Below are 144,179 nucleotides of genomic sequence, written 5' to 3' on the forward strand. Positions count from 1 at the left end.
CAAAGAGGGATAGTAAATTGAAAATTAGTTAACCGGATAGAAAATTGTTTTTCCAGCTGGTTGTTATAAATTCACATAAACCGAATTCAACGAGGAAATATTCCCTCAAAATTATAATTGCTGGATACACTCGATTCGCAATGTACTCGTGTAGAATTTGAAAGGTGCAACGGTAATAAGTATAGGGGATAATAAGTAGCTTAAGCGCGATCGATACGATCGATCGGACATAAGAGACCAGACGGGTCGGACTTGTATCCGATTCTCATTGTCGGTAAAGTCTGCAAGACGACGTTTAATGGCTTCTTGGCGTTGGTTAATATTTAAGTGATTCATACGCGAAGTGAATAAATGCTTTAAATCTTTACAAACTACCTTTTTTAAAAGACAAAATTACAAAGTTAACCTTGATTTCTAATTGATCAAAGCACAGCTAACTATATTCGGATAAAGGAATTGGAGGGGAGGGGCGGGGGGGGGGGGGGAAGAAGGAGATCAGGTAAAAGAAACGAAAAATGAAGTTTATTATGAACGTTCTAACGATTCTAACGCTAACGGCATAAGAAAATAATTTTCGATTACATCTTCGCTTGTTTTAACATACGCGATCATTCCGTATATTCTTCATTCACAGCTCGAGATCTACGCGAGAACAAAGTTTCATTAAATCTGAGAATATAACCCCGAGCGAATCTCTCGCTACAAACGAGTTCCTTTCATAGTTCGACGCTTAAGCTGCGGAGAGATTACCCAAAATACATACCTTAAAAGTATAACGAGTTTTAACCAAACGACGACGTTCAGGTGTAACCATTTTCTATGTCGCTTAACTGTCTTAGCGCTTGCTTCCTCGACTTCGTGTATCGAGTCGAGAGGTACAAGTATACACCTTACATCGTTATACCCCTCAGTAGTCGCGCAACTGTACGCAGTAAGCGCTCCTGCAACCATGAGACTCAAAGGTAGGGGTCGATTTCCTCTCGATCGCTGCTCGCTCGGTGCTCGGCGCTCGTCAAATAAGCGGCTAAAACTCGTAAACTCTATAATAACTAAGGTATCGGCGTTACAAAGCCATCCGTATTCAAGTTGCAATTACCACGTACTAATTACCATATTAATAAATTTCACTTCGCAGCATAAATGGGTCGAGTTACCAGGGACATTTATAAATATAATAACTTAAAAATCACATTCCAAATAATTTCCTTCTATTTTTATTTCCATTTATTTCAAACCATAAATAGTATTTTTACACGATCCATCGTCACCCACTATATGTTTAAAGATCATACGGAGAAAAGTAATGTTGAAAGTTTGCTACACGGCCAAGTCGACACGCGAATAGTGGCAAGCTTCGTATTATCATCTTTCACACCTTCCCTTTCGTTAGACGTAGAATCAACGTGAATTCTTCTTCTATCGTTTGCCGTTTGTTTAGTCGAGACTAAATAATATCGCTCCTGTTACGATGCGTATTCGTTTAGCGACCAACTGCCAAATTCGTAAATCAATTCCGAGCAAATTGTTCAATTTCCCCGACAACCTACAAGCGCACTGAGTTGATATTTTCGATAATTTATTTAAAAGATATAAGCATCGAACTTGCAATGGGACTTTTTACGGATTTTCTAACGAGCAATCCGTTTAAAAAATGTTCCCTTGTGATCGTGTAAATTTATTCACAGTAAATCGTTTCAAACAAACAAGTACGCGACGCTCGTTAAGATGCAGCTTAAGGATTACAAATTATACTACATCGAAAGTATTAAACTTTTCTTATATGACACAACTGATAAAAGGGTCAAAGGTACTACGTAATTGTGAATTGTGTTCATACGCGTAATAATAATAGGTTGAACAAAGCAGAGCTGTTTCTATTAATACGAAATCTTACGTACTACAGGTGAGAATTAATTACTTGGTTTGTACACGTACATGCGTATCTGTCGGACCGAACATTCGTCATCGCGATTAACATGCTAAGCTCGCGGATCGTTTATCGAAATAACTTGTCGTTTAGTGATATAACTTAGAAAGTGAGAAATTTGGATAGATTAGAAACACAAGAGACGTAATGGTTTGTCTTCTTCTACAGAACTAATCGATTAACGTTGACAGACGTGAGATTTTCATTTATAACAGACGCATAATTTTATTGCAGTGTTGTCCGCATCGTGAAAATCGTTTAAACGTGGCGACCCTTGTAATAGCTAAAACTATAGTTTGCAGAATGATTTTCCTAAAATTTGTCGAAAAAGTCACGAAGAAAATGAAATCAAACTCTCTCCGCTCTGTAAGAACATGGTTATCGATGAACAGAGCATGGCTTCTTATCAAAAAGATCTACTGCCGCTAATTTATCGTTGTACCATCGCTATCGGTCGCTCCATTCCTCTATCCAAACTAACAACGTATGGCATATCTAGTATTTTTCTAGCTTGGACAAGCAACTTTATACTGCGATCTGACAAGTCACAAGCTGTTACGTTTAACATTCTAGATAACATTCTCAAATATTATAAAGGTTACTCCGGCTGTTCCACGTGTTTCTCGCCCTGGACCTTTTAATCTTTTTATTTTTCAATTCCTTTTATTAACGATATATCCGATCCTTTATATCTTCGTTCAATGTATCGTTTTCTAAACGTATTACGAATATCTCCGGTGTCGCTTACGGAATCTTATGTTTCGCTAACAGAGCATCTAAATAGTTTGAGAACATAAGCACTTTAAGAATATCGTATTGTTTTTTAGTTGCGGCACATTTCGAGTAGCGCTCGGCTGTTTGGTCGCTTTGTCATCGATACCTATGCATCGAAGTAGAGAGCGTTCGACGTAAATTCCTACGCATAGCCGACCGTAATATGGGCTGTCCCGCGTCGATCTATCACCACGACTATACAAACGTGCTATCTCGTCTTAAGCTATGTCTCTTAAACGTCGCCATCTTATGTTTGACCCATTGTTCGCCTACAATGTCTCTGAACGGTGCTGTTACTTGTCTCGAAATTGTATCTTCCTTTGGACTAATCGCATCTTGGCCACCGCTAGGACACTACCACCTATTAGATACGTCAGGCGCGATATAAAACTCGCTATGGAACTAATCTAACTGCTTCAACCGAATATTTATTAATGTCGATAAATTTTGCAAACTTTTCAACCTTTTTCCTACGCACGCCAGTTTCAAACGTTGACGGGCAAACGGATAAACGAACGGTAAAAAGACTCGATTATTCGAATTTAAGTTAGTGGCAACTGACTTGTTGAATCTAGTTGTAGGCACTAGTTGTATACATATGTATAGACGAAAAAGTCGGTGAATAGTAGGAAAACGATTTACCCCTTATGCTTGTCTAGCACACGTATTTCACAACTATTAAAGTTCGGCTACAGGCGAATCGATACTCGGTACATTCCGCAGCGAATTCCAAAAGCATTCGATGCGAAGGGTTACACTTGCAGGACTCGTCCCGTTTCGCTCCCGACGTCCCGTTTCGTGTCTCTTCTATCTGTTGCGAATATACAAGGTGATAAACCGTAATTAGTCGTGGTAAGAGAAGAATGCTCGATCATGTTGCTACGAAACATTCCGGCGATAATTCCTCGGAAATTCTCATCGTTAGTTGCGTACATCGCAATTTGTATGCCTGTCAGAACTTTTCGTACACCAAGAGAAAATTTATTCGAAATAATATAGTCACATCCTGCAACTACTATGAAACTGTTACTAATTATTTGCCGCCTTACCTTGTGTTAAGATGAGGGTTATTCGCTACGCTTTTTTTTTTTTTTTTTATCTCTCGTGCTTGTACAAATTTGCGAAAATCGTATTATATCGGCTTCTCCTCGGTAGATCACCCTTAGATATTACCAGAAAACAAGAGTCTATATCGGGTAACAATTAGTACAGCGGTAGTAGTAGCGGAAATGAATTACAAAACTCCCGGAAATGAATTAAAAACTTATATATCGAATATCGATATATGGAATATCGAATATATATATATATATAACGAATATCGTCAGCGCCTTCCCAATGCATTTTCAGCGCGCCTTGACTTACAATTAACGAGGATGAATGCGATGACTATGTCACGTCGACGCGAGTATACATTTACATCTGGTTATAAATTTAACAGCAGCAAGGAGTTTCCTCTAGGTTCGTCCCTAGAGTCATTGTATCCTTGTAGGTAAATGTATTTTCCTACCTTTTGGAAATGCCTGATTTATGACAGTTTTCTCGCCGAAGATGCAGAATAATGCCAATTTCTTCCGTCCCCGATGATTATCAAGTATCCAGAGTAAACCTCGCACGAGTTCCCAATTGTTTCTAAGCTGAAAGTCTATCTTAAGAAAATAGCAATCTGCCCGGCCATGCCATAAACCGTGTCACACGATAAACGGTTATTGCGTGTATTGCGATAAATGTTAATGTACTTGACGAGATTTATAACGTATTGGACGATACACCGATTAAACTATACAGTGATTAAAACCAGAAATAGTAAACGTAACGTAGCATCGATCCGGAAATACGATCATGCGCTTGATAATTCCGAAATAAACGATAAGAAACACCAAGTTCGACATATTATTTACGGAGAACTTGTTACGTTACGTTAGTTATGAATCGTCTTTAATAAAAATCCGAGGAACGTTTAAAGAAGTCGGTAGCTGTAATTTCACAGATATTTTAGATTTTCTCTCCTCGTAAAACGTGCAGCGTATACCTAGGGTATACCGAGAACGACAGGGGTGAAAATTGCGCGTCAAGCAGAGCGCTCGGTAATTATTACTTTCATTTTTGCCGGGAGTAAACGCCCTATGAGAAAAGAAAAAAGAGGCGAAAGAGGTGGTGAAACGTACAACGAAGCTACGGCTGTTACTTATATCTATGTATATACCTGCCTCGTCGTTATGGAATCCCATAACCGCGGCTCTATTCTCGAGTGCTTCTTACACCAATCTCCCCGACGCGACGGCACTAATATTCCTGGCGTAACAGCAAACGTCGAGTTAGCTCTTGCTATTTTATTCGTCTGCGCCACTTACCGCGTTAACCCGCATTAACGCTATCAATTAATTCTATTCGTGGGAATTGTGAAAAAATTCGTAACTTTGCTTTCTTGGAAATCAAATTGAAAAATTGTTACAAACTAATTCTTCCGATCATGTCGCAAAAGATTATACCGTTTTTAAGCTAAAATATGACGAGCATTTTCACAATTATACGTATGTCCGTATCGTATTCAGAACACAACTGCACGAATGCTACTACCATCGATGTTACCCTAATCGCTTGTTTTATGCTTAGTTATAGAATAATACTAATAATAATTGGAATTCAATCTCAAAGTGAATTTTGTCGCAGTTTTCTTACACCATTTTCCATCGAATTGAAAATGTATCCAAGAATCCAAGTATCGTAGTCCATGCGTACCATGCGAATGTCGCCAGTTGTTTTAACGTTAAAATCAGTCTAACGACCCGCAAGCAATAAAACAACAAAGCACACCAAGTTTAAAGGAAAGGAAGGAAAATGTACGTTAATTGTCAAAAAATCCGCGTCGCTGGATCTTTGTCATAGTTGCAAACGGACGTGGATCCCTTAAAAATTAATGTTTTATTTTATTTAATTACAAGAAGCGTGGAAGAAACTACTTTTACGGTAGAACAGGGAACGCGTCTTGAAATTGATGGAACACCGCGGTGGAGACGAAAATCCATGATGCTGATTTAGGCTGGCTAAACGAGAATAAAGAAAATAGAGGCAAATATTTTTGATTATATTTATGAAAAAAGCATATCTATATTATCATATCTATATTATGTGCAGGCCGAACGAAGAATTCACCACGTTCGAGTACAAGAGATAACCTGTGGAATATTGGAATAGTGGCAAGTCAAAGCGATTAAAATTGAACACTGTACGTTCTAAATTCCGGCTTATAAAGTCTAAAAGAATGATGCTGCACGAATAGACTTTGGGAAGCTGAACAAAGAGGCCCGTAGAAATCTGGCGCGCGCACGCGTGTGTGTGTGTGTGTGTGTGTGTGTGTGTGTAACTGTATCTGGTTTCCTGGTGCTGTTGATTATTCGCGTTAAGCACCGTTTTAGCATCACTCTAAAAACTCGATAAATCGCGATCTGAATTGCGATAGAATGAAATTACAGAATCATATTCAACATACGTAGGTACCTGTACAATATTACAACTTGTCAATTCACCCTTATAACACGATATAATATGCACTTGACCGAAATCAACAAAGTAATAACATCAAATTCACGTAACTCGTGCAACGTTTATGAATTCGTTTAACGCAACAATTGATCGTACGTACAGGTACAAAGATCCGAGAGGAAGGGAAAAGATGAGCAAATGCATTCGTCGAGGTGCCGTAAATGTACGAGGACGAAAAGAACGCCATAAGTTGCTCGTAAGACACTGTTTCTCATCTGTATAGCAGCACCAGTTGGCGCATGCATCATCCTCGGCATTTTCTACCATGTTATTCCATTCTAGCAGCGTAATCTGCATTCTCCGTTTTACGTTGTAGAAATATCGGGAGAACGTGGCCAAGCTGGCTTCACTGCCAAACTCTTTCAGACATCATTTCAGCCATATATATGTTCAGCCTACGTATGTGCGTATGTATATATGTATGCGAGTATACCCATCCTGTTCCAAAGCTCTCTCATAAATACGATTATCGATCATATCGTGTCTCATCGTGTCTCATCGTGTCTCATCGTAATAAATTTTCTTAAAATACATTTCGCCCTTTACGTTATGGCATAAATAATATCATCCATTTTTTATATGTTCGATTCGTCGATATCGTTGGTACTATTCCTATTGCGCATACCATATATGGTATATGATAATTACGTAGTTTACTTAAGTAAAACGCGATACATGTGTATCAAAGACAGTGATATTAAAATAGATAATCGCATCGGTAATTTAATATATAATATTTATAGAAACACGCTTAAAAACGCTAATATAACGAAGTTAGTAGCGGTCAAGGACAGCAGTATCCGGTCTTCAATCCTAACTGGAATTAACGATATCGAAGCTTTTTTACTGAAACCTAATCTGCACTCTTTATGAAAATAACGTGAACATGCTACACAGTTTCATTACACTCGTTACTTCTTGCCATTCTACAAGCGGTGATACAATATAATACAACGGTCAAAAGATTAGTCGATCATGCGATATTTTAAAATAACGCGTTTCAGTTTCGACAAGCGTCTCATGAGAAAATTTTCGTTCGATGAAATCGTAGAAAGACCGATTACGCTCCGATTTCGATGATTTTTAGATATGTCGTGGAAATCGATATTTCGAACAATTTCTTCCTGTACATATAAAACGGGTGGATACGCTCAGTTTTCAAGATATTTGCAAAAAACTGTCGGTAACATTACAGCGTATTACTGTTTATAGTTGTGCGTCTGTGGCAGTGTATGCTACGAGTATTGGGTTGCCGGCCGCTTATCTGTCATTTATAAACGCGGATTGGACGAGCTTAAAGGCACCATGTACAAAGGCCACGTGTATTGCGTGAAAATACGTAAAGGTGGAGGAAAAGAGTGGTTCGTTCTTTGGAATTTCCATGGTAATAACAGAAAAGACATATACCTGAGTTAGACTACGAGTTAACCAGTATTAGAAGGACTAGTACCGAAGCCCTTTATTTAAGCATTTTATTTACATAATTAAGAGGAAGGCGCTAAAAATACAAAATACTACGCTCTAATCGATGACAAAATATCGACTAATACGTAAAGTTTTCAAAGATCTCGTAAAAGGAATTTTAACGATTTCTCTACCTACGTAAAACTGCTACAGCGATAATCCATTCGCAAAGCCTTTACACTAGCACCGTATAATATTTCGAGCACATATATATGTCATATTATAATTTTAAACGCGAAGTTATTAATATTTATCGAGTTATAAATAATTACATTATAATACACACGAACGATACACGATTAACCCGTCGGTGAGAACACACATGTATCGACAATGAATACACGCTGACCGGTTTATGATGGAAATGCTGTATCCTGCTGTATGCCATATTTGCCATATACCACTCACGATCAAATTCAGTTATCAAAGCGTGTCTGGTTGAATGAAAATCAATTCGTATCGATATATTTTAAAGAGCAAATACGAGGACGCAAGCGTTCAATTATTAATATTAAAAGATCCAGGCTGGTGTAAATTATGTATATATTAATAAGACGATACGAATAAAAGGTAAATTCTTATTTATTGTTGCAACACACGAGAAAAAAAAAAAACCCTTGCGTTATCTTAATTTCAATAGGTTATTATACGAAAGACATCTATAATTCCCATTTCTCTTCTTTTCTTTTCCCTTTCTCCTTTCATCTATTTTGTTCTTTTCTTTCTTCTTTCTTTTTTTTTCTTTTTTGTGCGAACATGTTAAATCGATGAATACCGCGTCATAGTTGAACAGTGGAGGATTGAAATTTCCTCATAACCTATACACGTATGGAAAGTTTATACATACCAATTTAAACAAACCTGAAAGTAATACTTGGATCGACACGATTTACATCGTGACACGTTCGATTACCAAGTTAATTGTAAATTTAATGGACATCTTTATCGGCCTACATCTGGTAATGCAAAGTAATGCAAAGAGGGATAAAAGCCAAGTATTTGGGTACAGTTACAGGAAAATTAACTAAAATTGTTTGAACGACCATTTTACATTTACTCTTCTTTCTATACTTTGTTTACACGTGGTTGTTGTTTCAGTGGAATGGAAGGAATTGGAAGTTGGAAAAAGCGAGCGTAAGCACAAGCCACTGTGTCGATTTAAATTGGTACGATAGTGTGCATATTTTCAGCACACGCGACTGCCTAATAAGCTTTATTTGCTTCCGTCGGCATAGCACTATATTTAAGAGAGAATAGCGTGGTTCGTGGTGGCGGCGAGGCGCCAGGTAACGTAAATATCAGCCAGCATTATTAATAACCCAAGGTAATTTTACGTAATTGAAAATGCCTAAGAAGGGTCGTGCCGGTATTTTCCTCCGTGGGTATTCTCTCGCTCGTGAACTTAATGGCGGTCTTCTTTCTGTTCCTTGGTACTCATAGTCCGCGAAAGTTTGCCAACAGAGCACAATGAAATCCCCCTTGGGCCTCTGATTTTTCATTTTCACGACGTTAAACGTATGTATTTCGCCAAAAGCTACAATTTATTTGCCCCTTGTTTCGATGTTTGATAATACGTGTGGCGAGTAAATAAAGTAAAGTATCGTGTAGAGTCGTGCATTAGTCGTCGATATACGAAATTGAAACATCACTATCCTCGATGTAGTACTGCCGTGTACAATAAAAGACGCTTTATATCGCCAATGCAAGATACAACTTTTAATTCGACGAAGAATTATCGACTTTATTGTTATTCTGTGTGCCGTAAAGTAGAACGCAGCTATTTTCAAATATAATAGTTTCGTATAGTTCTTACGTTCATATATATATATTATAGTTTTATCGTACGTATAACAGCGTCATACGTATACTAAATACATATCACTTTGCTTGTATATCGAAAGCATCTCTGTGAATAAAAACTCAATTATGACGCTCATAAAACAGAGGATACTTTATTCGAATCTTCGTGCATCGATAGTTTCGAAGGTAATAAATAGTAAAAGTAATGCTCGACGATAAGTACGTAAGTAGGTGTATATGTATATGTATGTACGGTTGTCGTAGCAACAGATCATGGAAAATCAGATGTGTAATAATAAATAACGTCGCGTAAAAACGTAATGGTTCCGTCATTTGTGATCTTGTCGCAAGAAATATAATTAGCCACAGACAACAATAGCACATACGACATTTCTTACTTTAATTCGAGACATTACACGAACAAAACAAATAATTCCAAGAGCTGTTATAAAACTTTGTCTATATTGTGACAAAATTATATTAAAAGTTGTAATAGCAGTTGCTAAACTCATCGGACGAGTTTGATACCTTTGAAAAAGTTTACGACAAACTACTTGATTCGGATTTGTACCATATTGATGATTGATCACCACCTTACAACCATACGATCAAAAATAAAGTAATAATACAAAATAAAATAAGAAAGACAAATTTCCTTCAATTTTATATACGCCGTCTTCTTATGGAGAGTTTATAGCGATTTGTTCGACATTCTATGTATTTCATAAGAAACGATATGTGTGTGTGTGTGTGTGTGGCTTAACTTTAAAGACTTCCAGTTCGAAATATGATTATTTGTAAGCAGTGACAAGTGTACATGCTCGTAATATGGACACTTATACGTCCATATAAACGTACTTGATACGTAAACCTGAGGCGGAGATTTTACGAAAAGATCTACGCATGATTCCGCAAAATGCAGAAAAGTATTGAGGGAATAAAAAACGTGAAAATCAGAAACTGTTGCAACAACGTGACGACCTGACGCGATATATCCTCGACGCAAATGCCTTACAGACCAGGATAACGGTGGACAGCGTACGACTTATTACCCTTGTCATTCCTGATTGGCCATCGCCAAGCATTTCAGACCCACTGTACTTACTCAGCCAGGCAGGCAATGCCAAGCTCCATACTGACGATGTATGCACTACTTACCTAGATCTCTCTTCCTTTCTTCCTCTCCTCCTCTCTGTCTGTTTCCCTTTTTCGCTTTCTCGTGCCGGCTCGTGTTTACCCTGCCGCATCGCTATCTTTCATCGATATTATCTTTGAAATCACACGCACGCACGCGCACACACAGAAAAAACGCGCGCGCTGCAAATGATAGACATTTGCTACGCTGTTGCATCGTTCGGTCGAAGATTGGTCCATCAGCAAAGATATCGCATCTCTCAGATGCGCGATTTGAACACGCGCTAAACGAGCGATAAATCCTGTGATCCCTGTACAAGCTTCTCGTGTACGAGATTTCAGAATCACTGTATTTCCCTATGATACATTGAAAACTCGCCCTGTCACGAATGATCGACTGACCGAATATCTCCCGTTTACCGATATCACTTTTTTGCTTTTGCTTCTCCGTACCTTCTACCTTTGTATTCTATTTTGCGAAATTTTAATTTACTTTCCATTTCATTTATTTTGAATGTAGCGTTTTAAATGTACGTACCTCGCAATGTGAATAATTACACACGAAGTAGATATATCTTTCAAGTAATCTATCGTTATTGTCACACATATACACCTGTTAATACAACAACTCGACGACTACTTACGATCGTACTTTGTTCGCGAATAGCTAGCTATAAGCTATAAGCTATAAGTTACATCCGTTCGTTACGAAGAATCCGAATCGGACTTTTTATTCAAACGTCGTAAGCCGTAATCGATAGAAGATATCAAATCTGGAGGAAAATTTGTTCGAAGAAATCAATTTCATACTTAGATTTTCTAAGCTACGTACTTGAACGACTTATTGCAGTCGGTCAAAACCAATTCATATATTGTATCAAATACGAGTATATTCAGATAGCCGAAATTTTAACAAATTTTTCATTACTACGGATTAACGCAATTAAACTTACTCTTAGATAAATACGACAGAAAATCGCTTCTAAATGCTGGAGCGGTGGGTAACAGGGCACGATAACACATTCAAAATCGAATCTCGTGGGCGCAAGTGATTCAAGATCAGTGATTCGAGCAATCTATCATTGATCGAAATTAAACGGTCGGTTATTATTGAGATCATCGAGGCACACTATGCTCGCCTACTTGATTGGATTCTCGATGACAACCATGCTGACAGTGTTCCCATACAGGTGGATAACTCCTCCGACGCAACCTATCGTTGCTCGTAACATCCGCTAACAAACATACTCTGTCGAGCGAATATTTCGTTCGACGGCTTAACGACCAGCAAAACCTTCAAAAATATACAACGTCGATTAAGCTGTGATGTCGATAACGAGAAATATCGTTTGCTATATCTCAATCGGTCATCGATCAACGTAAAGAGTAATTCGGACAAGTACCTGCACGACGCAATTATCTCGACTTTATTTATACTTTACTTATTGTATTTGAGTAAAATTCGTATAACATATAAACTCGTCGGGCTCGTTATACATCTTCGCTTTTCATGTATTTCGTAATAGCTTTCTTTAAAGTTAATGGAATATGCATTTAAAAAAGGTAGTTAAAAAAGTATTCGGATACTAGACTCGGATGCTAGATTTGAACACCGTCAGAGTTTAATACATATACAGGTATATGCGTGAACCATTTTTTATAAATCACCAAGTATCGATCATGTCACGCGTCGTTACTATTACCTACTAGCGTTGTAAAGCAACCCGCTGAGAAGGTACAGAGATAAATTATGAACCGCGTAACACGACTACCTCTAGTTTGTTCTTAATAAATTGATCAAAAGCTTTCCATCGCTTATAATAAACCACCTTTTATCAGGTATGCCAATCTATGGCGCGATCTACGAAGCAGAAATGCGTGCATTGTTTTCGATCAATAAATAATTTATTTTTTCAGATGTAGAAATAGCAAACGAAACGTGACGCGTAAATACGGTATCGAATATTCATTGAAATAATTATCGTTTATTCTTCCGTTGCGCTAATATGACAATACAGAGATCAACTAGTTACTCCCTTGCGCATTTTAATTTCCACGAAATCAAGAATTTCAACGACCAACGACATAATCAATTATGGAATATTTTACTGTCGCTGTCCCTTTGTTGAGAACTGTGCCGTGTAACTAAAACTAGAGTTCGAAACAATGTATCTCAATTCATATTAGTTGTCGTGTACGTCGTGTCGTTTTGCGTCGCGTTGTAAACTTGGATCGCAGGAAAAATTCGGTTGTGATTTACGAGACCTGAAGAGAGCATCGAAACGGCAATCCTGAATATCGATGACGCAGAAGCTCGGTTTGTTTGACGTTAAAAGAAGCGACGAAGGAATCGCTTAGTTACTCGTATAAATATAATTTCTACCTTCTACAGTTTGAGAAAATACGAGTATGCAACGAATAACAAACACGCGTTACACAAACGTTACGATGTCCTACTAAAGATAAAAAGTCACATATTATCAGAAGCGCGCGTACGTGGTTTCCTTAAATAGAGTGGTGAAATATCATTTAGAATAACTTTATCCATTAACCGTTCTATTATTTTATTATTCCAGATTTATAAATATCACCAATTTCGGAATTGCTGCGTTCGCAAGATTTTTCAATTTACGAATTTGGAACAATTAATTTACTAAAAAGCTATCTAAATGATATAAACGATGAGAAAACCACTTTTTTTTACCAATGTCTTGTACGGCAGCCTGTAAGTGAAATTTAGCCCACTCCTGAAACGCCAGCACTTTAGTCTAGTCTAATCGCCAATAGATTATCGTATACGCCTGTTTCGTAAGAAAAGGTAAGATTTCGAACGGTCAGAGCGGTTCCCTGCATTTCATCGTCTCTGATTGTAGAAAGCGAGATAGCGAAAAAGATCGAGGATGCCGTAAATTATGCTGCGTCACGAGCCAACGGACCCCAACGGACCCCAACGGACCCCAACGGTTCCCAACGGTCCTCTACGGTCTGCAACACCGTGTATACCTTGCTATTCCTCTATATAGAACCGTCAACGCAGAACCACGGATCCTGCGGTAGAAAAAACGATGCTACGCGTATTTCAGCATCCCGAGTAAAACGCAGTACTATGGGTAAATCAGAGCGCGTGTATATAAATTATAGGTTATCTCTTTCCTTGACATTCGCTTATATTCAACCGTATATGCGAGGCTGCAGAAAATGTCTTGGAAAATCTGTTTCAACGACGGTACAATTTTCACGATCGAATAATTAAATCCTTCGATATCGTGGCTGAAATTTGTCCAATTTCAAACGATAGTTATAGAATCTAGAGCTCAATACGAATTGTAATTATATTTGTATTTACTAACCAAACCTATATAACGTCACGGCGGCCGGACTTAAAAGACCAAGCCACATGATCAATGGTAATCATGTTTTCAATACGGAGTTGTACACGGTTGCGTAATCCGAAGGACCCGTGAAATACGCCAGTCAATCTCGTCCAGTCTTCGTTCGGTATACGTGCTAGTTTATATAAAGAAAAGATAAGAGTCAGGTTTGGGAGACCGACAACCGATACTGTCGAACAAATCGAAACGGCAGTTACGTGTATGGGCAAAAGTTGTTCAGAATCATGTTTTCCCGACAATTAAAATCATATTAAGGAATCATCGAAACCCAAGATACCGGCAGCTTCCTAAATAATCGTGTACCATTTTCTCTATTGAATTTGGTTTTTCGTAATAAAATATTATTAATTATCATACGTGATAAAATCTGCGGTTTATTCTACTTGGCGTTCGATTAATTTCTCCCATCTTCGAACAACAGCCACTATGTGCATTGTACATCAACGCTATTATACAACGGATATTTCTCGAGTAATATCCTTGCTTGAATTTCATTGATTCCGAAGATGTATTTAAAACCGTGTAGTGTTTTAAATTAGCGACTTTTTAAATATTCTTTTAGTAATCCAGTTCCCTTTTTCTTGAAAACGAAAACTTTTTAATAAATTCTTCCGCTTACATCCATTCACCCGTTTACCCCTCTATGTTTGTATATGGTACTGTGCATAAACGCGTGAGTGTTTCTATTTCTTCCTTTATTTGCTTTTCGATCGCATATGACTTGGCAAACGATGAGGAAATCGCACGGTACCCCTAGTTTGACCGTGTCTAGTTTGTGACCCAACACTTTCCCATTTTTTCATAGATATAACATTTCAACGAATGATAGATCAAGTTTATTCGATTAAAATGAACATTTCCTATACTATATGTGGAAACGAGTATGAGATTATTTTAGCTGGAACATTACTGCTATAAAACGCGGATGGCGTATAACAAACGTTTAGTACGATAATGTTGGAATTTAATCTTGAAATTAAGATTAATAAACCGTGGAAGACACAATGTTTGTATTGAAACAATACTATATGATTTTTATTAAACAAAGTTATAGTAAAATACAAGTAAACGTTATGAATGTTGACAGTTGGCTAGTTATTCTCAGACTGACTAAGTGATCCATGGCCCTTGAAAAGATTTTGAATCCCCACTCTCTATGCAGTAATGAGTGTGACCTATGTGGATGCTTTGTGGCGGCACGTGTCACGGAACCTTCCAGCAGCTTCGCGATGCAAAGCGCTATGCCGTCAAAGCGCGACACCGACGTGCCGAATGTTCCGTCCATATCCTTATACTTCTTCCGCCGAATTCTCGGAAGAGCATGCACGCGCTAGCAGCCGCGGTACATCTAACGAACGCACGCTAGTGGGGATAGCGCTGGGCAACGAAGGGAAGAATCCGATCGATCGATCACCTCATCTGTACGCGATTAATATCGTTGTATTCCAACAGATAATTTGAATATTTCTTTTATTCGTAATCGATCAAAAACAGAAAACAATAACGACAAACGAATATTTAAAAATAAATTTCACGAATTATTCAAGACAGGCGGATTACGTATCGATCGTTGATCATGAAATTGGAGAACAAAGAGAGAACTGGACATTCTCTAGTTAGCTTGTTGGTTGCGCGAAACAGGAAAGAGGGAATACGGGCGAAAGGGCTTGTCCGTGCAAATACGCAGGAAGCGAAAAGGGATAGAACGCGGGAATACACGCAAGCTGCAGCTGCATGCAATAAACGTGCGTTAAGCTAGCGCGTATGGTCTAAAGCCATCGAGATTATGGCGAAAACTAATTAACTCTCTTCGACCAATCAGTTCTTCGTTCTTTGTCTCCTCCGTTGCTTCCTCCGCTGCCTCCTTCGCTCGAATGCCGACAAACCGATAAATCACAATATCTGTCAACGATTTGTGATTTTCAACTAAAGCAGTAGTTAAAAACTGGCTGATACGACAAAGTTACCTTGACATTATGTATTCAAAATTTGTTTACTTTTACGTAGGTAGGAGAATCTCTTTCTTTTGTCTGCCCGTCTACGATCTACAGTCTACAATTTACCGAACCGATTGCCAGCGAACTGTACAGACGAGTTCCTATGGTAGTTCGCCATCGACTGTCATTCGATCTCGTGGCAATGCATCTATCGGACGTCGGTAGACCGAGTGCATCTTTCTTTCAGCAGGCGTCATCCGCCGAGAACGTATTCGGCAAGATCAAACGCTCCACATCACTTTGCTTTTGCTTTTGCTTTTGCTCTTGCTCTTGCTCTTGCTCTTATATACATATATATATATATATGTCGGGTTCACATTATGATTAGGATTAGAGGCGTGAAACGAATCTTCATCTGGATTACACATTGTTGTCATGCAATAAGGAAGACATTGACTAGTGCAAATATGATTATTAGTACAAGTGTGGATATTTCAGAATTGACAAGTATATATATATATATATATATATATATATATATATATATATATATATATATATGTATATAAGAAGCCTTCCCTTTTAAACTTTAGGAAAAACCCTTAAAAATTATAATCCAGATTCTTTAGTCAATCCGATTGCATTTGTTCAATATTTGTAATAGCGAGCTTGGGCTCGAGGCGACAACCAGTCGCCGAACGTAGCCGCGGTCACGGGATGAACGCTTTGCTTAACAAAGGTATGGAGTAATTCTATAGTTCTTCTTAAAAGAAATATTTGTAGCGGCACGCGACAGTAAACATTCCAACGGTTTCTGTCCCGTGGCTCGCCACACGCAGATCCTATTCTTCGGGTATGATGGTTACCAGATGCCGACGCGGCTCCACAGTACATGATCAGCTAGCCCGAGGGCCGTTATAAATATTAAGATTTAGTTATCTAAAGTCTCTCAAACAGACAAACAGTCTTTGTCCCAAAAAACGGGAAGATAGGGAAGATCTATTTTTTCAACGAACGACGCTTCCCGCTAGCAACCTTCCTTTTCTAGCCACCAATATGGAAATTGATCAATTAACAGCAACGTCAATTTCCCTCACTTCCCGAACGAAGGCATCTCTCCACGAATCCGATGATCTCGTGTCCTTAGACACACCCCATCATAGTTTTCCTCCGCAGCATCATCCCGACGGAAAGTCATTCTCTCGTGAGCTCTCATTAGCTCGAGTTACATAGCGTCTTTACGCTCGGTGAATATTTTACGTTTTAACAAAGAGCAAGTTTAGTAATACTCGTATCGTAGACAAGTAAATCGGGTCCAACTTAGACTTTGGAGGAAAATACATTTGTTATCCCGTTGACCGCGGATTCGTTTTCGACCCTAAGACCATTGTCATTAGTGTCTAATCACCGCGGTTACTTATCAATTCTAGAATATCCACACTTGTACTAATAATCATATTTGCACTAGTCAATGTCTTCGCTATTGCATAACGACAATGTGTAATCCAAACGAAGATTCGTTTCACGCCCCTAACCCTAATTCTAATGTAAACCCGACATATATATATATATATATATATATATGTATATACTTGTAATTGAATAATGTTACGTATGTATTCCCAAATCACTTTTTCCTATTTCCATCTTACCGTTTTTAACCTTTTTAATTGCGCAGTTTACTTTGAGAAATCCCCTACGGGGTGCGTAGCTAAAACCAAGAAAAACCAGAAAGGATTACATTTTTATTAAAATCTTGAAAATTGACAAAAAATAATAGAGTAAGGCGTGCAGAACAATTCGGGGAATAGCCGATATACGCGGTAAAAGTACACGAATGGGGTTTCATCGAGGAAAATAATCAACTCAGTTTATAAAAAGTGATACGTTATACGGAGCACGGCCGATATACCAAAGAGAATAATCAAATAATCAAACTTTTCTTTATAAGGTATATAATAGTTTTAGTGCAAGTATAAAGAAAACATACCGCTAAATGTCACTTATATTACTTTTTACTAAAATTCTGACTTTTTACAGTAAGTGGTAATTTTTTATTTCACACGACGACTATACAGGTCAACAGCACCAAAATAGAATTTTGCATCGACGTGGATACAGATTGAACTCATTTAAGCGGTTAATAAAAGATTAAGACGCAGGAGATGACTCGATCAAAGATAATTATCGTTATTTCCGTTATCCTCTGTTACAACGAAAATGAATATGTATACATGTTTTTATATTAGGAAAATTATCCCGATAATTGACAACGATGATACGTATCGTTAAAGATTTCTATATAAAATATAAATATATTCGAAGGGGTTCGCAATGATTCTATAAAATTAACTTTTTATATATGTACGAATCTGTATCTTTATTTCGCTTCAAATCGCTTCAAATCGCTTCGAATCGCTACAAATCTCAGATCAATTCAAAATAAAATTATGTTCGAAAAACGGAACTTGAATTTGCTACAATTAGATAAATGGATACCTGACAAGCAAGTAAATATGTATGTAACAAAAAGTCGATGTTATCCGAGCAAGGGTTATGATTTTGGTAACACCATGTTCCTCCATATCGCTAAATAATGATCGATGTACCACCGTAAACCTTCGACAATAGTAGATTTGAAACAGGAACTGTGAGATTGCGGACCGGTTTGCCAAATTAAGGTCGTATGCAACATTCCCGCATTGCATGCCTGCATACCCTATACAGCTGCTTGTGTGGAGTGTATGCAAAATTCAGGAAACCACCCTCATGCCGTTCTCACGTTCTCACCTCTATCTGCAACCCTTCGGATAATCTCACACAAGTTACTACGTAGCGTAGGATTCGCTATTAAATCAGTTTTTCAAATTTAAATTCCATCAAATTCTTAATTACTACGTACTACTACTTACTACTTAATTACTACTTTTATACTGTTCGAATACTCGTGACATTATAAATAATTACCATTCGTATTCTTCGAGATTCAATTTCAAGCAACCTATACGCGAGATACATCGTACAGGTTTTCGTAATGGCTTCTCTCGGCGTACTTCGTCACTGTCGATAAGACGAACACTGACAACCTCGTGTTTTCTATACGACGACGAGCAACTTGACCTTTCCAAATTTGCAATAAAGTTTATCTTTTCAATTCAATGCGATAGATCGTACAGCGTTAGATCGTAAGCCGCAAACGAACGAAAAATTATTAACATAGAAAATCTAAATTTTAATACGACGCGAGGTACAATTTTTCAATCGTACAATTGCCAATACAATATCAAGCTATGCGACAATACGTTACTACACTTATACGTTACTATAGTAAACTCAATTTCCAGCACAAAAGTGAATAAATAATCAATGTAGCGCGAATCTTCTCTGAAAGTATTGTTTTGTGTTCTTTTTAATTCGTAGGTTGACGGGCGACAATTTACCGAAGTGAATAGTTAAACGAATTGGTATCTCGAAACCCGATTGGAATACCGATACATTCGGTTATTGGAGCGCATTGTTCCTAGAGTTGGTGTTGAAACACGAATCGAGGAAGTATTTAAAGGTGTGATATAGAGGATAGCCAGGAGTGAAAACAGCTTTCAAAATTTCAATGAAATTAATTAGATAACATTTGATCTTTGTGCAACGAAACAGGTTATTGAAAGGTCATGTAGTTTTAACGCGTTCCCGCTTATTCGTGACAGAATCATCTTATGTATGTATACGTAGCATATATCACGGTAAACATATAGAACTATATATAGATCATAAACTTTGTAGTTCCGTTTGTACGAATAGAATGCAAAGTTAAAAGAAACAAATAAATTGCAAAATAAATTGCAAAAGCCACGACAAAAGTAAAAATAAGAATAATATTTTCTTGCGTATCGTAGCCTGTAGCACGACATGCCTGCGACATACAAAGAAACTGATACGAAGAAACACGGGAAAATGAAATAAGAAACATCCATGGTAGAATAATAATTTTTTGATAAAAGTAGCAAAGCCTACTATGCACAAAATATATACATAATATTTGGGATAATCGCGTGTTGTATTAATTCAACGTTTACTCTATTTTGTAAATCTATCTATTCATAAACTTGAAATTAATCGTCGTACTAATAACATGTATATGTTCATCGAAATCCAAGTTATTCGAATGCTTTGATAATATTATAAATTTGACAAAGTACACATAACTTTCTGGCCATGCAAAGTTGGCCTTGTATTATTCAATTTTTTACGTTTCAATTTCAACGAGATACGCAATATGTAATATATAGTAGATAGGTAGAGTAATCGATAATATCAAAGCCTGCTATAATACTATCGAAACTTCTAAATAGAAAATATGTTGAAACACGCGACATTCAGAATACAAATATCCAATGAAATATACGCAAACAACTGGATATAATAGATATTATTGTATTGGATACGAGTTTGTAGATGGAGTTTATAGATCGGATCACGGTAGCTGTATTTGAAAAAAGTATAGTAGCCTGGTAATGTAGCAGGATAATTCAGCGTCGAGCCGTTTTCATTGATCGAACGAATCGATAATTGGTATCTCGGAAGCAAATTAGAGTGCTGATAGAGGTAGCTGTCGAGGGTGCATTGTTGTCGTGGTCGTCGACGGAGCAATAGAGGAAACAAGCAACTGGACCCGACCGGCCAGGCGGAGGGGCAGGCAGGCAGGCAGGCAGGCAGGCAGGCAGGCAGGCAGGCAGGCAGGCAGGCAGGCAGACGCGAGTAAATGCGAAGCTTGCTGTTTGCTGCGCCACGGCGTGCAGCGGCGTCCGATTAATTTCTCGGGCAAAGCCTGCGGGCTCCAAGGACATTGGCAACGATTGTTTTCGGCTTTGCCGATCTCAAAACCGTGTAAACGTCCGGCAGTTGCTTTCGCGTGTTTCCTAATTAAACTACCACTATACGACGAGAAAGACCTTAGCTACCGTATCAACGACAAACCGCCTCTCCTATTTACATCAACATCTTAATACTTGATACTTATTAACTCTTAATACGTGCTGTGTCTGCGATTCTACTACCGTTTTATTCATTTTCAACTTAATTAGTTTCATAATAAATTAATTAATTATTTTCAGCTTAACTATTAACTTGACATTAATCGTCCAAAAATAATGGAAGAATAATCCGAATACCAGCGATAGTCGTTAGTTTTTCGTTAAAGACTAAACCGTTAAATGTGAAATTAAACGTAAAATGGATGTACAATAACGAGGCGCTATCGCTTGTTAACGCTTGTTAACGTCGCAGTAGAAAGCTTAATACGTCTCTGTTTTTCGAGATAATCATCTGATTTTCGATTACTATTCGTTTCATTCGCTGCAACACCTTTTAATAGGAAATAGTGTATGAAATAAGGACATGGCTACGAAAAACAGTAGTTAAGGGCTGAACATGATAAGTGATAAAAAAAGGTAACATTTATTTATACCTTCTACGTACATATACGTACATATATGTATCTGTAATAATAAATATTTGCCTGAGAGAAGTTGAAATGGGATAACATGTGGTACGAATGTATATAAAATGAATATCTTTAAAATAACGGGAAACGCACGCCATTCTGAAATCTTCGATTCAATGAAATTTGCATGGAAAGAGGATAGGTACTAATGAAAATCGAGGATCTGCATTTCTCCAAGGTTAATGGGGCAAGAGGGAACTAACGAATTCAACAAACTGTAAGAGTTGGTTGATCGCACGAATTTACAGCACAGCGTTATGATATTTTGCACGATATCCTGGCAAGTTTCCAAAACATCGTCGAACGATAAAGAATATATAAAAATTGCTAGTTTAGTTACTAGCAACGTTTATTTCTTGCACGATATCGCCCATCGATGTGTCTTGATTTTACGTAATACGTAACTTCACGTAAGAAACGATTTAACGAACCGATGATGTACCGCGATATACAGGTTCATTTTACGATAAATTCTACAAGATGTTGGAACGGTATGATAACCGGACCCAGTTGATCGATCATGAATGTTAAACGTCATGGAAAACTTAAATGTACATAAATTTACACAATGTATACAAGAATATACGAAATACGTATGAAGGTAAAGTATTCGTTGTAAAATTTTAGGGTATGAAAGAAAATTAGAGCGTTTAATTGTTCTATTCCATTGTTCCTTTTTGACCCGATCCATGAAAATGTAAATTAATCTATGAAAATGTAAATGATCTAATAATAGGTAATTCGTAGTAGCAATAAGCAATAATTTCCTGAGTAGATGCTTTAATTTAAGATTTTTTCATAATTTAACAGCGCATCGTAAGATCGGCAGAAGATCGATATCAACGCATTCGTATTATTATCTGTACGATAGAACTGCATTTATCCGAACCCGTTGAGGGACAAACAGTTCATGTAACTAGAGGTTATACAATAGGAATTCACCAAATCTCTCTGCTACCTATGATTTCTCGTTCGAATAATTGGCGTTCGTGTTCACTTAATCGGGCACTAGCTAAAATTTCGTTTCGATAAATGACATTCTCTGCCCTAGTTTACCACAAATGCAAATATAAATGCATCCACTTGTTCGCAACAGTCTGTGGATAACTACGACATCGACGCTCCCCCGCGTCACCACGATAGATACGCTTTTGCTTTCAAACGACAAAGTTCAAGGGACCATTTGCAATCTTCGATGTTCAAAATTATTTTTTACAAACAAATTGACAAAGCTGCCCAGGGAGCTCGCATTATAAACTTAATTTCGTCTAAAAGGCAATCGTAGTTAAGTTATATCTCGATCGGCTTAAACAGCTTTAATGCACTGCTTGCATCGTATCTCGCACGAACATGCACGTGCGAGTAACCATGTAAATACATTCGTAAAAGGTTTCGACCGGCCTGTAAAATTAAAAACGGATACAAATACCTCATACGCTGTTACAAGACACTCGCGAGCGATAGTCGCGGGGCTTACTTTCTGGTCCACTAATTATATTATAATCGATCTTTCGGATAAACTATTATATACATACGTATTTGGTTTCTCTTTCTATCGAGCAATGTTCGGATCGCGACTGTTTCATTTTCTGTATCATTTTTCATAGCGCGTGATACAAGGGACAAATACGAGTTGGAATTTTCCCGTAAATGTACTGCCGCAAATGTACTGTTTCTCGTAAACGTTGTTGGCTTTTATTCAAAATGATATATCGCGTGTAAAGAAAAGAAAAATTATATATATTTTAGATTTTATGCCATAAATTAAGTTCTAGTAGTTTAAGTTTTAGCAAACGCTTATTCGATTTTCACTCGTTTCGTTATCTCTTTTAAGCCGATCGATTATAAGAACAAAGTTGACAAAACTGAAATTCCACCATTGGGAATTCCATAACATTAGATAGAGCTGGTCTAAGAGCACCAATATACGTGGTATAATATTGGATGGGGAATAATCCACAAGGTGTGATAGAAAGCGAAACAAAGGGACTAAAAGCAGTAGCAGATTAGGATTCGTACAATAATTGTAGCAGTATCGATAGTTTGTGCCATTATATCGTTTTATTATTAATCGCTTACTGTCACTTACTGTACATTTTGTCACTGTATCGTCGTTCCTACGGACGATTCGAAGAAGATGGGCAAACGTATTTGAAGTTAAGTGTCCGAAGCAGTATCCAGTAGAGAGTTGTCATTTAGCAGGTAGCACCGCATCAAAAGACTATACATTGTACATTGTACATACAGGTGATGATACGAGGCGTCACGGGGCGATCGAGAATGGAAATACGAGATCCGTCGAGTCTCGACGGGGTGAGGCATCAGAGGGCGAGAAGGGCGAGAAGGGCCGAGGCGAGGCTAGGCTTGGCTTGGCTAGTCTGGGCGAGGTGAGGCGAAGCGGTGGGAGGTGGGATGGGGTGGGTTGAAGTGAGGCGAGGCGAGGCGAGGTGAGGCGAGGCGAGGCGAGGCGCGGCGAGGCGAGGCGCGGCGAGGCGTCGCGAAACGAGGAGAGGCGAAACGAGGAGAGGCGAACCGAGGGATACCGTGAAACGTGCCGGACGATTTGAGAGGGCCGGCCGGCTGACGCGAACCAAGGGCTGAAGCACGGAGTGGGGCGCGAGAAGCGTCGCGACGCTTCTCGGTAGCGCCGGGAACTAAAAGTCCGGGCGGCACGACGCGCCAGTATTCAGCCCGCGACGGTCGCGAGCGTTCGCGTACTTTCAGCTTTGCCAGTATATATGTATTTATTTGGGCTTGTTCTGTGCACGTATATAGTATATTAGTATATACACAAACATATATCCGAGTTCGTAAGGATAAATCTCGTAACCGGGGCAAGTGAATTTTTCTCAAGATTCTTTTCGACCACGCATATCGGTGAGGAGACGGAATCGAAGAAACTTTTAACTTGTGATGGGTGAACAAATTTATGTAAAATGTTCCAAAGTTCGAACTTACCGAAGGCAGTTGCTTTGCCGAGTTTCATTTCCTCCTCTGTTCTTCGTATCCTTTTTGTTCCCATAGGCAACAGCCGCATTTCTCTATCTAATGGCCATAAAATGAACTTGGCTGAAAGGAATCGCGTTTTACCTTCTTATTATCCTTTTCTCGTTCTTTTCCTTTTTTTTATTCGCTGTTTTCCTTATTTCATCTTGCCATTGGAGCACACTTTTTACCCTTTCTACCGACCATGTATTAACATTAATCGAATACCGTGCGATCATTTACCAATATCATAATCTAACAGAGAATTCTTCAATCCCTATCGTTTCCCACTTTCACGCTAACGATTTAACGAAAACTTTCTACAATATATATTCCACGTTTTCCGCTTTTTCGTTTTTGCAGTCTCAAATATGTTTGACATTTAATTAAATACATACATTGCTTTGTCCGAGCATTCTTCGATAAACTATAAGTGTTATCGAATTTGATTCGCGATTGGGATGCGTGCAATTGTAATCGCACGTTTGCGATACCTGTAATTTCTGTAACTATATTTTACTCGACGATAAAGAGAAGGTAAAAAGAGAACTGACTCGATTTATTTCCTTGTCGATACCTTATCGTTCTATTCTGTCTATATGTCGTACGACAGTATGTAAGATGACAGGAAATTGTATAAAGAAAAGACCTCTGTCTTACAATTTACAGTCGTTCGCTTCGTAGCCTCCACTCTAGCATCAATTTTTATTTTCATTTCATTTATCGATATCGAACAACCTAGAGCATACGTGACTTCGGATACGTTACCGCCAGATACACCCTTGCCGTGATTTTATCCTCGTACGAATCTTATTCGACGTTGAATCGTTGCGTTGGGATTGGTAACAGGACCGCCGCTGCGGCTTAACGAGTTCAACGAGTTTTTCTCGGTCGACCGTTCGGTAATTGAGGATCTGGTGGCACACAAAATTCCCACCGATACGATACTTTTATCGACGAATTAATTCGTATTGATTTGCTGTGGTGGAACGAAAAAAAGAAAATAGAAAAAAGAAAAATAAAGAAGAGAACGTTTTTCAGCCATTCGACGATACTGACTTGGCTGATACCGACAAGTCAGTTTCCAAATGAATCGAGAGCACCTAGATTTTGACGAAGTATAATAAACGTATGCGATTCCTATCTTCGTTCGAATGAACAATTCGTTGCCGTTCGCGAGAATTTATAGTGATTTCGTCCTTATACCAACGTCATCGGTCGAATTTCATCGATCATATACTTTAAAGATAGATACGTATCGTTTAACTAAACAACCTTAACAACTTTCCTGTCATTCTGTCAACTTCTGTCAAAATCTTTTTCAATTCTAATACAAAGACTCTGTTAAAATATTTATATATACGTATTTATTTATAGATAGAAAAAGATGAAACTGACTGAAAAGACGAAGCTTCCATGCTTCACTCGATATATACTCTCAAACTTTTCCGAATAAAACGTTATTTCCTTTTAAACAGCACGGTACTTACCACGGTGCAGCACTGTTGCGTTTCTTTCGTTCGATTTGTTGCGGATTAACGAATTATTAGCAGGAATGCGTTAAAATATACTCATTGAAAACGACTATCGCATTACGCAAAGTACCCATTTAGAAGTTAAAATTCTTTAATCTTCTTTAATCTTCTTTAATGCGCGGTATATATAGATTGCGTTAATCGAAGGATATACTCGAACTTAGGGATTGCATTAGAATGCGACTACTATTAGAATATCCACTGCTTGTTAGAAAAATTGAGAAAGTAACGAGAGAGCTGCTGGACTATTCTTTTAAATTACGTGCTCGTATGATAATAAATAGCTGCTGATATATACGTAGATATATAAAGTACATTTGTATCATAAAAATTGTTAATTATTTCGTCGTACATATATATTTATCAAAATAGAGATTTAAATAATAACGAATAATCTGGCGAATTCAGGGAAATGAATAATATCGATTTAACGCAGCAAGTGAAAATTGTTGAACCGACGCGACGAGCTCGGAGAATCGCATTCGAATCTAAATCCTTCTTGACGCGAACATCGCTTATAAACGTTTTCAGTAAATAAGTTGTTAGAAGTGATGTTTCTCTCCCTGCTAAATAACCTGGACAACGTTTCCTACCGCGCGACGAGTAAAGTCCCTCTGGGCTGCTGGGCGTATTAGCAAATTCGATTCGGTGCGGTAACTTCCACCGTTCCATCGTTCCACCGGTGTAACACGGATGGAAGGGATAATGCGAACGAAGCACGATGACGTCGACGTTTAATAAAGTTTTTCGCACTCGGGGTTCCGAGTTCCACCGAATTTTATAGATAAACACCACAGGAACCGACAAAAAGCGTTTTTGTTGTTTGAGCGTTTCTATTTTACACGGTTATACGTATCGTTATACGTTCGCTTAACGTGTTTAATGCTCGTAAGTCCACTTGAAGATGCAATACAATCCTACTAAAACTTTTTCTATAAATTCAAACAAATTTGATAAAACGTCCGTTTCTTACGATACAAGTTGGATGCTGTTAGTAAAAATCACTGTGGTTTCGATTTTGCATTTCGATATTGCATTGCTTGACAATGAAATATAAACTGAAAAGTGTGAATCTTTGGCACTTGGTGACAAATCTTTTCGACGGAAAACCGACTGAGAGGAACTTGTGTTTCTCGAATGAAACTAGTTGCTTTTTAGTTTCAGAGATGCGAAACTTTCTTGAAATCCAGTAAATTCATTGATTCCTCCTTTCCAGCGAATCAAAACCTCTTCTATTCTTGTGCCAAGTTTTAAACTAGTAAAACTCGACCGGATCTAGACGTGAGAAGGCGAACAAGTAAATTCGATTTGATAGCGTAATCCAAACTATAAATCATACAGCTTTTTCCTTGAAATTATTTGTAAAAGAAATGCAAATTGCCAATGAATATAACTCGAGTAAAAGTAAAAATTGGAGATTAGAATCCAATTATAATTAGTATCCAAGTATAATTGTTTATCGTTATCATAAGTACGAAGCGTTTTTAGAGTCAGCAAAATAGAATTTAGTTTTACATTAAATTGTACATCGAATCTGTAATTCTACGTATACGATTGATACACGGGTATCGATGTGCGTAGATACGAAAGGAGAACAGTATGATTCGTTGCGCGAAAATCTCCACTTTTAATAAAGAAGAGAATAACTTGCCGGAAATAGATTTACTTCGTATCAAAATTAACATCTCTCGTCAAATTAAACGAAAATTTTCACGCAAATATCGTTGCACGTGTAAATCTTTTATTTGCAACAACTTAACGAATAACAGCACATTTTCAAAAAGTATAGATTTATGTATAATATCATAGATATTTAAGATAAAGAGAAAATGTTTCATAAATGTCAGTGAAAAGTTCAAATATTCTGTATTTTTAGTTTATTACGCGTCTAAAGTTATCGTTTTCTACCGTAACGCATGGAAACTGTCCTCCGTTTATTTCTATAGTATATGTATAGTACATACCTACATAGTTGGATACGTCTTCTTCGGTATTATTTCGCACGTTCGGCAATCCTACTAGCTTTTACCCTATTCTTAGCAACAGCTGCCTGTGCATCGTTTTACCGCAAATTAGTCACTCGGAAACTTCGTTTACGATTGTGTCCTTATGTACTATATAGTAAAACTTACCGGTTCTGCGAAAATCATTCAAATATTATAAAATGTACATCATAGGAAGAACGATTGTAAAAAGTATAGTAACACAAGAACAATAATAGGGGAATAATTTTGCGATACAAACAGAATATAGCACAGTTGTATATTTCAATTCAAACTTCTTCCGTGTAACAATTTCCAATGAACAAGGTCAAGCAGTATTGTTCACATCGACAAATCTTTCTACATTAACTAAAAAACTAATGGAAAAATATGTACGTATACACGAAAACAACAAAATTCATCGAAATAATCAACAATTTTTTCGAATTGAACATTTATCAAATTCCAATTTAATGGAATCTCATAGTACCAATCTATACACTCGAAAAAATTGTATTCTTCAATTATATGTTACGTTCGATCACATTGCTGAAATATAATTCTCTCGTGTTATTTATTGTACAATTATATTTGGATGTGGTTTTATTTGTAATATATCATTTGGTGCTCGTACAATTGACACGTCTCAATAAATGCCAGAGATACGTGTTATATTGTATTATAAACTTAATAACGTTAATATTACGTCGTAATTGATAAATGAATACGAGTGGATGCTAATACATATGTACATTGTGAATAGAGGATAAATAAGGTTGAAATTCCGTCGAACCAAGGTACGCGTGTATATTGAAACGGCGGAAAAAGTGAAATGACGCGGTAAATGTCCTTTAAAGTCGAGTACGAAGTTAGTTGGCAAGGAAGAGCACCGCGAAGGTTCATACAATTAATCACTTAGCAGTTTTATTCAATTATGTCTTGCTGCGGCCCAGAGTGCCAGAACGCGAGTAGGAGGATTTAGGGTGGCTAGCGACAATGGCGTAGGTTGAAAGGAAAGTTGGTAGAAAAGGAAGAAGCAACGGAAGCCTTGCTAGTGGTATTTGATTTGTAAGCGAAAGCATAACACACTGTTAGAGTTACGCTATAAGGTTGCACAGAGAGATACGTGTTCCATGTTCATCAATCATCGACGATAAAATCCATCGAAAAGTCGAGTTGCCTTTTCAATATGCCGTTAGCATATTCGCGTCGTATCCCGTGGTATCGAGAAAGAGGGTCGATAACGAAACAGACAGAAAGCGAAAAGCAGTAGCATGAAACACAGGAAGAGGAAAGTTTTTATCGCAACTCACATCCCTATGATTAGAAATTCTCCGTATGATTATTACTATTATGTTACAATTGGATAAATTATACGTAATTATATATATATATATATATATATATATATATATATATATATTTTATTAAATAACAATTTTCTCAATTTCAAACAGGCTTTCGAAAAGAGGAGATTCTGGCCAAAGATTCTTCTGCTCTACCCTCTATTGCTCTGTATTACGGTATACTCGAGTAGTATTTTGATTCTACCGAGTTTGCTCACTTGGTTTGCCAACTTTCTTTCACGATAGTTCTTTCATTCCTATTTCTTATTTCCTATCAATACGGTTTTTCCTTCCTCTGATCGAACAAATTTTCGATATGGAATCATGACTGATAAACATTGATATCTGTACGTAACAATTTACATAAACAACTTTTCATCAAAATGTTTTTCACATTATTAAATTTTTTTGAATTTTTGGATACTTGTAATTGGACAACTTGGACAAACACAAAGCGTTTGAATAGGAATCATGTCCTGATAGAAGATGATTGGAAATATCTTTGTTGTTTTATCGACGTAATTGTGGCGTGTATAGTTCTAGCGTAATATATCTGCGAGAATACCGTGATCTTTAAAATTCGAAAGCATTCAATAGCTTTTCTCAACGCAGGATAAACTGCTGCGATCGCATTCGTGGGAAAAAGTCAGAGCGTTTTGAAATAACCGATATCCTTGTTAAATCAGTCATAACGGCGCAATAATTTCGTCATCTCTCCGCATTTAATCCCAATAGACTTTCGTCCATTGAGTCACGTCATGTCTTTTGCGGATTAATCGTACAAGAAAGTTATGCTGTTTACGAGTTATCGGCCGTACGAATATACGTATTTATCAATTAAATATATTCGTTTTATAACTTGTACACAAACTGTCGTTAAAATGTTGTAATAGAGATCATTCGAAAGAGCTTTTCCTTTGAATCTTGGTTGATACGTTTTTACGTTATACGTACGTTATACATGCCATGTATGTAGTCCTTTTACACAATATTATAGGCAATTTTGTTAGTTATTGTGTAATATATAAGTAAATTCGGAATGTTACATGGTGTGATTTTCACGTCAAGTAATCTTTTTCGACCGTCGAATTTATACAAAGCATATTTCGTCCAGTAGTGTATTATTTTGAATTAAGATACAGTGACCATGTATGCTTTCCGAATAAATTGTTGCATCGTATTCGTATACTGCTTTAATATTTAGCAAGATTGTTGTAATCTTAGTAAATGTTAAATATCGTTTTGATAAAAATCTAATTATAATTTTATTTATCCAAGTCTGATATGTGACGTTACTTACATTCCAGAATGCAGAAACAGAGTATGTCGAGGAGAGTTTCCCGAAGAATCGCGCGAAAGTGAGAATCGCGACGGGTGACTACTTAAAAATACCGATTGTTTATTAGTGGGGAATTCTAGAAATAGCAAAGTAAAAGAAGAAACGAAAACAGTGTAGCGGAAATCTTACGAAACGTGAACGGCGGGTGATATGAGTGAATATAGGATCTTTCGTGACGTTAAATGATCGAGTTACGGCCTGGTCGAAACAAACCCCGTCGATTAACCGGCACGCGATACGTCGGAAACACGATTAAAACACAGTGCGTCCTTCTCTTTTGTGCAAAGAAACCGACAGATTCGTGAGCTCGCGTGGAAAGTGAAACAACGTTGGATACAGGGAAAAGAAGCAAACGGGGTGTGTTCAAGAAGAGAAGTGAAAAAAAGGGAAAATAATGTGGTGTCACGTCCTCGCCACCGTCGTCGCATTTTTGTGTGTTGTCTACGCTCAAGGTTAGTCTGATTTTCATTCATATTTTTATACATATTTTCATTCTAATTTCGAATCTGTCATTGCCTTCTACGGTCAAGGTGTAACAATAGGACGTTCGTTGTCAAAAGATACACATAAAGCATACACACGCACATTTATTTTTATGAATATGTAACAGACAAATGGTCAAGGATTTGTGATTTCCCTATTTAACAGAATCTTGCAGTTGTATCTTGTAACGGGTGAACTCTTGAACAGATGATGTGACCCATGCGACCATATTACCTGCGTGATTAGTTCGTACGAATCAAGTACCCTCATTTTCATCCAAGATCGCATCACGTTTCTGGAAATCACCGATCAAAATTTCAAAGTATCTTCAGTCTTGCGTACACGTATACAGGCTTCGCTCCACGAAAGCCTGTATTCGATGAAACTACATATACGAGTACGTACCGCGTGCGTATTCATGACGAAAAGGTAAAAGCATCTATGGTTAGAAATCAGAAAAGAATTTCCAAGTCCGATCGATACGCTTCGAGATCCTTTGAGAAAGTTACCTCTGAACTCTGAATCTACATATATTCATACGTTGAACTCGAGCTTCTAAAAGTGTTAAAATGTCGCGTTATTATGTTATCTACGGTCAACGAATTTTACTTTTTCGTACAAAATTCAACATATAACCTATACGCATAATCTAGCAAATATAAACGAAACGAGTTTTTCCCTAAATTATTCTCTATATACAGGTTTCTTTCACCTCCTTTCGTCTAAAGATCCGAGCATTATCTCTATATCTTATCTTTACACATATATTATTAAGCCATTAATATGATGAATCAGTAGCTCGAAAATAATGCCAACTTCATGTTTCTTTTACTAGGCTGTGTATTAGCGCACCTAGGCACATTGTTTTATATACGTATCATACATATTTTACTATCGTATACTATACTATACGTATATAATACTATACGTATTTTACCACGTTTGTAAACATAGATTAGGTTCATACAAATTGTTAAGAATTTTGAAACTATCGATAACCATATACGAGCTCTCGCGTATCTTGCAACTTTTAAAGAGGCGCAATATTAAATTTCAAAATAAATTACCAATGACAGAATAAAATTCTAGTTTTAGGTAAATATGAATATATTTCGAGTTAATTGTATGTATATAAAACATCATATAAATATAATATAGAACATCAAACATGAATAGAAATTTCGAATGTCTCTCTGAAACTTGCTTTGTAATAAAATAGGACCAATAATACTTTTGTAATAAAGTAGGGCGCAATAACGAAGAATTAAACGAGTTGATGAAAACCTTATCTACTTTCAAGTTAGAGCAAGCCGTGATACAGATCTTTCGTTGTATCTGCCCACCATACGATACAAAATGTATACAGATATGTTTCATAAAAATATTTCTTTTTAAAATGCTTCTCGCTCCGTCGCATCGTGCCGATCTAAACACACACACACACACACACACACACACACACACATAGATCTTCGTTCCGTTGTTTTATAATTTACTTTCACTTATGTTCTTAGATATATACGTTGTCGTAGTAGATATATGTAGTTACAAACTGTTGCACGTAATAAAGAAAGAGTGTAATTCAATGGGATTTATGAAAATCAAAACGATGCTATTTGTTCCGAAAAGTAATTTTCGCGTTTCTCGTGCATTTTAATGCTATTGTTCCGACCGGAAAAACAAAAGGACTGAATCTCCATAAATAAATATTAATAATGTTTATTACGAAAAGCGCAATTGGATTTACAAAAAAAAAAAGAAAAAAGAAAAGAATTTCTTTATGCAATAAATAACGGTGATTCAACTGATTATATTTTATACGCGAATATAGGTGCGTATTAGTGATACTCACTCAAATGAGATAAAATAAAAAAGATGATGGATATTATCCGAGACATGTCGAGCAATAATAAACTTCCATTAACTACAATACTATATTTTTCCATTGGCCGTCCTCCTTTCGTAATTTTTTTATTAGCAAGGTTTCTTATACACTACTCGAGTGGGTATACTAAATCGGTAATGCCTCGGAAAATGCAATTCAAGGGGTCACAAAATCTCCACCAATTCTTACGATCGAAATCGCTATCAAATCACACAACAGTATAAGATATTATAAGGTGGGAGTGAAAATCGACGAGACGCCATTCGAATCGATGAAAGATGAAACTTTTACAATTTTTGCTTCGTTATAGTACAAATATCGCCATTTTGATTAAAACAAATCAACACACGATGCAATCAGATCATCTTTTAGGCGATAATAAATTGACAGATACAATAAAATATAACAGTCCTAGCGGGTATAAGATATATTTTATATATGTATATACATGTATACAAATAGATATTATGTTTCTCAGCGAATTTCTCGAGTTTCGTCATTTTGTTTGCACTGGCAAAAGCTATTCCCAAACACTATTCACATTTCGCGACAAGTACGTGCTTATTATACGTGCGTATCGATACATACGACGTTCGTAGATCGTATTGTAAAGTCAAGGATTTTGTCACGCCTATTCTTCGACTTGTTTTAACGCAAGCGGAGACGCGCAACCCTAGGCTGTTGTTGCTGTTGTTGCTGTTGTGCGTCGCGAGACCCTTACGTGCAATCGAATCGAGGTCGCACGCGTGTTTGCGTCGACGAGTGCATGCGAATTTGTACATACGCACGCACTCACACTGTAGTCACAAGCATCGAGGCGTGGTCGGCGAATTATGTGTTACGTGTAGGGACACGTACATAGGGAGTTGTGGCGTTACTGCGTCACCGACCTTTACTCGTGCACCCTCTGTTTCTTTCGTCCACCCCAATGGATCGTGCAGTTTACGGTTCCCATACGGCCGTGGATAGATTCACCCGTAGCTTCGTACACTACGTACATACGTGAAAACAGCTTTTGCTGAAACTGTCGAGAGCTTTGCGATGCTTCCTCGGGCTGATGACGAGCCTTTGAACAATACTGCAACATTCGAGGTTGCATTCTGTTCTTTATCTCCTCTCTTTCGTTTCCTTTTACTCGTATAATATGCCCAAAAAGAGTAAAATTTCACCTTGCGTTTGATAATTTTCGAAATTTTGTATCACTCGCGTATCGTGCATGCAACGCAACGGCAAATATGCTAGTGAAAATAGACGAATTTCCAAGTTTGACAAAGTTTAATATCGCCCTGTAATATTTAAAAGTCTCCGCAATTAGTACTAATAGTGTTTAGCAAAATAAAACGATATACAACATGACAGTGGCGATTCGTCACATTTTGATATTGTCAGTGTTGTAATTGCTGATTTTATTAAGAAGTTATTAGGTCGTTGCAATTACAAATGGAACATCGAGATAACGAACGTAGTCTATGCTAAAATGGCGAAAGTTTAGTTTTGGAAACGGTTTTGGCGTGTTTTATTGTAGCTGTTTTTTTTTTTTTTTTTTAATAATATCGACTAGGTATGACAGGCTATGGTCATGTTTTTGGAAAAGTAGACACGCACACGTTCGCTAGTGTGCACGAAGTGTACGAGTCAGTGGGACGTATGAGATTGCTAGCAGCGTTAGAACATTTTTGTTTCGATGCTTTTAACGTTTGTGTCATTTTACTTTGAGAACAAGTTGTGCGCATCGCATTCACGCTTCGAAGTGGAATGCATTGCGCTCAATGTACGCAAGCATTGTTTACTAAAATTGACATTTAGCATGATACCGTTATAATAGTACCGTTATATCTTTGTGCCTTTTTCCGTTTAAACGTAAATTTGTACGAGACGAAACTAGAATCGTGTTGATTTCGAAGCATTTGATATTTGCATATTCCCCGATAGAATATATTTGCTATGGTAATTCATAAATTTCCAGCCATTACGCTATCTACTATACTATAATATAATATAATTCTATTTGATGACTTCACTCATCAAGATATACATCTGCCGATCGATATAACGAATTTAATTAATTCGATTGACGCGTAGCGATCTTAATCGATCGCCATATGTTCTTACTGTCAGCTGACGTTGAATTCATGCGTTTCCGTCGCTAGATAATGTCAGTTATCGATTCATTTTAACGAATACCTTGATAATGCCCTCTTTCTACTTAAATCGTTAATTTAATATCTTATGTACAATCAATTATTTATTTTAATTCTATAAAATAAATAAATAAAACAGATTTAATTCCTTTATGTTCGGATTAGCATGAACGATGTAATAATAAAATCTGACCAAATATTTAATTCAAATTCTAATACCTTCGGTATAAAAATAAATAATTTGATCGATAGTGTTACTTGTACATACATATATATACATTTGCCGTAATATTTAATTACTACAAGTAAATAGTTTTGTGCCATTTTCATGGCTAGATAGCGATTAAACGCAGAATCAAATCACGATATTATCGATGATCTGTGTTGAAACTAGCTACAGTGTAATATATTTCGAATATAAAATGTACAATTTAAAGCAATACAATGGAAAGAATGTGACCGGAATTTTCATACATACAGTTTATATACACGTATATGGAAATGCATATGTACTTACCAATAAAAGCATCAAGAAACGAATTCATACTGTGGACACGTTGCTACTACATGTACACATTACTGTACATAGTTATTTTAATAAACAAAGTAATAGTATACATTTGCTTATCGCTGAAAATGTTGCTGTTGTAACTTTAGTTCCCTTTCTCTTTCTTTCTGTCCTATTACGTGTATATATATATATATTTATTTATTATGTATGAATCGCCGTAAAGCAGCGAAAATAATAAAGAAAGAGAGGGAGGGGAGAATGTCGAATTGCAGGAAGAAATTTTGCACTAGTGGTTTTTCAATCTTGCATCAGTGGTCGAAATAGTGGTTCTTTACGAACAATTGTTTTTGCGAAGGAATCGACTGGTCCGCCTTGGGGAAAGAAACGATACTCTGATAGGTTTAACGAGACGGGAAAGATTCTGACTAATTACCACCAGAGCTTCTTCTGTAAGTCACTTATCATTGTACAAAAACTAAAGTAGCGCAAAAACTAAAAGCTCTAGCTCGCAACAATCATCGTGGATTCAATTCATTTTCAACACGCGCATTATCGCACATCGTATCGCAGTGTAGCGGCTTTTCAAAACTAGCATCGTAAGTTTGCATTTGCAAATTCCAACGAATTAGAAATCAGACGTTTCGCAAGCGTTTTCTCGAATTGGGCTGTTTAGTTGGGCTGAATGTTCATTTTCTCCTAATGTACACAGAATTCTAAATGCCCTGAAAAGCCGAAATCAATTTTCAAGCATTAATCAAACATGACTTTTCATTTAACGAATATAGATATCATTACATCGTAACATTTTAACGTATATCATATTTAATCAAATTTCTTCATCAAATTTATTTCATTCTTAAACAACAATGAAAATTACAGCATAATTTTTGCTCAATTATAACGAAGGTGTATAATAATTTATAACATTTTGTAACGCGCTACAATGCTCTATCCGAGCTCTATAGGTTGAAATTATTTCGAATTAAAGATACACTTGCATACGCCTTTTACGGTGTAAGGACGAACGGAAAACGTTTCATTTGCAAAATCGGAAAAGTACTTTCTAAATCGACCATCTTTAATATTTGAAGTTTATATTTCAGAAATATTTCAAGTTTGGCACATAGTATTTAATTCGCTATCACTTGCCAAAGAGTTATCTTAGGAATCAGCAGGCCTCGTTGCCAGAAGCTAACTACGTGAAGCACCCGTCCGATTGCCTCTAATCCCAACTACCCTCTATTGCATTAATCCAGGTATCTGGAAGCTGTTACCAGCAAGAATACCGAGTTCTGACTCTACTTGTTCCGTAGATCGGTGTATCCAATACTGTGCAGTATTGTATTACGGGGCGGCAGTCATCATTCCCTTCAACGTGCCAGAAAATCTGATTGTTTGCCCACGTGGATTCGTCGCTTGTATCGATCTTACAAAATATTCTAAAACTTGATCTAATAATCTAATTGATAACTTAACCGTAATCACTATGCTAGATATTTAATGCCAGGCGGGAACTACATATTCGTTATCCTTATGCATATTTGGACAGCGACCGTTACCTTCGAATGTCGCGTGACACTACGCCATCTCTGCCGTTGCTCCAAACAATGATCTTATTACTACAGTAACTTGTAATTTATTAGTCTTTGCGCGTTTCTTGTAAATTTATGCTTTGCTCAATTTCTTTCAATAGTATATTGCTATGCAATAGAGATTAATATAAGATCGTATTTTACAGATATCTCTTTCTTAAAGGCTTTTGAAAGTACACAACGTATTACGTATGTATATAAACTGATGTATATAATGTGTGTATAATATAATTTTAATACACCGTTGATAATTTTGCACTCTTTTATAACGAAATCGTACGTCTTATCGCGCCATATTGAAATTACAGTATGATTTCAAGATTTATAAAAGGTTTTGTGTATGTTATTTAATACATCGGCTATCAATAACGTTCGAGTCACGACTATGCTTTTGTCTCTTCGTATACAGTGTACAATACGTGTACTTTGTTGCTCCTCAGATTTATGCTATCGAATCACAAACGGTAGCGCGCAACGTTTATTAACATAAAGATATTAGTCCTGGGTTATCGTTCAAAGCTACTATATAAACTATTATTATAGACGATGTCTATTTTCTTTTTATCGGTATCACCGACTACGATAAACGTATAAAATTCGAAACGGGTTAATTTAACGAATGCGAAAAGGCTTACCGTTGAAATCAAACGGTAATCTTTTTACACGCATGCACAGAGTTAGATTACGGTAATTATTTGGTAGTCTCCCCTCGTCACTGATTTCGATGATTTTTCATTCATCGACGATTCCGATGATTTCGTTGCCGAGAGCATAATTCTGGACGAGAACGACTTTTTCCCATACACGTTCTCGACTCTAGTTACCGGGATATTCGCGAAATACTGCCTTTACGGCACATTGAATCCTGCTCATATGCGTGTATCCGTGACAGGTATAATCGACACGTTTTGCCGCTTCGTTCGCCGCTTGGCGATCTGTTTACATCCATCAGCCATCGGTCTTTTTATCTTTGTATCATACTTTAGGCGTCTAAACGAACAGCTTGTGGGAAAGTCTCGTTCATAAATTAAGTATACGGGACTGTAAGAAATTTCTTTGATAATGTTACTTCGCTATAGATCTTTCTTACTATTTGTATAAATGAACAAGCTCAAACATGGATGATGTTTACTTTTAATTCAGTTGTAACAGACATTTCTTAGAGCCCCGCGTATGCAGTTGCGCGTTGCAGTTTCGGACTTTCTTCCTCAGGATCCGCGAAATAACCAAACTCACCCAACTTACGTTTATATTTATAATATACTATAAAGAAAAGACAAGAGTTAGGTTTAGGTTAGGTTATTTTATCCGGCCAATACTAATTCGCTGTAGTGGTTTTTTTGCATAGACAGAGTTTTGCGAATACCTTGGTATCTAAGACCCAAGCGGTGGTTACATGTATAGAAAAAAATTGTTCAGAATCATATCCCCGACAACATCGTAAAAAATCATCGAAACCTATGATGGCGATAGCTTTCTAAATAATTATCTATGTTCTTTATTCGCGATAGAATAGCGCATGATTAGAGGATTTCAGTGACCTATAGCTCTAGAACGCGATATCACGCGAGGCTATATGACGGAATAAAAAGACGATTCTCGCGTCATACAAGGTGATCGAAATAATGTAAGCAAGTTAAATTCTGTTAAATTATAACGATTTCTTTCGCTTCTATTTCAATTATTGTACTTGGCAATGGTGTCTCTCCGACAAAGTTTTTCTCTCGTTCCGTGCTCTCTTCGAAAAAGTCTCTGCTATCGTATACCTCTTGGTGTTTCTTTGCCTACTATCGTGTTACAGACTCGAAAACAGTAATAGGATAGACGAAACATCCATCGAAACAATAACCAGATAGTAACGGTATAGCCACGTCTGATAGGTGGCCGACGATGACCTCTCCAGAGGGATCAAAGCTTAGTGCAACGAAAAACCTTCCCAAATCAGCACTCAGCACCTTTTTGATATAACACTCTGAACCGTTACTCTGTTGGATTCGTACAATAAATTTTACTATCATATCTAAAGTCCGAGTCTTTTACCTTACTCGCGAAACGTTCGAACTACGACACGAGGAGATCACCGGTGATTTGTTAATTTCGTAATTTCCTGTGTCTTCTACGTGACAACCGCGCTGCTCGTCACGGGCCTTATTGCCGAGGAAGAGACGCGACAAGACTTGGCTGGACGATGAGTCTGACTGCACGGTTTTGAGGGTCGTCGTGTCTCGGACTTTTCCTCCGATTCCAAATCAACGATGTCCCAACAGCTCTACCTTCGACGATGAACGGTCATCGTAAAGCTAAACGGTTACTTAAAACTTGTCGATACGGTTGACCTTTCCTAGTACGCAATGCCCATCAAACTTCGTCTCTACGTTGCGAATAAGAACTTGTAATAGAAAGTAATTTAGGTAATTGATATTACGAATTCGTGAAATCTCTGGCATAGAAAGATATTCTAGACGGTTAAAGTTACAAGTAATCAAGTATCGACACCGATCGTTGCAGTACCACCAAGGATTTTATTTTACGCAATATCCTGCCTCTCGATAGACCGAATCAAAGTTAAGATACTGTACACTTGGTGCGTCTCTGACTGAGGTTTGCAGACCTTATTTTCTCAGGTTTCTGTCAATTCCCTCGTCAAGATGTTCAAACACGTGAAATTCGATGGCCGATTTCGCTATCTCGCTATATTTCTTTCACCATACCTAAAACCTTACGGGTTATACCTTGTAGCATGGTATAGCTCTGGCTGTCACCACTTTTTTCGTTTCTTCATCGGTCATTCGTCTCATAAAATTCGTCTTATCCTTAATAACTAACATTCGCCTTTTCTATTCATCGGATGCACTACTATCTGCATGAGCAACTATTACTTTATCTACTATACACTAAACTACTAAACACATCATAAAGTTACAAACTTTCGCACACATTATCGATGCGTTAATGGTATTTGATATCGATATTGATTTGAAATCAAATCAGTCTCATCGAAATCCATTCGGAGTATGAAACGATAAACATGCCCAATGTCTTCTATACGATAGGATTCGTCTAAGCGAACAAAAGAACGACGATTTCTCTGTGAAATACGACTATAGTCGACGTGTCAGTTATTAAAACGTCTAATAATACGAATAAGAACGTATTTCGTGTCTTCGACAAACACGTTCTCCCGACAAATCGATTTGCACTAATGTATGCTAGTTACGTTCCTTCTACGATACTTAGAATTAGGACAGACTACTACTCGAAACACGCACGTGGTCCTGTTACGGTTGCTGGAGTTAATTCTGTCGATTCGATATATGTATGTCTGTATGTATGTATGTATGTATGTATATAGTATGTATGATGTAGCTTCGATCTATGAATTTCCACTGCCATACGTTACTTAGCGTTATCTCGATTACCAGGGATTCAAATCGATTACTAACAATTTGTAGCCACCGATACATACACGTATACGCACTTAATCTCGCAAACCAGAATTCATATACATGTATATCTACGTTTAATTCGCATCTAGATTTACGCTACAAACTTAAAATAAATCACTGTCACTTTGAAGAATCGGGCGTCTTGCTTTTCGAAAAAAAGCAAAACTGATCTATCTCTTAAAGATTAGCGTTAACTGGAATTTGATGACCGACAGTTTAACTGTTTTCTTTTTCTTTTCCTTAATGATCGATTATGCATTTCGATGGATAAAATCGAATAAAATCGAATAAAATCGAATAAAATGAAATGTTTCAATTTTGTAAAAAGAGCAACTAAGGAGGATCTCTCGAAAATATAAGAGAAAAATAGGCGTCTTGGTATTCATGAAAAAAAACTCGATCCAAACCGACATGACGCCTCAAATTGAGCAAAAGTACTTCGGATCATATAAAATATGAAGTACCACCGTTAAAGGTTAAACAAAGTGATCGGTATGAAACGATGGTTCTATCGATGTATATACTCGTCTTCGGTTATCTTCGGAGACCGAAAACAGCGTTGCAGGAAAGCTGGAGCGACGAGGGAACGATGGAAATGGTGAAACGTGCGAATGCGTGTGAGGATGGACGAACGCGAAGATGTGTGAAATTTTGAGTCGATGAGAGAACGAAGACGGAACGCGGCGAAAAAGAGGAAACGAAGGTGGCATTACGCGACAGCTATGCCACGTGTCCCTTTTCTTTCGTCCTTATAATATCGTATTTTATTTCGTTAAATGTTACTTCGCTTTTACGTAAAACGACCACATTTCTGATCCATCATAGAAGATTCTATCCTACACGCGTTGTGAAAGAATAGCAAAAAAGAAGATTGATATTGCGTGTCAGAATATGTTAGAAACGGGCAAAGTAAAATATTTTAAAAGTTTAAAAAAATGTAAACGTTGGAAAGGTCAGGCGCAGAAAGGAGAATCTATCGAAGCGCGGAAAGCATTGATTACGAGAACAGAGAACAATGTACTAGATTAAAGCGCGATAATGCGGAATAGATTGAAAAAAAGAAGCTTAAAGGTATGGAGTGCAAATCAAGTGGAAATGAGACGAGAATGAATTCATATATGATAATTCCAGAAAATGAGAAACGGTATAAAAGTTAAACTGAAGTGGATGAAAAATATGGGCAGGTCAGCTTTCTGCTGATAACAGCAAGAACTTAAACCGGAGATTAACAGATAACGATTGTGACCTCTTAGTTTTGAAAAGAATTTATATCATATTGAATACTTCTTACGTGCAAGTAAGAGTACGGATGATATAGAAAAAGTTGTGAACGTTTCTTAATAAACAGGTGATTTTTCAAATAAATGAAAAACTATATCGATATATATATATATATATATATTATACTGTGCTGTATAAGGATTTCTATCCTTAAGTCCCTTTTAAATCTTTTTTTCTAGTTCTAATTTCTCTAATTTTCCTCGTATATATTTACATGTATCCGTATATATATATACGATATACACATGTACGTACTACAAGATGATTTGAAAAGTCTGTTCGTTCTGTAAACAAATCCGTTTAAATTTGTTCATCGGTATCGTTATCTTCGCTATCTCTTTTATTATTTGTACAATTATCGATAATTCTTGAACGATGATTACTTAAAAACGATTTCTATCGATTTCTACAAGATACAGTACAAGATACAATGCATTGCCGCGAGTGTGAACGTTTTGCGACAGAACCATTTCCTACTCTTCTAGAAGAAATTCAAATGTACCAGTAAATTGTTTTTACAATATATCCGAGTGTATAAACGGCAGTATGCATTTACTTCCCCACGCTTTTCAAATGATTTATTCGTACGATGTAAATAGGGATTTGATGACCGGTGTAAAATACGTTAGGATTTGAACACAATGTTGCAACACAAGTTTTAATGTAACATGTGACGAGTTAGATTAAAAGACAAGATATTCCACAATCGCGAAAGATATTATTAAATTCAACGCTGTATGCGCTAGGTACTCGATTCTCACTAAATTCTTCTCTAATCCTTTATTTTTACAATACAATTTTTTGATAGTATGTCGAATTACTTAAACGAATTAATTCAATTCGCACTATTTTACTCGTATATCCAGTCAATCATCATTATTTCATCGAGACCGTATCGTAGTAAGATTAAGATAATCCTCCTGTCCTAAACTAATCAATGATTGACCCGTACAAGCTGTTCAATACTTATCCGTATGAAATAACAAACTGCATCACGTAATGTATTAAAAATAATATGACTCTATATATAGGATCTTTAGCTGACTTTAATACATCCAATCTTTAATCTCATAATGCTTCCTTTGCTCTTTACATACGTATGCATGTACGTACCTGTAAAAGCATTCTTTCTACACGGTTTATTGTTTGAAATACTTGCAACGATAAGTCGAAATAGGTCAACCTGTATAGCAGAAACAGTTTTTAATGTTTAATCGATGTAAATAAAGGTTATATAGTATAGAAACACAACGAGGTCAAAATGTACTCTTCTCGCTTCGCCAGTTCTACCTATCGATAATTATTGTAAAGTATTCAAAAGTGTTAAAAATATATTCTTTGTATCGTAGCGATTCGTGTATTTAGTAATTACACGATGTTGTAAGGAGTTAAGATTTTTTATTAGAACGGCGTTTAATAAAAAATATTTGATTGCTTCGAGTGGACACCATTTAATTCGAATTATTTCAGATAATCGAAACGCTGTTGAAACTCGACTGCAAGATTGCACGTTTAATTTTCTATTAATGTTTCTTAAACATTGCGCGGTGGCATCAACGATGCTCTTGAAATTCAAGTCTATATCTGTAAACGTTATTCATCGCCTCATACTTTTCTTGTAACTAGCTTCCCTTGTTTCGCTGCAAATTAATGCAAATATTATTCGACGAACTAATCAACGTTTCCTTTGTCTTTGCGTATTTTTCTGAAGTCACTTCCGAGATCTAGACATATTGTTGTAATAATTTCGCGTTACAAACTACCGCAGTGCAGCACGTTAACCAACGAATTTCCGCGTTGTCGGCACTCATTGCGCCCGGAAAAATTACGAAGGAAAGTGGCAACCGTTTTATTACACAAGCGTAGCAATTCCAGCCGCTAAACTATTTTTCTACGCAACTACATCACTGTGTCCTTTACGCTTTACGAGTGACTTGGCTGTTACAGATCGTTTGCACATGCACATGTTTGCCCCATGTGAACGTTACGTGACACATACCATGCATCGAAGAAACCAATTTACAGACAACCATGCTGTATATTCGAACTATAGGAACCATTTCTATCGTAATTGCGAGTAAAGTACGTATATCGATATTAAAATGATCTCTTTTCTTGTGCACACAGCCTATGTCCTTTACTCGCTAAATACATATAAATATATATATGATAAATAAAAGTAGAAGATAAGTTTTCACGTATCTTTGCCAAATTGTCACAACGCGATACACGAACGGAAGATAGAAAACTTTGGAGTAAGACAAAAATTGTTATGAAAAAGCAGAAGAAGATAATCCGAATGAGAATACAAGAACGAATTGGATAGAACATAGAAGAGATTGGCAGTCGCACGAACAACCCGCAAAGATATGCTTTAGCGACATGATAGTATATAATACGGTAGTATATTCCAATCGAGAGTCGGAATAATCCTTGATCGACCATAGAAATCCTATAATTTTCAAACAATTCGATCCATCTTTAACTTTTTATGCCAACAAACCGAAACATTTTAATTTTTGTTATTAGCAGGATCGATCGTAATATTAATCGAGCAAATATCCTGATATTTTGATCGGATTAAGTGTTAAGATAGTGTTACGATATGATCGTTTATCGATACGATACGATTCTAACAATAATCGAAATATTCCGATGAAATATTTAATCGATTTGAAAAACTTTTAGTTGTTGGCTATTATTTTTCCAGCTTACAATTAGAAACGGAAGGGAGTAGCGCCTGTTTAGAATTTGCAATATGCAAAGCAACTTGTGTTTCCGGTAATATAAATAAGTCTAATGGAAAAGGTTAAAGTATGGAAAAGAAGGTAAACCGATCGAGTAAAAGGAACAAAAAATATATTCTGCCTCTCTCGATTTTATGTAAAGCACAGTTCAATTACTCGATAGACCCTCGTTTCGTTAATCTTTTCCTTCTTTCGTTCCTCAGTTTCCAGTTGGTTCGTCTGCTTGATGGCAGTTCTCTTTCGTCTTTCTCGCAACGGCGAAGACAAACTCGTTCTATTCGTTGGCCTCGTGAGAAACCCTCCTTGCAGTAAAGCTCGACAACTTTTCGCTTCAGCATTGCAAATTGTTTGGCACGAGTTCTGTCGGAGGCTACTTACTGAGTTCTCTCTCTCTTTCTCTCTCTATACCCTTACCCTATCCTAGACGCGGTTACTTCAGCATTGGACTATCGTGTTTCAATTTATTCCTTTCTTCTCGACACAATCGCACCCGCTTTCATCGACAAAAGTTTCACTCGTTCGTTTTTCCAAGATGTCGTGACGGTAACTCTTTTGTGGTTGTATTTGTTAAAGAAATTAAAGGTTTCGATCTCGAACGATACAATCGGTAACGATCGACCACGCGCGAACGTATACACCGCAGCTAAACCCGTCTTATTTTATCAACACTTATTTTATAGTAATTGATTCAATCTACTAATTTCCAATATCTCGACGTTATCGAACATTCAAATCTACGATAATGTCGTCTCATCTACGAATCAGATAGAGTGTCTGTGTCGATTCGTTGTCAGTGTTCGTTAAATGTCTTGCACGTGTTCTTTTCCATTCGTCGGATATCTTTGGCTTTGTCAACTAAACGTTGTTCGCATAGGGTATAAATGGAAATTATTCGATTTACATACAAACATTCGATTAAACACGCAATTACATATTACAATTACGGTTATTCCGTGTCTCGTTAACAATCGTTATCTTATTTGTTGGAATACAACGATATTAATCGCGTACAGATGAGGTGATCGATCGATCGGATTCTTCCCTTCGTTGCCCAGCGCTATCCCCACTAGCGTGCGTTCGTTAGATGTACCGCGGCTGCTAGCGCGTGCATGCTCTTCCGAGAATTCGGCGGAAGAAGTATAAGGATATGGACGGAACATTCGGCACGTCGGTGTCGCGCTTTGACGGCATAGCGCTTTGCATCGCGAAGCTGCTGGAAGGTTCCGTGACACGTGCTGCCACAAAGCATCCACATAGGTCACACTCATTACTGCATAGAGAGTGGGGATTCAAAATCTTTTCAAGGGCCATGGATCACTTAGTCAGTCTGAGAATAACTAGCCAACTGTCAACATTCATAACGTTTACTTGTATTTTACTATAACTTTGTTTAATAAAAATCATATAGTATTGTTTCAATACAAACATTGTGTCTTCCACAGTTTATTAATCTTAATTTCAAGATTAAATTCTAACATTATTAAATCGTAGATATACCGCAGAAGCCCGTTTCTTCTTTTCAATGATCCATCGAGATTACTTTACGCAAAATTGTTCACTACTAGTAAATATATTACGATACATTTGAATGAAAATATAATACTATTTACAGATATCGTATTAAACAATCCTTAATTAAGAAGGGCAAGTAGTTGCGTGGATGCTTCTGGAGAGAGGAATGATCGACGCGCGAACAAAAACCGATAGTTATTGGGTCTTGTAGTACGCGTGACCAGAGTTTCACTATTAATCAGCCATTTCTCTAGCAACTTTCCGACGACAACTACATGGTTTTCCAAAGTGCAAACAATTTTAATCGATGAACTTTGCTTTTACGTTCGATCCAATTAGTTTGCACAAAGGAATTTTATTGTAATCAGAACGCGATGAAAACGAATCTCGTTCAGCCAACTGCGAAATCATTTTGAATTAGAAAATACGATTGAACAATTTTATCCTTAATAGTCTTGTGGAATTGAATTTCGATTATTTAACGATTTAATTAGCACAGAATATGCTGGAATGTCTTGTGTGTTAAAAAGAAATTAATATCATTTAGTACCGCAACAGAAGTCGTGCAAATAAAACGCTTAAAATTATAACAATTAAATTTCATATACACGTGTATATACCTTTTGTATAAATAAACAAGTAATAAATACACGCACACACACACATATAGACACGTTATTTATTGAATAGACATATAAGTAATAGTGTATAAAGAAGTTATTTTTTATTAAAAGTTTAACATCCTAACAAGACGGAACATAATAACGTATCGTATTTGAACTTTTGAATCGCAGTTACGTGTTTTGTGTTTAAGCAGTGCCTCTGATGCTAGTTCTACCGATAAAATATAATACACTTGTTCTACATGATATTGCGAGGTAAAGAATGGAGCGATTCGGTCAGACCACCCATGGAACCATCTCTGAATATCAGTGCAATTAACCTGCCCATGGCATTCACGTAGCACACCCATAAGCTGCTAGTCAGGTCAGCCTGTACATTTATCGTTATTACAGTGCTTCGTACTATACATTATTGCACTTTTCGTTGAATTACAATTGGAATGTGTTCAACGCAATCGGTTACACATATATTCTTATACTTACAACGTTCTCATAATATACAAGCTGGGTGTATGTTAAACGTTTCACAGTTGTTATCAGAGCCTGTGCCAATAGACAACGTATTTATATTTACGATGTAACGAACCCTGAGAAGTTCTACATGGATACCCAGTATCTAGCATTCATTAATGAAACGAAAATTGTCACTTTTCAGCAGTGATAGCTTTCAAACATGTACGTACCTACTTGATGCACGTATCGGGTTGTAACATGTAAAACGTTCGATTTGGAACAAATTTTATTTCACTGAATGCTAAAGAAGAGGCGTGAAGAAAGAAAATTATGAAAGAATGAAAATTTCGCAGCAGGCAGAAAGTTCTTGGGTCTAGCAACGATATATAAAATGATAATTTTGATAAAGGCAAGTTTCAGAAAATTGCAATTGAAACGCACAACGAAATCGGATATGTCATGCGTTATCACTTCATAGCAATCTTAATATGTGAATATACTATGCATGAGAAAACTATACTATGCATGAGACTAACGATGCTAATGAAAAAACGACGAAACCCTCGGAAATCTGTGTGACGCGAGAAAGCCAAGAGCGATCACGTACTTACATACGGATACAGATATATCCGTTGAATCAATACTGTTCTCCACTTGCTATTTAGCCTTCTTTCTCTTCCAATTGAAAGCAATTCTCTGTATAACTTTAACTTCAAAGTGAGTGGAAAGCTGGAACGGGAAGGGGAGCGGGCTATTTTAATATCTACCGATCGTTTCCTAGTCGGTCGGAGCAGATAAAATTGATTTTAGAGACGCAACGCTCTCTACAAATTTAGGCAAGCCGGTATTTTTGCAAGTAGAAGAACAAGCAGCTTCTTTCGAGTTGAATTCTCCCTTTGCTTGGTTCGTTTCCCTGCTCGGCCGGTTCCACTTTGTTTTCTCACAGTCCGCAGCGTTCACCAATCCGCGGAGAAAAGTTGAACAAAAATCGAAGGCTTTTCTTGCTAATTAAAGAACGATGTAAACGGTCAAGTGGCTTTTATGGAAGGAAAACGAGAGCATAGCGGAGGCCTGAAGTTACGCGGCAGTTCGCGTCAGGCAGAATCTATCATGTACAGGTACAGCGACCTCAAGTATGCAACTAATTAAATTCCGTATGTACGTATGTCGTGTGTCGTACTTAGGTAAAACGTGTACCGGCGCAGTAGCTGCATGCACTGCACACTCAACGAGAACTTGTTCGGAACAGCGGTCGCGAGTCATTCGTTTGCACGGTAACTAGCTTCGTCGTTTCTCATACCAGTGAGCCACCCTCTCTTCCTCTCTTCCTCTCTTCCTCTCTTCCTCTCTTTCTCTTTTCCCTCTACCGTCTTTGCTGACACAATTTCCTCTATGTTTACATATGCAGAAAACGCGTTCAAGATCAACCAGAAACGTATGTTGTTTTGCTTCTCCAAGTTCTCGATCGATTCAAACGTCAATTATACCTGAATGCGCATGCATCGGTTGCAAAAAATCTCGTGAAATTCGTTTCATTCTTTTTTCCTTTCGTTTATTCGTGTGCGTACCTATACGATAATATACATACATATGTATTATTCTATATGATGAATATCCGTCGAATTAGCTAAATCGTTTGAACAAGTAAACGGTTAAACCGTCGCAACAGTGTTCTTAGAAAAACACGCTTAATCATTAATCACGTACAGAGAAACGTTCTATAATAAGTATGCCGATTGGACGGACCGTAAAACTTTCTAGCGGCGGAATTCAATTAGTAGCCACTTTTCAAAGCAAGGGCGTGTATAATTATCCAAGTATAATGATAAATATCGAAAAGTATAATTAATGAATATCTGCTGATACTTAGAGGATGGATATAAACCGCGGAAAATTTAGTAACATAGATGTATGCGGAACAGGGATGCGTTGCATCGAGACCGAAAATTTTGTTCGATAGTTGAGCCGACTAGTCGTTATCATATTTCTCGAATACATATTTCTCGAAACTACCTCCGCGCGGTGCAACTCTAGTAGGCGTCACTGTCCATTGTATCTATTTATCTGCTTATTAATTTCACGCCGATGTAGAATTCCTCTTACTGACCTCTCCTCGTATTCCGAGCACATTCGGTGCCAGATCCGACTCACGGTCAGAACGCAAACCGGTACCCTAAATGTTTTACTTCGATCGACTTGAATTCTTTTAACATTTCTTACGACGCGTTCTTGGCAAGCTATATTTTAATCGGCACTTTGCCGTTTTACCGAAACTATCCGTATAAAATTAATCCTCTATGGCAGTACATTTAGAACTTGTATCGAATTTTCGTCGTTCTCGATAGTCGTAGATGGTTATTGTCCACTTTCCCCGAAGCATAATTCAGCGAAAAAGCGCGAAAGGATATTTACGATAGCCTGGAGAAGCAGGTCGATTGCAAATTATCTACGAAACATTTGAAGTAGCATACTTAAATCTTGATTTAGCGTTCTTTCAAGTTTCGAATTTCCAAGAGTTTCAGCATCATCCAGATTAATCTAGGATCTATTAAAACAATCCTCCAACGATACATAGTTGGATGAAATTAACCTCTCGAACCATCGTTCAAAATTATCTGTTGATAAATTATTTGCTGTACAGAATAGCGAGTTGAAATTAAGAACCACTCAGTAGCATCATATATATCCATTCGTTCGTTATCTCTTGCCATTCAAACTTATCATATTTAAGTATTAACTGAAAGAATAACTGGTCGCAAAAGTTGGCGTATCAGGATGCTTAACGACGAGCAGCGCGAGCAGTGTGATTTATAATCCCAAGGAGAAAACGTGGATGTCTGTGAGAGGTCCGATCGGAATGCTTCCAAGTGTACCTTGGTGCGATTTTCCAGGATCCCTAAAGACCGATAGACGATAGATACTTCATCACTCGAAGCAGTACGAAAACGCGTTTCATAAATATCGTTATTGGTGCGCAGTAATTCGAATGTCGTACGCAGAAGTCGTACGTTTCCTTTCTGTACAGCCATTTCCGTTGCAGCAGCAGCAGCAGCAGCAGCAGCAGCAGCAGCTCTTTCTTTCTCCATTTTTCTCGTATTCGCTCGTTTGCTTCTCCAATCTTTTCCTGTCCCATTCGCTTAACCCCCGCCATCTCTTTTGCCTTATTTCATATCCTCGGCCCTTCCGTGCTTTTTCCTCGAGTTTCCGCTCTTTTTACCGTTCCCTTTTCGTCTCTTTCTCCAACTCCGAAAATTGCACAGTCCTTTCGTTCTATGGGTACTCATTTTTCGAGAACGATCGAGCGAAACAAGCTTCGAAATATGACTACTTTTGCGCAAGTTTCCTCTTCCGATGGAATTCTCAACCTACTAGCTAAGATAAAAAATGCCACATTAAATCGGACATCTTAAATATTAAATATTAAAGCGTGGACCAGGCTTTTTCTTTTTACAAATTCATTAACTAAACGTACGTAAGAGGAACGCATCCGGAAAAATTGTGTCAAGATCGTTGAAAGAGGAAATCATAAACCGAGCTATCCGAGCTATCATAAACTTAATATTCCTTTCAACCATCGATGTAATATATTTATGACTATGTCTATCGTCAGATTCGACTTTCGACTTCCGATGCGTAACACGTATAATAAAATAATAGAATTATACGTAGATAGCAGTAACGTGGGAAAAGCTTTGCCGCTTTAATCAGTCGAAAGATATGGTAGGAAAGCAGGACAGTAGAATAAGCATTATAATATGTACGTAAACGATCGTGTTTACGTTTCACAAACGAACGTGTTAAAGTTTCATCGATGATAAATAGTAAACGTATATTTCATGAATTTCGTATCTTCGTATATTTCATTATTTGTTTGTTTATTTGTTCCTCGTTTCTTCAGTCATGTCTGATCTTGATCTTTTGCATACTTGGACCGAATGGTTGAACCGAATGGAGCCATGGTACTGGAAGTTTTCCGGTGGTTGAGGAACCAGGGTGTAAACGGTCGCCTTCGCGTACGGAACGCATATCGGCGTCAGCAGTAAATTCAATGGAAGAGGGTGGTAGCAAGAAATGGACAGACAGATAGAGAGATAGATAGAGAGACAGAGAAAGAGAGGTACCCAGGATGCTAAGAGAGGGCGAAAGAAAAGGAAATCTGTTCGTAATGGCGAACTGGTTATCGGTGGTGGGAGTTTGGTCACAGTACGATCGTATATATAAAATCTGAAAAGGAGGTCGAATGTTCCTTTTGGCTGTGATCATCGCGGCAGCTCGCATTACGTTTTTCTACCGAGATCGATTCGAGTGTTTAAAAGTCGTCTCGGTTTATCGTCCTCGTTGTAGCTCTTCTCCTCTTTTCTAATCTACGATGAATCGGAAACGCGAAGAAACGTAAGAAATCGTCGGGCACGAACAAAATAGAAAACATAATTATCTCGTTTCTATTTCATGGAAATGATTATATTATATTATATTTTATATTATAAATGTCAATGATACATAAATGTCAACGTACCCTCTCCCCTTTTTATCGATATGAATCGACACCCTCGGTTACTGGCGGCCCACCGATTTTCCGTCTGCTTCCCTGCATCAAGGATAACTTCCTGCTTGTGTATATGATGTTCCTTCGATAGGCGGGGAATTGTGAAACCGCAATGCACAGAGGAAGATGCATGCATACCAAGAATGCAGCTCAGTGTACAGAGATTCGTGCGGAAAGCCACGAAAACGGGTGAAAGCTTTCGGAGTGGAACGCGATGTTTGTCGTCAAAGACCAAGTCTTCTCTTTCTCCAGCGTTTCCCTCCTCCTTTCTAATGTACGAGACGATTCATAGAGATAGGGAGCGCAACAAAAGCATCGGGATTCTTCAGCTTTTCGAAAGAGCAGAAATATTTTAACATGGAGAATCGTAAATGTTGCGAATCCTTTCTTCGCAACTTATCTGCTTCGAGTTTCTAGTTGTGTTGCACGAGAAAACTTTGTTCGCTGTTATTAATCAGCTTCGTATAAATTTATCTTCCAATATCCTTTCTTATCGTTCTCGCTGAATACGAAACTATTTGCTACACAGCTATTTCCTTCAACATGCTCTTTTACTGTATTTACAAACAGTATCCCATTAACTAAGAATTAAGAAAGAATTAGACATGTCAAATCCACGTGAAATATCCTTAATATATATGATGGTTAATCTCGTTAGTAACTATACTCGTTAGTTGCAATTAGTACCATCAAACGGGACAGTTTATTCTATCGAATAATGTCTATCAATCTTATACGTCTTAAAGCAAGGTATTTGATTCATAAAAATGTAAGACGAAGAAATGTAGGAAATTACGTATCATATGCAGGCTGTTCACGCTATTAGTGCCCGGTTGTTTTCTCGTAAACGACAGGTATGAGGAAGAAATGAAAAAGGAACGAGATGAATGGCTCAAAGTCTCAAAGAGAACTACATGTTCGCGATAATATTTCTTCTTTTCAAGCGAAAAGATACATGTCCCTCCTGCAGTTGTACTATCATTTTAAAAAGGAAATCTTCCTTCTCTTTGCATACTGACCATAATATAAATAAATATATATATATATATATATGTCGGAGTAGGTTGGAATTTAGAATTAGGGGCGTGAAACGAATCTTTGTTTGGATTACACAGTGTCGTTATGCAGTAGAGAAGACATTGACTAGTGCAAATGCGATTATTATAGGATTGGACAAGTAACCGTGTTAATTAGATACTCGAGAAACTAATGACAATGATCCTAGGTTCAATAACGAATCCGCGGTCAACGGGATGATGGATGAACATGCTCACAAAATCTAAGTCGGACTCTTTGTTAAAACGTGGAATATCCAGCGAGCGTGCAGACGCCAAGTAACTGGCTAATACGACCTCACGAGAGAATCACTTTCCATCGCGATGATGCTGCAGAGGAAAACTATGATGGGGTGTGTCTAAGGACACGAGATCCTTGGATTCGTCGAGGATAGCCTTCGTTTAGAAGGTGAGGGAAATTGGCGTTGCTGCTAATTGGTCAATCTTCATATCGGTGGTTAGAAAAAGATGCTAGCCGCCCTCGAGGGAAAGTTGCTAGTGGAAGACGCCGTTCGTTGAAAAATAGGTCTCTCCTATCTTCCCGTAGCTGGGACAAAGATTGTTTGTCTGTCTGAAGGACTTTAGCCAACTAAATCTTAAGATTTATAACGGGCCCTCAGGCTAGCCGAACATGTACTGCGAAGACGCATCGACATCTGACAATCGTCTTACTGGAAGAATAGGGTCTGCGTGTGGCGAGCCACGGGACAGAAACCGTTGGAATGTTTGCTGTCGCGTGCTGTCACAAATATTTCTTTTAAGGAGAGCTATAGAATTACTCCATACCTTTGTTGGACAAAGCGTCCATCCCGTGGCCGCGGCTACGTTCGGCGACTGGTTGTCGCCTCGAGCCCAAGCTCGTTATCACAAATCTCGAACGAATACAATCGGATCGAATGACGACAATTGTTTAATTACGCCTATAATAGAATCTAGATTACGGTGTTAAGGGATTTTCAGGGAAGGGAAGGGAAGTTCCAAAGGGAAGGCTCCGATGTCCTTTCATCTCCGACATATATATGTATACTTGTTATGCGATCGATTGCCCATGTTATTAGACAGTACGTTCTTCAAAGCTCCGAAGCGTTTCATCTTTTACAATTTGGCTGTTACGTTTTCAGCAACAGTTCGGACTGTTGAGCCACAGTAACGGTGTTGCAACAGTACAGACTAGAGAGTAGAGGGTAGGGAGTAGAGAGAAGGTGATGCGCATGTATCGATAAAACGCGATACGTATTTTCTTGTTCGTTATAAAGTCTGATTTACGCATAAAGATGAATTATACGCCAATTGTTTTCAAAGCTATCCAGGTTATTTGGAATAGTTTCGAAAGTACAGATACATTTTAAAGTTGGATCATTGTTTTACCGTATCGTTTTCGCGTAATTACTTTATCTGCATATGTGTAATATCAAATTCGTTATCGATAGTTTGTTCTAAACCATATGTAGCGTAGCAAAAGTAACGAAATACCGAAAGCTAATCGATAGTTGTGTTTAATTGACAGCAATATCAGATTTTGATTAACGAAGAAAAGGAAGGAATGCTTCTTGTTCATTGACGAAGTTTGGACGCTTTATCCAAAGCGAGTAAGCGAGTAAGCGAGTAAGCGAGTAAGCGAGTAAGCGAGTAAGCGAGTAAGCAAGTAAGCGAGTAAGCGAGCAAGCGTGCAAGCGAGCAAGCGAATAAGCGAGTCAGAGAGTAGGAGAGTTGATGTGTCAATAGGCACGTGCATTATTCACATAGTGAAACGAGGATGCTTCGACCTGGGAAGCGAGTTCGATGCTTAGCGTCTCTTATTCCGCACGCGGATCGCAACTATGTAGTTCGCCCTCGAAAACTCGAGTCATCGTTTGAAGTCTGCGTTCGCTTTGTGGTCGCTATTTAACAATTACGAAAACTCTAGCAAATATTTAACAACCATGATTGCTGTTTGATTCTAAATTCAGAATCTAGAAATGTTAATAGTCGATCTTAAAGTTTAAGTTAATTACTCCATAGATATTCTAACTAATTATCGGTCTTAATTACAATTAGCATAGTGGTATGTGATACCTATCGGCTCTATTTATGATATTCCATATTGGAAACGCTTTCTAATTATTAATTATATTATCCTATTACACTTACAGTTTATTGTTCCTTCGGCTGTCAACATTATATAATAATAAACCACGCTTCGCTACCTCTATATCACAACATATCCAATTATTGTATTCTCTATAGTAACGACTATTTATCGATTAACTATGTCGATATCTTTCCCACCTATTGTTAATTGTCTTTTAAAAACAATAACGTTAATACATTGAGGCATAATACAGAGAGGCGTGATAGAAATCTCGAAATTTTGGTTAATATTTGGCAAGTATAAACCTAAAACGCTACACGTAATAATAAATAGATTTAGATTATATTTTGACTAATTCTTAGTCGGCAAATTGTGTTTTCTGGTAAATTTTACACAAGTGGGATATACGATGTAGCAGTATATGAAAGTAGTAGAAGGGAAACAGGTACAGCAGACACACCCTTGATCCTCTACTTCTACAACCCTGCTTGACAGTCAGAACCACAAACTCTAACAGATACCTAATTTCCAGTGGAGAAACCTTCTAATCTTAGTTAATTAGATGTTTTGCTTACAATTAGTAAACTTTCCTTGAATGTAATACATACCTAGGTGGTACAAATGTTCGTCTCCTGCTTCGTTTTTAGTTTGCTCGACAGCTTCAACTTTCAGTTTTCAGTTTACATATTTAGATAATCGATGATCGTTGCGAAATTAATTTCTGTTTGTGTGACACGCCTCTGAAACGTAATATAATTCAGATTTAAATTACATTACATTATTTTAGAAATGTTGAACACTGAAAAGTCTGGAAATTAATGCGGAGTAATGAATAACAAAATGAGAAACTAACAAGCGTTGGACTAATTTAAACACAGGAGAATTCTAGTTTAACGTTTAATTTGACATGGATTTTTCCTAAAATTTTAATAAATTAAAAGTTAATCGATTATATGGATATCTTTCTTTCTCTTAATTAAATACTCTACTGTATAAATAACGGATTAATTTATACGTTCAAATTTGTAACGCGTAAATATTTGTTCAAGAGAAACGAAACGTCATATATCTGTGTGTATATATATTTACTGTGTCAAAATAAAAGAAACGTATTCGTTTCCTTGTCCGAATGTCCGAAATGTTATACGAATGAATTTTTGTGTCGGAAATAATAAAGAAGAAATTAAAAGTTAAATAACGTCTTCGTTGAAAATAACGAGCGTTGCGTCGTCGCGCCATTTGTTATTAATTCGCTTCGCGTAATTACATTTGTCTTGCGAATAAATAAAGGATACTTGCTCGTTCTATACCGTTAGCTCTGGCATTCTTTCATTTTTGTTCTTTTAAGTCTGCTTAACTCTTTGTACACATATTCAACGCCTAAATTACATCTTTGCCATTGTTTTAATGCAAAAAGAAAAAAGAAAAAAAAAAAGAAAAAAACGCACAAGTGCACAGAAGAAACCTATGAAACTTCATTTCATGACCTGTCAAGTGTTTCTCTCATCTCCGTTCCATATACTTGAATCGCGTAAGATCAAAAACGTTATCATCGTTACACTGTGAACCTACTGTTTCTAAAATTTTGTAATATCTTCTATCTACTAATTGGAATTGCACAGAGTCAATGGAGAATTTAGTTTCTTTCACTCTGTTTGTGTCCGTACGCGTATATACGGCGTTTGAACGGATAACACTGCACTTTGTTATCCAATCAATTAGCCTTAGGTAACTTGTTCGCGTAGCAATATTTCAAATACTTTTCATCGTTTCTCAACGTACGAAATCATATTTTTCCCATTAATATAGGCAGGCAATGTTTGCGTTTATTTATTCGCATCGTTCGATCATAAATATTTATTAAATTTACACGGAATTGATATTTTTCTTAACTTTATTATTTCCATCGACCCTATAGGCAACTATAGTTTTCTATACTTTACTAGTACAGTACTATCGTATTTTCTACGGATTATAATGAAAATTTCTACGGCTCGGCAAACATACGTATTAAACGGATAGTGTGCAGAGATTGGATGAAACTTGAAAAACAACAGATATTTCTCTTCCCTTTTTTAAAAAAGTTTTATCTCATTGTGGATGGAGCCACAGGTGCTACACACACAGCGTATACATATGTATTACCCTCGTATTTAAATGAAATTATTTCAATGAAATATATCAGCATGCGACGAGAAAACTGAAATGTTTTCTTTGTTTGATCTTTACCATTGTTTGTTTATAGAAACTTTGAAGCTTTACACGTCTGAATAAACATTACATTTTTGTAAGTAGTGGATACAAGCTAACAAGTGTATACACACACGCGCACGTACTAAATGATAAATTATAATATACGATGAATCTATTATCAAATTGTTCTACAATTTCTATTCTATTTGATAAATATCGGGCTCTAATTAGCGCATCACTAATAAAATAATAATGCTCGTTAAAATGTGTACACATACATCTATATTCTGATAATGATAACACACATTCATAAACACATCGAGGTAAAAGATTTTATTCTATTTACTTTTTAGTGTCTTATTAATATTCGAATCGGTCGTCAGGCCAATTAGCCCTATATCATGTTTTGATGTGCTTTGGTGTGCACTCTATCTATCTGCTAATTATATTATCATTATGCTTGCATTTATAATCACACGTGCTTTTAAGTATGTTCTATATATTACAATTTTTAACTGTTAAGTATCAAGATTCGTGTCTACTATTATTCGACATATGTAGTGATATGTAATGATATATGCGACATATGTAATAACATAAATAATCCAATAATTAAAGAATTCGCGTGTCTCAACGGCACGCATCAAAATCGTATGGTGCAAAGTTGGAACCGTAAACGCTCTTATAACTTCAGCTTTTAGCAGCATTGAATTTCAAATGAAATGTTAGCAATATCACGATTGCACAGTTTAGATTAACGCTACATTGCACAAGTCGTATCCAAAACACGATTAGTATTGAAATTTGTAAGTTGCAGAACTACTCGAATGCGTTGAATAAGCGCATTGAATAAAACATTACCATTTTTCTTACATCGCGTAACATAAATGTATGAACGCGAATAAAGTGGCCAGAAGCGTACAGAAGATTTACAGAGGATACGTGCATATAATTGCTCCTACCTAATAATGTAATTCGCTTTCGTCCTACTGCCAATGCAGGTTTTCGTTTCGGTTCCAATCGTTTAATAATCTTCCGTGCCCTGACTATATGCGATCACTGCTTCTAACAATAAGATTAGTTTCAATCTCGACTAGACGAGCAATTTGACCGCCATGCGAGGGACAGTCTATATAGGTACGTAGGCAGATACTTGGATGATGCACGTAAAACGGAATACTTTCCACGAATAAAGACAGTGTCGTTTCTAACGTGTCTTTTGTTATCTAGCCGTTCTTGAATAAAAATCGATTATAATTCGTCGACTTTGCCGCCGCATATATCCCTTGATTTCAATGATAGATAGATCGACGATCGAATATTTATATCTGTTCGTATAAGCCTGCTGTTACGCAGCCATACAAGAATGAAGGAAATTTCGTAATATGTTCCGTGGTTGAGGAAATCTTTGTTTCAGGACGTCGTGTCAGTCTCGTCACGACAGTTACGCGAGCAACATCTACTTTCGTTTCATAATACGTATGTAAATCGATAACTTTCTGCCGTTTACTAGCAGTTACTTGTGTGTTATTCATTTACTCGCCAATATCCTTTGCTATTGCTATATAATATTTTTTCATTGATATCCAAGATAAGTAGTCCATATAAATATTCTAATAAAAGAAACGCGCTTCGGTATAAACCGAAGAACGATTGCAATTCCGTGCAAAAAAAGGGTGAAATATTGTGCGTTTCTTCGACAAAGGTCTCAGTTACGAAATGCAGAATTTTACAGTAAAAAGTTACACGTTATTGTTCGATATAAAAGTGGGTAACCAGAAATCCTCCGAATTTGTGGTCTGGCACGAATTCAAGTCGCAGTTCAACCGATACGTTCGATAAAAAAAAAAAAAAAGAAAAAAAAAATGAAAAATACTAAATATGGAATTATATCTTGAAATTATCAGAGATAACTCGAATCGATTGATTTTCGTTCGATTATGACTTTGCATAAATATTGCAAAAGAGGAAAAAGAAAAAAGAAAAATAAAACGAGTCCTGAACGCGGTGAATTGTGGATACCTGACCAGAATTTATGAAAACGATACCATAAACCAAGCCAAACAGGCGTCTTTCATCGATAAAACAGTTGCAGCACGGACATCGATCTTTTTTTTAAGTAGAACAGCGTATTAACGTTTTGTTAAGTAGATAATCGTTATCGATGCTAGCAATATGTACTCAAAAGCTTTCGGTTTACTCTGCATAGTTTAACGCTTACAGCGAAGAATTTTCGAGCATCTTGCGAGAAACATCGGAACATATGCGAACATATAGGCGCTTAATGTACGCTCAAAATTCATTTTACCAAACGTTCAAAATACCGTCCATGCACTTGCACACATTTATTCAATTTATTTATTCTTCGCGTTTTGAACATCTTCACTTGCAAAAAGGCACGCAAAATTTGCATTTCTAACAAAAATTTTATAAACAGAGCGTTATACGTATATACATATACATAGCCTCCGTGTGTAGGTAGTATGTATTATTCTTCCTTGTTCGTACCCATACAATATACCAATAAAGTGTGGTTGGAAAAGGCTGGGACACCCTGTATAAAAGCACATTTATAGCAACTGTTTTAATCTGCATGAAGGCAACTTGTTCTTTGCTTTTTAAAATGGCAAACAGAAGTGTATATATTATACGCTGTATATATTGCAGCTTGTCTGTGTGCGACGAAACTTTACAGTTACGACATATTACATGAATATTTCATCTGAACGGTTTAATCGATATGAAAATATAGTTACGTAAAGGAAAATTCAAGCCCTTATTCGGTATGGATAAAAGCGAATCCTTATCGGCAAAAACAAAAAGGAGCGATACTGCATGTATCTTTCAAATACGAAGAAAACTCATCCGATAACATATAGAATATTTAGTGCAATAGCGATGCAAACGATTTTTCCGTTCAGTCTATACTGGCATTACATAGGTTAACTGCAACTCGCGACAATACCTCCGTGTTGCTATAAAAGTGAAGAAAAAAAAAAAAAAAAAAAAAAAAGTATGTATTTCAATAGCTATTTCGGATATTTCCGGTCTTAGTGCAAATTACCAAGTTACAAGATCCAGACCACTGACGAACTTACGAATAGCGTACACGAACTCGAACTCGAACTCGAACATCGGTTGAACGAGCATCGGCTCAACGAGTATAAATTCTTACAAGTTTTCTCTTCGTACTTTATAATCATAATTGAAAGTAAGCGACAAAAATTACAGACGCAATTAGGATAACACTGGAATGGTTAAACAAGTTTTTCAAAATTTCCAATCTTGACGAAACAACTCGAGTATGAGAGGAACGAAGACTTTTGCCTGACTTTTTTCTTGATTAAAACATCAACACCCGCATGCAAAGAAGATTAAGCAATGATAGTAAATTGAGAAGCTAAAATATGGAAAATATATTCTACTACTTCCAAGAATTGGATGCAAAACGTTTGAACGTTCAAGCGAGAATCATTCTAACATTCAAATCGTTAATGTAATGTAACGCGATGATATAAAACGTCGTTATAAATATAATATAAACTGTACTACGTTTATACATTATTATGTTTATATATTGTACATGTATGTCCTGCCAATTCACGCATACATGTATGTAAAATGTATATATCATTTATATTATGTATATTATGAGTTTAAATGATAATATTATAGAATCGAAAGACAAAGTTGAAAAACATTTAATAAATCGATACTGCATTGGCGTATATCATCTTCGTCTGTTACAAATAGTTTTGCACGATGAAAGATTTAATCATTAAAAAAATCAAGTTGAACAAGTCGGTCAAAGTCTATCGAGTTCATATCCAATTCGAAAGTTACGAGATGTATTTTTTATCTTATCGATCGGTTATTACCTTGTTTGTACTGTATTCGTTAAATGAGAAACCGAGAGCTAAACAAACGATGATATTGATATAACGTATGTAAACAACGAAATGCAAATAAATGCAGCAACTACGACTCCTCGCATATTCATTCATAGGAATTGAAGCCGCAGGGTAGACCGCTTCGCATAATGTTGAGTTACAAACTGGTTTCCTATTTCCTACGGCGAGAAATTATAAATGTTTCGATACGGCTCGCGGCCATCTGTATCACCGTATAATTAAGCTATTTCTATGTAATACAGGGCTATAAGACGTATTATCGTTTTCTGATCCATCTTTCTACATGTAATAGGTATCCTCTTTTCATTACCGTACGCCATCTATATGTATACGGTGAACATTCGATGAAACGGCGTATCATTTTGAAACTGATCTCTGAAACGTATTTCTCTATTTTTATCGGCGTCAAGTTGTTTTCTGCTTATCCATCCTTTTCTTCCCTCTCTCCCCTGCCCTTTCTCCTATCGTTATTTCGTTCGTTGAGCTGGAGATAATGCCCTCGGTAATACCTCGTTCGTTGCCATCAGGAACATGCTACGTCTACAAGAAATTGATTTACTTTGATCGGTGGCTTTTGATCACGATATTAATCGCTGTGTGAAATTTAGATACTACAATTAAATATGAGATTTCGTGATATCGAAGGGGCAAGGAAAAGCAATGCATTCGATCAGTATGATCGGTATGGACGGCCCAGTCTGGGATATTATTAGTAATAAATTTCAAAGTCGATCGGTAATTACCGATATCTCATCCAGCTTACCTAGGTTTCGATCATCTTCGAACATGTTGTAGAGATCAGCGTTTTTAAACCTATACGTATAATCAGCGGTCAGCTTTGCTTTCCGAGATACTCATAGAAAGCCGTCTCTAACGCTACAATGAATTCTGTCTATAATTGTGCGACCAATTGCGTGCCGGCAACAACCAATACTGGCGCATACGCTGTCACGAACGCACAATTATAGACAGAATTCACTGTAGCTATACCGGCAGTTTCTTGTGAATATCTCGGAAACTAAGGCCAAGCGGCCTTTATATATATATATATATATATATATATAAAAGAATTCGCTACGCGTTATCGTTCCATCTTCGGGACATATCTATATTACACATATAATGTTATACATATAACATATGTACAATATAGGGAACAACCTAATTAAGAAAATTCTGATTTTAATGAAACCTTAGGTGGCTGTGTCGGCAAGTAGGTTATAGTAGTCAAGCGTACGAGAAACAATTTTTTCCGATAGAGATTCATTTTGAATGGATGAAATCAACCCTCGAGCTTCTCATTTCTTTTCTCTCTTGGCTATGCGTAAGACTCAACGTAGAAAAAATTTATTCAGTTTTAATATTTTATTCCATCAAAGTATTAAATAAAATGATAAAAGGAAAGTTGTTTTACAATTCCTGACCAGGAAGAATAGCCGAACGAGCGTATGATATTATAAAGTTTAGAATTTCAGTCGATCTGTGAAATCGTAAAGCAGCAAACGCTTAATATCTTTTGTACAATATGTAGCGTTCTTTTACGCTTGCACTAGTAGTCCGTATTTACGTTAATAGTAGCAAATTAAACAAATTTTTTATGTACACACGTGGTATCGTAGAAATTGTCGCGTACTTCCTACGTTTATCTACAAAATACCGAAATTACGGTCAATTATTCATAAAATTGCGAGTTTCGTGAGATTTACGATAGAATTTGCGAAATCGTAGAAAATTGTAGGAAAGGGAACTGTATTTAAATAAGATAGGGCCCCATGGGTGCATAAACCGTCAGGAATAGAGACTTAGAAACGTGACTACCATCAGGGACGATGAATTTTCAAGATTTATCTCTGTACTAACAACAAGAGTAGGTAACTACTTAATCGAGTTAGTCAAGGTACAGGCAGCGAGATTTTCATCGTGCCGCGAGCACGTTCGAATCAGCCTTAATTACAATTCCTTCCGGTGGTATCTACCGGTAAAGACGACCATAGCTTTTGGATTGGAATGTTAGATTAGGTGTTAGTTTCCTGCCGTGCTTAAGGTCTACTATGCCTCGTGTTTCCGTTTCTTCCCCCTAAAATGTAAAGCCGTTGATAGAAACACGAAACGCGATCTCGTCTTTGCATCAGGATATTGTTTCACTACAGAGATCTGGTATTCGTACCTGCCCAGCCGTGGAGCGAGATTTTACCTCTCTCGATACTACCTACTCCCCCTTTGACACTATGCGAATGAACTTTACAACGTTGAAAATTACCGAGCTTGTCAGCCCTTGTTACATATCTTATTTCATAATGAATATTCATGCTACTTACTAATTTATGCACCACATATAAATATATAAATATAAATATAAATATAAATATATATATAATTATATTATATATATGTCGGGTTATGGTTGGAATTTTGGGCGCGTAACAACTCTTCACGTGAATTAACCATTGTTTTACACAACCGAGATTATATTTACACGTATACACAAGTCTACTACAAAGATAACAACAAATAATAAGTCTAGTGAATAATAAGCTTAACAAATAATAAAGTTAGTGGATCATAAGTTGAACGAATAACAAGTCTAACAAATAATAAGTCTAATGAATAATAATTTTAACGAATAGTAAGTTCAATGAATAGTATGATTTACGAACAATAAGTTTAATGAACGCTATTAACAATATTTTTGAGTTCAAACGAATCCACGGCCAACGGGATAACTCTTTACTAAGCGTAGACTGATCTTAAGCACAGAAATACGATGGTTGAAAACTCGACGTGTCACTCTTCAAAGCAATCGCAAGAATGCCAGCCTCGTGGAGATTTTTCTCGCTGTACGCTTGCATTTGTTTTCTATATTCGTTCGGAAGCATCGAAAAGGTTCCAAACGCCGTTGTTAGGCAGCTTCTGCCTGGAGTTTGATTAGTAATACAATGTATGACCCATTGTATCCGCAACTCCGAGGCAGCATCACACGTGGCTAGGCCTGCTCCCGAGGCCGCATGCCGCCACAACCACATTTCTCGGAAAACCCATACAACCACTCCAGACCTCCGTTAAGCATCCCGTGACCGTGGCTACGTTCGGCGACCAATTGTCACCTCGAACCCAATCTCGCTATCACAAATCTCGAACAATTACAGCTATGATAAAATCCAGGCTAGAGTACTAGAGGATGTTCCCAAAATTTCCAAGGAACGGCTTCGGCTTTCCTTTCATCTCCGACATATATAATAAAGAGGTACCTTAAGAAATTTCCTTCCATAACTAATTTCTTTGTAACGAAATTCACAGTTTGTTAAAAGATGTTGTATCTCTATTATAAACATAATCTTTTAAATCCTCCCTATATCGAGTTCTCTGTAAGTTGTTACTTTTTTCCCACTCATCAATTATTAAATAGATATTTTTATTGTTACGCTAGTCAATAGTTAATATTTACCATAAACTACCGCTTCTCCGTTCTTTATTAGCGCAATAAACATTTTTATTATTTAATCGGCAAATATTTTTTTGAATTTTTACAATTACACCGATTTCGACGATTTCACAACCTTTGTAATAATATCTGCTTATGAAAGTAGCAAACAGACTAAACTTGCTTCTTAACTTTAATTCCGTGACATAAAAATATGGAAGGAACAAGCACAGAGGTACATATTAGCACGATCACTTGTAATTTTCAAACGGTACTTGTTTCACTATATATATATATATATGTTTCCGCTCGCATATCATAGGTATGTACCATATATATCAGCACTGCCCTATACGGAGTAGAATGCCAGATATTAGTACCTATCCTGTTTATTTCGCTATTCATATTTGTTCCAAAACCAAAACATTAAAATATAACTAACATATTAACACAAGGGGCACAATGTCATTCAGTTTATTTTTCAGTGATAATAATTCCATTACGCAAATAATGTAGTACGCGAGCGAGAGTTTCCGCCTCTATAATCATCTCATTATAATTATAAAATAATCATAATTATAATTGTGTAGTAAATTATCCATAAATTATCTAAATTATCTAATTTAAAATATCCTTTCCTTTCGCTATCCCTCAGAGTGGTGATAAACGCTGTAGTTCGTTAAAGAAGGATTGTTTTTTCCGGTTTTCATCAAAAGCGCTAAACCGGTTATCGAAGTCTATTTACAAGGGTTCGCACGTTTATCCATAAACGCGGAGCTGCTCTTTTTTCTTCGTGGGTCAATTTCATTCGAGACGATGAAGAAACGATCAAGGCAGGGACGATTTACAGGTATACGTGTATCCGGAGCAATGATTTTCGAACGATCAAGATTTCACGAAGATTCTTTCAACACCGTTAATTATTTAGATCGTAAATTGATAATTAGACCTTGTGCTTTTAATCGTGAAATTGATATCTCTTTGTATTCAGCCACATGCTTCCACCTTTACTCCTTCTTCTCTTTTTATCGTTTATTTCATTTTTTTCACTCTGTTTCGGTAAGGCTGCCCAATAGGTGGGGTCTGGCAGTTGCGGATCAATGGCGATTTAATTAAAGATTATGGCTCGACGAAAATTAAGATTAATCTCACCCCCAGCTACGGAAGAGAAGAATAAAAGGGGTAGAAAAGGAGGAGGGTGATGACGTCGAAGCGGTTTGCTCGTCGACCTCGCGGCCAATGGCCTTAATTATTCGATGGAGACAGATGGAAGGAGAGAGAGAGAGAGAGAGAGAGAGAGAGAGAGAGAGAGAGAGAGAGAGAGAGAGAGAGAGAGAGAGAGAGAGAGAGAGAGAGAGAGAGAAACAGAGAGAGGGGAGGGGGGGGAGGGAATGTGCGACAGGGAGCAAGCGGGAATTGGTACGATGCCGAGGGAAGAATATGTACATATACATATAGAAAAAGCAGAAGTATGAGTGGAAACGTACAAAAATACAACTAGGTTATAAAATAAAGGAACGAAAGAACTAGAACAGAGAAGAATCCAAGAATCGTAAAAGAACTGCGAGAGGATAGAACAACCTACGAAAACATACATATATGTACATACGTATATACACAAAAGAGGAAAAGCTAAAATTTGAGAAAAGAAGGGGAATAAATGTAGAAGAAAAAAAGTCTGTGGATATACGGGTAAAGGAATGCGTAGAGTGAAAAAGGAAAGTATAAATGAACAGCGAGGAAAAGGAAAAGATTACCAAAGGGGGTGATACGGTGGGCAACGACGTCGACAACGTCGCACTCCGTCGAGACTCATGACATCCGGGAAACGAGGTCGAGGACAACGACCAAGATCTTAGCACCCTCCGGCTATCCGAGATGTGTGTGTGTATGTATGTATGTATGTATATAGGTGGAATAAGAGTATATCGCTACTACGAAAGAAACTGTCTGAGCTATGCCAGAAGTTTTAATGTGTATGCGAGCTAAAGATTAAGAGCCATGATGTGAGAAATATGTCAGATATACGATATATAGAAATATTTGCGAAATAAGGATAACGTTTTAGTATAATAGAAAACATGTTCCCAAAATTATGAGAAAAATTTGAAATAAAAAGAAATATTCCTATTAATTGCATAGAGTACAGGCTCGTTCAATTGTACGGTTCTTACTATTCTTACTTTTCAAATATATTTTACTTATTCACATTGATTAATAAAGCTTGTATAATATGACATATGACATATGAAAGTTCTTCGAAGAAATATGTATAATTTGCAACTGTGGTAGCAGTCTCTGCGCACATACGCATTGGAGCCAGTGGCATTCTCTCATTTGTCCGCAAGCCAAGAAGTCAGTCCAGCTCGTGCAAGCAATCGGAACAAACGACACAATTCTAAATTAAAGTTAATGTTTTCTATAATCGATTTTATTATTTATGGTTATTGTTTGTCTCGTTGTATCGTGATTGTTATTATTAAACCTTACCGATTACTTGAACATAGTAATGTCATTATTACACCATTGTAATCGCAATATACAAATGGTTGTGTATCAAGTGCCGAAGGATTTTTGAATCAATAACATTTTATTGCCTACGGAATGCTTCTAACGAACGAATGATTCTGTGCAATGTCCTGAGAAGTAACAAACGATTATCTTGACATACGGGTGAACGAAACTCAGGGGAATATAATCTATAATTTATACAAACGCACTTCGATTCCATCCAAACCGCCGCGTTTTATCCAGTACACAAAATGAGGCATCGCAGTCGCAACGCAAAACCGTTTGGGCCCGCTAGTCCACGGTCCAACACGTGGCAAGGGAAAAGGGCTTAATTTACGGCATCCTCGAGCGTTTTCGTTATCTCTTTGCAAGAGCCGAGGTTGACGAGAACCAGGTTGGTCACTGCAATCGTTTCTAGCCTGTGTACGTTCTTACACACACACACACGCACACACACACACACACGCACACACACACACACACACACACACACACACACACACCTACAGATTCTGATTGCATTTAATACGATTCCTTTATCAAATATCATAATTCTAATGCGGCAGATCCGTGTGCTAGTCTGTTTGACACCATGACTGACAAGTTTGATCCAAGATAAGAAAATTTGACTCGGTATGCTTCTGTTGTACACCGTTGCATATTGCGTTTAGAGGGAAAAGAGGTGGGAAATACGGATGTGAGGTTATTACGATAATAGGCTGCGGTGCTGGAGCGAGTAAACCATTACGCAAGAGTTAACCAACTCTTTGCATATGCGTTTACAACCTTATTTACGACTGTTGAGAACGATGAATACACACGTTCGAAAGACTAGTCGTCAGCAATACGCCCAATGTTCTGACTTGAAAAACGCCTTCGAACGAAACTAATTCGTTCTACCACTAATCGGTGTTTCTTTCAAACAGGCAAGGTAAAGAAAGTGAACAGACTCTGAGCGACTTACCAAATCATAAAACAACAGAGATAGTCGTCTCGCATTGTTTCGAAAGGATGTATAAGAACAATCGAAAAGTGGATGTTATATGATAATCGATGGTTTAAGTTTGTCTTATGATATTATGTAATTTGGAGTTACGATCACGAGAAAAGGATATTACCACCTGTAATCGAGTCGATCAGAATGGAATGAACAAAGAAATAGCTTGCGATGGCGAGCAAATGCAAACGAAACCTGTTGCACGACAATGTAAGACATTGTGCGTCGAAAATGTAAAATATAAAAAACAAACATAAAATGCATACAAACGCTTCAAATAGTAGATCATCCTTGTTATTTATGGAAATCCCCATTACGGATCTCATTGTATCAAATATCAGTCTGCAATAATGAAATTGATCGACCGATTGTGAGAAAAATGCATCGATTATGGTGAAAATTATTTTAGCCGAATATAATATACAATGTAATATAATGTTCTGCAGAGGTATGTCTAATTAATGGTTTATACGGAAATGACGCTCGGATATGAAACATTACGATTAAACGAAACTTGTAAAATTGATAAGGTAGGTATTTATACTCGCGAATAGTACGTCTGAGAATACAAGACTGAAATTCTAGCTACTTAAGCGTCCCGTGTCTCTCACACCAGGCGCCTAAAATCTGCAACGGTATACATACATGTACACGGTATATACATACTGCAGTATGTTCGTGCTACTTTTACTTATATCTCTTTCTCCGTGTGCCTGAAACCTTGGTTGCGTGTACGCGAAGCAACCCCTCTGTGTTTCTGTTCTCTCGCTAAATCGAAAAACTTTACCACTCGACGCTCGAGTCAAGAGTAGAACGAATCGAAATAAAATGATAGTCGATGGTACGAGTTGGGATTAGGGCCAACTGGTTGCGGTGCTTCGGAATGATAACGACGGAGAGAGTACGTTCGCACGAGAATGGAAGAAAAAGGCCTGCTCTTCATAAACGTTGGAATGAAATGCGACGACATACAGTGGTGTTCCTCGAGATTACTAACTTTTTCCCATCCCACTATTTCCTAGCTTGAGAATACACTCGACGTGCATCACCGAACTATTGTGGTACGAAAGGACTCGAAAGCTTGTTCGACAAATATTTCTATTCATACTTGATAGAACTTGCAACGTATTGCAGATGTCACATAACGAGACGAATAATTATTTGTTTCATTATATTAGTATCCGCTGTTATTATAAATTACATAGAAAGAAAATGGCGACCCCAAAGAAGAAGAAAAGAAAAGAAAAGAAGAAAAAGAGACAAAAAAGGAAAAAGGAAGAATGTATAGAACAATTACTTGCAGCCTATCGCTTATATTGCTGATTTTAATTCTCTGTTATCGTATGTATCGAAGAAAACTCGATAAACGTCAATTAGAATGGAATTATGTCATAGCAGAAATATGTGACGTATGTATAAAGTGACGCGCTCATTGACGTATCATTAATCAAAGCTCAAAGCAAGTATAGGGTACCGGTAAACGGTTTAAATTATCGAACTTTCTAGGAAAGTGGAGTACCCCGTTATGGTATTGACATTATTGATTGATCGTGCATTTCTGAAGAAATAAATACTTCGAACCAAGTCGTAACGGCATAGAGAGAAGAAAATAGAAGAGAACAAATTTTGTATTATTTTTTACATACACGTATGTCTGGTAAATATGACGCTTCAGCGGTTAGGTATTTTATCATTTCGTTAGAAATGCCGCGGAAGGTAAGCGTATAGGAAGGAAGCTTGGTTATTTAAGCATTGACATGTACGATTACGTCCGAGATTTCTTCCTACGATATTACGTACATAACTGCTTCATCTTCAGACCTCTTTGTAATCTCGTTTATCCACAAGCTTTCTGACGTTGACACAACCGTGGCAACTAACTCTGACGAATGATTTTCCATATTCAATTCTGGAATTTGTTTCGCGATTCAAATATTCCGTTGTTGTTCGTACTTTGAAGGTTCGATGCACGCGGCTTGCTTTTCTAAGAACTAATCTTACGAGCATAGTATTTATTATATTATTATTAAATATTACGCTATATGCCAACGCCTGTTGTTAATTACGTGTATCACTTATTTAATACACATACATTTTTATTAACCAACTTCTTTTTTAGAATAAATACCGTGTACGATACGACAGAAACTGATCAAACGTGTTATTGGCATAACATTACTACCAAGTTTACGTACCAGTAACAGAGTAGAAGCATCGATTTTACTATGTTTCGTAGACTTGATACGTGTTGCCTATTTAACATCTTATCATTTTTATATTGCTAAAAATTATACTTTTCGTGATAAAATTTGTCCAGAAAATAGGGGGTACATACGATATTAAGAATAAAGAGATATATATTTGTTGTTGAAAGAGATTTTAATAGTTTGAAAGATACGCGTCCACTCGAGTATTTCTCGCCAGTGGACACTGCGTCACTCCCAACGCAATCTTTATTCGCGAGAAATACTATCAACTACTACTACTAGCAACTCGCGATAGTTTTACTCTAAAGTGGAGATGTACTTTAAGATTTGACGAATAAGTATACATACATGTGCACGCGTAAGTATATGTATACGTATCCTATATGTACGTATTCTAGCGAGAAAATTAATAACTCGACCGTGTAAAGGAATTTAGGTCGGTTTGCCACCTTCGTTCCTTCTTCTCGTATATGGCAATCGACCGTTGCCTGTATCAGTTGCGACAATAATAGGAGAGAACGCCACCTGTTTTCAAGTGTTATGGAACCTCCGACCAGCATCATCGTCTTTGTCTTAGATAACTTGCCACGTAGGTGCACATTGCACCCTACAGAGAGAGAGAGAGAGAGAGAGAGAGAGAGAGGGTGTGTTCCCCACGCTGCTGCAGTTTCGTTAACGTTAACGTTGACGTTGACGCTGACGTTATATTGCAACTCGCCACATATTGCAAACGACTCTTAATCAGATACTTTTCCCATTCATCATCTTTTCGTACTTGTGATTCTTCATACAACACACACAACTATAACTTCTTTCTTGTCCATTCTCCCGTTTACGCATCTTACAAATCGATCAAACACGAGGCAATAGCTCGAAATGATAATAAAATGAAGAATTCATTGATAAGTAATAACAAAAGCGGAATAATAAAGAAATAACGAAACGGATCGATGATTTGAATCGATTAATGCTTACAAATACGGAGAAAGTGAATGAACGTTATCGAGTAATTAATTGGGAATATACGTTTACGCGTAACCTGCAGGCATCGCGTAAAACAATTAATCGGCTTATCGCTCGTAAGATTCGCATGTAAAATTTTATTCGCTCTATCACCACTGGCTTCGTCACTAATAATTTCAAAGTTCCAATCTTCTTAAGAATTTCCACGATTTCCACGCTCACTTGCTCAATAACATTTTATCAGATATTTTATTATGCGTATACGTAATACGCGTTGTATATTATGCAGGGTGTCGCGGTTTTAAATGATCAAATCACAGCAGCATGTTCTACGGAGAGAAACGAGGAGAAACGAGGTACAACGAATATAAACGTTGATCTAAAAACGTTTTGTAAAAAAGTTGTAGAAGAAATATGAAAATTAAGGACGATAGAGCGGAATTCGTTGTTGATACGCATCGCAAAATAACGTAACAATGTTTACATGGAATATGCCGTTACGACGAGATCTTCGACGAGCGGGCGAATTAGTATGCATTCGGCGTTTACATCTTTACGTTCCCATTTCAAAGTTTCCTCCCTTTGAAATATACTAGCTTGACATTGTAGGCAGATTGAGTTTATCACTCTGCGAATTTCATGCTTATTTTGTTTTACGAGACAACAACGGAAAGTGTACGGTGACACAGACCTGTGTTTATATAATAACACTTTTTCCTACCACACTTTCCACTCGTGCAACATACCGCCGCAGTTTGATCACTTAAAACTGGGACACCCGCATACTAATAACCTGTACGAGTATATATGTATGTGTGTGTATATACACGTGTACACTGTACAAGATAAAGGATCTTTGTCATGGTACACACTTTCTTTTTACTTTAGTGATTCTCTCTTTTTTTTTATTTTCATCGTGATTATCTCATAACTCTATCTATCTATCTATCTCATAGCAATAAAATGGAAATACGTACAAATCGGTTAACCTTTAATTTACTTGGATCGAAAAATTTAAACTGTTCGTAAATTTGCTTCTGACGAAAGAAGCGAGACACAGGAGAGATAATACGAGGGGAAATACTGAAATAAACTTTAAATTGAAAACAAATTTTAAAACGCCTTTTTATTAAAATTAAAAAATAAACGAGAGTATTTAAAAATTTGAAACGGAAGCACTCGGAACCACGTCGATGACCATGTTATTACACGCTAAACTAAATATCGATCTTATTTCACTTTCGTTTGCAGGAAAATTGAACGACTTGGTTTTTTTTAAATTCAGCCGTTTTCCGTTTCTGGCGTCGGTTAATCACTGCGAACGTCGAGTTTGCGATGCAAACTTTATTTCACGCCCGGTACCCATTACCAGATTCAACCGTACCCACTTTCCAAGCACGATCATATAAGCTGACATATTGCGCGTGGTGCCTATGGTGATGTCGAACGACAATGTGACTACCTTTTCGTTCTCGTTGAATTTCATTCCGAGTTAACATAATTTACAAATAATTTTAATACTATATATACCTATGATTATCATCATTATTACTATTATTACAATATTATTGTTATTATTACTATGATCATTCATTCGATTAATACCAAATCATTTCAATTTTCCGCTTTCGTTATATTATATTTCCAAGTGATTGTAATTTAATTGACAAAGTACATAGTTCATTGCTTGCTCATCATTCTGCAAGTTTGACGTTCAACTAGTAAATCGATTTATCTTGATCTCCTTTCCTCTCTCTTTATAAATGTCTATCGTCGTCTTGTTAGTAATGCGTCCTCCATTAGTAATACGAATATTAGATCCTAATAGACTATAGTAAATATCAATTATCAGAGACAAATACGTTATTTCCTTCCGTGCTCAGATAATTTCTTATGATTTATATATATTTTTGTTACAGGAGGCCCGCGAACATTTTCTGCTAGGCCTTACCGTGGAGGTTGGTTGGTTTGTTTGGTTTGCAATTACAATTACATACATAGTCTGTAGATATTTTCTTCCAAGTCTGCCGTAATTTCAACCACATTTCTATGTTTCCATTCATATTATCCATAACTATAGCTATATTTATATCTTTATGTATCGGAATATCTAAACATATAGCATATGTATATGCGTATAACGATCGTACATTTTCATTTCCTGCTTTGTGTGTATTTTTCTGTCTATGTATCGGCTATCTCCTTCCCGTTTATCTCTTGTCATCTCTCCCTTTAGCGTTTCGATCATCATTTAACCATGCCAACTTCTTTTCCGTATCTATGTATGCGATTAGATTAATGCCATGTCGTTAACATACGAAATGTTCTCACGAAATGATCCGTGTAAAATAGATGGGAATAATCGACGGATATCTAATTCTAATAAATAATAAGAAAATTCTCGTATGAAATTTTCTTCTTTTATATACATGTTACAACAATTCTATTACCTTATACTCAACGTAGACGTATTAGTACAAAGTACAAACTGCAATTCGAAACTTGACGATATCTGAAAATTATGTATAACATTCTCTTTTCTTCTATACGTTGAACGTTTCACCGCTTAAAAATATTACAAATTATCACATCTTCTTTTAGTAGGATGTTTTTGTACGTTATACACGCACATTTCGTGAAAATGTTTGTACACGCGTTCAGCCAAATTAACCATTACGAACGACCCTTATATCGTTTAATTATAGCGTATGATATATTTGCAGAAATCGATTACTTTAATCACACAAAACGCTTCTTATCCTATCAATTTACATTACTAGTTTTATTTATACATTACATCGATGATAAGCACGATAGCAAGAAATTTTTCCGAAGGTAGGTGACAAACGATACGACTTATCGTTTCATCGTACAACTTATCATGGATTGTGGAATTTGTCCCGGCTCGAATTACGCACCAACTTTTAAGCAATTTTGCTCGTAATCGGGTGGATCCGAGCCTGAAATGCAAGGAACTATAACCTGTACGATCTTTATATTGCAACACGAAGCAAGCTGTAGTTTGAAACCAACATCATATCTGACATGTATTTATATGAATCTTTTTTCTACTTTACTTTCACTAAAAATCAGAAACTAGGTTTCACAATTATATTTCAATGTCGTATCTACTATCATTAATATTTCGCTAATTATTTAGAAGTTTACCCTCAAGTTCGATTTCGATGATTTTTGAATATGTCGTAAAACTTTAACATTTGGAACAATATCTTCCTCTCAAGAAAATATCCTACTCTCTTAGTAAATTTTGCCTATAATCATGCGTTAGTATTGGCCGTATAGCGGCCGACAACCAATACTAACGCATACGTTGTTACGGACGCACGATTATGTCGACGATATAGGCAGAGTTCACCGTAGCGGTACCGACGTTTACGCGAGAGGAGAAACGTTGTTCCAAACGAACGATGTCGAGTTTTATAACGTACTCAAAAATCATTGAAATCAGCGTAGAGGAAAACATTTAAATAAGGAACATTTAAATAATTACCGACATTTCTTGACAACGACACGGAAGGATAAAAGAGACGGACGACGAACGATTGTATGCGTGTTACGTAGGAGGTTATGTAAATCGTAAACCAAATTTATTTATTATTTTCTAGGCGACGAGGCGACGAGGCAAATTAAATAAATAAATATACGTATATACGCGCATTCTTGAAAGGGATATTCGTAAAAAATTGCTTTACGAAGCGATTCTTGAGAAGAACGGTAGCAACGATGACGACGACAAGATTGTCGCTCGACTGACGCCTCGAGTATCAAATCTCGTTGCTCGGTGCGGGGCGGTAAACATTCGCGATATTCTCAACAACCATTGTCGGTATCATCGACGCGACGCGACGCGACGCGACGCGACGCAACGCGACGTCCGTCGATGTGCACTCGACGAGGCTTCTCACGTTCCTGACCGCCGCGTCGTTCTTCCAAGATGACCGCTCGGCCGTAAAATTTCTCCGCGACTAGAAAGCAAACGAGATATCGTTTCAAGAAAACGTTCGAACAGAGTAACCCTCGAAGAAACAGTATGTATCACTGTGAATATATGTATTAGATCTCGCTGTCCTGTCCCCTCCTCAATCTCTCTCGCTCTCTCTCCCCCTCTCGCCCCGTGTAGCGGAGGCATCGGACCGCGGTACATAATTATCTATATTACATATATCCAAGTTCATTGAATTTCGTACTCTGCAAGAGATGCAGTCGGTAATCACGGTTTCACGACTATTCGCGTTTATTAGCTCTTGCACGGCTAATTTCAGCCACAACCAGTCTTTAGTTGCTCTTCGAATTGACTGAATTTTGAATACCAACTAACGTATATTCTAATTTTTATAGAGCGAAATTATCGATCAAGAACTTCCCTCTGAAAGAAGGAAAGAATTTTCCTACAAGTGATTATAAAAATATGAGCCACGAGTCGTAAAGCAAAGTACGTTTCTGTCGTAAAAGAGAGTCAACGATTGAAGACAATTCAAGTATTGGGAGCGAATGAGGAAAGAAACCGAGTCTTGACCGAACCTGTAGACGAATGTAATTTCTACGATTTATATATGTAAAAAAAGTGGTTGTTTTTGCAAACGTTAAGAGTGCTTGAATAGGGATAGCGAGAGAGAGAGAGAGAGAGAGAGAGAGAGAGAGAGAGAGAGAGAGAGCAGGCAGATCGAGCTAGATTTATTCGTTCCTAAGAGAGAGATGAAATTTCAACGAGACAACACCTGTGTCCCGAGTTTGGGTCTGGGTTCGCACGAAACACTAGGAAACCCTATCTGCGATGTGCCTGTGCTGATATACGGAGCTAACAAAATTTCTTGCTGTTGTATCGTATCGTATCGTTCGAACTTTTTCGATAGAAACTACCGAATCAGCGAATTACGGAAACGTGCCTTATCCAAGATTTCCTACGTACTACCCGATTTATAAATGTAACAAATAGGAAATTTCCCGAGGACAAATTAAGAAATCGACTAAAGACGTATTGACTTGCTATATAACGCGTTTAATATACTTGTATCGTATGATTGTACTCGTATTCCTAGAAATTTGTCACGCAACTAACGTTAGAATAGTCCAATTCGTACAACTTCTTCATTTAAATATGAGTGTGAAAAATGACGTGTATAATCGTAATAGAGAAAAGTACATGTTCGTTATACATATCGTATATCGACGAGCAGTATCAAGACACGGTACAGTTTTCCTAAGACTCTTTAGACTGTTTAGAGTTTTAGAGTAATGAAAATAAAATCCGAGAATAACGATTGACAGGTGCTATAAAAAGGTAAGTTGCTGGATGCTTTCAAGCGGTAGCAACCAATATCCGTCGCAACGGTATCGTTTCATATCACGGTGCACGTACGCAATGGATATTGTTTCCTCGTGGCCGAAAGTTGAAAGGATACGAAAGAAGTTTCCCTCGCGTCGTATCTAGATACGGCAGCCAGCCTTCCTTCTGGCTCTCCTCGTGAGGTAATGGGCTTTGGAGAGCGGTGACAGTTGCGGAAGGAGGTGGGGACAAAAGCGAGGAAGACACTATGCCGAGCTTCCTAAAGCGTGTACTGGTAACAAATCATTCAAGAGGAAGCGACCTGCTATACAGTGCTTTCTACCCCTTCGTGAACGATTTGATTTATACGTTGGTCCTGATTACAATTGATTTTAGTCTGACGATATCTGTCTGTCCGACGACGGAGTACGTTGTAACATTCTCCACCGTATTTGTACCGTACAAATCTATCTACCATGCGAAACACAGCCGAGGAATATTGAAATTTTAAACCGCGATGGCAGTGCTTCTGTATAAAAATTGAAAACAATTATTTTGTCAGAATGTAAGATCGAATCAACGATATACGACTTATTTTTTTCGATTTATTCGTCCGATGGAAGCCAGTCTCTACAGTCTTACGTATATGTATGCGATCGTTAGATGTAATACATACGTATATATAGCTGAGCGGGTATCGACCTACACTTACATATTTCAGTTGGTGTGATTTTTAATGCGTCCGTGTAATCGTGCGTGATAACCGCGTGTAATACAACCATCAGTTCTTATGATACGTCGAGAGAGAAACGGGAGGATTAATTGGTGAAATTTGATTAACAGAAATTTCACCGGAGTTTGTTATTATTACTTGTAACTTGGAAATTCATCGTCATATTTTTATTATGAAAATTACTTTGATAAACAGACTGAAATACTTGGCTATCCGTATATTCAAAATTACAGGAATTCCAACGAATTTGATTACATTATAACTGAATTACAATAAATCAATATCTTACTATACTATATGTAACTCTAGATAGATATGTACACGTATATAAAATTAAATATTACAAACTGTTACAACATCAGATACTATTCCAACGTATTACGTAATTAAACAACACGATCGCTCTATATCAGTTACAACAGAATTATTGCAACTAGCGCCGGCTCGAGTTGTAGCTGCCAAACGTATCCAAGCTTTCGTCTGTACCGACGAGTAAATCCAATTAGTAAATTCGGTTATACCGCTAACTTTTCGCTGCATCACACCTAAGGGACGATGGGGCGGCGATTTAGGATAAATTTCGGTGTCAACTTTTTAGAGTATCGTTCACCTACGAGATCTAACAACCACCCGAGTGACAACAAGGAATTTTATCCTCGGGCCCCTTTTACTAACAATCAGTAGCTTAATCCACTTATTCGTTCACCGTTTTGTATGCCAGGGACCCTTAAGCATTCTGTAGATAACAGGCAATAACACCCAAAGCAGGAAAAAACGGGTAGATTCGATTAGAATAGGATCTCTGTTTTCATTAAATTCCCAGTTAAGTTATTTGCCAATAAGCAACCGGCATAACGATAGTTGAAATCGACAGTAACAGAGTGTGGACGTGGCAAGGATCGTGACAATAGTTGCATTTGAAAATATCTCTATAAAACAGAGTATCGTTAGAGATCACGGCCAAGCCTGTAGTAGCTTCTGGCGCCTCGAAACAGTGTTTCCTATATCGAAACAACATCGGTTCTATTCGTTTTTACGACAATTCGTGGTAGAATTGATAAACGGCAAACGCGATTCGTCTTGCCTTTCGGCGCATAGTTTGTCGTTAGGCCTATTTCGTATAGTTTTTCATTCTGTTCGCGTATGTACGCGTCATCGCACGTTTAGTTAATAAATTGAATTGAAAATGCATATGCAGCGAGTATGTGCCGTACAAGTTTGCGACCATTTCTCTGTCTATGGTTCGACTACGCGTACGCACGCGTTATTGAATTTACATGCATACATTCATAGAAATACACTTTGGTGTAGGGGTTAGATCGTATCTCGTCGCTTATTCGTAGGCAGACGGAATCGTTTACGTAGAATACGTTTCCGTGTTAAACGGCCGGAGTACGTGATTTCATTTGCGATACGAAGTCACGATCGTTCTACATCCGTTGGAAATATGGCGCCTCACGTTCGTCCCTTCGTCCAGTGATGCACGGTCCTGCACTCCATAAAGCACGCAAAACCGGATCAACTAGGCATTTAGTACGGAGGAACCGCATGAAACCCACTTCCGGGATTCATGTGCCACCTCGAGATTCATGTTTCACCCTAAATCAAATAATTTGGGCAGACGGGAATTTAGCCTAGAAAGCAGGCAACAGTTCGACGAGTGTTCCATTTGGAATGGACGATTGCCGTGTAAGAATGTCTCGACTAGTATTTTAATTATTGGTAAAATCTACGAACATACGGAATAAAATAAGCAAAAGAATCGATCGTATGAGAAACAAAAGTGTACGCACAATCTCTTTTCTTTCTCTCATACCGAGGAAAGAGAAGGTAGAGCAACGTGTTTGTGATTGTAAACTCGGATTCTAAACTTGCAGGTCTTCCGCTGTAAACATGCTTTCTACTCCTTCCACTTTGTCAAGTTATACGTCGTTGCGATGGTTGGATGGGTGAGTCATCCGGTACAGAGAGGTCAGGGGGAAGTTAAACCGAGGGTGGCGGCGGCGGCGACGACGACGGCACGGTCCAAGAATCGCCAAATAGCCGGTCATTGTGCTTCGCTAAAGAGTAAAAGAGACCAAGCAATCGACCGACCAACCCACGAACGTCCAACCGGTCGAGTCCTCCTTCTTTTAACCTCTCCCTTTTTCCCTCTTCAACCTTTGCCGGGTGTCTGTTGTACGGCACTTCGTAGTCAACCTTTGATTTTCGAGTTTCGAGCGGTCAAATTTCTTCACATGCCACACCGAATCGATCTCCTTCGTGTGCCTTTTCATTCCGTCTCCGGCGTTCTTCCCCTCTTTCTTCCCCTCTTTCTTCTCCCTTTCTTCTCCCTAATCCTTCTTTATTTTTCTCCTCCACATTTTGCTGGCACGTTCCTTTATTTGCAGCGTTTCGTCCTGTTTTCCTATGTCTCTACCAAACCTCTTTTCCACGATCCTCGAGTGAGTCACCCCTTTCTCGAACGGCGTTGGCCAACCTGCATGTCTCATTCCTTTGTCCCGGCCACGAGGTGGTAGTTACAGCAAGGTTTTATAGCTGATCGTATATCGAGTAGTTGAACGTGTACGCTTTCGTTTCCAGAATTGATTTCTTTGATTTACTACCAACCCGTCGCAATTTCGTCCCTAGAAATCTATACTCGATCGCTTTACGCTGATCATTCTACTTTTCATATCTCAACGCGAAGTCAACAACATTGAAGATTAGCAAGAAGAATAATAACATTTCGAATGGAATTAAGCAAACGCGGCAGCGAAGCAACTGTCGAACGAAGAAACTGTCGAAGAAAATGAGTTTCGTTGCAACTTGTAATATAAGAGAGTAATATGAATATAAGTAATATAGGGATAGACAGCCATTATGAAAAGTAAATAGAACCGTTTCAAGGGTCTATTATTATCGCTAATGACAGATGAAACATGCCATGTATATATATATATATATATATACATACATACACACGTACATATTGTATAGATATATAATCAGGAAACTTTGCGAACGATGATTTGATAACAATAAATATGTAAAACGTATGTTAAAATTGTTTTATCCAAAGGAAATAATCGTTTGACGATCATACAATATTTAGAAATAATTGGTTGCAATCTCCTACACCTGGAATTACACGAAAATTAGAAATAGATGAAATATGAAAGTAAGAAAGAATCGATTCGCATGATCGATGATGAAGAATCGAAACGCGTGATAACAATAACGCTAGTTTTATAGAAAATGACGATGCAGCAGCATTAATGATTAAATTATTTATTCCGTTACTTCTATCAAGTGCTCGAGGATTTTTAAGGTTTTCAAATATTTATTAAAGAATTATCGAAGAATTCTCAATTTCTATAATAATAGTCGTTTTTTTACATGTCTGCAACGTTATATGGATATTATTTTGATTAAATATCCAATTTTCTGAAGATTTTCTGCAGATTTTCCGAGGCTATGTGCAGTTAAAGTTTTAAACAACATTTCGTATAACGTACTAACTTGGAAAGACTTTTTCGAAGGAATTTTCAAAAATCAATTATTTTACTCAATGAAATATCGGGAGAAGACGCGGTAGATACGAAACAATAATGTACATATAACGGTACAAGCAACGATTAACCGCAGTGGTAGGTCACGGATTTTACACATGTAATCATAAACAACATACACTCATTAGCGTATTAATTCAACATTCGAATTAAATTAAGACAGCGAAAGGATGGGTTTTTAGACATTCGCAGCAACCACAGAAACGAGTAGGACGCGTGACGCTAACCGCAGCGCAGGAAGATGTTAACGGCTGTGTAGGATACGATAGACAGCGATAGACTCTTGTTTAGTCCTGAAGCGATTTTCAAACGTTGTGCCCGCCTCTAACGAAAAAGAGGAAAGCTGCGAGTCGGCTGCAGTCATTGACGCGCGTCTCTTTTATGCAACGAGACAACGTGCTCGCTGCAACAGTGAGCGACGAAGAAATAACAGCGCAAAACAAAAATTGTTTTAGCGTGCTGCAGCACGGTAGAACGTGCTGAGTAGCCGCTGCTGATTCGTGGTTAACTTACCAGATCTTACTGTCGCGAATATATCCTACTACGTGTATACGTGTATCTTAGGTCTTAAGGAAATCTTGTACAAATAACGTACCATACCTTTCGGCTCCAAGGACTCATCTCTTTAGACTTGGGTTTCAGATTTAGTTAACAACAACGTAGACTTATCGTTAACCGAGAAGGTTATGCTGTTTTATGCTTATAGCGTCAAACAGCAGCAAAGTAATCAAGATATATGTGAGTATTAAGGAGAAACCTCGGTACGATTGTCCAGTAAGGCGGCGATCCTTGTTCTAAATCGTCAGTTACATAGCTTCTGACAATACTCTCGTTCGCGTTAACCAGACTGTAATACGTTGCTCAGCGACCATTCATCGTTACTTGCTTGTCAGCAAGTAAATTTCGAATTTCGCAAAAAATGCTCTACCTCGTAAAACGATTTAATCGTTGCGTTTAATAATATACATTATACATACATACATACATATTAAGTTGTCCAGAAAGTGTCTTTCTTTTGTAAACGTGTTTTTTACAACAGTGCACGTTCATACAAACGTGAAATCAAGCCTGTGAAATGTCGCGGTGTTTATCTTAACAAACAAAATGAATCACAGAACAAAATGAATCGTACGTAATTCAACAAATAGAATAATAGAATCAAACAAATCTAAACAAATAGAATAATATAATATAAAACAAAAAACGTTGTGCGTCTATTATTTCCTCATAAAACGAAAGAAACTTTTCGGACAACCTGATATGTACATACATACGTACATACATACATGCATACATACATACATATGTTTCACGTTACATGTATTGATAGCACATAAACGTATATAAGTGAAACACATTTTTCAACTATACTTTATACACACATACTGTGCACATTATGATCTTGTCGCGTATAAGTACACTATTAAAGTACTACCTATGTGGTTAATTATAAAAAAAGGGAATTGAGAAACAGGGTTATATTGATCGTATCGTGTACATATTTAGCTATACATACACAGTATACGTGTATAATAAGCTTGTATAATGTGGAATTAAACGGCCTTTTTAAAATATGCCAACAAATACATATATAATAATTAAGATTTCGACAAATATCTTCTTTATTTGAGAAACTTTTAATTATTTTTATCTTTTTCAGCAGAATTATATCACTAGTTGCTTTCGATATTGCGATACGCATGTATAAAGGATCAGAAAACAAAACTACCAAACTGTGACAAATCGTGCTAATAGCGAAAAATCATACTGCTTGTGATATGGTTGTGATATTGATTATTAAGTATCCGAAACATTATTGTTTAACAGAAACGTTGATTATTCGAAAGATAGATTATCACAGATTATGTACATATGTACGTCACAATCAGTTCCACTTATACTACAAAGTGAAATATGAAACACCTAGGGTTCAAACGCACCGAGTACAGTTTTTTCGTAACTGTTCGCAGTTTTTCTGCGAATTTGTATTTCAAAGTCGAATTGTTACTTTCGATTCCAGTCTACCCTAGCGCGATACGGCGCAGCGCCGCGGCACGACGCGCGACATGTCATGCGGCACAATGGGCTTGACAGGATGTGACAAGCCGACCTGTCACACGGCAGCCAAAATGTTAAAAATGTTTTTTTTTTTACAGATGAAGATTTAATAATGTTTACTCGCTTTATTTTCAACGCCTAAAAATTAACATTTACATCACTCTCGATTATTAAAAGTTCTTTTCTAACGATTGAAAATTCGTAGAATGCTAGTGTTTCATCGGAGCGAAGGTATTCGTACGCAACCATTAATAATAACGATATCGTAATTATTGTTTTATGGGATCAATTCTTTTCACCACGCCTCGTAGCTTGTAATCCATCTTGAATAGGATGCGTTATTGTCCTACCCGGAAGCAACAAAATATTGAATAATTTAATCGACACACTTTGTCACGCATATGTATATTCGCGGGAATTGAAATAATTCAATTATTAACGGGAGTATCAAACTTTTATAACAAGATACGCGAATGTTTGAAAAATATCAGCATTCGTTGCGTAAAATTCTGTCAATGCGATTGCCAAAACAGAGTAGTGAAATAGAGAAAGAAAGCAGTAGATCAAGCTTGAAAAAAGAAGAGGGCAGAGAATGCGAGGGTTGGGCAAGTTGCGGCTGGTGGTACGCTATTGGTTGCACGGTCATCGCCGCGATTGTAAATCAATTAGTTCGCATTGTAAATAAATCACCATTTTACAACTCTACCATGCCGCACCATACGACATTCGTATGAAATTTATTGTCCATTTTCACCAGAGTCACTTCGATTTTAGCGCTCTGGCACAGTATTGCAATTATACAAAATTGTTGTAACATGCAATTATACCAATAATTCTTTCTACACGATGCTGAGGTATTATTTCCGCCTACGTTCCCTGGAATAGGTGAAATAAAGATAAATTTCGCAATTTAGAACTACTCCTGTCCGTTTATTAGTTTAACTCTGAAGTTTGTTAGCGTTACAAAATTTAACGATTTACATGATATCTTTTTACTGAGTTACTTTTCCATCGTGCACAACAATTTTTTATACAGTTTAAATTAAATATTCCTTGATTTTCTCTTTCCCACAATGCGTGGTTTTGTGTGAGATAAAACCAAGATTTTTTATGATATCTAAGACTTTAAAAGATAGTTATGTACTTATATATTTAGCTATATGTATATAACTAATGAAACTACGGAAAGAATAATAACGTTAGACGTATGGAGGCCACAACTCGAGTAAGCGCACGGTGGTTCCAGCGAATGTTGTGTATGATTCTGCCGAACGTTGAAGCAATTCCATCGCGAGTTTCACTTGAACTTGTGTGGTTTCTCAAACGCCTTTCGAAAGTGGCATCCGAAAATATATGATTTTCTGAGAGTGCTAGGAAATTCGAATCGATATGTTTCTATGGTATCGGAGGGGAAAGGGTAAGCGATATCTGGACAAACGTATTCGGACCTACTTCCGAAACAGCAACAAACAGTATATATGCACTACCGGTACATAAATGCAATCAACGGTTGTCGATGGTCACCTGCCCTATCTGCTGATTCGTTATTCGATACTTGCCGTCAGCAAAGACCGATAATTAAATAATCTTTCGAAAATCTTTCGATAGACTTTATAAAGTTCTGCGAATTCACGAAGCAACAACTCATGTAGCCGTTGTACACTTTTGTAACACGTATATTCCTAAGAATTTGCTATACTTTCTTTTTAATTCCCTTGTTTATTTGGACATTTCCAATAATTACTGTGCGTTTATGAGAAGATGGCCAAGCGAAAGAATGCGAGGATCCGACTGTTATAACAAATAGGCCCGCATTTTCTCACATAATCGTAAATCATAAATCATAAAAAAATTACATTTTCTATACTGATTGGGTTCAAAACAGCGTCGATTATTGTCAAATCACTTTATTTGTCTCCTTAAACGCTTGAATTTTCGAACAATTTGGATTCAATAAATAAATCCTTCTACAGTTTTACGATCATCGAAGATTTCAAAGAAGTCACTTGTAACGTTACCTATCGCAACTCAGTATCATTTAACGACGAGTTAAGAAATCAATCGAGTTATGTTTCCATAAGAGAAGGAAGATCTATTTGCTATGGATACGTTGCTTGTACAATGTACACACGACGACTAATTATTGGAGACGTGAGAAGTTTAACTTTTCCGACACGTATACACGGGAACAATATAGTTACACTGTCTGAAAATTAAAGGAAATTCCAGGTTGTTTCGCAGTCGGCTGATGTGCGCCAGGTAATTGTGTGTACTGTTAATTGCCACCGGCTGATGGAACAATGCTGTTATAAACTGCCCGCCCTTGGGATACATTGCAGAAATTTCGAGAAAGCCACGTCGCAGTCATCGGCCACCGACGAACGTGAAATTTGAAAAAACCTATCAGACACCTCTCATCTCTCATTTTCTATACAATCGTATTACTTGATTTAGACTTACTTTGACAAACCTAATATCTTCGCACGTGAGAATCGCTACGGACCTCCATTTGGGCTTCCCCTCATTCGATCCTCGCGAGGCATAGTTCATCTTTCGGCTTTCAACGCCGATATACTACGCTCGGCGTTCTAGGTGCGTCTCTACCTCGCAATGAAAACGCGGATGTACCGGTGTCTCCCACGGTGGGCGCCAAGACCGGCTTTCACTTTCATTTTGCATTTACGTTTACGCATCCCGATGACTCGCGCAATTAACTTAATCGTCTATTTATTTAAAAAAAGAAAAAAAAACTCGTTAACCACTTTAACCCCTATTTCGTGGTTTATAACATTTGAATAGACAATTTTTATAAGCCTTACATAATAGCTTCGTTACATTTATCAACATACACGTATGCTGGCAAGATTTCAGCGGAAATGTAACTGCGAGAACATTAAGTACGCTAATAACTAATAAATAATAATTTCGAAAAAATTACGCAACGATGGATGTATATGTATGTATCTGTATTTATACTTTACATATATAACAGTAATATATAACCGAAACAGCAATAATACCGCATTGATATTTTGAAATCTTAGGCAAATAATATAAAACGTAAGAGACATTTTTACGGGAAATAGTAAAATAATTTATACATAGAATCTACAAGCAATTGATCTACGAATAATGGTCTATGGAATTTCTCTGATTGCTTGATAATGAAAAAAACTCGATGTTGTCGATAAATTCTAAATTGGTTTCAAACAGGTTTGGTATTGTAAAACTGTCTGTCGTATCGATTGATTTGACTGTACGAATCCGAACATGATATTAGACGTGTCCGATGTAAAGTAAATCATGGCAGGTCCGCCTAAACGACGAACCAGCCGTTTTGCGTGGACGCATGTAGGTGGCAACGGGTGGACAGAGGGCATAGACGCGACGCTCCTATCCGTACAGTGCTGGCGTTAATGCTAATGCTAATGCTGATGCTAATGTCGATGTTAATGGCGTTGACGGCGTCCTTTGCCGATCTGTACTAGCGAATAGACCTACCAACAGACACATACTACCTCCAGTCACCCAATTGATTATCATCGATTTATATCATTCTGGCAGATAGTTCGATCCAGCCCAAACGATCGATCGTTTTTATCGATCATTTCTCAATTAACATTTTGTACTTACCATTATGTGTCTTTCTTAACACATGAGAATAAATTTTGCTTCGTGTTAATCACATTCTACGCGAACGTATCGATAGAAATTACAACTGAATCGCAATACGAAATCAATTTGTTAAGAGAAAAAATGTGCCGATGAACATTTTTAGCAAATAATTCAAATTACATCGAATAATACTAACAGTAATAATAATACTAGCGAATAATACTAATACTATACCTAATTACAAAAACTAATTACAAGGGAATAACAATTAGTTACGATAAAGATTAACATAGTATTTTGAATCAAGAACTGCTGTGTTTGAGTGCTAGTAACTCAGTTCAAACAGTCATTTATATAAAACACAGTTACCAAAGAGCCCAAAACCGAGTTAACAAAGCGTTATCAAAAGAGATAGCCGTGAATATATCTATTTGAAAATGAATAAATAAGCTTGAGTAACTGATTTTAAGCAAATTGTAAATTTGAGTTGTAAAAATCAATTGAATTGTAAAAATGATTTGAGTCGATACCGAATGGGCAATGAGTTCCTAAGATTGAACTGATATCATTGATGAATAACCATGTAATGTAGTTCTTGTGTCGCACGCAAGATCATCAATGTTCACTGGACAGAGCTGTCCAGTTGAGTAAGTTTTAACGACTATCTAGCATAAAACTTTTAATGACTGGAGAAACGCTCAATTTCGATTTCTGGGACCGAGTGTAGTGGATATTGAGAATGATAAGCGGAGAAGTACGATTGGTTAATTTCTATTACTTGGAATGCCTGTTTAGATTCTCGATTTCATATATATATCAACTTATGTACTGATCTTTTCACAGTTTTCCGTCTGAAAATAGGATTTTTAATTTGCTTTCGCAATTTAGTTCAAAAATAACATTTCTCTCCTTACACACTACAGACATTTTTTTGGAAGGAAAAAGACAGCCCCTAAGATCGATTCAATTCTTAAGTCGAAATTACGTCATCGTCGTTGACGACCTAGACGTCAATTACTGCTACTACCTTTACTACCGTATTGCATTTGCATAAACAGCCACGACTCAATCTCTATGCTAATCGACTTGTTCGAGTCCGAAAAGTACTTGCGTTAGATGCGCGTGTCTGAATTCCTGCATGCATATATGTATGTATGTATATACGTAATTTACAGATATTTTCAGTTTGCTTTTCACAATATCCGAAATGTATTCTGAAATTACAAGCACTCCACTTTACGTTCCATTTTATTAACACAACTTATTTCTTTTTTTTTTTTTTTTTTTTTATTTATTTCAATCGATCGAAACCATGAACAATTTACTGTCACTGACATCAGTCGAATATAATACAATAAAACAGATCATGTACACAACTCATTTGCTTATGTACAGTTCGCCGAAACGATTTTCCTTAGCTATTACACATACATATGTTTCATATTTATCGCGAACTGCTAAGAAAGTTATTCAGTTTCAAAATAAATACTTTATATTTTTGAGCTTTTCACAAATCTATTTCATCTAATCGTGTTTTCTCTTTTTGAATTTTCCAAAACGTCTCCTTTCAATCTATTATGTTTCATTATTTCATTTAGACATTAGATCTCATAAAGTTTATTTAAAAACGCACGAGTTAAGATAATATATTTAATAAATAAATTATAGGATCCAATTTACAATTCTAATCACGAAACTAATTTAAAAAATGGGTTAGAAATTATAAATATACATATTTATTTTCATTGTTTTGTCATTTTAAACGAAATCTACGTAATATCAATCACTTGCTTCTCAAGTTTTATTACTATCCATTATTTTCAATTGTCTGCCAATTAATATATTTTATAATTGATATATTATAATATATATATATATATATCGTTTATTAAACAAATGCCCAAACAAATTAACATTTACTAATGGCAAAAGTGATTTACAACATGTTTTTCGATTAATGCTTTCAACGGATATTTCAGTGGTATGCGTACAATTGTAATACAAATGTAAATAAAGCGATGCTGTATCATGACAATTCTGATGTACATACTGAAACGAAGCTTCACAATTAATATACGAAAGGGAAAATACTGTTTAGTATTTTTCTGTTTTTAAATTGGATGCTGGGCGAGCAAGTGAACTCATTTCTGGAGTGAAAAATCCGATTTACGGAAATTAAATTAAACCTCCGCAATGGTAACCTTTGAAATTAAATTTTTTAATGCCATCTCTGTGGTCAACTGTTGACGCATATATACGTGCCTATCTAAAATGTGTAAAATAGTTGATATCGTGTAAAAATACTCTATTAAAGCAATGTAAAATCCGTGAAAATCGCAATAATTTAGATTACACAAATATGTGTATCACTTTTAAGCGGCACTTTTCAATATCCTGCAACGTTATGTTATCTTAGTTATTCAATTATTAAGGATAAACAGGATATGGAAATAAGTACTTGAAACTTAAATCCACTTAAGATGAATGAATTTTTAGACTAACGATGTTAATTCCGCAGAATGAAACGATTAAGCGACGATTAAGATTACTCGATTATTTCTTTTGCAATATCTTTTAGTGAACTTAAATCTAATTAACAATTACAAATTTCTCTCATACAGGGAAGAGAAGCCCACGTGATAAAAGGATTTGCTTTATAAATATTTGAAACGTGATGGATCAAATTTGGAACACGAACGCACCAATTCTATTCTTAAAAATATAAGGGGGAGAGCTCTTCGCTAATCTACTACAAGACTGTTTCAGAATTACAAATGGTCCAATTAAGGAGTGTGCAATACGAGAATGTGAAGGAAATATTTCCTTATCTGGTAAACATCTGACCAATCTTGTTTTATCTTTTACCATCAGGACTTTAGAACGAAAGTCTTGTCTGTGGTTGCTGACGAGCAACGAGCCATGCATTAGTACAACCATATCCGTTGGGATTTAATAAAGTTTTAAGTAAAAAGTTGCGTATTAGTTTATATAGAGAATAATATAATTTAGTTTTCATATTTAAATCTTAATATTGTGTGTGTGTGTGTCTGTCTGTCTGTCTATATATATACATATAGTAGAATAACCACTACAGATTGGTTTACAGAGTTAATTACAAAGGAGCCACAATCGCAATTACATACAGCGCGCGTAGTCTTATAACTTGAAGATTTGTTTCAAAACGAATTTTTCCAGGATGCTTCCCGCTTTCGTTAAAAGTAAAGTGACTAAGGCGATCGTCGCATCGCGAAAATCGATAAAAGAAAGAATTTTCCTTTTCTATTGATTTCCTTTTGAAATATGTATGTATCGGATCGCGGATTCGATGGTTTCTCGATCTATTGCAAGATGTACGCAGACTGTAAACTAGGATTGACTTCGATATCGAAGAATGGGACGGCCGCTAAGCTAGGATTCGCGATTTATATTTGATCGAACTCGATGCCAGATCCCAACGCGGTCAATCCTTGCGAGAGTACATCTACGAAGCTAGGTCTCTGGCAATAATTCGAGAAAGATCTTCCTGACGACGTTGACGGCTCCTTCGGGAACGGATCCCCGAGATAAATGGAAACTCAGACCATTGGGACCATTTTCCGTCCCCCTCTTAAATTCGATCAAATGTCACATAGTTACACTGCATTGTGTTCGTTTCATCATATTCATAAAAAGTGTTTCAAAATTTGCTACTTTCGTATAAAATAACGTGTACTCGTGGATACTCGTGGATACTAGTGAATGCTCGTCGAATATAAATCTAGAAGAATTATAAACGAAAACAATGTTCTGAAATCTGGTTAAAATACTCTAAAAGCTTGTGCAGATAATATACATGTATGTACCTATATAACAGTGTTTCTAATCCATCTTATTTTACATCTCTGGATGCAATACGAAGGACTCTAAATTCTTAATATTGCTGATAATTTTGAGCTTATGATAAAATATTTATTACAGGCACAAAATTGTTTTTGTAGACGATCAATTTGTGGAATGGATTGAAATAAATCAATATTCGATAATATGCTTTTAGCTATGTCTACAAGATTTACTATTTTACAACGTGCGCTGCACTTTTTAAAATCACAAAACACCAAGTATCATATTACGAATATTGTCATGAAAGGTCGTGGATTTGATATTTGACATTTATCTTCTTTGATATATGTACATACTGTACACTCTACTTTCATCTGTTACATTCGCTTCAGTCACTTCCTTCTTGTTCGTCCTTTCACTATTTTATTATTAAGATATTTCGATTCTGAACTTGAAAAAGAATAATTTCTCTTTCTGGCGACAAAACTATACGTATGTTTTACTTGAAATATATAATATATGTAATACAATATGCCAATATAACATAACATATGTGATATAATATCCCAAGGAAAATATCACTTGAAATTACAGTACAACCTTTTTCGCTATTTTTTCGTGAAAGTTCATGTATAATACAACAGCTTACGTCAACTGACAATGTGTTTCTAGCAAAATAGACAATTTTTATCATAACACCGTCTCGGAGGATAAACTCTGGATGAACGACGAATTACGACAGCAGAGAGAGAACAGAACCGTTTCCGTCGTCAGAGGGTTGGTTAATCCGGTTAGTCCAGAAGTTACTAGTCGAATCAGCCGAAGAGAAAGACATGAACAGTTAAGGATAATCGACGATAGAAGCAAGAGAATTAGTCACCTCTACCGTCCTATTATTGGAGTCAAACTTTTACCTTTGCCAGTAGAAATCCAATCGACTCTTATTTATCGCGTGTCAGCCTGATCACTTTGTTATCAAGAATAAGATTCACCTCGGAAAAATGTTTCTACACCTATTTCAAACTTTTCACTTTACCTTTTTAGATAAATTTATAAACTAGAACCTGATTTGATCGATAAAGGTTCGTAATAACAAAGCTTATCAATATCTTACCCAGGATAGAATGTTCTTCTTCAAGTATTTCGAATATTTAACAATCCTGTATACATACTTTATTTCAGCATATTGTATAATATTATGTACATCATATGTTGTTGATCATTTCAATGGTTAAAATATAAATTAGTCGAATATTTAAAAATTACATAATATGATAGAATAAAAGAAAGAATGGAAGAGAATGATGAAATTCAGAAATGTTTGATAAAAACTTAACAGTACTTTTGCAAAACTGGTATTCGAATAAAATGAAACTGGGGCATTTGCGTAACGAAAACAAAGTTTGAAAATTCGTTGGTTGAAATGAAAATGGAGGGGGTGCGGTGGGTGGGTGGGTGGTTGGGGGAAAGGAAGGAGGTGGCAGAGGAGGAGGAGGAAGAGGAGGAGGAGAGAGCGGGAAGAATATCAGTAACCGCTTGGTTGGAAAGTTGGCTGAGGGTTGCTACGAAGAATACCCATTTTTAATCTGGTAGCTTTCATCTAATATTAACTGGAATTTAAAGGGACTGAGGTAAGAGATTGCGGGTCGAGAATAAAAGAAAAAAGGAAAGACACGGTTAAAATGGAATCACTGGGAAGAGAAAGAATGCATAAATGATTTTACGCCGTAGAAACGACTCATATTTTCATCGTTTAAAGCTCTCTCGACAATTTTGTATTTTCTCGCACAACTTTTTAATGCACAATCTTCCCCACAAAAACGGTCTTAGAGAATCATCGGTATAGCGTTCAGGAATAGCAGAGAATTCAATTAACGATTCAATTGTTGTAAATAATATGTTTCCAATGTTACGTAATATGTAAGAATGATGTAAGAATAATTTAGTGGTTTGATCATTTTAATCGTTAATTTTTGTGGAACATTATGCCATAAGAGTTGTTAATAACTTGCAAAAATTCAGCTACATGAAATTTCAGTTTCTTGTTCACGATAAATTTCGAGGATAAAATTTGGAAGAGAAAATTGAACGAAACAGATCATCGCGCTGTCGTTTCAATCGCAAAATATTTCTATTACTATCGTTATTACCATCTTTGTCCAAAAACTATGTACATGTTTGAGCTCGTTTTAAAGCCCAAAAGAAAACCATTTTCAAGTTTATTTGTAAGATCTTATTTACGTCTTTGCTTACGTAAATACATCGATAACAGGCACACGGGAAGAACATAAATTGTTAGTTTCACGCTAGTCATACGAATGTCTTACTTACTTACTTGGAATGAAAAGTACAATCGTATCGCATTGTATCGTACAATCGTATTTTACGAGAAACATTATTCGTTGCAAAGGAATAATTCATTTAAAAAAATTCATTTTTGATTTTTACCTGTTTTTTCTTTTTTTTTTTTTTCTTTTTTTGCTCTCATAGAATTTCTCGTCTAATTACAATAAAAGTGACATTTCGTCTCGTTTGAATGGATTGACTTCGTAAGGAAATTGTAACTAGGAGCCAGGCGTTCTGATTGATATGTTAAATTGTTATATCAAAATAACATAGAATATACGATGTATTTTCATAATTTGATTGCGTTCGCGGATACAATTATTTTTCAATGTTCTACTTGTATAAAGGAAAGACTATAAATCGCATCACCCAGAGTGTCTCGAAATGTAAAATATGTTAAACAGACATTTTTTGTACTAGAGAAAGTCGCGTATCTCGAGTTCGTGTTCTCTTGAAACTCTAATATGGATTTTTCTAGAAGAACGGCCTCGATCGTTGAATCGTTTGCGTTTTTATCAAACGAAGTATTCACGGAGGTAGTAAAAGTTCAAATGCATCCAGGTGTGAAACGAGGAATCGTGCAAGGGTGTAGGCAAATAAAACTGTCGACATTGCAAGACTTTATTGCCAGTACGCCATTGCTTGGGAGCTGGTTTAGTCAGTTGAGCATTAATGTGCCCGATGTAAATCGAGCTTCGTGTTCTTTCTTTCCTTTACACCTTACACTCTCCTTCGGATCGTTATGCTTTCAGTACATTGGTCTAGCAAGAATGTTCTTGTGCTGTCTTCATTGTACTTCTGTGAGCAGTTCTTTCCCTGGCAGTCACCCGTGAATAATGGCGATTTTATTGTGACAAAGAATCGTTCTTTCGCCTTCTATTCAAACTGTATGACTTGCTTTTTCGTCGAACTAACGTCGAGTTAACAACGACTTTCAGTTATGTATATATTCTCGTATTGCTACGTTATTACTCACATAAAAGCAATAGAAGGTTAATTTTTCAAAATCGTTTCGATACTTGAAATGTGTACGCCTTAATTTAGTAACAGTTAATATTGTGTTGTTACCGATATGTTTATCTTTATAACTGCTCCTTCGATTAGATACATCATCCGGTGCATCATCGTCCTTCTAAATGTATGTCTATGTTTCTAATAACTGACTTTGCATTTCGTAGTTGATATCTGGAAATTGATTTCAAATGAAAATTAAACATTGCGAGTGTTGTTTCACACACAATCTTTCTTTCTGACATGTGAACATGTAAATATAAAGCGACCAAAGAAGCGATTAACTCCATCGACATAAACCAAATACTTCAATATTTTAAAATAAATCAATTTTTTAAATCTTGGTGCGTCGATTCTTCAAACGAGATTGATAGGCATCACATTTCTAAATTTTTGTACAAAAAGCATTGCTACAATTTAGATGTGTACGTATATCGAAGATCGCAAAATCTATTATACGCTAACATTTAATTTTAAGTCGAATTTTCGAATATTAGAAACGAAAGTCGATGTTCTCTTATTGAAACCGATTTAAATTCTCTAATATCGTATGACAATTTATGTTCGTGATAAGAGATCGTAGAGGAGATTGCGAAATGTGTTGTCCAGCTGGGCTTATTAGTTACACCTGCATGAGCACGTGAAAGGCCATACATGTGGCTTTGTAACATGGCGCATGTACTTAAAGATATACATATCTACGTATAGACCGTACTTATGCACTACCACGACTGACAACGCGCGATTAGAATATCCGAATCAGCTAATACAATAAAGCATTTAAGTTTTTACACACTTGTATCTTACAACTTTTACAATTGAATACTTACCAACTTCATTTATATACCTACACTAGTAGAATGGACGAAAATGACGAAGACAATAACCGTGTTATTTACTGTTATTAACCGTATTTCGTACAATTTTTCGAAATTTATATATACATTTATCTAAAGAGATTTTCATGAAAACGGATCAACACTTTGGAACGAAAATGAATAAAAATAGGTTAATCTTTTATGATTTCCTTTACGTAGCCAAATTCCTTGTTTACAAACAAACTATTTCTACATTTCAATCATCTTTCTAGACCTGATAGTTTCGAAGAAAAGGAATTTCACGAAATATGTCACTAACCTTCAACTTTGGCTACTGTTTCCTCTCATTCCATCGATACGAATGCGGACACGTAAAAGAAAATATCTACGTGTCAGATATTTCTCCGACAACTACATTGTACACAAGTTTCCTTAAGATTGGCGATTTACTTTTTAACACGGCCAATTTTGGGAATACTCTCTTGTTGCAATATTATTAGGTTATAAGATGGGTTATTAGAAAATAAGATAAGATTATTTTTGCCGTGTAAAAGCAAATACATTAGCATCAGATCATGATTGAGAACTTTTGTCGAGTCTTCGATCGCTTATAAATTCGATTAAACGCAAAACATGATTTACTATATCGGTGCCATATCGGTGCCATATCGGCCATCGGAATTAGATCGATCGTAAGATCGTGAAAGAGGAATCGGGAAAGATGCCTGGCCTGGACAGACATACCGGAGAAGCGGACGAGTACTCTGACTTTACGTTGCTTATGGAGAGGATCTAGAAGTCGTTGCAAGAACGTCAGGTAGTGATAATAAATGAGGTGTTGGGAATATAAGAAAAGTGAAAAGGACGCAGGAATCGTTCAAAATTAATTAAGAATATGGCTAACAGGCTAACAGTTGAAAAGAGCTTTAGGGGGTATGCGCATAATTTAGTAAGATTAGATTAATAAGAGATAGGTATCCTCGAATACTTCAAACTCTTATTGTTTCGTTTACAAGTTGAATAAAAAGCGATTGTAATAATAAATAAATCGTGTAGAAGTAAAATAAACAAAGTACTAAAACTCGAGAATCGCAAACCAATTTTGAAAGACGAAACATATTCTGTAATAATATAGAGATACATTTCATGTTCAAGATTTGATGCTACTAGACTACTATTCGTAGAGATAATATGAATATTAATACGAATGACTGTGTATACAGTATTATACATTCCACATTTAATTACGTACGTTCTTGTCACGTTTCTCTGCGTACAAATATGTTCATTCAAAAATTTTACACAAGATTTAGATAATAGATAATAGATAATAGATAGATAATTCATGCACTACACCATTTCTATTTTTATCAATTATAAATATATTTTGTCTGACGATGAGTTACTGCGGAACCACGGTTCTACTCGAGATATCCTTCCGGACGATGTTTCAAGTAAATACATTTATTAAATTACAAATAGCTGTAGCAATAATTATAATAATATAATTATAGATATTATTCATTTATACCCCTAGTTTAACCGCTACGTTACGGCTAAAGAAGAATGACTTCCAGTAGTTCCATTTGCCTGTTACAACCAATACTTATCGGTAGACTCGACTTATTGATTTAAATTGAACGATGAACTGAATTATTAGAAATAATTAGAGGTATTGAAAGTGTAACGACGTGGTCAAGATGTTATGTATCATATAAACATATACGTGTAATACGATAGGTACGTTAAACGATGGTGTCGGATGAACGTATTCGGTTGGATGTACAATAATGTACATATTAGAAGGGAGCAGCAGTTTGCATTGATACCGGTATTTCTCGTGGCTCGAGCCTAACCGACAGAATTCAGATTCCATTTGGCATTCTCGAGAGACAACGGCAGCTGTCGGAATGCACCCGAATCGTCTCTACTGTATAAATACATGCAAACGTAAACACACACTTGCGGAATAGCATAATCTCTCTCTCTCTCTCTCTCTCTCTCTTCCTGATCCTGTTTGAATCCATAGATACTTAACTTGCAAGTTTTTAATAACAATAATTCATCCGTGCATTAATGCTCTTATTTATATAATATATATATACCAACTTTTTCTTTAGCCTTCTGACATTTCTCAGTTTCACATGTATATGTATTTTGGTATAATTCAACGTGATATAATAACGTGATTGAATATAACTTGATTAAAAGATTAGTCACGTATATATCGAGTGCCATTACGAAAGAGGCAATATAGGACGCACAGAGATATGTGATTTGCTCCCATGTAAAAAATTATAACATCATTCTTCTGGTTATCATTTTTTATTATTACGCATAATTCGTTCATAGTTATATTCGTAGTTCATTCGTAGTTATATTCATAGTTCATTCATAGTTATAGCCAAATCTCAGCACGTTGATTAATGTAACAGTGGATATTTCTATAATCGCTATTATCGGTCATATTAACATATGGTATAAGCTCATATTAAAATATAGTATTTTCTGAACCTGATTAGAAAGTAATACCGCAAATTTATTTGTTAATAAGTTTGAGGTTTGATACTCGAAATAACCGAGAAAAACATAGTTTACAGTGTCCTTTGTCGACTATTGTAGGAAAACCAAATTTAATTTTACTATGTTATCGAGTACACAACGTATATAAATATAATTCTCATTCTGAGGAATTCAATGACGATGGTAATGAATATAAGTAATAAAAGATACAGATATATAAAACGCGAAAAGATTCTTTTGCTCGATGCTTGATTAATAGTAGTCCATGTATAAAGTTTAAAGATATGTACAAGCTGTGCGAGGAAGCCTCGAGTTGCTCTCGCGTCGTCTCGTGTTGTCTTTTAAACTCATAAAGGCAAGGTCCAAATGCGCATCGAACGAAGCGAATAAGCAACTGCGAAGCATCTTCAATCTCGCCGGAAAACCGCCAATCATTAGCTCGTCCAAAGTCCTGCTGTATTCAACGTCAAACCGAAGCATGCCTCACGGTGAGGCAGGTAAGGATACATCTCGCCAGGCAGAGCTCGCGGCTTTGCCTCGTACTGTCTTTACATAGCTCAATTATTGTCAAAACTTCGGGTATCTGTGATTTAGAGAATATTGTTGCAATTCCTGATTAACACATCTGGCTAACTGTTAAATGCTTCATTTATTTACACTTGCATGATAATTAAATAATTAGATAATGTCTTTAATATAATCGATTTTTACGTTATTTCTAATTTATAATCAGACATTATTGACGGTTACGATAAAGCAGAGGTTTGCAAAATAAAGTAACGATAGGTAACGAATGTTACAGACATATAGTAATAATAAAGGATATTAAATCTTAATGGTAATGTCAATTCAATTCTAAAATTACCTTATCTATTATTATGATCTGCGATACATTCAGTTTCTACTTGAAGTTGCACGAAAGTTGTGAGCCGAGTGAACATTTTTTAAAACAATACCGGCTGTTTCATCAATTGGAGGAATAATTTCGAATATTTCATGTTTGACCGGAACAAAGTGTATAAGAAAAGAATCTGGAACAACGATATCATCAACTATTGGCAATTTAGTCACGATCTCGTAATATCGTCGTTCAATATCTAACGAATTTTGCCTGATTCGCAAACGACCATCTACGCAGGCAATAGCAGAGGCAATCATTCAAGCCGATTTATCACGTGGCCCGAGCGAACACCGGCGGTCATACATTCTGACTCCAATTTACATCCGAAATCCATTTGGCCGATATGGCATTCGTCACGACATTTGGGTCGATCTACGACTCCTTGAGCACATTCCTTCAGTCGGTCACGCGTCTCAGTTATGAAATCAGCAGTACGTACATGGGTTTTCCGAGCATGATTCTGCAACTAAGATAGTAATAATTCGACTATGTGGAATATCAAGCCAAATAAATAACGAGGGAAATTGGATATATAGGGAGGCAGTGACAAACAGCCAAACATCTCGCGTAAGACATATTAACTAGACTCCCGAGAATGCTATAATCTCTCTTGTATGTCACTCGTTGCACCGCGCCCGTTACCTACCTACCTACATACATATATGTATAGCGATAGTAACCAGACAAGACCACGGTTCCTTTAGGCAGAATCCCTAGTCGTCGGTTGATTCACGAAGTTGGCTATACATATTCGGATTTGTTTTCAAGCCTCGTTCCACAGTTGGGCATGACTACTGTCGAAAATAATTTTACTGTAGGTTACTTTCTAAAATAAGGTAAATAAGGTAAAAATATGTGTATATAATAAGAAATTCTTCAAATTTGATATACGATTAGAACTATATACTAATATATAGAATATAAGAAAAGAACAGCGAATACTTTCCATCGTTTATCCTTTTATTTTTCCGTGTTTGAATTTTAACATTCGTCGTCTTTTTCCGTGTTATGCGTGAAAGCATAAATGCTGTTTACAACGTGTTTGCGATAATATTCTCACGATCTATTTATGTAAAATTGAGTATATCATGCTTGATTCAAATTGAGATTAAATAATATCGCATGTTTTTTTATTGAAAATGATTCAATGAAATTGAAATTGTTAACTCAGCCATTTTTTGCATATTATTCATGCGTACCAATACCTATATGATTTGTATCAAATTCAAAAATCAGTAGTATACATACATATAAGGAAAAAATTATCAATAAGAGGTTGCGTATAATCGGCCAGTTTCACCTTTAGATAGGCACTTAAGTACATCAAGTACATTTCGTCAGCATGTAACTAATACATAAATATTAACTTCCTATTGAATGAAATTAACTTGTGAAATTCCTGTAACGCTTTAATAGATATGCATGTTTTCGAAAATACGCGTACATGACTTTCTGTCGATATAAATATAAAATTATTAGTCGAAATCGTAAGAAATGGGAAATAAATAAAAGATAGAAATTAGAATCTAATTGACACGTATTGTCTTAACAGCAAAATCAAGGAATTTTATCGAGCATCCCATTCACGTGGCTATCTTTTTTTTTTTTTTTTTTCTTTCATATTGATTGCCACTATAGCAATTTATCTTTCCTTCTACCCCACGCGAGGTCACCTTAGATATGAAAGCTTCGAGTAGCCAGCACATGCAAGCACGCAAAAATATCATTACATCATAAAACACGAGGTGATCCTTTGAAACTAGCGATGCATATCGGTTAGCTTATATTTTCGTTCAAATATTTCTTCGATTATGAGACTTTAATTTGGCTTGCGATTTTATTAAGGAACTTCTATCGATAGTTTGATCATCAATGTACACGTATATTACCTATAATAAATTTTAATTCGATATTGAGACATATCAAGCATGTATCACCTTTTTAGTTTTCAAGTAAAAGAGTTATTCTTGACACGGTTGGCATTCATATACTCGTTTGTATTATAAAATTGTTGTCCATGTTAGCAAAATATCTTGAATCGTTAATTAATCCATTAATTGATGTAAAAAGTTAATTATTGATACTTAATGGTCATGTCGACCACATAACTTACACGTATGTAGCTCGGATCTATTGTCATACGATTTTCATTACTTCGTTAAATATGAGAAAAATATATGACTAAGAATCGTATATTATCGTCACTTATTTAACCTACCGTTACTTATAACGAGTCTTCGCGTTCGTTTTCGGGAACCATTACTTTACCGAGCCCGATATTCCTGTTTCTGGCGGTCAATACAAAAAGTTTATCCTTGAAACGAATGGCTCAAGTACAAGTATTCAAGCGATTCGAGTATTGAAGCGATGGTCTCCCTTACAAACATTTTGATATCGTCGGTGTTGTCATTGTATAATATCGCATCGTCGCTGACTATATTATGGTGGCGAGCCGCGAGACAAAAGTCACAGAAACACTAGTTTGCGGTTTGTCGATTTGCCACCCATCCGCCACAGATGTCTCCGAATCTCGAACACTTACATAGAACGTTTACATTTTAAATAAGATGAAGCAAAATAAGACAACATGTTTGCTAAGACGGGGAACGTTCAGGTTTCCAAATTTTATAAATGCTAGCGTTATCCGCCCTATTCTCGTTTCTGAAGATATTAATATCGTAGTCGTTATAATTTTTATTATAATTTGCAGTTGTTGTGCGAATATTACAACAAATTTTGAAGCAAGCTTTTGCCTGAAAAAAGATTTCTAGTACATTAATAACAAATATTTTGTCAGAAAAATGAAAATTTCGAACGACAATAAATATTTTATATTACAGGATCAACAGTAACAACAAGAGCAGTTCTTCAAGGTACGGCAGAGTTGTCATGTGATATCCGTCCACCGCAACAAAATGATTCCGTAATTTTAGTTGTTTGGTACAAAAGCGATACCACACCTATTTACAGGTAAATGAACAAACTTTCATGTAGAAAATTTCTGCGTCTTGGATATTAATCCGAGTGTTCGAACCTTATATTATGTTCAATTCGTTCTTTTCTTATTGTATTTCGTATACATTATTAGAAGTATATCTTAAACAGTAAATTTCGGTTATTTTATACAGTACGCTTCGTTTTACAGTTCGTTTATCGCAGAAAATTCATAATGTATAATAGTTTTCAAATATAATTGTCAAGTTTGCACGAGGAAATTGAGGAATAATGTATCGATTCGAAAAAATAAAGAATAGCGAAAACAAAATTGCTCATCATCAATCAGGATCATTTACAAACGAACAAGTCTCGCGCAAAGTTGGAAAAGATTACAACGAATCTCAGAGTTTTAAGAATCAGAATGTTAAATATAATTGTTTTCAAAGTATTAAATTAAGAATATATTGTTTCAGTTACGATATGAGAGGCAAACATTCTGAGAAAGCTTCTCATTGGAATAATAAGGACCATCTAAACGACCGTGCATTCTTTAGAACTGTCACTGAACCAGCAACATTAAACATCAATCACATTGAAGAAAGAGACGAAGGTGAATACAGATGTCGAGTAGATTTCGCGAAGAGTCCTTCCAGAAATTCAAGAATTCACCTGATGGTTATAGGTTTGTATTATACGGACTTTTACTATATTTAGTAACATTGAATTCGCTACATATCAATTTATTATGCATCTCATAAGTTTTATGTATTTGTAATTTTTTATATTGGAAAACATACATTTGCTGGTCAAAACTCACACCTCTCATAACTCACAAATACCTGATGATCTGACTCGGTATAAAATGGTATCTATTGTTAAAAACGGGGAAAATTTGTAGGTCTTTTGGAACGTGTACGTAGCTGATTTTAACGATATTTGTGCAACATTAATATCGTTTCTATACACATACCGCGATATTATTGACCTGCGAAAGAATAATCGTTTCAAGAACTAGAAAGGAGGGTGTTACAAAATGTCAGTTTCGGGGATCGCCCTGAGTTGAAAAATTCATGCAAACTCTCTAAAAGTGTCTGTCACGGAACAAAAGTGTCCTTATCGCTTTTCCGAAAAATAATGGGAAAGTTGTTAAAAATGAATCCAAACACGCGAATATGATAGTGATCAAACTCACCTAACTCGTTATAATTCATCTTATCTTTTGTCAAAATAATTAATGAAAAAATCAGTTTATCGACTTATCGTCGACTGAATTGTCCTGAACGTATCATAAACTCTGCAGTCCAAGTCGCTTATTTTTATTCTTAATTTTTTAACGCCAAAACTAACAACTAGTACTTGAGGGTTATTCGAATAAAATTATAGTCATACATAATCGAAACTTTAATTCAACGTTACAGTCAATCGTTCGCTGAATAACCAATAACAGTTAGAGTAATTTTATACGATATTATTTTATACGAAATTATCCAAATAAATCTTTGAATCCAGTAGTGCTCAACTCCGAATTCTAAACAAATAGTCACAAACGATGAACTAATATGTCGCCACATAGATAATTAATTAATAATCCCTCTTCTTGGAGAACGGTTGGTTTATAAATCGGTTAATTGGTCGTGTCATTAGGATACTGTACCATCGGTTCGTGCCTTATAATAATACAAATAGCAAAGATACGTGCAATTAATAATATATTCAATAAGAATGTTTTATTTTCGTATATTACAGTACCACCGCATAAACCAAATATTATCGATGAACGTGGAACTGTGCCAGCGGTAGCAGGTCCGTATGAAGAAGGTGGTGATATGAAATTACAATGTCTTGTTTCTGGAGGTGAGTTTTCCCTATTGTTTTCTATTTATATTTCTACCAAAAGTGAAAAATTATTACGTTCGTATTCAAGTTTTCTGCATAAGCATATCAAATTATTTTCAAGTAATAACATTGACAATTGAACAATTAACGTGGAACCGAGGATATCGTCCAACATGTAATATAAATTATCTTACAATTATTTTTCTCAACAAAAGACGAACGTCCCTGCACGATACACGACAGCTTGGAAGGAACTGACAAATATTCGCTATTTCACGAGCTCTTACTGTCAATGCCATGTAGGTATAAACAATATTTTTCGGTCGTTCTTGGAAGGTTCTTACGTTCGAAAAAGGAAAATATGCTAGCAACCGTTTATTTTTCGTCCAAACGATATAGACAGTTCAATGCGGAGTAGCTGAATAACAATTAGAAGCAAGCAAGTATAGGTATGATCCGATTATGTTTGATGAAAGATCTCATTATAGAGAAATTTTATAATACTATTATATCGTTATTTTTTACAATTTTGTTATTATAAATCAACTTAGATTTAATTGCACGTACAGTTAGACACGGTATTAAACATTACTTCCAAAATAACATTCCGAAATAACATTTCCGATATTTAGAAAAGTTATAAATCAATTAAAGATTTACAATATTTTAAATACTCTATGGACATATTGGAGATTATTGGTATTCAGCATTTGAATCTGCCGCTTTCGTTTAACATTTTAAACGGTCTTTACCGTCTCTTACAAGCGTGTATGTAGCGTTGCGTTGAGTATGCCCCCTACACCCTGCCGTACACGATATGATTTGTCTCAAGGCATGCCACCAGATCAGGTTTCATACGAGGCAAGCTGCATCTCTTGGGACTTACTTGCAAGAGTAGTTTGGACATGGGCATCTTCCATGAAATTGAATATCATTTCTGTGCGAAAAAAAGTTGCAATTGGTTAGTTGTTGTAGTAGTAGACGCGTGTATTGATACGATAATAGATATGTGTGTAATGAAGAGCAAGAAATACCACGAAAAAAAGGGGAGAAAACGGTCTCGAAGAATTGGCTGAGTGCCAATTTTATTATTACTATCGTATTTGATCTCATCTTAATCAGGAAAATTTCACCAATGCGTTAATGAAATTTTTAGAAATAAAAGAAAATTCCGTGGTTGCATTAATGTCTTATCTCATTGGTACGAGGGCGAAATGGCGAAATGGCGAAATGGTACGGCTCCGGTGTGCGACCCTCTCAAGTGCACGAGATAACGTCACGGGGATAGAGATGACACAACGACGGCGAAGATCGATGACATAAACAATGCAGTCTGACCGTATTCTGCACATACACGAGATCAAAAGTAATCACGAGGCCAAGTAATATCTGACCGACAAATGAACAAAAGGCACCTGATCTGTCGGAACATAACCTACCGCTACATGCTAGAATATAGGGAACTCTCGATCCGTTTTCGGTGGTTTCGTACCTACGTCACGCTGTACAAGAAATTTAATCATCACCTATTATCGAGTTCCATTGGTATTAACAAAATATCTTCATCTACCGGACCTCATCCCGCCACGACCATCCGGTAGACCATATACAAACACTAACCTTCCACGGCCAGCTACCCACCTCATCGGGTACAAGATCGTAATAGGGCTTAAAATTAAAGTTTACGACTTTTACTTTACAAATGAAGGGGTCTGCCTAATTTCTGCCTACCGAAAACAGGCGGCGGACCAGTTCTTCAACACGCACGACACGTTGGCTGTTTTCCGTGAACTTGTAGAAACGTTTCGTCCATTTTCACTTCGACGATTCTCGAATATATTGCAAAACTCAACAGTTTGAACAACTTTTCCCTATACGTGTAACCGAGATATTAAAAATGCTAACTCAAACCCCCAATACAATTATAGACAGAAGACGGATGGGGCGATCGGCAACCAATACTGGATGCATACGCTGTCATAGATACACACAATTGTAGGCAGAAATACACTGTATTTATACCTACAGGTTCTTGCGAATATCCGGGAAATTAAGCGAATCCGACGGTTATACGTGTATAGGAAAAAGTTGCTCAGAACGTTGATTTCTATAACATATTCAAAAGTCATCGAAATCGGGGATGACAAAACGGTTCTACAAGTTCAACGTATATATTTTTTAAAATTAATGTCGATGCGTATAGATATTTATTTTGAATAAATTTCGGAATTTTTATACAAAGTTTGCCGTGACTGAGAGAGATTTTCAATTAAATCCTCGCAGTTTGTCGAAAAAGCCTGCAATACCCAGTACAAAAATATTACATCTTTTTCATACCGGTAATCCAATATCATTCGAATCACGTTGAGACATGACCCTTCGAATTTCTTCTTTATAACGTGTTATTAAGTGACTGAGAACGAACCATGAAAATTGCCATCTACAATACGAAATCAAGGAAAGAATCGTTATACTCGGAAATTATAGCCAATACGGTAAAACAAAATTTCACGTCTCCGTAACTTTTTTGCCAGCTAGATATCCGAGTATAGCTATCAAGCGTTCATCGGCAGATACGGCCTCCCGCGTTACAGTATATTTTCCCCCAAATGTACAGTTGAATTAAATTTAAAATAATATCAAATTTTTCTTTATCCATTCGTACATAGTATAAAAAATATTTTGCCTCGTTTTGCTGCAATTCTTCTAATAACACTACACGCGAAAATGCATCTCCTGCAATCAGCCAATATCTTCATCATTTTCTCTTTTTCTCTCTTTTACATGGTACCTCTTCCCATTCGATTCACATAGCTACCGCTACACCAATCGCAATCTCTTTTTTTCAGAGACACATTTTCTAACGTCATTTCGCTTCGAAGTCAAAACGGATACTGACTGTGAGTAGGTTTCATGAGGGCCACACTAGACTTCATGAGACCCAGCTCGCTTCGCATGAGCTTTCGTCTCGAGGCATACCTCGAGGAAAATCTCTTCATGTAGGGCCCGCTTTAAGAAGAACTGTGTAATAGAGTTATTTCTTTCTTTTTATTTCTAATAAGTAAATACATATTTATTTTATCAGTTCGACAAATGATCTATTCAATAATTGGATTATAAATAATAGTCAACAGATATTTGACCTACTTATATTTATATGTTGTTTACTAGGTCGACCAGAGCCAAAAGTGAGATGGTGGCGGGGAGAAATGCTCCTTGATTCGAAAGATGAGCCAGGGGAGTTTCCATCCCTTCGTAGAAATGCCTTAATAGTAAGGGAACTTTCAAGAGCTGATCTTCATGCGGTATTTACTTGTCAAGCATCCAACAACAATATCAGTCAACCTGTCTCTGCATCGGTTGCAATTGAAATGCATTGTAAGTTTCGTTATAGTATATGATACTGTATTTAAATACCATTTAAGTACGATACGAATTTGTTTGTTCAACCGCGAGAAGCGGGACGGGATAGTTCTTAGGACATTGTCCTGTAATAGAGTTTGTTCTTCGTTTTGTGTCAAAATTATAGTATCGAACCGTTTTAGTGCCACGTATTTCTTATTTTTAGCTAGCTATACATTTATACAGGGTGGTTGGTAACTGGTGCTACAAGCGGAAAGGGGGTGATTCCACGCGAAAAAAGAAGTTGAAAATATAGAATAAAAATTTTTCGTTCGAGGCTTTGTTTTCGAGAAAATCGACTTTGAATTTCCGCTCGGTACGCGTGCACTTTATCACGTCTCGTTATAACGGATCTCACTACAGATCGTTGTCTCGATGGAAAAATTAAAAAAAAAAAAAAAAAAAAAGAAAATTAAAAAATAATTTTTATTCTATATTTTCGACTTCTTTTTTCGCGTGGAATCACCCCCTTTCCGCTTATACCACCAGTTACCAACCACCCAGTATAATTGACTTTATTTACCATTTCTTTAACAATTATAATATACATTACAAGTTCATGTATCTCGAATTCCTTGTTGAAATTATTTATTTATTTATTTCGTACATATAAACAGAATACCAAGTTTCTTGAAACACATGCGACAGAAAATTTATTTGCTTCAATTGCCAATTTCATCGAAAAGGACGTAAAACGAAGAAGAAGAAATAGAAAATTCTGACTCCTCTGTGCTTTAAATTTAGTCGCGCGGGTGTGTGTATGTGTGTGGTCTACTCAAATGTATTTAAGTGAAAGTCAAGAAAAGTTAACAAAAACACTGTAATTTGTAATATAACGTTGCGAGTATTTAACAGCTACGGCGTGTGAAGCTAGTATTATATTACGGCTGAAAATTAAGAAAATATTTGTCATTGATATCCGGTACATGGATTACATAGTTACTTATACCCGTGTATCGTGAACTGTACATACTTGAAGAAAATTACTGTAAAGAATAGTTGTAAATAAGGAACTATGCAAGAGAAACACCGATCGCATAATAACATTATTTATACAAATGGACTTTTTAAAAGTCTATTTAGTCATCACAGTCATATTCGTCACTCAAAAGCACAAAATTCTTTCATTCGTTCATAATTTCTCTATCCCTAATCATTTCCGAGATATTGCAGAAAATATATTTCTGATACTATGTGTGGACGATTGCCGATTAAAGAAAGAAAGAAAGAAAAAATTAAAAAGAATACGTATGGGCTAGGCTGTGAATCTACAAAGTTTCATGAAAATTGGCGTTTCAGACCTAGGTGATGTTCCTTGTATATCAAATAGATTATTATCGACCTATATATAATACACTAAATCTATATATACTATTTCATTAAATCTTTTATTCTTTTCAGTGAAACCATTGTCTGTGGCAATATTAAGTAATGAGCACGCACCCCTTAGCGCTGGACGAAAATATGACATAAACTGTATGACTGTTGGATCCAGGCCTCCAGCAAAGTTATCGTGGTACATGGATGGAAAGAAACTGAGTAATTACACGGAGAAGGTATCTTGCTTTGTATCGTTAACATAATAAAGATCATTTATAAAGATTTTCACTAATATATGATTTCATATTTTGTTAAATAGTGACAGATAATAGCAAACAGGTTATAATAATACAATAATTTGCATTACAGAGTCTAGCTTCGTAATCTGTTCTAACGTTATAATCTTTAAATATGTTTTCATCGAAACATGTCTATAACACGAATTATCTTAAACACCTCTATAAAAAGACCTTTTTTGTACACAATACATGCTTCTAAGGTATGTAATTGCATTATATTCACGTTGCAAGTTTGGAGGACAAAAGCTGCTCCCTTTTCTACATTTCCATATATTGTACGTATCGGTGTAGCCTTTATAAAATCTTGGTTGATCCTCGGAATATATTTGGAAGAATTAAACTCATGTAACTATACACATGTAGGTTCAGGAGGAAGAATCACGGTACAAACATAAGTCATGGATTGCGTTTGAAATCGAAACTATAACGAAATTGAAATTGGAAGTACATATATTAACACGATCAATTGCAGATCTTACGATCAGTATTCGCGACTCACTTATTCTTCTCTCGCCGGACGGCCGTTAAATTTTCCGCATACAAATCTTGACGTACAGCTTTCTCCGAAAGCAATCCGACTCTCTTGAACCTCAATTCTCTATTCCATTGGTCTGCCCGTTCACCGCCGCCGTTTGTACTTTATACGTAGACAGTGTCGCCTCGAAATAAGCAGTACGACCGGGACCGGACAATTGCTTATTACAAGTCAGGTATGTTATTCGGCTTGACTTTTTTCTCGAACGAAACACGAGAGAACACACGGAGAACGAGCAAGAGGCTCGAGACAGCGGCCGATCATAAAGCGATCGGCATATAACACGCGATCATCGCTAATACTGTTATGAGAAAGCATCATAAGTATTCTATTCGTCTTTTGTCAACCGGTGTTCGCTGTTCGTTTGACCATACAAATTTACGAACAAATTACATTTTCTGTCGTACTCGTCCCCGGATCTCTTACTCTGTTGGCGACTTCAAATAAAGAAGAGGGAATTGTGAGTTGCTTATTTCGAGTCAAAATTCTATGTGTTGTACTTATCGGTACGACGAGGCGCACGCTTATACGTTCAAACTCTCTGATTTTTCCCTTTTTTCCTTCGTTTTCCTGCAACGGTAAACGGTTCGTCTACGGTTCGGCTACGGTTTTCGCTCTTGCTTCGCTGCCCTGCCGTCCCAACGGTTGCAAACATACATCTGTACATACACGTGCGCACCCCCTACATATATATATATATATATCTTAGAATAGTACTGCATAATAGCGTCCATGGGATAATTCCATGAATTTGTATTTATTTTCTCATGTTGAAGGTATCTCAAGATGGTAACATGACAAGTTCGACGTTGATATTGAAACCAACGTTGCTTGATCACGATAAAGTAATCACTTGCCGTGCAGAAAATTTCGAAATTCAACGAGGTATAGTCGAAGACACATGGAAATTAAATGTATTCTGTAAGTATAAAATTATTTTATATAAAATATTTGTCAGGAATACAAACTATTGCAATTTCAATACTTTTATGGATATTCACTTTTATAATATTTACTCCTTCTGTTTTTATTTTTCAGTTGTACCAATTTTACATCTGGAATTAGGATCGAATATGAATCCAGACGATATCGAGGAAGGCGATGACGTATATTTTGAATGCAAAGTTCATGCTAATCCTGGCGCTTACAAAGTTATATGGAGGCATAATGTAAATTTTAGTTGAATATACATGTAAACATATTATGTTATATAACGTGTTTATATATATATATATATATATATATATATATATATATAACAATGTTTACAGTAGAACAATATGGTCTATTCTAAATTATTTCGGCTATAGGCTAATAATAATAAAGCTAATAATAAGACTATAAATAGGGCTAATGTTTGATTTAATCCATCAATGTCCATACCGTTACAGGGAAATATTATTCAGAACAATGCAAAAAATGGTATAATAGTGCAACAATATGGCTTGGCTTTGAGGGAAGTTAATCGTTCTCAAGCAGGCAATTATACTTGTATTGCTAGCAACGTCGAGGGAGATGGTTACAGTAATACTGTCGAACTTAAAATCATGTGTAAGTTTCTGATGCTTCTAAACCTCTTTCACTTTAGAATATAGAATACGTTATTTACACAAGATATAATAATAATTATATTAAATATATATATCATTATAAATATATATATATATATATATATATATATATATTAAATATATATAATGTCATTTGTATGATCAATATTGTAGAATATATTCTTAATACTAGAAAATTCAACATTTTATTTATATTTTTTAGACAAACCTATTTGTTTACCTGACCAGAAACGAATTTATGGCGTAGCTCGTCACGAAGATGCCCGAGTAACATGCAGTGTAGAGGCATACCCATCTCCAGATAGTTTCCGTTGGACATTTAACAATACGGAAGAAATGGTAGATGTACCTCAGGCACGGTACAAGAATTCTACACGTCATAGTCAAAGTATTCTTATTTATCGACCAATTACAGAAATGGATTACGGTACAGTGTTCTGTTGGGCAAGTAATACCGCTGGCCAACAAAAGAACGCTTGTATATTTCATATCATTCCAGCAGGTATGTGTGATATATATAAATTATTGTAAGATAATTATTGAGAACTGTTGTTGTTTCATTTTTCAAGCAAATGAAAACCATAGAATACCCTATTGTAACTTTTCGAAACAATATATTACTAGTTTGAATATTCTATTCGAACGAGATCTTAAAATGTATATAAAACATATACATGCATATATTAGAAGTGGAGGTACCTACATTTTTCTTTTTTCATGGATTCTGTAAAATAGAATCATGTTCTTACTCCTATTTTTACCTAATCGTTATCGTATGCTGTATATCTGGAAAAAAGAAATGGATGCTAATATTTATAGAATTGCTTTTAGACATCAAAGAAGTGAAAAACGTTTAGATATAAAATGATCGGTTAAGGTTTATATTTGAATCTTATACGCGATTTAACGTTATATTAAAATCTAATTACATTACCCGCATGTAAATTAAGCTGAGCCGTCATTAAAGACCGGTATGCATTTATCCTATATGTATTTTCATCATTACGTATCATTCAGTGACGTGTTGATTGTCCAAATTTAACGAATGGCATATAAATATTTTTTATAATTGTATAATATATAGACGCAAAAATTCGTTTCGTTTATCAGAATAATGCACGAAATGGGAACGGTGAAATGATAGTGAAATGATGATCTGTAAAATGCAGATACATGTACATACTTACATATCGCTATGTCTTGAATTTATCGCAAGAGAGAGTTAGTTTCTCTGCGTGGTTAGAGCAATTTCGAAAGTTCTTACTCTTGTAAAATGTTAAATCATACCTTCACTTTTGTGAATGAAACATACGATTTCGAAGTGAGAGTGAAGGTTAGATACGAGATAAAGTCCACATTGATATACACTTATCAATCAAATATTTGAAGTTAATTTTCTTAAAAACATACCTCTGCGTGGAAAAACTTTGTTGCATGTTCTCAATTTATCTTCTCATATAATATCATCTTCTCTTCGGTTGTATCGTCAGTTACGAGATACATTGTATAAGATGTAAGCGTAATGAACCTGGAATACTCTCATAAGAAGTATCCTTAGATGAAATAGAAAATTTTCATGCGTATGCTGTATGTTACTACGTTTGCAGCATTCTTACATATGAAGTATTATAATTCTGTAAAATGTGATAGATCATAAAGTTGGGGTGCAACCAACTCTAGAACTGTTAGTTGTCTCTGTCGCGTGCGTGCGTGCGTGCGTGCGTGCGTGCGTGCGCGCGCGCGCGCGCGCGCGCGCGTGTGTGTGTGTGTGTGTGGTGTCGTAAATCGGTAGCTAAACCATACGCGACGTCATTCAATGGCATTACACGATGCAGACAACTAGGGTTCAGCTATTGATTTACATTGATCTTCGGATCTAGTTTGACACACTCTGCTATATGAAACGATATCATGTGGCAGATCGTTGTATCAGCTTCAACCAGCATTGCAAGATAAAAAAATTATCGGTAAAAAACACAGGATACAATTAAAAAGAATTAAATTGACTTTAATATTTCCTCCACTACTATACTTAGAAAATAATTATGTATTTACACCACCTGATGTTTTCAATACCGATGCCAGTATCAATATATATATATATATATATATGATTTTGTGGTATATGATTTTGTTGTACAAGCCGTTTATGAAGACAAATATGTAATAAACCAAGAAAGCTTTAGGAAGAGAGAGACGGAGAAAGGTAGAGAGAGAGAGAGAGAGGGAGAGAGAGAGAGAGAGAGAGAGAGAGAAAGAGAAAGAGAAAGAGAAAGAGAAAGAGGCAGAGACAGAGAATCTACCGCAAGATTATATCCAAGACTACCATAATTCTTTGCCGAGATTTAATAATTGAAATAATTGGAAATAGGATGAAACATGCATATTATAAAAAAGTATACTTTTGTTTCTATTTTGGATCAGTTTTTAGTGTGTGATCTATTTTCGGAATATTTCTGTTTTATCATTGTGTTGTTATTTCATCGTTCCCATTTCACTAATTAACTTGATAATTTAGAAGTGATATACTGTCAAAGTCGATTTTGCGACACTATATTGTACTATTGTAGGAGCCGAGGAAAAATGAGGGCTCCGGCAACGGGAATCAAATCCGCAACACTTGTATCCTGTGATTGGCCAGCCGCACCTTAATAAACTTTGCCAAAGCGCCCTCGCTAATTCCTCGTTGTTATTGCTCCTTTTGACGGGTATGGAGGCCTCGGCCCCACACTATTACAAGGTAATATTTATACGCCATCCGTTAAATCTAGAGAATTATAAATATATCACTATAAATTTAATGATAGCTTATATGTGCTGCTTTTCCTCTGGTAGTACAGCCATATTTTTCGGCTCAGGAGCAATAATATCAGATCAGATAGTATATTTGTAAGCATCGGATATTTAAGCAAGGATTAATATGATGAACAACGTTCAGATATGAACCTTTCGACGATGATTGTATTTCAAATCACGTCGATTGCTATACTATTTGTCCATTTTTCGCCATCTTGTTCCCATACTGATCCCATCTCTTCTACTCTTCAACATCAAAATTGCACTATTATGCCGGTGTATGCACAATGCACATCTTACGCAGGATCTCAACATCGTTGACTATTTTCCCTTTCCTCTAATTTTCCTTTTCGTTTCGTTGTTGATCTTGGTTAGGTGCTTATGGTCTCTCCTGTACTTCTCCTTTTTTACAGGTCATTTCTTCCTCTCCTTCTCATCCTCCTTCTTCTCCTTCTCCTTCTCATTCTCCTTCTTCTTCTTCTTCTTCTTTTTCTCTTTCGTCTCTTTGCACAATTTCTTACGGGATACTGGTAAATTATTCGGTTAACAACTAAAAGTTGAATGAACTGACACGCGAAGATTCTTGCGTTGATTCTTGAAAGTTTTCAAAGGTTCGCTAAAGCTTTAATAAATGCCAAGTATAGTCTTTAATCTTTCATGAAACTGGAAAAAGTTTAGTTTCTGCATATTCCACAGATAAGGTATACGAAATGCGAGAACGTGCAAGCAAATAATCATCCCATAATAAACGTCTAAAACTAGGACTATGCGGCATCGCCTCGAGTGTCGGAATCCTGAGTTTGCTAACGAGTACGACGATAGCCTCGACTTAATAGTTTCAAGAGTGGTCGATACGTTTTGCGTTCCTCCTAAATTACCTCAACGTCTCGAATATGAAAATATCTGCAGAGTACCTCTTCTCCTACCATTCTAAGTAATCAATAATAATGTCCTATTGATCATTTTCGAGAACATCAACAGAGAACAACGACAGTAAATAAGCTATAAAAAGCTTGTTCCTATATTTAATAAATGTAAAGATGGAGCTATCAACAATATGGTAACTCTGTAATGAACATGTCCTATACCCCCCCCCGCCCCCTCCAAGGTTTATATGTGTTCAAGCCCTTGCGGATATATTATATCGATGCATTCCTCCTCATTTTTAAATCAATACACAATCTATCGTTTCTGTTTATGTTTATGTTTCCACAGGAAAACCTGAATCTCTGTACAATTGCACGCTGTCTAATCAAACAACCGATTCACTCTCGGTGGAGTGTTGCGTTGGTTTCGACGGTGGTCAACCGCAGCACTTTCTTCTTGAAGTCTTCGATCAGCATACAGGAGTACTGCAAGCAAATATTACATCCGAAGAAAACGCTGTTTTTACTGTTCACGGATTACAATCTGGCAAAATCCTTAACATGGTTTTATATGCCGTAAATGCGAAAGGAAGAAGCGAACCCACTTTGTTGGAAGGATTTACATTAAAGATTGCTGAGAAACAAACTGGTAAGTAATGTTACATACTGTCTATACTGGTATTATCCTGATCCTGTACTATCCGATTTCTCCGATAGATACATAATTGACTTTTAGATCACGTTGCATTTATTTCGAAAATATATTGCATCGAACTGGTCTTCTGCTGCTTCCGTTTGAAGTGTAATTTCGATAGTTGCTCGCTTCAGATAAGTAAATGGTCTTCGATTAGCATTGTGTATAACAAGTTACTGTTATTTGTATGCGGGACAATAGTTTAAACCTTTCGTAGTACGTCGATATTAAATCGCAAATTGTTAATGTTTAAACATGTTCGACATGAAAGATAACATTTTCATTTGCGTGTTCCCTTTCATTGGTTCTCATCTTTATATCTATTTCAATCTACTATACCGAATGTATATATAAAAGCTAGCAATATTTTCTTTTACCTTCTCCTGCATATCGTAACTTGTTAGTATGCAAATCATCATACTTGAATTATAGTTTTCGTATTATTTTAAATTTCCTGTTATTATGCATTGCAAGTATGGTATATTCCAATTTTCAAATGACATACAAATTGTCGTTTTGACACAATTACATTGATGCATATATTTTGTTCGCAGGAATACCGGTACCATTCGAAATTTCCCCATTATTAGGAGGATTGATTGGAGTAGTAACTGCATTGCTTTTTGTTACCATTACTATTCTAATAGCTATGAAAATTAGAAATGAACGAAGAACTCAAAGACCAAGTGATTTACCGTTAAAGAAAAGCACTGCACCCAGTTCCGAAGATTTGTATGATGCGGAAGATAGAAATCCAGATGTTGTACCAATAAATAAAGGTATGTATACTAGAATCTATATTATATTATGTAAAAATTATCAACTTATGGGGAATAGAATGTGGTATGCACATCTCTGTTATTGCAAGTGTTTCTTTTTTTCTTTTTTTTTTTTTTTTTATTTATCAAGGATCAATAAGCACTGTCGACCAGTGCCAGTCACCAGCGACCCCACTGGATTCATTGGAGTATATGAGCATATGCAATATATGACCACACGCATTTGGTCGCGGCAACCAGTGAGTCCCCAGCGAGCACGGAAACACGAGCGACGCAAACGCGGTTTGCTGGTCTGTAATCAGTAGAGACTAGTGCCTTTTAACAAATGTTGCGGACGTTCGCAACTTTCGTGTGGTATCTTTGCAAGAATGGATGCATCCAATATATTTCCTTTTTCTTTCCCTTTTCTTTCTTCTTTTTTTTTTTTCCTTCGTTGGAAGTAACTTTATAATTGGAACGGTTTCCCCGACATCCATTCCGTCGACGTTCTCTACGATATTCAGAACTTTCGAGTCTCCGAGCTCGGTCTGTGCGTTTTGTCGCTTGGTTTTTGGTTGCCGGCGACTGATCAATAGTGCCAATAGGGACCCTCAAGTTTTAAAAGTTCTCATAATCAAGCAAGTAATAATAATAACAACAATAATAATAATAAATTTGAAGGTTCTGATTACCAATTGACGGGATCAATATCTGGCACTCCGTTAGCCACGCAAAATACACCGGATGGACTTACGGCGACTTCGCTTTCTATACAACAAGTGACTCACCTACAAGGATTGTCATCGTATCCACACGAGTATAATAATTATCCGGCATTATCGGTGAGTTACGTTGGTTCTAGTACTTCAATTTGGTTTGCTTTCTTCAATGGAAAGTAAACTGCCTTTTCTTTCGGTTTTTCTTTTATTTTTCTTTTTTTTCTTTGTTTTGTTTTGACAGATAATTGTATTTACAGTAACTGAAGAGAACGTTGTTCTCTATGAAAAGACAAATCAAAACGTGTATACAAACATTATTGCATAAAGAGCAGTTTTAAATGAAAACTTTTGTTTCTACTACCAATATTTGCACACAGATACTTACTTATTGTATTTATATCAGAAGAATAATATGAAAAGGAAATACATATGTACATAGTACTAATTTTGTATAACTGAAAGTAAAAATAAAATAAATTTGCGAATAACAATGGTGTCAATATAAAGCTGTTCAAACCATAGAACAAATAGCTCTTATTATATAATATTTAAAATAACTAACTTTTAATTATTTTTGTTAAAATTTTCGAAATTTGCTCTGTGGCGAAAAATTAAATTAGATAATGATAACTATTATTTAACACATTCTAATAATTATCTAATAATAATAACTATACGTACATATTATCATGATATTAATAACATTTATCTCAAGAAATATAATTTTTGCTTTAAATATGGCTTATGGAACACGTATACCGCCAAACCAAAAAAAAAACGTGAAAGCTTTAAATTATAACTGTTTCTTTGCTGTAAAAAGTTATTTAACAATTATTTATTGTTGTTTTTTTCAGTTTCAATGTTATTTATTGAAAGGAATTACTATCGCTGTATGTCAAGACACTGTCTGACTTATATTTACATACATAAATAAAAAACAAAAAATTGACGTTCGCACAGAACGAGCGAATGTTAGATATTGGTCGGTTAAAGTTTTTAATTTGATTAATGCTTATGATTAGATGAAATTAATTTTTCAAAATTGCGATTGATTTAATCGATTGAAGAAGTTGGATATCAATCGCTTATTATGTAATTGTCCAGACTAAATCATTGTTTTTTATTGCATTGAAAAGCTATTTGTGATGAGACGTACCAACAAAAGGTAAACGGAAATTTCTGAAACGTGAACACACAAAATATAATGATACACAAAAGCTATAGCTTTTTCGCTTCAATAGTAGTCGAATGAAAGAAAGATTATCAAATCTTTTTTCAAGAAACCATATCGTAAAACGATAAGACATTGTTAAATAATACCATTATTTTATAACGGATACCTTTCTCTTGAAGTAAGCGTAAATTTTGCCTTTTAAAATAGGTTCTGTACGAGTCAAATGCTCTGCTACTCTAAGTATTTATAAGCATTTTCATCGAGCATATTATTAATGTTCAAAGCTTTGAATAACCGAGGACATATTGTCTTGATACTTGAAATTTGTTTCAGAGAATCATACAAACTATCCCATCTTGTAGCGCCAGGTCGACCAACAAGGAATCATCTCCAAATGTAAATCACCGATTTTAATGAAACTTACGAACGATGTTGTTCTCGAAAAAATATTTGACATGTATTTGTTTTACGGGCCGAAATTTATGTCGAAGAGGTGAAGATAAAGCCCCAAAGCTCGGTGCTTGGAAACATATTTCACAGAATATTTTGGAAGCCATTACTTTTAGAAAAACAGTTTAAAGTAACAGCCAGTTTGTTCTTAAACAGCAGAATTCAGCTATGTGAACAATTTCGGGAAAAAATCAATTCGATAAAAAGATTTAATAAAAATTCACATATTTCTGCTGACTTTTAGTGTAAAAAACTGGAAATGATGTTGAAAAGTTTGAGAAAATAGTACATATTTTCAGAGCATTGCGCCTAATCCAAGTTGGAAAGAAAAGAAGCGGAACGAATACGAACGCGACTGATCGCAATGGAATCAGATCCAGTCCAATCTCATACGTATTTTCGGCTACAGCTTTCATGTACGGTGCATTGGCCGAAATAGTTACATTTATTAATCGCTTGATGAGCGGAGCGAGCATAGTATCTCTTCTCGTACTGATACTTTGTTTCGCTGGTTTTCTTTCCAACTCTGCATAGTACGTAGATAAGCGTTACGATAAATATGTAGACGTAATTCTTATAAATAAGAATAAATATAAAGAGATCAGGACTGACTCAATAACAATAAAAATATGTAAAATCTTCGTGTTACGCCCATCGTATAAGTAATGTTCATTCTCACGTTTATGTATGTACACATGCAAATTTGTATATTCATTTATTGCGCAAATTTGTAAATTTATTTATCGTATAGTTTTACTGCATAATGTGACTTATTCTACAAGTAATAATGTAATGTTTTTTCAATCCTTTTCAGTTATCAGACGAGGTAACGTACGCCGAATTATGTTTGACACGTCCATCAGCATTATCAACGTTAGTAAGCGATACAACGTTGACTGGTGCAAGTGGAATTGGCAGTTTAAGTACACTCGACGGTTACGGTAGTGGGGTGATCGTAGGTGATAAACCGTGTACGAGAGAAGCTACGATTTATGCTTGCATAGATCACAATGCAAGACCATTAAAAATCGATCCATCATCTACTTCGCCGTTCACATTGGCATCTCTGTCGACAAGAAATACATTTCGGGACTGTAATGTTTCAACGATGAATAACAAACACCCCACAAGAGAAATTGTTACTGTACGTACACCGTTAATATCAACCCAGGAAAGTTGTGTATAGGGATGCGATTTTGACGCGCTGAATATCAACGAATACTACGTTTGATCTGTTATGCGCGTCTAGTTCTTAAATGTGGTTCTACAACCATTTGTCCTATAACGAAACGTACATACATACATATATGATATTTGATATGCGACAAGTGTGTAAAGTAGTTAACAGAATTAACGTCAGGTGGACTAATCAATCATTAATTGTCAAATATTAGTACGGTAGCGAAAGAATACAAAGGAACAACGTGTCCTCTTGGTATATTAAAAATAAAAGCGTGATATTAATGTTAATCTACGAATTGTTCAAAGACACTGATAAGTTAACTTTAAATTTGGTCACTAAGACTGATTTAAATATTATGTAACCTTTCATGTACAGGGTGCTTCGTTTATTGTAAGCAACTAAATTGTTTCGCCCGTTACTTGAAATACAAAAATATTCGCGGTTGTATGATTTAAAGATCTGTTTTTAATACTAGATGGACATTTCAAGTTCACGAAGCTATAAGCTTTGCGTTACTCGTGTTATAACTCGTACCAATTGATCGAAATGCGGAAGATCAGTGGTTATATCGGTTCTCAATTTTTCGCTAAAATCAATATACATTACATCATTGCGCATTTCATGCATTAAGATATTAATTACCATTTCTTCACCCAACCTCCATATTTTTCGAATTACTTACGATATGTAAGTACTTAGCATTGTGTTTAGCGTATTAAACTATAATATTTTGTATGACTGATAATGATATTCATTCGGGTGATATGAAAATTTCTATGACTAATTTTTATCCATAAAATGCTGATTTACCTTTCACCATCATATGATGATAGATAAAAACTCATTGTGTTACACAAAATAATACGAATAACAGTGTGAAAATTGTCAATTCTGACAATGTAAGAAATATATTTTTTGTCATCAATAAATATACAGGAAACATTCGATAATTGCATAAGAATATCCTCTTCGTAATTGGACAGTCGTCATCCTGGTTACGGGATGGGAGGTTGGGTATATCGTATTTGGTGTCGTTTTAATCATGAAAATGTACGAAACATGTTGTTGATAAACATGTTTCATTTATCACAAATCAAAAATAAGAAAGGTTGAATTTTAAGTTAAACGTATCAGCTTGTCTCCAGCCTTTAACGTATGCCGAACGTCTCTCTTCCTCTTTCACTCACGTTGCCCTTTTTCTACGTTCGGCACATCTGAAATCTCAGTTTCGGGAATCGAGAATCGTTTCTGCCTTTGCAGAATTGCAACACTCGATTTTTTTGCAATTACCGAATGTTTCGTGTATTTTGTTTCGTTCTTTTTTCTTAATCGTGTCGTCGTGAAATACGACGGTGCGCAGGAAATATAAATCTCCATTGATTCATAAAGTTTCGCGGTTTACCCCTTATAGTTAATATACATATAACGAAGGTTAAGCCACACAAGGTTGTGTCAGGATTACTCTTCTAGGATTAGCGAATTTCTTGTAACAAGTGATATTCGCATCAGGAAAGATTGCTGTCAGTCGGAAAGGAATAAAAAACGACAAACACATACAAACAATCTCGCTTGACATTTGTCATTCTTCCTCTAGTTAATTTGAAAATTCGGAACCTTTATAGATCCGTGGCTAGAGTGGAGGTACCAGAAACGAGATATGAAGTGGGATCTGGTGAAACGTTGAGATATTCACGCTTCCGCGTTCAGTCGGCATAGTTGTGTCAGAATGCTAGACGGTGTCTTTCAACTAATATATCTATCGGAACAAGAGAGAGAGAGAGAGAGAGAGAGAGAGAGAGAGAGAGAGAGAGAGAGAGACAGAGAGACAGAGACAGAGACAGAGAGACAGAGAGACAGAGAGACAGAGAGACAGAGAGACAGAGAGAGAGAGAGAGAGAGACAGACAGACAGACAGACAGACAGACAGACAGACAGACAGACAGACAGACAGACAGACAGACAGACAGACAGACAGACAGACAGACAGACAGACGGACAGACGGGCAGGCAGGCAGGCAGACAGAGAGACAGAAAGACAGAGAGAGAGGGAGAGAGAAAGAACTCCCATGTACATGTGTACATATATACTGTTACGACATGGGAAATTGCCTTAATCGACGAGATACCTTTCACGTAGTAGCACTGCCAGTCAACGAACGATTCAAGAACGGCCTCGTTCTCAACTTACTGCTAAAAAAGAAGTTGGGTGTACTGGATCCAAGTCGTCGTCGTATGAACCCTATTAGGCTGAAGGAGAATATTCAAAGTGGACTGCATATGTTTTAATCCGGAGCGGGTCAAGAGTGAACGAGTAGAGAATATCGGAGAGAGCAACATCGAAAGAGAGTATTCGTACAAGTTAGTCGTAGCTCGTCCTCTTGTGATTCACAGTACTTTTGTCTTCGCGCATATCGCTCGTTACAGAAAGCTCGCTTCTTGTGTATGTTAACCATAAGCGTGATGCTTAGTTAAGCTATGCTGTATGCTGCCAAGTTAAACTATGATGTAGTGTGTGAGTCAAAGGAGGTCATCGTTTCTTTGTCGACTAATGTGAACAACACATTTTAAGGAAAGTCAACGTAAGAAAGCCTCGAATCAAATGCAACCTACATCAGCATCTTTTTCCCATCATTAATAACAATGAAAAAAAGTTGTGTTCATGAGTTGGAGATTACTATGTATATATCTTCGCATATCTTGTTTAACTTATTATACCGATATAATTACTACGCTATAAATTTCAGAAAAGTATTTATAAGTTGATACATACTTAGATTATTTCAGAGTTCAATAGGCTTTAATGAATTTTTATCACAATTGAAAAATCAAATAAAACTGATCAATTGAAACTGGGATCACACAATGATTTAATATTTAAACATGTCAATTCGATCAAGCATTATTTTTAATGTCCACGCGTATGTGCACGGTTGATAATTATTTGGAATAGGGGCAATTTCACCGATGATCTTGAAATGTGTTATCAAGGTCAATATTCCGAACAACTTTTTCTTATGTATGTAAACCGCCACTCGGCTCCGGTTCAAAAGTTATAAAGCAAATTATATTTAATACCAAATGGCGTTAGTAGATAAATCATTTCACAAATATTTATTTTGTAAACAATGTTACAACGACGGTAGGTATATTTGTATATTGTATATCTTTCACCAGTTGAAGATCAAAACAACATTCCATACATATCAATCGATCAATCGATCAAAAATTATTTAACGCTTATCTTGCCGCCATTAGGCTGCCTGATGCTATTCTACGCCGATCTATTCTAATCCATCAGTTTTTCTTTTTCATTTGTCCAATGTTAAAAACGATTATCTCATCAATGAGCTAAGTTTAGGTTGGGTTGTATAAAAATGCGACTATCTAGAATAAAGCATAATCTTAAAGTAAACGTAATCGAAGATTTTTGCAAATATCTTGGCAACTAAAGCATAGCGGCGGTTATACACACATATATGTATGTGTGTATAGGAATGTTTTCTTTGAGAATGTATTTCAAAGTCATGGAAATTGGTGAGGTTGCCTGTATTCCGAACAGAGTTACCGCACCGTTTAATATACATAGTATTAGTAAATTTTAGTTCCAATCAATATATGAATTTGATGTAGCACTGCTAGTATGATGATAGATAATATGTATTATAAAAAAACGTAAAAGTGTATTGTAAAAGTGTAATATGACCAGAATATATGAATTGTTTTGTAATGATTTATTCACGTTTATACATGACCACATATCTTCAGCAAAGTTCAAATCAGTTGTTCAATTAATTCTTTGTTCATACTTTGCACTGCCTTGCAATTTGTGTATACTTTGTAGAGTAACTTCTTGTCCAGGCTATTGTTTTCCACGTAGAGTTTGTGTCTCATAGCTTGAAATAGCAATAAAGAAAAAATCAAAGTGTTTTTTACACCTCCGCGAATTACTACGGCGAACATCAGAAGTATTATATTCAATTTGATCATCGACAGCGATAACCTGCGCTCGAATATCAAATAATCCACATCGTACAATTTTTCTTCTATTATGATTGGATGTAACGTACATTTTGGTGTTTGTAAAAAGATATTTCAATAAAGAATTATTTTCAAATATATATGTCGGATTAACATTACTATTAGGGTTAGGGGCGTGAAACGAATCTTCATTTGGATTACACATTGTCGTTATGCAATAGAGAAGACATTGACTAGTGTAAATACGACTATTATAGAATTGAACAAGTAACCGTGATAATTAGATATTCAAGAAACTAATGTCAATGATCCTAGGTTCAATAACGAATCCGCAATAACGAATAACGAATCGTTCAATAACGAAACAGGACGCTGACAGGTCGAGGCATCAACGCGGTCGTAACACCTCCCGGGCGATCCGCGGGTACCAACCGCCAACACCAGAGGGCTGCTACTACGACGACAACGAGTCTGTCTGTTTCGCTAACGGTCGAATATACGGGCGCACGATACAAATACCGCACCTAGCGAGATTCCCTCTACGTCTAAGGCAGGGACTACCGGACAAGTAGACTACCGAAGCGTCCTGTTTTGCGATCAAGTTTTCAGGACAGAAAAATCAACCAAAAACAAAATTACATAAAAGCTCCGCTCCCCAGCGGCTTAAATCCAAAGATTAGATTTTAACACAAAAATACACACACATTATATAGTATGGCTATGTCGTACCGTCGCGTATCGGTACTTTTGCCTAACACATATTATCAAATTCATAGTTTATTGTGAATACCCAAATGTATTAATATGTATCTTGGTTGTAAATAAACGTTATTAAAAAAAAAAAAAAAAAAAAAAAAAAAAAAAAGGGACTACCGGACATAACCCTACTGATGAGTCCACCGGTAGTCCCGGGACGAAACGCGAATTCTCTTTTCACCTGGCAGCGAGACATTAAAGTATAAACTGTTATCGTTCCTTTGTTAAAATTTCTTTGATTGAGAAAGAGATGTATCCAAGCACCTGTAACTTATTAATACAAAAAAATAAGCTAGAATCTGTCATATCAAGTCTAAGCGTGCGAGAGCCCAACGATATGTTTGCTTTCTAACGATAAACTGTTTCAAACGGGATTAGAGAAATGAAAATTGAATAAAATCTGACTTTCCAACGAAAAATCATTTTTCGAACCTCTCTGCGATACTCGTCCTAGAATGAGAATGGAAACTAGTCAATGTGAGATGAAGATAAAGATGCGTCAGACTGTCGCCAGTTTCGAGAATGATCGTTACTCTTTCTCCGTCTTTCGTTTAATTTCTCAATGGCCTAATCGCAGCAAGCTGGAGTCCGTACTGAACATGTATCGTAGTTATTAATCGCGCCATGTGATTTGTCAGGAATAACAAGAAATAAATTTTTATTAAAAAAAAGACAAGCTATAATAGATCGAATCATTTTATACCTTTCTACGAAAATTCACACCCACGAAATCCCCGACAAGTTCACTCCTCTAATGATTAATTACTATTTTAGGAAAAAGATAGTTATCCGACGATGTTAAAAATCTGAGCATAATGGAGATGTACGTACAACAGATACTCACGGGAAAAATCAACGAGACTAATAATAAAATCAATGAATTAGAAAAATAAAAGAGCTATAGGCAAATATCTTATAATGTACAGTGGCATAACCTGCAATTTATTATAAAATAATTGACCCGAGCAAAATTTATTATGAAAAAAGGTTGCTAAATATGATAGACATTGTCGAATACTAATCGAATAAAATCATTCAGTTAATTTTCATAGAATTTGATACTTCATCAAGCCTAATAAATCCTTTGATAGATCTAACGAAGAATATTATTCGCTACATAATTAATATCTGTATCACGTACATCGATGCAAGCGCTATTAAAGAAAAAAGAGCCATTTTATGTTACAGCTATAACGAGTAAATTTACTCGTTTAACTTGACAGGAATTAAAAAAGAACCTGACATTTAAGTAAGTATTAAATAAGAATTTTAAATATCGCATGCACTGATGTAGGTGTTATTCAAGAAAAAAGAACATTTTATTTTTTACTTAGCACGACTAATTGAACGAATATCGATAATATAATATAACGTTTAACATAAATTTTATCTGTCTGATTATTTAATAGCTTAACTTATTTCACAGTAACGTTATCGACTGCCGTTAGGCTTTTTCTCCCCTTTTCGTTCAAACTAATTGTTAGTCGAAAACTAGTATTAAAGAAGTGTGAATTTAGTCTTAGCTTGTAGAAACTATTAAATTGATAAAAATGGATATCGTATTAAATCGTTAAAGATGCCAATTTACGATAAAAATTAAGAAATTGTTCAATTCGATTTTGTTATAATGGAAAAACCGCCTCCAGCTATGTCAAAAAATCGTTACCGTTTGATTAACAAACCGACTCCTTGTCAAGTTATATAAGGAACACGGAAGTCGCGCGCGAGCTCTTTTGTGCCTGAAATTCCGGAGAGTGAACATCGAAGAAGAACATAAATATCAGGTAAGTAAGAAAAAATATCAAACAACAACATTGTAACGAGTAATTTATAACGTCTAAACCATTAATTTACAACACTTAAGCTATTAATTTATAACATTCAAGCCATTAATTTATAACATTTAAGGAATTAATTTATAACGTCTAAACTATTAATTTACAACATTTAAACTATTCTTTTCTAACAATTTACTATTAATTTATTAACTAATTCAATGGATTAATTTATTAACATTTAAACTATTAATTTGAAACATATAAACTATTGTAGTATCGTGGTCAGATTGTCTAAGAAATATCGGGTGAACTATAAACAATTTTGCGAGAGAGCCTAAGTGCCGACAGGCCGAAAGGGTCGGGAAACTTCAATGGGCCAAGCGGCCCATCAATGTGTCGTCGGTCCTTCAGTCTAGTGATTCCGCGGAAAAAGGCGACGTGATCAGGATCGCGGACGGTTACGGAACACGTACGTGGTGGGGGTATGAGAAGAACAAAGGGATGCTTAAGGAAAAAAGGCAAGTTAATCGGCAGTCGTGAATTGATAGTCGAATTGTGAGGAGGTAGTTAGTTGCGAGTCGAGAGTTGAGCTGAGAGAGTTGAGTCGAGACAGAGTTGCCGAGTTGTCATGAGTTGTAAACTATTAGTTGTGAGTTATTAATTATCAATCTAATTGTCTCAGTTATATCGTATTACTACATTAAGTTCACGTTAAATAACCATCGTTTCCTGTTTAATCCACTGTAAGTAGATCCATCTATCAATAAATTTATCATATAGAATAGAAATCATTGGAAATCCTAATTTCTAATATTTCTGAATAAATAATCCTATACTATTAATTTACAATATTTAAAATATTAATTTATAACATTTAAACTATTAATTTGTAACATTTGGAACATTAATTTATAACATTTAAACTATTAATTTGTAACATTTGGAACATTAATTTATAACATTTAAACTATTAATTTGTAACATTTGGAACATTAATTTATAACATTTAAAATATTAACCCTTTGCGGACGGGGCCGCGTATCTTGTCAGGTTCAAAATAATGTTCGTCACCACTATTATTACTATCGAACATGTTCTTTCTGGAACTTTTAGGCATCGTGTATAAGGTATTGTAAAAAATATATAAAAAGCTTTGTGATTCATCTGGTAATGCCATTGAAAGATTGAAATTTGTTCTGACTCGACTATCATCCTGCATCGCAAGTTTACGTTAAACGGAAGATAAGTTTTTTGAAGATCTAAAATCTTCATAACATAATACTGTTTAGTTTATTATACCCATGCCCAAATACGCATAAGATTATCGCTCAGAAAAATAGAAGTACGCCAGCCATTTCTAAATAACTGTCCGGAACTGTGAACAGATTCAGGCAGCTATATGTCGACAAGCGTCCGCAACGGTAAAAAGACTTGGGCAGCTATTTGCCGACACTCGTCCGCAAAAGGTAAATTTAATACATTTGGAACAATAATTTATAACTTTTAAACTACCCTTTGTACTCGACCGCCTTTTCGGTTGGTCGTAGCAGCAGCTCGAGACAATTTTGCGCGTATGTGACGAGTGTATTGTAGGTAATATAAAATGATTTTATATAAAAATTAATTTAAAAAGACATTATATTTTAATAATTCATATATACTTACATCTTTGAAAGTATAATTTTTTAATATTTTTTTGTATCTTTTTATTACGATAATTTATAAAACGTCTGCCATGATGCATCCTTGGCTTGTCGGGACAAGTATCGTAATAATAAGTTGTTTCGCGTCTTTCTCCTGCTTTGTTTCGGTAAGAACACACATAACAATACTTTTTTGTTCTTGTTAAAATTACATGGAGCTTTCCATTTAACCGAATTTCATCACAATTAGCAGTCGATGTCGAAGATCGATCTCGTGGTTGTCCAATATCTCCTCTTAACTGGTCTACTAAAGTTTTTGTAAATCGCAGGTGGTTAAATGGCTTTTCGTTCTTTTGTCTTTTTTTTATACAACATGTGAATTAATTAAACAAATCTCCAAATCCATTTTTTTAGACATTTTTACAACATTTAAGCCATTAATTTTCCTTCAAGCTGTTTATTTACAACATTCGAACATTTAATTTATAACGTTTGACCTATTGATTTGTAGCATTTAAAATAATAATTTACACCATTTAATACATTGAATTACAACGTTTGAGTTGTTAATTCAGGGCCTTTGAATCATTAATTCATAACATTTACGCTATTTATTTGTAACATTTATACCATTTATTTACGACATTTAAAAGGTACATTTGTGATATCTGCAAACCGTTTCTGTTTGATGGACCGTTGGCATTTTGCCACGTGTATACCAACAGGTATGCAAGGAACACATTTACCCTCGTGCGACGTCAGTTGTGTTTCAACCAGTGTACAATGCAGATCGAAGAATTAAACTTTTACGAATTAACTTATTAATTTATAACATTGCGGCTAGTAATTTGTATCATTCAAAGTACTAATTTACAGTGTCTACCTATTCTTTTCTTACAATTTACCATTAATTTATAACCATTTAAACTATTAATTTATAACGTTTGACCTATTGATTTGAAGCATTTAAAATAATAATTTACACCATTTAATACATTGAATTACAACGTTTGAGTTGTTAATTCAGGGCCTTTGAATCATTAATTTATAACATTTACGCTATTTATTTGTAACATTTATACCATTTATTTACGACATTTAAAAGGTACATTTGTGATATCTGCAAACCGTTTCTGTTTGATGGACCGTTGGCATTTTGCCACGTGTATACCAACAGGTATGCGAGGAACACATTTACCCTCGTACGACGTCAGTTGTGTTTCAACCAGTGTACAATGCAGATCGAAGAATTAAACTTTTACGAATTAACATATTAATTTATAACATTGCGGCTATTAATTTGTATCATTCAAAGTATTAATTTACAGTGTCTACCTATTCTTTTCTTACAATTTACCATGAATTTATAACCATTTAAACTATTAATTTATAACGTTTGACCTATTGATTTGAAGCATTTAAAATAATAATTTACACCATTTAATACATTGAATTACAACGTTTGAGTTGTTAATTCAGGGCCTTTGAATCATTAATTTATAACATTTACGCTATTTATTTGTAACATTTATACCATTTATTTACGACATGTAAAAGGTACACTTGTGATATCTGCAAACCGTTTCTGTTTGTTCGACCGTTGGCATTTTGCCACGTGTATACCAACAGGTATGCAAGGAACACATTTACCCTCGTGCGACGTCAGTTGTGTCTCAACCAGTGTACAATGCAGATCGAAGAATTAAACTTTTACGAATTAACATATTAATTTATAACATTGCGGCTATTAATTTGTATCATTCAAAGTATTAATTTACAGTGTCTACCTATTCTTTTCTTACAATTTACCATTAATTTATAACCATTTAAACTATTAATTTATAACGTTTGACCTATTGATTTGAAGCATTTAAAATAATAATTTACACCATTTAATACATTGAATTACAACGTTTGAGTTGTTAATTCAGGGCCTTTGAATCATTAATTTATAACATTTACGCTATTTATTTGTAACATTTATACCATTTATTTACGACATTTAAAAGGTACATTTGTGATATCTGCAAACCGTTTCTGTTTGATGGACCGTTGGCATTTTGCCACGTGTATACCAACAGGTATGCGAGGAACACATTTACCCTCGTGTGACGTCAGTTGTGTTTCAACCAGTGTACAATGCAGATCGAAGAATTAAACTTTTACGAATTAACTTATTAATTTATAACATTGCGGCTATTAATTTGTATCATTCAAAGTATTAATTTACAGTGTCTACCTATTCTTTTCTTACAATTTACCATTAATTTATAACCATTTAAACTATTAATTTATAACGTTTGACCTATTGATTTGAAGCATTTAAAATAATAATTTACACCATTTAATGCATTGAATTACAACGTTTGAGTTGTTAATTCAGGGCCTTTGAATCATTAATTTATAACATTTACGCTATTTATTTGTAACATTTATACCATTTATTTACGACATGTAAAAGGTACATTTGTAATATCTGCAAACCGTTTCTGTTTGTTCGACCGTTGGCATTTTGCCACGTGTATACCAACAGGTATGCAAGGAACACATTTACCCTCGTGCGACGTCAGTTGTGTCTCAACCAGTGTACAATGCAGATCGAAGAATTAAACTTTTACGAATTAACATATTAATTTATAACATTGCGGCTATTAATTTGTATCATTCAAAGTATTAATTTACAGTGTCTACCTATTCTTTTCTTACAATTTACCATGAATTTATAACCATTTAAACTATTAATTTATAACGTTTGACCTATTGATTTGAAGCATTTAAAATAATAATTTACACCATTTAATGCATTGAATTACAACGTTTGAGTTGTTAATTCAGGGCCTTTGAATCATTAATTTATAACATTTACGCTATTTATTTGTAACATTTATACCATTTATTTACGACATTTAAAAGGTACATTTGTGATATCTGCAAACCGTTTCTGTTTGATGGACCGTTGGCATTTTGCCACGTGTATACCAACAGGTATGCGAGGAACACATTTACCCTCGTACGACGTCAGTTGTGTTTCAACCAGTGTACAATGCAGATCGAAGAATTAAACTTTTACGAATTAACATATTAATTTATAACATTGCGGCTATTAATTTGTATCATTCAAAGTATTAATTTACAGTGTCTACCTATTCTTTTCTTACAATTTACCATTAATTTATAACCATTTAAACTATTAATTTATAACGTTTGACCTATTGATTTGAAGCATTTAAAATAATAATTTACACCATTTAATACATTGAATTACAACGTTTGAGTTGTTAATTCAGGGCCTTTGAATCATTAATTTATAACATTTACGCTATTTATTTGTAACATTTATACCATTTATTTACGACATGTAAAAGGTACATTTGTAATATCTGCAAACCGTTTCTGTTTGTTCGACCGTTGGCATTTTGCCACGTGTATACCAACAGGTATGCAAGGAACACATTTACCCTCGTGCGACGTCAGTTGTGTCTCAACCAGTGTACAATGCAGATCGAAGAATTAAACTTTTACGAATTAACATATTAATTTATAACATTGCGGCTATTAATTTGTATCATTCAAAGTATTAATTTACAGTGTCTACCTATTCTTTTCTTACAATTTACCATGAATTTATAACCATTTAAACTATTAATTTATAACGTTTGACCTATTGATTTGAAGCATTTAAAATAATAATTTACACCATTTAATGCATTGAATTACAACGTTTGAGTTGTTAATTCAGGGCCTTTGAATCATTAATTTATAACATTTACGCTATTTATTTGTAACATTTATACCATTTATTTACGACATTTAAAAGGTACATTTGTGATATCTGCAAACCGTTTCTGTTTGATGGACCGTTGGCATTTTGCCACGTGTATACCAACAGGTATGCGAGGAACACATTTACCCTCGTACGACGTCAGTTGTGTTTCAACCAGTGTACAATGCAGATCGAAGAATTAAACTTTTACGAATTAACATATTAATTTATAACATTGCGGCTATTAATTTGTATCATTCAAAGTATTAATTTACAGTGTCTACCTATTCTTTTCTTACAATTTACCATTAATTTATAACCATTTAAACTATTAATTTATAACGTTTGACCTATTGATTTGAAGCATTTAAAATAATAATTTACACCATTTAATACATTGAATTACAACGTTTGAGTTGTTAATTCAGGGCCTTTGAATCATTAATTTATAACATTTACGCTATTTATTTGTAACATTTATACCATTTATTTACGACATGTAAAAGGTACATTTGTAATATCTGCAAACCGTTTCTGTTTGTTCGACCGTTGGCATTTTGCCACGTGTATACCAACAGGTATGCAAGGAACACATTTACCCTCGTGCGACGTCAGTTGTGTCTCAACCAGTGTACAATGCAGATCGAAGAATTAAACTTTTACGAATTAACATATTAATTTATAACATTGCGGCTATTAATTTGTATCATTCAAAGTATTAATTTACAGTGTCTACCTATTCTTTTCTTACAATTTACCATGAATTTATAACCATTTAAACTATTAATTTATAACGTTTGACCTATTGATTTGAAGCATTTAAAATAATAATTTACACCATTTAATGCATTGAATTACAACGTTTGAGTTGTTAATTCAGGGCCTTTGAATCATTAATTTATAACATTTACGCTATTTATTTGTAACATTTATACCATTTATTTACGACATGTAAAAGGTACACTTGTGATATCTGCAAACCGTTTCTGTTTGATGGACCGTTGGCATTTTGCCACGTGTATACCAACAGGTATGCGAGGAACACATTTACCCTCGTACGACGTCAGTTGTGTTTCAACCAGTGTACAATGCAGATCGAAGAATTAAACTTTTACGAATTAACATATTAATTTATAACATTGCGGCTATTAATTTGTATCATTCAAAGTATTAATTTACAGTGTCTACCTATTCTTTTCTTACAATTTACCATGAATTTATAACCATTTAAACTATTAATTTATAACGTTTGACCTATTGATTTGAAGCATTTAAAATAATAATTTACACCATTTAATGCATTGAATTACAACGTTTGAGTTGTTAATTCAGGGCCTTTGAATCATTAATTTATAACATTTACGCTATTTATTTGTAACATTTATACCATTTATTTACGACATGTAAAAGGTACACTTGTGATATCTGCAAACCGTTTCTGTTTGTTCGACCGTTGGCATTTTGCCACGTGTATACCAACAGGTATGCAAGGAACACATTTACCCTCGTGCGACGTCAGTTGTGTCTCAACCAGTGTACAATGCAGATCGAAGAATTAAACTTTTACGAATTAACATATTAATTTATAACATTGCGGCTATTAATTTGTATCATTCAAAGTATTAATTTACAGTGTCTACCTATTCTTTTCTTACAATTTACCATGAATTTATAACCATTTAAACTATTAATTTATAACGTTTGACCTATTGATTTGAAGCATTTAAAATAATAATTTACACCATTTAATGCATTGAATTACAACGTTTGAGTTGTTAATTCAGGGCCTTTGAATCATTAATTTATAACATTTACGCTATTTATTTGTAACATTTATACCATTTATTTACGACATTTAAAAGGTACATTTGTGATATCTGCAAACCGTTTCTGTTTGATGGACCGTTGGCATTTTGCCACGTGTATACCAACAGGTATGCGAGGAACACATTTACCCTCGTACGACGTCAGTTGTGTTTCAACCAGTGTACAATGCAGATCGAAGAATTAAACTTTTACGAATTAACATATTAATTTATAACATTGCGGCTATTAATTTGTATCATTCAAAGTATTAATTTACAGTGTCTACCTATTCTTTTCTTACAATTTACCATTAATTTATAACCATTTAAACTATTAATTTATAACGTTTGACCTATTGATTTGAAGCATTTAAAATAATAATTTACACCATTTAATACATTGAATTACAACGTTTGAGTTGTTAATTCAGGGCCTTTGAATCATTAATTTATAACATTTACGCTATTTATTTGTAACATTTATACCATTTATTTACGACATGTAAAAGGTACATTTGTAATATCTGCAAACCGTTTCTGTTTGTTCGACCGTTGGCATTTTGCCACGTGTATACCAACAGGTATGCAAGGAACACATTTACCCTCGTGCGACGTCAGTTGTGTCTCAACCAGTGTACAATGCAGATCGAAGAATTAAACTTTTACGAATTAACTTATTAATTTATAACATTGCGGCTATTAATTTGTATCATTCAAAGTATTAATTTACAGTGTCTACCTATTCTTTTCTTACAATTTACCATGAATTTATAACCATTTATACTATAAATTTATAACGTTTGACCTATTGATTTGAAGCATTTAAAATAATAATTTACACCATTTAATGCATTGAATTACAACGTTTGAGTTGTTAATTCAGGGCCTTTGAATCATTAATTTATAACATTTACGCTATTTATTTGTAACATTTATACCATTTATTTACGACATTTAAAAGGTACATTTGTGATATCTGCAAACCGTTTCTGTTTGATGGACCGTTGGCATTTTGCCACGTGTATACCAACAGGTATGCGAGGAACACATTTACCCTCGTGTGACGTCAGTTGTGTTTCAACCAGTGTACAATGCAGATCGAAGAATTAAACTTTTACGAATTAACTTATTAATTTATAACATTGCGGCTATTAATTTGTATCATTCAAAGTATTAATTTACAGTGTCTACCTATTCTTTTCTTACAATTTACCATTAATTTATAACCATTTAAACTATTAATTTATAACGTTTGACCTATTGATTTGAAGCATTTAAAATAATAATTTACACCATTTAATGCATTGAATTACAACGTTTGAGTTGTTAATTCAGGGCCTTTGAATCATTAATTTATAACATTTACGCTATTTATTTGTAACATTTATACCATTTATTTACGACATGTAAAAGGTACATTTGTAATATCTGCAAACCGTTTCTGTTTGTTCGACCGTTGGCATTTTGCCACGTGTATACCAACAGGTATGCAAGGAACACATTTACCCTCGTGCGACGTCAGTTGTGTCTCAACCAGTGTACAATGCAGATCGAAGAATTAAACTTTTACGAATTAACTTATTAATTTATAACATTGCGGCTATTAATTTGTATCATTCAAAGTATTAATTTACAGTGTCTACCTATTCTTTTCTTACAATTTACCATGAATTTATAACCATTTAAACTATTAATTTATAACGTTTGACCTATTGATTTGAAGCATTTAAAATAATAATTTACACCATTTAATGCATTGAATTACAACGTTTGAGTTGTTAATTCAGGGCCTTTGAATCATTAATTTATAACATTTACGCTATTTATTTGTAACATTTATACCATTTATTTACGACATTTAAAAGGTACATTTGTGATATCTGCAAACCGTTTCTGTTTGATGGACCGTTGGCATTTTGCCACGTGTATACCAACAGGTATGCGAGGAACACATTTACCCTCGTGCGACGTCAGTTGTGTTTCAACCATTGTACAATGCAGATCGAAGAATTAAACTTTTACGAATTAACATATTAATTTATAACATTGCGGCTATTAATTTGTATCATTCAAAGTATTAATTTACAGTGTCTACCTATTCTTTTCTTACAATTTACCATTAATTTATAACCATTTAAACTATAAATTTATAACGTTTGACCTATTGGTTTGAAGCATTTAAAATAATAATTTACACCATTTAATCCATTGAATTACAACGTTTGAGTTGTTAATTCAGGGCCTTTGAATCATTAATTTATAACATTTACGCTATTTATTTGTAACAGTTATACCATTTATTTACGACATGTAAAAGGTACATTTGTGATATCTGCAAACCGTTTCTGTTTGTTCGACCGTTGGCATTTTGCCACGTGTATACCAAAAGGTATGCAAGGAACAATTTTACCCTCGTGCGACGTCAGTTGTGTCTCAACCAGTGTACAATGCAGATCGAAGAATTAAACTTTTACGAATTAACATATTAATTTATAACATTGCGGCTATTAATTTGTATCATTCAAAGTATTAATTTACAGTGTCTACCTATTCTTTTCTTACAATTTACCATTAATTTATAACCATTTAAACTATTAATTTATAACGTTTGACCTATTGATTTGAAGCATTTAAAATAATAATTTACACCATTTAATACATTGAATTACAACGTTTGAGTTGTTAATTCAGGGCCTTTGAATCATTAATTTATAACATTTACGCTATTTATTTGTAACATTTATACCATTTATTAACGACATTTAAAAGGTACATTTGTGATATCTGCAAACCGTTTCTGTTTGATCGACCGTTGGCATTTTGCCACGTGCATACCAACAGGTATGCAAGGAACACATTTACCCTCGTGCGACGTCAGTTGTGTTTCAACCAGTGTACAATGCAGATCGAAGAATTAAACTTTTACGAATTAACTTATTAATTTATAACATTGCGGCTATTAATTTGTATCATTCAAAGTATTAATTTACAGTGTCTACCTATTCTTTTCTTACAATTTACCATTAATTTATAACCATTTAAACTATTAATTTATAACGTTTGACCTATTGATTTGAAGCATTTAAAATAATAATTTACACCATTTAATACATTGAATTACAACGTTTGAGTTGTTAATTCAGGGCCTTTGAATCATTAATTTATAACATTTACGCTATTTATTTGTAACATTTATACCATTTATTAACGACATTTAAAAGGTACATTTGTGATATCTGCAAACCGTTTCTGTTTGATCGACCGTTGGCATTTTGCCACGTGCATACCAACAGGTATGCAAGGAACACATTTACCCTCGTGCGACGTCAGTTGTGTTTCAACCAGTGTACAATGCAGATCGAAGAATTAAACTTTTACGAATTAACTTATTAATTTATAACATAGCGGCTATTAATTTGTATCATTCAAGGTATTAATTTACAGTGTCTACCTATTCTTTTCTTACAATTTACCATTAATTTATAACCATTTAAAGTATTAATTTATAACGTTTGACCTATTGATTTGAAGCATTTAAAATAATAATTTACACCATTTAATACATTGAATTACAACGTTTGAGTTGTTAATTCAGGGCCTTTGAATCATTAATTTATAACATTTACGCTATTTATTTGTAACATTTATACCATTTATTAACGACATTTAAAAGGTACATTTGTGATATCTGCAAACCGTTTCTGTTTGATCGACCGTTGGCATTTTGCCACGTGCATACCAACAGGTATGCAAGGAACACATTTACCCTCGTGCGACGTCAGTTGTGTTTCAACCAGTGTACAATGCAGATCGAAGAATTAAACTTTTACGAATTAACTTATTAATTTATAACATTGCGGCTATTAATTTGTATCATTCAAAGTATTAATTTACAGTGTCTACCTATTCTTTTCTTACAATTTACCATTAATTTATAACCATTTAAACTATTAATTTATAACGTTTGACCTATTGATTTGAAGCATTTAAAATAATAATTTACACCATTTAATACATTGAATTACAACGTTTGAGTTGTTAATTCAGGGCCTTTGAATCATTAATTTATAACATTTACGCTATTTATTTGTAACATTTATACCATTTATTAACGACATTTAAAAGGTACATTTGTGATATCTGCAAACCGTTTCTGTTTGATCGACCGTTGGCATTTTGCCACGTGCATACCAACAGGTATGCAAGGAACACATTTACCCTCGTGCGACGTCAGTTGTGTTTCAACCAGTGTACAATGCAGATCGAAGAATTAAACTTTTACGAATTAACTTATTAATTTATAACATAGCGGCTATTAATTTGTATCATTCAAGGTATTAATTTACAGTGTCTACCTATTCTTTTCTTACAATTTACCATTAATTTATAACCATTTAAAGTATTAATTTATAACGTTTGACCTATTGATTTGAAGCATTTAAAATAATAATTTACACCATTTAATACATTGAATTACAACGTTTGAGTTGTTAATTCCGGGTCTTTGAATCATTAATTTATAACATTTACGCTATTTATTTGTAACATTTATACCATTTATTTACGACATTTAAAAGGTACATTTGTGATATCTGCAAACCGTTTCTGTTTGATGGACCGTTGGCATTTTGCCACGTGTATACCAACAGGTATGCGAGGAACACATTTACCCTCGTACGACGTCAGTTGTGTTTCAACCAGTGTACAATGCAGATCGAAGAATTAAACTTTTACGAATTAACATATTAATTTATAACATTGCGGCTTTTAATTTGTATCATTCAAAGTATTAATTTACAGTGTCTACCTATTCTTTTCTTACAATTTACCATGAATTTATAACCATTTAAACTATTAATTTATAACGTTTGACCTATTGATTTGAAGCATTTAAAATAATAATTTACACCATTTAATGCATTGAATTACAACGTTTGAGTTGTTAATTCAGGGCCTTTGAATCATTAATTTATAACATTTACGCTATTTATTTGTAACATTTATACCATTTATTTACGACATGTAAAAGGTACATTTGTAATATCTGCAAACCGTTTCTGTTTGTTCGACCGTTGGCATTTTGCCACGTGTATACCAACAGGTATGCAAGGAACACATTTACCCTCGTGCGACGTCAGTTGTGTCTCAACCAGTGTACAATGCAGATCGAAGAATTAAACTTTTACGAATTAACTTATTAATTTATAACATAGCGGCTATTAATTTGTATCATTCAAGGTATTAATTTACAGTGTCTACCTATTCTTTTCTTACAATTTACCATTAATTTATAACCATTTAAAGTATTAATTTATAACGTTTGACCTATTGATTTGAAGCATTTAAAATAATAATTTACACCATTTAATACATTGAATTACAACGTTTGAGTTGTTAATTCAGGGCCTTTGAATCATTAATTTATAACATTTACGCTATTTATTTGTAACATTTATACCATTTATTAACGACATTTAAAAGGTACATTTGTGATATCTGCAAACCGTTTCTGTTTGATCGACCGTTGGCATTTTGCCACGTGTATACCAACAGGTATGCAAGGAACACATTTACCCTCGTGCGACGTCAGTTGTGTTTCAACCAGTGTACAATGCAGATCGAAGAATTAAACTTTTACGAATTAACTTATTAATTTATAACATTGCGGCTATTAATTTGTATCATTCAAAGTATTAATTTACAGTGTCTACCTATTCTTTTCTTACAATTTACCATTAATTTATAACCATTTAAACTATTAATTTATAACGTTTGACCTATTGATTTGAAGCATTTAAAATAATAATTTACACCATTTAATACATTGAATTACAACGTTTGAGTTGTTAATTCAGTGCCTTTGAATCATTAATTTATAACATTTACGCTATTTATTTGTAACAGTTATACCATTTATTTACGACATGTAAAAGGTACATTTGTGATATCTGCAAACCGTTTCTGTTTGTTCGACCGTTGGCATTTTGCCACGTGTATACCAAAAGGTATGCAAGGAACAATTTTACCCTCGTGCGACGTCAGTTGTGTCTCAACCAGTGTACAATGCAGATCGAAGAATTAAACTTTTACGAATTAACATATTAATTTATAACATTGCGGCTATTAATTTGTATCATTCAAAGTATTAATTTACAGTGTCTACCTATTCTTTTCTTACAATTTACCATTAATTTATAACCATTTAAACTATTAATTTATAACGTTTGACCTATTGATTTGAAGCATTTAAAATAATAATTTACACCATTTAATACATTGAATTACAACGTTTGAGTTGTTAATTCAGGGCCTTTGAATCATTAATTTATAACATTTACGCTATTTATTTGTAACATTTATACCATTTATTAACGACATTTAAAAGGTACATTTGTGATATTTGCAAACCGTTTCTGTTTGATCGACCGTTGGCATTTTGCCACGTGCATACCAACAGGTATGCAAGGAACACATTTACCCTCGTGCGACGTCAGTTGTGTTTCAACCAGTGTACAATGCAGATCGAAGAATTAAACTTTTACGAATTAACTTATTAATTTATAACATTGCGGCTATTAATTTGTATCATTCAAAGTATTAATTTACAGTGTCTACCTATTCTTTTCTTACAATTTACCATTTATTTATAACCATTTAAACTATTAATTTATAACGTTTGACCTATTGATTTGAAGCATTTAAAATAATAATTTACACCATTTAATACATTGAATTACAACGTTTGAGTTGTTAATTCAGGGCCTTTGAATCATTAATTTATAACATTTACGCTATTTATTTGTAACATTTATACCATTTATTAACGACATTTAAAAGGTACATTTGTGATATCTGCAAACCGTTTCTGTTTGATCGACCGTTGGCATTTTGCCACGTGCATACCAACAGGTATGCAAGGAACACATTTACCCTCGTGCGACGTCAGTTGTGTTTCAACCAGTGTACAATGCAGATCGAAGAATTAAACTTTTACGAATTAACTTATTAATTTATAACATAGCGGCTATTAATTTGTATCATTCAAGGTATTAATTTACAGTGTCTACCTATTCTTTTCTTACAATTTACCATTAATTTATAACCATTTAAACTATTAATTTATAACGTTTGACCTATTGATTTGAAGCATTTAAAATAATAATTTACACCATTTAATACATTGAATTACAACGTTTGAGTTGTTAATTCAGGGCCTTTGAATCATTAATTTATAACATTTACGCTATTTATTTGTAACATTTATACCATTTATTTACGACATTTAAAAGGTATATTTGTGATATCTGCAAACCGTATCTGTTGTTCGACCGTTGGCATTTTGCCACGTGTATACCAACAGGTATGCAAGGAACACATTTACCCTCGTGCGACGTCAGTTGTGTTTCAACCAGTGTACAATGCAGATCGAAGAATTAAACTTTTACGAATTAATTTATTAATTTATAACATTGCGGCTATTAATTTGTATCATTCAAAGTATTAATTTACAGTGTCTACCTATTCTTTTCTTACAATTTACCATTAATTTATAACCATTTAAACTATTAATTTATAACGTTTGACCTATTGATTTGAAGCATTTAAAATAATAATTTACACCATTTAATACATTGAATTACAACGTTTGAGTTGTTAATTCAGGGCCTTTGAATCATTAATTTATAACATTTACGCTATTTATTTGTAACATTTATACCATTTATTTACGACATGTAAAAGGTACACTTGTGATATCTGCAAACCGTTTCTGTTTGTTCGACCGTTGGCATTTTGCCACGTGTATACCAACAGGTATGCAAGGAACACATTTACCCTCGTGCGACGTCAGTTGTGTCTCAACCAGTGTACAATGCAGATCGAAGAATTAAACTTTTACGAATTAACATATTAATTTATAACATTGCGGCTATTAATTTGTATCATTCAAAGTATTAATTTACAGTGTCTACCTATTCTTTTCTTACAATTTACCATTAATTTATAACCATTTAAACTATTAATTTATAACGTTTGACCTATTGATTTGAAGCATTTAAAATAATAATTTACACCATTTAATACATTGAATTACAACGTTTGAGTTGTTAATTCAGGGCCTTTGAATCATTAATTTATAACATTTACGCTATTTATTTGTAACATTTATACCATTTATTTACGACATTTAAAAGGTATATTTGTGATATCTGCAAACCGTTTCTGTTGTTCGACCGTTGGCATTTTGCCACGTGTATACCAACAGGTATGCAAGGAACACATTTACCCTCGTGCGACGTCAGTTGTGTCTCAACCAGTGTACAATGCAGATCGAAGAATTAAACTTTTACGAATTAACATATTAATTTATAACATTGCGGCTATTAATTTGTATCATTCAAAGTATTAATTTACAGTGTCTACCTATTCTTTTCTTACAATTTACCATTAATTTATAACCATTTAAACTATTAATTTATAACGTTTGACCTATTGATTTGAAGCATTTAAAATAATAATTTACACCATTTAATACATTGAATTACAACGTTTGAGTTGTTAATTCAGGGCCTTTGAATCATTAATTTATAACATTTACGCTATTTATTTGTAACATTTATACCATTTATTAACGACATTTAAAAGGTACATTTGTGATATTTGCAAACCGTTTCTGTTTGATCGACCGTTGGCATTTTGCCACGTGCATACCAACAGGTATGCAAGGAACACATTTACCCTCGTGCGACGTCAGTTGTGTTTCAACCAGTGTACAATGCAGATCGAAGAATTAAACTTTTACGAATTAACTTATTAATTTATAACATTGCGGCTATTAATTTGTATCATTCAAAGTATTAATTTACAGTGTCTACCTATTCTTTTCTTACAATTTACCATTTATTTATAACCATTTAAACTATTAATTTATAACGTTTGACCTATTGATTTGAAGCATTTAAAATAATAATTTACACCATTTAATACATTGAATTACAACGTTTGAGTTGTTAATTCAGGGCCTTTGAATCATTAATTTATAACATTTACGCTATTTATTTGTAACATTTATACCATTTATTAACGACATTTAAAAGGTACATTTGTGATATCTGCAAACCGTTTCTGTTTGATCGACCGTTGGCATTTTGCCACGTGCATACCAACAGGTATGCAAGGAACACATTTACCCTCGTGCGACGTCAGTTGTGTTTCAACCAGTGTACAATGCAGATCGAAGAATTAAACTTTTACGAATTAACTTATTAATTTATAACATAGCGGCTATTAATTTGTATCATTCAAGGTATTAATTTACAGTGTCTACCTATTCTTTTCTTACAATTTACCATTAATTTATAACCATTTAAACTATTAATTTATAACGTTTGACCTATTGATTTGAAGCATTTAAAATAATAATTTACACCATTTAATACATTGAATTACAACGTTTGAGTTGTTAATTCAGGGCCTTTGAATCATTAATTTATAACATTTACGCTATTTATTTGTAACATTTATACCATTTATTTACGACATTTAAAAGGTATATTTGTGATATCTGCAAACCGTATCTGTTGTTCGACCGTTGGCATTTTGCCACGTGTATACCAACAGGTATGCAAGGAACACATTTACCCTCGTGCGACGTCAGTTGTGTTTCAACCAGTGTACAATGCAGATCGAAGAATTAAACTTTTACGAATTAATTTATTAATTTATAACATTGCGGCTATTAATTTGTATCATTCAAAGTATTAATTTACAGTGTCTACCTATTCTTTTCTTACAATTTACCATTAATTTATAACCATTTAAACTATTAATTTATAACGTTTGACCTATTGATTTGAAGCATTTAAAATAATAATTTACACCATTTAATACATTGAATTACAACGTTTGAGTTGTTAATTCAGGGCCTTTGAATCATTAATTTATAACATTTACGCTATTTATTTGTAACATTTATACCATTTATTTACGACATGTAAAAGGTACACTTGTGATATCTGCAAACCGTTTCTGTTTGTTCGACCGTTGGCATTTTGCCACGTGTATACCAACAGGTATGCAAGGAACACATTTACCCTCGTGCGACGTCAGTTGTGTCTCAACCAGTGTACAATGCAGATCGAAGAATTAAACTTTTACGAATTAACATATTAATTTATAACATTGCGGCTATTAATTTGTATCATTCAAAGTATTAATTTACAGTGTCTACCTATTCTTTTCTTACAATTTACCATTAATTTATAACCATTTAAACTATTAATTTATAACGTTTGACCTATTGATTTGAAGCATTTAAAATAATAATTTACACCATTTAATACATTGAATTACAACGTTTGAGTTGTTAATTCAGGGCCTTTGAATCATTAATTTATAACATTTACGCTATTTATTTGTAACATTTATACCATTTATTTACGACATTTAAAAGGTATATTTGTGATATCTGCAAACCGTTTCTGTTGTTCGACCGTTGGCATTTTGCCACGTGTATACCAACAGGTATGCAAGGAACACATTTACCCTCGTGCGACGTCAGTTGTGTCTCAACCAGTGTACAATGCAGATCGAAGAATTAAACTTTTACGAATTAACATATTAATTTATAACATTGCGGCTATTAATTTGTATCATTCAAAGTATTAATTTACAGTGTCTACCTATTCTTTTCTTACAATTTACCATTAATTTATAACCATTTAAACTATTAATTTATAACGTTTGACCTATTGATTTGAAGCATTTAAAATAATAATTTACACCATTTAATACATTGAATTACAACGTTTGAGTTGTTAATTCAGGGCCTTTGAATCATTAATTTATAACATTTACGCTATTTATTTGTAACATTTATACCATTTATTTACGACATGTAAAAGGTACACTTGTGATATCTGCAAACCGTTTCTGTTTGTTCGACCGTTGGCAGTTTGCCACGTGTATACCAACAGGTATGCAAGGAACACATTTACCCTCCTGCGACGTCAGTTGTGTTTCAACCAGTGTACAATGCAGATCGAAGAATTAAACTTTTACGAATTAACATATTAATTTATAACATTGCGGCTATTAATTTGTATCATTCAAAGTATTAATTTACAGTGTCTACCTATTCTTTTCTTACAATTTACCATTAATTTATAACCATTTAAACTATTAATTTATAACGTTTGACCTATTGATTTGAAGCATTTAAAATAATAATTTACACCATTTAATACATTGAATTACAACGTTTGAGTTGTTAATTCAGGGCCTTTGAATCATTAATTTATAACATTTACGCTATTTATTTGTAACATTTATACCATTTATTTACGACATTTAAAAGGTATATTTGTGATATCTGCAAACCGTTTCTGTTGTTCGACCGTTGGCATTTTGCCACGTGTATACCAACAGGTATGCAAGGAACACATTTACCCTCCTGCGACGTCAGTTGTGTCTCAACCAGTGTACAATGCAGATCGAAGAATTAAACTTTTACGAATTAACATATTAATTTATAACATTGCGGCTATTAATTTGTATCATTCAAAGTATTAATTTACAGTGTCTACCTATTCTTTTCTTACAATTTACCATTAATTTCTAACCATTTAAACTATTAATTTATAACGTTTGACCTATTGATTTGAAGCATTTAAAATAATAATTTACACCATTTAATACATTGAATTACAACGTTTGAGTTGTTAATTCAGGGCCTTTGAATCATTAATTTATAACATTTACGCTATTTATTTGTAACATTTATACCATTTATTTACGACATTTAAAAGGTACATTTGTGATATCTGCAAACCGTTTCTGTTTGATCGACCGTTGGCATTTTGCCACGTGTATACCAACAGGTATGCAAGGAACACATTTACCCTCGTGCGACGTCAGTTGTGTTTCAACCAGTGTACAATGCAGATCGAAGAATTAAACTTTTACGAATTAACTTATTAATTTATAACATTGCGGCTATTAATTTGTATCATTCAAAGTATTAATTTACAGTGTCTACCTATTCTTTT

The 144,179-nt window shown here is 35.4% G+C and overlaps 1 protein-coding gene across 9 annotated transcripts; it reads left to right on the forward strand.

Moving 5' to 3' along the window:
* Positions 1–24,152: 24,152 nt before the first annotated feature.
* Positions 24,153–119,147, forward strand: LOC138177904 (nephrin). 9 transcript variants are annotated; one of them, XM_069109215.1, is made up of 18 exons: positions 24,153–24,405; positions 30,630–31,113; positions 37,420–37,446; positions 73,130–73,168; positions 100,713–100,842; positions 101,283–101,491; positions 102,556–102,663; positions 105,817–106,023; positions 107,449–107,603; positions 108,978–109,122; positions 109,240–109,370; positions 109,593–109,752; positions 109,975–110,274; positions 113,784–114,083; positions 114,683–114,907; positions 115,568–115,728; positions 117,113–117,175; positions 118,044–119,147. In XM_069109215.1, the coding sequence occupies exons 2-18, from the start codon at positions 31,056–31,058 to the stop codon at positions 118,413–118,415; spliced, it is 2,790 nt and encodes a 929-aa protein (XP_068965316.1). In that variant the 5' UTR covers positions 24,153–24,405; positions 30,630–31,055; the 3' UTR covers positions 118,416–119,147. The 9 variants fall into 9 exon arrangements, with proteins under 9 accessions (XP_068965316.1, XP_068965315.1, XP_068965321.1 ...); XM_069109214.1 differs by having other exon boundaries at positions 24,153–24,391; XM_069109220.1 differs by having other exon boundaries at positions 24,153–24,351; positions 37,420–37,462.
* Positions 119,148–144,179: the final 25,032 nt, after the last annotated feature.

The sequence above is a fragment of the Bombus flavifrons genome, chromosome 3, assembly GCF_040668555.2.
Source record: "Bombus flavifrons isolate JBK064 chromosome 3, iyBomFlav1_principal, whole genome shotgun sequence".
Lineage (NCBI taxonomy): Eukaryota > Metazoa > Arthropoda > Insecta > Hymenoptera > Apidae > Bombus > Bombus flavifrons.

Bases quoted from the DNA above. Each gene is read 5' to 3' on its own strand.
- LOC138177904 (XM_069109215.1), top strand. From the start codon at position 31,056: ATGTGGTGTCACGTCCTCGCCACCGTCGTCGCATTTTTGTGTGTTGTC. The intron at 100,843-101,282 runs GTAAATGAACAA...ATATTGTTTCAG, and splicing joins GATACCACACCTATTTACAG to TTACGATATGAGAGGCAAAC. The intron at 102,664-105,816 runs GTGAGTTTTCCC...GTTGTTTACTAG, and splicing joins ACAATGTCTTGTTTCTGGAG to GTCGACCAGAGCCAAAAGTG.